The 114,670-nt window shown below is 41.6% G+C and overlaps 4 protein-coding genes across 8 annotated transcripts; 1 reads left to right on the forward strand and 3 right to left on the reverse strand.

Annotated features, from left to right (window-relative positions):
* Positions 1–14,684: 14,684 nt before the first annotated feature.
* On the reverse strand, positions 14,685–17,818 carry NHLRC1 (NHL repeat containing E3 ubiquitin protein ligase 1). Its single transcript, XM_089518816.1, has one exon. It carries the CDS (start codon positions 17,570–17,572, stop codon positions 16,367–16,369), a length of 1,206 nt encoding a protein of 401 aa, XP_089374942.1. The 5' UTR covers positions 17,573–17,818; the 3' UTR covers positions 14,685–16,366.
* A 4,608-nt stretch (positions 17,819–22,426) lies between these two features.
* Positions 22,427–41,475, reverse strand: TPMT (thiopurine S-methyltransferase). Of its 3 annotated transcripts, none has more exons than XM_089516807.1 (9): positions 41,396–41,475; positions 38,130–38,281; positions 36,556–36,648; positions 35,179–35,311; positions 32,790–32,842; positions 31,444–31,518; positions 27,246–27,331; positions 26,414–26,458; positions 22,427–25,635 (listed from the first exon to the last, which is right to left on the reverse strand). In XM_089516807.1, the coding sequence occupies exons 2-9, from the start codon at positions 38,267–38,269 to the stop codon at positions 25,523–25,525; spliced, it is 738 nt and encodes a 245-aa protein (XP_089372933.1). In that variant the 5' UTR covers positions 38,270–38,281; positions 41,396–41,475; the 3' UTR covers positions 22,427–25,522. The 3 variants fall into 3 exon arrangements, with proteins under 3 accessions (XP_089372933.1, XP_089372935.1, XP_089372934.1); XM_089516809.1 differs by lacking the exon at positions 41,396–41,475 and adding an exon at positions 41,345–41,363; XM_089516808.1 differs by lacking the exon at positions 41,396–41,475 and adding an exon at positions 39,901–39,917.
* A 2,111-nt stretch (positions 41,476–43,586) lies between these two features.
* Positions 43,587–82,873, forward strand: LOC149317080 (lysine-specific histone demethylase 2-like). 2 transcript variants are annotated; one of them, XM_089516811.1, is made up of 22 exons: positions 43,589–43,627; positions 47,310–47,383; positions 47,487–47,580; positions 49,294–49,418; positions 50,462–50,551; positions 52,490–52,601; positions 53,810–53,926; positions 55,263–55,301; positions 57,962–58,166; positions 59,574–59,752; positions 61,538–61,714; positions 62,373–62,447; positions 63,092–63,229; positions 65,185–65,356; positions 66,617–66,744; positions 67,374–67,505; positions 67,631–67,705; positions 69,385–69,501; positions 75,903–76,028; positions 76,359–76,481; positions 79,224–79,376; positions 80,837–82,873. In XM_089516811.1, exons 3-22 carry the CDS (start codon positions 47,491–47,493, stop codon positions 80,918–80,920), a joined length of 2,457 nt encoding a protein of 818 aa, XP_089372937.1. In that variant the 5' UTR covers positions 43,589–43,627; positions 47,310–47,383; positions 47,487–47,490; the 3' UTR covers positions 80,921–82,873. The 2 variants fall into 2 exon arrangements, with proteins under 2 accessions (XP_089372936.1, XP_089372937.1); XM_089516810.1 differs by lacking the exon at positions 47,310–47,383 and having other exon boundaries at positions 43,587–43,627.
* Positions 82,874–86,759: 3,886 nt separating this feature from the next.
* LOC149317081 (protein DEK-like) lies at positions 86,760–104,015 on the reverse strand. 2 transcript variants are annotated; one of them, XM_089516812.1, is made up of 11 exons: positions 103,850–104,015; positions 102,621–102,761; positions 99,142–99,243; positions 98,603–98,712; positions 96,905–96,999; positions 95,547–95,667; positions 93,180–93,365; positions 92,033–92,165; positions 89,970–90,118; positions 89,032–89,100; positions 86,760–88,654 (listed from the first exon to the last, which is right to left on the reverse strand). In XM_089516812.1, the coding sequence occupies exons 2-11, from the start codon at positions 102,748–102,750 to the stop codon at positions 88,643–88,645; spliced, it is 1,107 nt and encodes a 368-aa protein (XP_089372938.1). In that variant the 5' UTR covers positions 102,751–102,761; positions 103,850–104,015; the 3' UTR covers positions 86,760–88,642. The 2 variants fall into 2 exon arrangements, with proteins under 2 accessions (XP_089372938.1, XP_089372939.1); XM_089516813.1 differs by lacking the exon at positions 86,760–88,654 and having other exon boundaries at positions 89,020–89,100.
* Positions 104,016–114,670: the final 10,655 nt, after the last annotated feature.

Here is a 114,670-nt window from a genome sequence, read left to right on the forward strand (position 1 = left end):
CAATGTAAATACTGTACTTTAGTTCTTTAAAAAAGGAACCATCCCTGGTGAAAGGGCAAGTGTGTAATCTGTCCTTGTAGCACTGACACACACACACATACACACACCCCTCTTCTCTCATCCATCCAGCCTTTAGTGTGAGCACAGTTATGCCTTGTGGAATTTTGTAAGTTCTTTGACGTTGTTTCCCTTTGCTTCATCCTTTAGATCCTTTGGTACATACCCTCAATTTATCCACAAGTCATATTAAAATCCATAATTTTGGACCCAAAATCACCCCTTAAATTATACAGGAGGTCGACTTATAGGCAAGTATATACAGTAAATAACATCTCAGTTAAAACACTGTTAAAAGCATCTTGAATAATATAACCATAAAACATGTACAATGTGGGTAAAATCCATATGAGAGAGGGATATGGATCAAGGTGTTTCCCATGTAGACAGAGTGGACTTTAGGTATGGTTTGCGTATTTTGCTTAACAGGCTCTTGTTCCTTTTAGGAAAAAAGGAGAAATATGTTTCAAGTTTTGGCTTATGGCTTTTTGAACAATATAGCTGGACTGTTGAGTTAAAGTTAAAAACAACCATCAGAGTGAATCACCCAATTAATCTAATGGGAAGCTCTTGAGATCTGGTGACTTTCAGTGTACCAATTGTGATTTGCTGTTCTGTTTTTACTGTTACTGTCATTAATGTCTTTTCCAGATTTTTTAAAAATCTATTTCAAGATATAGCAAGAAGAATGTTATTGAGGATTTGCCAAGATTGCAAATGATAGATAAAAAGGAGTTTGTTCCTTTAAGGCAGGCATGGGCAAATGAGGTCCTGGAAATGCATTTCCAGACTGCCCTTTTTCTGCCCCTTTCCACATCAATGAGTACTGGAATTCTCTAGGAGCTGCAATTCGTCTTTTTTTAAAAAATCATTAAAAAGACATAACTATAAAGACATAAAAAGACAATCCCCCATACATACATATTCATAAAATACATATAATGCATCATGATGACAAATAACATATCATAAAATTAAAAAATTTAATTCTGATTTGACTTTGATTTCTTCTCCATCAAATTTTAAACAGTTTCTATATACACATCACCTATATCTCTCCCGTCATATAAACTTTCTCAACAATGAAAGCAAAAACTTTATTCCAGCCCAATAGTGAATTTAGGAACTTTGTGTTCATTTAGATAATTGAGAAATGGTTCCCAATCTATTTTAAAATAATCCAAGGATCTCCCTTGTAATAATAATAATTATTATTATTATTATTAACCTTTATTTATAAAGCGCTGTAAATTTACACAGCGCTGTACATACAATCTTTTCGTTAGACGGTTCCCTGCCCTCAGGCTTACAATCTAAGAAGACACGACACAAAAGGAGAGGAGAGTGGTGGTGGGGAATGGGATCAGGTCCAGCAGTTCTCCACCTCCGAGGCCTGGACCAAGGCAGATGGACTGGAGGAAGGGCTTGGCTTCTTAATTAATGGTTAAAAGGAGGCTTCCTGGGTCAGAGAGGGGGTAGCCTCTGGGAATGCTTCTCTAAACAATATAGTCTTTAACTCAGTTTTGAAACTGGGTAGAGAAGTGATGAGGTGTGCATGTGGGGGAAGAAGGTTCCAGGAGTAAGGGGCAGCAAGTGAGAAGGGACGAATTCAGGAGGGTGCAGTGGTAGTCCTACACTGTGACAGGAGACCTTGACTACCAGAGCGGAGGGTGCGAGTAGGAATGTAAGGAGAAAGAAGGTCAGATAAGTAAGGAGGGGCCAATCCATGGAGGGCTTTGAAAGTCAATAATAAAAGCTTGTATCGGATGCGGGAGGGGAAGAGGAGCCAATGAGAGGAGGACAAAAGAGGAGAAACATGGTCAAAGTGGCGAGCGGATGTGACAATACGGGCAGCTGAATACTGGACAGAGATTAAAGGATGGAGGTGTGAAAGAGGAAGCCCTGTCAGAAGGAGGTTACAATAATCTAGTCGCAAAACCACTAGGGCATGGACCAGAGTCTTGGCAGTAGAGATTGAGAGGAATGGATGGATCTTGGCAATGTTGTGGAGAAAGGATCTACAGGCCTTGGCGGTGGCCTGGATCTGGGGAATAAATGACAGAGAAGAGTCAAAAATGAAGCCAAGACTGTGGGCTTGATGAACCGGTTGAATAGAAGTGTCGTCGACAGAAACAGAAAAGGAATAGTGAAGGGTGGGTTTAGGTGGAAAGACAAGAAGCTCAGTCTTAGACATGTTGAGCTTCAAGCACCAAAGCCACATCCACTGAGAGATGGAAGTCAGACAAGAAGAAACTTGCTGTTCAAGCCCCGTCGAAAGGTCAGGGGTGGAGAGATACAGCTGAGTGTCGTCAGCGTACAGATGATAGGAGAAACCAAAAGAACTGATGAGTTTACCTAGGGACAGTGTGTATAGAGAGAACAGAAGGGGACCCAAGACAGAGCCCTGGGGAACTCCAACAGATAGCGGAACAGAGGATGAAGTCTGACCACCCGTGACCACTGCAAAAGATCTGTCTGACAAGTAAGATTTAAACCAGTCGAGAGCAGAGTCGGAGAACCCAAGGTCAGAGAGTAAATCAACCAGGAGACAGTGATCAACAGTGTCAAAGGCCACAGACAAATCAAGAAGAATGAGAATAGAGTAGAGGCCGTTTGCCATGGCCCGCAAGAGATCGTTTGAGATCTTGGTGAGGGCTGTCTCTGTAGAGTGCCGTGGGCGGAAGCCAGACTGGAAAGGGTCCAGGATGGAGTTGGCTTCAAGAAACTTAATACAGCGAGAATAAACGACCCGTTCTAGGACCTTAGAAAGAAAAGGAAGAAGAGAAATTGGATGATAGCTACACAAAGAAGAGGGGTCGAGAGAAGGTTTCTTCAGAATTGGGGAAACAGGAGCATGTTTGAAGTCCGAAGGGAAGGAACCCATAGAGAGAGAGAGATTAAAGATATAGAGGAGCGAGGGCAGAAGAGAAGGGGCTATAGAGATTAGGAGACGGGAGGGAATAGGATCAAGAGAGCAGGTAGTAGGTTTGGAAGAATTTAGCAGCGTAGAGAGTTCATCCAGAGAAACAGGGGGAAACCCAGAGAGTTTATTAGTAGAAGGTACCAGGAGGTTAGTGGTAAGGGGCAAGTCGGGAGGAACTATTTCAGATCGAATAGTAGTGACTTTAGTGATGAAGTAGTTGGCGAAGTCAGTGGGGGAAAATGATGAGAAGACAGGGGAAGAGGAAGGTTTTAGTAGTATGTTGAAGCAGGAGAACAAACGCTGCAGACGCCTCTCATTAGCGCATATCAGCGATTTAAAATAGTTCTGTTTTGCCATAGACAGAGCATGTGAAAAAGATAAAAGGATGAATTTATAATGAATGAAATCGGCCAGTTCCCTAGACTTTTTCCAAAGACGTTCGGCTGCTCGAGAGCAGGATCGTAGGAACCTGCTAGTGGGAGTGAGCCAGGGCTGAGGCCTAGTCATAGGGGAAGACATGCGTACAGATACAGGAGCAAAGCTGTCGAGAGTTGAAGAAAGAGTGGAATTAAATAAAGACATTGCTGAATCAGCAGAGTCTCCAAGATCAAGAGAAGAGAGAGATGAATTCAAAGTTTTACTGAGATGGTCAGAGTTAACAGACTGAAGGTTGCAGAAATGGCGCTGGACAGTATGACGAGGAGGTGGGATATAAGTAAGAGTAAAAGAAATTAAATGGTGGTCAGACAATGGAAAATCAGATGCCAGGTAGTCGGAAATGACACATTTAGCTGCAAGAATTAGGTCGAGACAGTGACCAGAAGAATGGGTTGAGGAGTTAGAATGAGGCTGAAGGCCAAAAGAAGCAAACAGGGAGCTAAGGCGAGATGAAGAAGTTAATTCAGTTAATTTATCTATTTCCATGTATTCATACATTTTAATGAGCCAATCCGTTATTATTTGTCTTTTAAATAGGTGGTGGTGATGGTAGGCGCTTCCTTTCCTTGACATTTTTGACCGTATTAGGGGCAGAAAATGGTCTCCCTCCACCACAGCTCCACTGCATTTCCCACCCATGCTCTAAGGCTACTTACCAAACCATTCAAATCTGTGTAATGCCCTTGCTAAGTGTGCATTAAAAAAAAAATCTATTCATTGTTTAGGACGTCCACCAAAAAACCCTCCATATTTTGTAAAACAAACAGAGAAGAGAAAGACAGATGTCTTTTACTTAAATCTGTCCCACAAATGTGGTGGTGTGTTTTGTGACAGGCACAGCTGAATTATATACTAAGTATTGTGTGTATGTGTAAGGAGAGCAAAAGACAAGGACATTGACATTCTCATCATAATCTTTCCTGCCAATGCAAAACACAGTGATTAACTCTTTTTAAATTTTTTTATTATAAACACATATACATACAAAATACAGGAAAAGCAGTTAGTACAAACACATAACAATACATTTATACATATGGTTATACTAATGTATATATACCAAAAGATCTCAGTCACGTTTTGGAAGGATGAAATAGTGGGAAAAGTGGAGAAATTTAATAATCTCTCCAACTTTTTAGCCAAATACTAAAGACTACAAAAGGATAAAGAACTGGAACTGCTTTCTTCTTTAATAAAGAAGATTTTATTAATAGAACTTTATGCTATCAATTGTTTAATATAAAAACATAATAAAACAGCATAAAGTAAATAAAAACGGTAAAGCATAGAGACCATGATATAACAAAATGTACAGAAAACCAGAAATATTTTTCTAAAGAAAAAGGATACTAGGAGGTTTATCCTAACTAAATAAGACATACAGTGATTAACTTTTAAAGTGAGATCAGATACTCCCAGCATCTTACATTTAAGGCTTTTGCTCTGCCCCATTACAGTTAGTTCTCATTTCTGTACAGCATTCTAGAGCTAGAAAATGAATTTTGTACCCCTAAAAAGCAATTAACAGCCACAGTCACAGTCCAGAATCGTGACATATACAGTATAAATGAGTGTGAACTGCAACAAGGACAAGACTTCCATTATTCGCCCCTCCCTCCAAAGTATTCACTCTCTTCATCATTACGATAAAGAATGTCTGGTATGCAAGTATGGCTGAAACAGATCCCCACAGTTCTATTGTGAATATGAATCCCAAATTGAGACTGGGGGCTCCCGACGAAACGAAGTAAGAGGCCAACTTACAAAATGTGCATATCAAGTTATTACTTATATATTCAGAACAAATAGAATATAAAAAATATGAGTCTAAGTTTTAATATCTATAGAAGAAAATAATGCCACTTTGTATGTTAAAGAGTAAACAGTGTAAGAATGCAGATCATCATGAAGATGCTCATTCCAAACTATAAGTAATAATTCTGTAAAATGGAACCCATTACCTACTTTCACAGATCTGTACAAAAGTAGCATATTTCATCATAATGGCAATATCCCAAATTCTGTTTAAAAAAAATCCAAGCAAGATATCTGCCAGTCAGATTCCATTCCAGGGATTGTTAGGAAAGAGGTAAAAAATAAAAGGGCCAAGATTATAAAGTCTTTATGCAAATCTATGGAGCAACTATATTTGGTATACTTACGTGGTTCAGAAAAGATTCTGTGGAGTTGAAAGGGGGCTAAAAGAAAGACAACTAGAATGATCAAGGATTGCAGTGATTCCCGTATGAGGAAAGGTTATAATTACATGGATTTTTATTTATTTATTTATTTATTTATTTTTAGTTCAGAAAACAAAGGTAAGAAGGTAAAGACCTGTGTGGTATACAAAATGTGGCATACATCTGGTATGGTGAAGGCAAATAGGAAAATATTTTTTCTCCCCTCTGTCATAATATTTTGTAAGTGAAAATGAATGGTGGGCAAATCAGGGCAGATAAAGGAAGTACTTCTTACACCGTGTGCAGTTGAACTATGAAATTCACCACTACCAGATGTTGTGATGGCCACCAGCTCTGTGACTTTCAAAAGAGATGAGATAAATTATTAGAGGATAAGACTGTGTGCTGCTTTACCAACTGCCTCTTTATGCCAAGGAAGGATTTATTGTGTGTTAATATCCTGCTGTTGGGCTTCAGAGACAACTGGGTGGCCACTGTCTGATCAGAATGAAGGGCCACATAAGCTGGGTCTCATGTATCTATCCACCCACACATTCACCCATCTATCCATCTGTCTGTTAGTTAGAGATACATCTACAATGAAAATACAAACATTTACTGTTATGGGCTCTTCATAAATCTCATTTGCTGACACAATCTCAAATATATCCAAATATTGGATACAATATGTGTAGTCATTTTATCTGTACCTATTCGTTCATTAATTAATTTAGGACAAATTATGCCCCACGCATTCAGCTAAAAAGATTCCCAAAGTATCTAACTAATGCAAAATTTCAAAAAGGTCTTTTCATTTCTAAATAATAATAATAATAATAATAATAATAATAATAATAATTTATATTCTGCTTAATCACTTGGAAACCAAGCGGATTACAACAATAAAACAAGATACAGTTAAAAATTCTAAAAAAAAACCCCTATCCCTCCCCCTCAGTATAAAAACATAGTAATACTAAAAGGAGATTAAACCAGAAGGACATTAAAATAGCAGTTAAAAACAGTAGAAGATTTGTAGGAATTTTTATAGCGGGGTCCAAATAGGGAGACGGAGAAAAAAGGGGGGAAAAGTGAGGGTGGGGAGACAGGTAGATAGAGGTGGACCTAGTCTGGAAAGTCCTGCCGGAAGAGATCCGTCTTAATTGCCTTCTTAAAAGTTTCCAAGGTGGTGATCTGACAGATCCCATCCGGCAGGTTGTTCCAGAGTCTAGGAGCAACTGCTGAAAAGGAACACTGGGTCACTGCCGAATGTCTAGTCCTCTTTGGTTGAAGCAGATTCTTCCCAGCAGAACGAGGAGTGTGGGGAGGATGATATGGGAGAAGGCGTTCCCACAAGAAGTCAGGACCCAAGCCATATAGGGCTTTAAAGGTTAAAACCAACACTTTGTATCTTGCCCGGAAACTAACAGGCAACCAATGAAGGGATTTTAAAACTGGTGTAATGTAGGCAAATCTATATGTGCCAATAACCAGCCTGGCTGCCATATTCTGTACCAGTTGAAGTTTCCAAACTTGACACAGAGGTAGCCCCATGTAGAGTGCATTACAAAAGTCGAGCCGAGAGGTTACCAGTGCATGTACTACTATTTCAAGATCTTCCCACTCCAGGAAGGGGCGCAGTTGGTGTATCAGCCGAAGCTGGAAGCAAGTGCTCCTGATCGTCGCATCCACCTGGGCCGTCAGATGAAGAGACGAGTCTAGAAGCACCCCCAAACTGCGGACAGAGTCCTTCAGGGGAAGTGTGAACTCGTCCAGAAGTGGCTGGCATAACTCCATTCCCGGATTGGGAGTCCCTATTACTAATACCTCCGTCTTATCTGGATTTGGCTTGAGTTTGTTTTCCCTCATCCAGTCCATTACCGCATTAAGACAGGCATTCAGAGGAGAGATGCCTTCCTTAGTCACTGCAGCAGTCTGAGACATAGAGAAATATATTTGGGTGTCATCAGCGTACTGATAACACCCCACCACATGTCTCCGGATGATCTCATCCAGTGGCTTCATGTAAATGTTGAACAACATGGGAGACAGAATCGCGCCTTGAAGGACGCCCAACCTGAGCTCCCTCTTGGCCGAATAACTGTCCCCAAGCAACACCATCTGGAATCTACCCAAGAGGTAGGATCAGACCCTTCGATTCCCAGCTCTCTCAGGTGCTCCAGAAGGATACCATGGTCTATGGTATCGAAGGCTGCTGAGGGGTCCAAAAGCACCAACAGGGTCACACTTCCCATCGCCTAAGGCGACCAAGGCCATCTCAACTCGGTAGCCCGCCCTAAAACCTGTTTGAAATGAATCTAGAAAATCCGTTTCATCCAAGACTGCTTGGAGTTGCATGGCAACTGCTCTCTCAATTACCTTGCCCAAAAATGGTAAGAATGAAAGAGGCCTATAGTTGTTTCTATCCAGGGGGTCAAGGGAAGGCTTCTTTAGAAGTGGTTTAACCACTACCTGCTTAAGACAAGATGGAAGAAAGCCTTCCCTGAAGGATGCATTGATTATGTACTTTAATAATAACCTAATGGCATCACCCCCTGGACGGTCAACCAAGACGGGCAAAGGTTGAGAGAGCAAGTTGTCTTTTTCACTCAACTAAGTATAAAGGAACCACAGTAGTCTGGGAAACTGATAAGTACTTTTAGAAGTGGGTGATGCTGGGTGGAGAAATTGGCAATGAAAGGGATGGGTCTTAAAATGATCCATACCAACCATTTTTTTCCTGCTAAAAATGCCCTCCCCTCCAGCTATCGCAGATGAAGTGATAGGACTTTCTCTATAACTAGAAAGTCTTTAAAGGGGAAAATGATTTGCAGCTAAGGATAACAAACTGTTCACATTTATGGAAGTGCTGTTACACTAAATGTGGAGAGAAATATCTTGTAGGAAAACACTGCAGCTTTTTCCTCTTGCTACTTTCATGATAAGCAATTTTAGTGTTTCTCTGTGCTTTCCACACACACGTAACACTTCAAGTATGCTCTGCTTCACAGCATAGAAAGCTGGCATCTGTCCATAAGAACAGGAAGTATGTACCACTTCTTTCAAATTAAACTGCATATTTTTAACAACTGTCAAATCAATAACAATTTCCTTCATTACTTGCCGCATCAACCATAATAGTCATTTAATAAACCACCACCACCACCACCTTTGTAGAAGTAGTAGCATTTATTTTAAGAACTGGTAAAACAATATGCTGACTCCATCTATAAATGAGCAGTGTTAAGATGATGATGATCTGGGACCCAGAGCATCATCCTGTCACTGCCTGCTTGGCTTCAGCATGATATAATACCAATTCTTAGAACTTTACTGATTCTGCATATATGTCCCAAGTTATTTTGAATCTTGACAACCTTCAGAAATTATTTCTTCTGTGTACCAGAGAGGATGTCCCTTGTCTTCAGTCATCATCCTTCTGTCCAGTATAGACAAGTAGTCAGGTTGTTCAGCAAGCTATTGAGTCTCTTCTGATGACACATAGCCTTCTCAGTGGCTGCTCCCAGATTTTGAATCTCCCTCCCTAGAGAGACCAGAAGGGCTCCATCTTTGCTCTTCTTTCAGGAGCAGGTAAAAACATGCCACCAGGGTTTAAATGCTGTGCAGTTAGTATGTGAAGCTTCGTATAAAGTTTTTAAATATATTTTAATATGTTTAATGTTCAATCTTTTTAACTTTATCAATTGTCTATTTGTTTTTAAACTTTATAGTTATATTTTAATGCTTTTGTATTGTTTTTAATTTGTACTGCTTTAAATTTGTTGTTTGGGGGAAACAGGATATAAATAAAATCATCATCATCATCATCATCATCATCATCATCACCATCATCATCATCATCATGTCTTCAACAATTATTTGATTATGTTGGCAGATCCATTGAAGGATTCTGGGGATCAGTGTATTACAGTAGAGAACTGTCAGATACTTGCCTAAATCATGTCATTTTTATCACTTGGCTGTTAGAACCGGCTTACTTCTATCTGGTTTAAAGTTTAATTCGGGCAGCATCCTGATCTTATCATAAGGGTTTTGCTGCTGAATTTGTCACCCAAATACAGCCCAGGTCTATTTCTGCTTCCAGGAGCTCTCTGCTGGCCATTTTCTTTAGTCAGAAAACTCCCGGATTCTAAAAGAGCTATGCAGAGCGCTCCTGGATGCACCTGGGCTGTATTTAAGCTGCAAATTTGGTGGCTAAAATCTTCTGATGAGATCAGGTTGCCGCCTGAATTAAGCTTTAAACTGGATAGAGGTAAGTCAGTTTCAATAGCCAAGCAATAAGTTCCTATGACAAGTCAAGGATAGCCAGAACATGTCCAAGTGTGCCCATATAGCTGATAAGTGGCCATGGAGACAGAGTGAACCTGGAAGCCTCTCTCCACTTTGTTGTGTACTTGAGGGGGAAGGAGGATAAAGATAAAACCCCTCACCTTATTAACTATCCTGGCAGAAACATACACTCTACTAGTTGGATGAAGAAACCCAGTTTTAACATTCAAGTGTGTGAGAATGTGAGACTTGATAGATTCCCCCATCCCTACACTTGGATCCATATTCAGATGTGCATCTCTGTTCATTACTGAAAGCAATGCAGTGGAGACAGACAACTTTCAAAAAGTGATTTATATCTGGATACAAATTTGTGTGAAGACATGGTTCCCATCCCAGCAAGTTATATGTAGAGGGAGAACTTCTCCCTGTTGCATAACTCACTGGTTAGATCAGGTAAGGAAGTATGTGTCTCAGTTAGGAGAGGTTAGGATGCAGGAAACATTCTTAATTTTTCATCTACCTTCTCCTCTTCTCTCTACAAAACTGCAGATACCCTCACATGTATTAATATTCAGTGCATCAGACACAAGAGAATCCAGGAAAATCAAGACAACCTAGGTAAAACTTGGCTCATCAGATAATATGGTAACTCAGAGCTGAATGGGAGAGCATGCCATTTTCAATTTTCAATAGCCACTCAGAGAGCAACATGTACTCTGTAGCTGCAATAGTTGTTGCCATTCCTGCTCCTTGCATCCTGCATGGCCTTACCTGCATGACATGTGGTCATTTTTTCCGCAAACCCTACACTGCTGCTGAGGCTTCTAGAAATCTTGCTCACCTCAGGAAAACTTTTCCCCTCACCAGGCTCCATGTCATTACTACCAAGCTCTGTATAGTAAGAAAACTCAAAAATCTCAATGCTGACACTCAACTCACTGCGTTGATTGAAATGGTATGATGGACCCAAGGGCATGTATTCACTGACTCTCTCCAGTTGCTTCATCTCCTTCCTGGCTTTCTGGTGGCCTGAGGCCTGATGGTACACTAGTTGTAATGGTGCAAATGTGCTCCTGGTTGCTGCTGAAACCTGGGCCTCTAGGTTCAATGCTGAATCTAGGAGTACTACCAAACTACAAACCTGTGTTTTCTGGGGAAGAATAACCCCACCTATCACAGGCTGAATCCCTATTCCCAGACCTGTATTTTGACTTACCAGGAACAACCCTGTCTTCATCCAGTTCATTACAGCTGCCAGGCAGAGATTTAGTACAGGAACAAGTTCCTTGGAATTAGGTGGAAAGAAGTGATAAGAGCTTGGTATCATCAGCATACTGGTAACACCTTATTCCAGAATTCCAGACAACCTTTCCAAGCAATTTCATGTAGATATTATATTGCATAGGGAATGAGACTGAATCCTGAGGGTCTTCATAGGCCAAGGAGTCGAGCAGGAATCTCACAGCACCACTCCCTGAGAGTGCCTTTCCCAGTAAGCTCAGTTAAAAGCAAAGTGCTGGAGCCTCTCCAGGTGTGTGTGCTCTTCTTTATGAATAACTTTCCCCAGCTAGATCACACTCCAATGTTGCTTGGCCACATGTATCCTAGTTTTTATCTGTGACACGCTGGACAGTATGGTGCCCACCATTTAAATCATTTCATATATACAGATTATCTTCTTCCAACACTGCTTGCCCTGAAATTTGTCTCCCTGCCTGTGAACACAGCGATGTACAGCAATTCCCTGCTATCTGAGTTTATGTCCTGAAACCAGGCAATCTTACTTCCTCACCGGCCTTCAAGGCAGTGAGAGAGGAGTGTATGAAGGCAGAAAAGGAGTGACCTGCTGCCAACATTGGGTTCTGGCTTTATCCACCAGTAGCTTCAACTTAGCACACCACTCCCATACAGTCCCTGGGAGGAAGTGATTTCCCCATTTCTTGCGTAGGGCGTAGCTGCAAATGGATGTGATTACAGATTTTAGCACTGAGGGAAAACAAAGTGGATTTTATTGGAAGAGAGAAATATTAAGTCTTGTGGTTTATCTAAAGTGAAAACAAATGGTCAGGCGATCCAATCAGAGGTTTTATCTATCCTGTCTCTTATGGCCCAGAGCTACTTAATAATATTGGTGTGGTTTATTTTATGGGGTATTTAAAAATAACTAGCTAATCCTCTTAAAACAGTCTTCTGTCACAGTTAATCTTTACTATATGCAGGGGAGGGAAAGTGGGGGGAGTGCAAATCTTTCTCAAACCTTCTTGCAATCCCTTTGTCGAACTCTCTTCTGAGCCTCAGCAAGTTGGCCAGAATCTCCCTTGTCCATGTCACTCAGCATAGGAAACCTTTTATTAAAACATCACATTTACAAATGAAAATGAAAACATATTTTAGAGTCCGTTGTGCCAGTTCTGTGCTGCCATGATATCACCATGCAGGTAAGGTCAATATCGTTCCAGCATTTCCCTCCCAAACAAGTTAATTATATATTTAATTACCAAACACAATTGGATTTAAACAGAATCTCAAATGATTTCAAGTCAGCCTCAGCTCATGGTGTCCCTATGAATGATACATGTCCAAGCCCTCCTGCCCTTAACTACTTTGCTCAGGTCCCAAAGGCTCCGGGCCATGGCCTCCTTGATTGATTTTATCCATCTGGTATTTGATCTTCCTCTCTTTCTATTTCTCTCTGCCTTTCCTAGCATTATTGTCTTTTCTAGTAGGTCATCTCCTCTTATGATGTGGCCGAAGTACAACAATCTCAATGTAGTTACCTTGGCTTTCAGGGAGAGTTCAGGTGTGATCTGTTCAAGAACGCATTTGTTTATCTTTTTGGCTGTCCACAATATCCACAGCACTCTTCTCCAGTACTACATCTCAAATGAATTGATTATCTTCCTTTCCGCTTTCTTAATTTCCAGCTCGCATATCTGTACATGGTGATGGAAATATGATGGCTTGGAGGATCCTAGCTTTGTTATTCAGTTTTAATATCTTTGCAGTTTAAGATCTTGTCTTGTTCTTTCACAACTGCCCTTCTCAATCCAAATCTTCTTCTGATTTCTGCATTTCTGAGTTCTGAACAATGATGGATCCAAGGTACAGAAAATCTTTAAATATTTCCATTTCTTCATCATCTGTATTGAAGCTATTCCTGTAGCTCATCTGTGGTTATTATTTTTGTTTTGTTTTCAACAGCAAGCATGCCTTAGCATTTTCCTCTCTGACTTTTAGTAATTGTTCCAAATCTTTGGTGTTTTCTGCTAGTATTATGGTGTCATCTGCATATGTTTGTCAATACTCCTTCCTCCAATCCTTCCTCCTCCTTCCTCTGTGTCTTGCTCTGTATATGATATTTTCTGCATACAAGTTGACTAGATGGGATGATAGAATGCTGCCTTGTCTGATTCCCTTTCCAGTTGAGAACCACTGAGTTTCTCCATATTCTGTTCTAACAGTAGCCTCCTCTCCTGAATACAGGCTATGCATCAGGACAATACAGTGTTCTGGTACTGCCCCTTCTTTAAGATCAATCCATAGTTTTTCATGATCTGTGCAGTCAAATGCTTAGCTGTAAAGCATTTGCAGTTTCTTCTGGAATACTTTTGGTGTGTACCATTATCCATTGTATGTTTTCAATGTGATCCCTAGTGCCTGTTCCCTGCTTGCACTTCTGGAATTTCTCTCTCCATATGTGGCTGGATTCTCTGCTGCAGAATAAAACATGGGCTGGATCTAAAGTCAACTTTCCAGGAATGGAAAAAAGCTATTTCTACTGACAGAGGCAATTAGGATCCAGCATCCACTGTCTCCCCACACACTTCTCTGGATGCCAGTCCTCCAGAACATGGTTTGGTGCATGTTTGGGGACCCAGGAGCACTGGAGGGGCAGGTTCTGCCTGGGAAGAGGAAGAACGGGCAAAAAGCCCCTCACTCCTTGCAGTGGGGCATTGCTCTGTATTGCACCAAACCAAACTGACTTGGGTAATTTTACTTCATGGAAACCTACAATGTGTGTATATCTCCATCACATTTATTTCCTGAGTAATTTCTTAATTAAAAAAAAAATGCTAAAAATATCTGATAATCCAATAATCAAGAATTAATTAACCTCATCTCAATAACTGTCTCAAATTACCTCTAGTTAAGAAAGTACTCATCTTTTTAAAGGTTGCCTGTCAGGGACATAGCCAAGGGGGGGGGGTTTCTTGGGGTCCGGACCCCTCCTTCCATTAGAGAAATGAATGGGGTGTGTGCTGCTGCGCCGCCGCACCCAAGCCCCATTATAATGGTGGCACTTAGTCTGGACCCCCCCCCCCCTTCCTAAAATCCTAGCTACGTCCCTGTGCCTGTGCTACTAGGAATATACTGTGCCATTCTGTTTACATGGATCTGGTACTTCCTATCAATACCAAAAAACTCTGTATTCGGGCCAAAATACATGCTAGCTACAACCATATATATCTTTTCACTTTTCTTTTACCGTAATTAACAGAAGAATCTGAGGTCACAGATTTCAGTAGAAACTGTCAGAAAAATGCAGCCACTTTATTTTTCTGTTCTACACATATTCTCTGACTCAGAATTGTTCCCAGATACTTTTCTTCTTGCTGGTTAAATGATACAGATAGGCATTTTTCCCCATGAGAGAAGAAACAGTGGTGTGTGTGTATATGCGGGGAGATTTTGAATTAAAAAACAGCAAGATTTCTTCACTAAACTACTCAGTCATGGAGATTGCTTTTGACACACACACACACACACACACACACGTGTATATAAACACTGAATAAAATGAACATGCAGTTGCATTTAATATAAAGTATGGCCATTACATTCATTCAAAAAAAAAGTTTCACATCATAGCATTTAAACAACAATTTGCACAGTTAAACTGGCTGTAAAAATAAATAACAATATTAATTTACACATCCCAATAGGCACATCTAAATGTTAGTTTAGAAATTGTGAGTGTGTTCGGACTGTGACTCTGACAATTTCCTAGCCAGCGTGAGCAGTGAGAATTACAGCCCCCAAAAGCAGGTTTTCTGAACTGTGTCTCCAACCTATATGGGCAGCTACAGTAACAGATGAAGCAGCGGTCACTGACAGATATCCATTTTAAGCAAACGAAGCAGGTCTGTCCTATACAAGGCACATTCACACAGCATTCTTTAAAAGCCTTCAGTTTATATTACAGGCAGGCAAGTTTGTACTAGTTTAACTAGCTCCAAGGTGTGAGATAAAAGCAAGTATAATGCCAGGGGTGTGAGCTATGCCCCAAGCCTCATCACCCTGAACATGCCTCTTCTTTGCCCTGCTTTGTTCTGCTTAAATGCTTTGCATGATGACACCACAACACAAACAGTACAAGCAGGTTTTCCCTATGTGTCAGGAGCACTAGAGCTTGGAAAGTTACTTTTAAAAAGTACTTCATTCTTGTTAGTCATTAAAGTACAGAGGTATTTATTATTGTTACTCACTGCAATCTTTTTTTCAAAAATACCTCATTGCATTACTTATGGTTTTTGTTGTTTTTGTTACTCCTTTTTTGAGGGGTGAAACTGGATTCATAAGAGAATCACAGAATTTTTAAAAAACTGACAAAAAGCATATTTAAATATCTAAAAGTATAAGCAGAAAACAATGCTCATTAAATCAATACATTCTAACAACATTCTCACTTGTTACATTGTTTTTCAAAGGTTACAAAAGACAAATTAATTACAAGGTACTGCATTACTTGTGACGTGATTTCCATACTCTGACTGATGCTTCTGCCTTCGTATGACATTCCATGTGTTAGCTCCCAATGGTCAATGCAGTGACATAAATCATGACCTTTTACTAATGCCAAAACTGTCTACTTGCCTAAAAAGGTTCAGGAGGGTCATAACAAATTGGCTGAAAGGGTGCTTTCATATGCAACATCTAAAAAATGCAAGAGAAAGAACTCCTGTTCTCAGACTGACACAGAAAAACACTGGAATTGTTCATTTGTAGCCACCACAGCATCTTACTACGATCATTTCTGTGGGAATAGCCTATTTACAGCACAATCTTGCTCATGGCTTCTCAGAAGTTATCCCCATGAAGTCCAGTGGTACTTACTCCTAGGTGCATGGGCACAGGATTGCACTATAAATCTATATCACATCAGCTAAACTGAGGTCCTTCAGACATTCTGGTTCTCCAGGTATTACAACTTTCAGTTCCCAGAAGTGTCAATCAACAGGGCCAATGATCAGGGATTGTTGGAGTTGTAGTCCAAAATATCTGGACAGTCAAATATTCCAATTGAATTCAACTGGATTTCAATACTACTAGCATGAAGAAGGCTTGTACCAGCTATTCCCACAGAGAGTGTATAGTTGTGCTTGAAGGCCTTCCATGTACTCTTTGTCTAAGGCTGGGGAATGCGGCCATTTCTCCCATACCATGTGATAACCTTAATATACATTTATATAAGGCATCACTTAAAAGTATATACTTTTAAGGAATGATCGCCACCATCCAAAACAATCAGAGAATTATCTGTTGTAAATGTTAATGCCAAGGGGTAAGAAAGACCCTGGGTAATTAAAGGTTTGCATGCGGGGAATTCTTCAGGTTTTCCTAGACAGAATACTGCTTGGTTGTAAGCATCGGTTACTATTACATGACCTTCCTTGCTGAAGGTCAAACCACTGGCATAAATTTTGAAAGGATAAACTAGATTCAGACCAAAACTGTCCACCTGACCGATGACCTGCATATCTGCACTGAAAACTTTCACTCTTGTGCTGCCATAACTTGGTCCTTTTGCCATCAAATGTTCTATGACCGCAATGGCTCCAGAGGTCTGAGAAACAGCCACTTTTCTTGGGTTGCACAAATCAGAATGCAGTTTTCTCACTCCCTTTAATTCCCCCCTTTTAAAGTCAGCACTCAAGCAATACAGAGTACCTGCCTCTGAATCTGTCATGATAATATCATTCTGAGGTGTAGTAGCCAATCCCCAGGGAAAACAAAAGGACTCTGAGATGACCAGTTTGCCTCTGCCATTAAAATCAAACACTTTCACCGAATGATCCCCGCTGTCTGTGATGACGACATGACCATCCAGTGTGGCTGTGATATCATTTGGGTACCTGATGTCATTTCCTGCCTGTCCTCTTTCGCCAAATTGTTGCATGCAGTTTCCAGTGAAAGTAAACAGTTTAATCCGTTTCTTGCCATCGTGAACCACTGCTGCACAACCAGACTTCTGACACACGGCAATTCCTGTTGGGTTGATCAGTGTTCCCCATCCTCCAAAGGAAAGAGTGAACGTTAAGACCTGAGAAGCTGGGGTCGACACATCCTCAGCTGTCCTCCCTATGGTCCTTCCTGGAACTGGAGCATTATTAACAGAAGGGTTCAAGATTTCCATCAGGTGCAGCAATGGCAAACAGTCGCTGGTCTCTGAAGATTTGCAAATCCTGCGACAAAACGGGCACTCCAACTTAAAGGTCCGGGGGTGAGCCAAAGACGTAACACACTTGAAGCACATTACGTGCCCACATGGTAAGTTCCTTGGCCGGTGTTTTTTCTGCTCATTGTATTTTTCAAAGCACACCTTGCATTCAAGCAGACAGTTCTCAGTTTGATCCACCAGCTCAGTCATTGTTTGTATTTTCTTAGAGGTCTTGGCAGACATTTGTAGTGCTCTTAAGAGGGTTGTTATTCTCTGGATGGGCTGCTAGCTAGGCCATCTGGTCACATTGGTATAGTCACAAGACCTCTTACATCAGAGGCCTTTATACAGCTTGCAGTGAACTCTGATGGCTGGAGTCCACAATGAATGCTTTGCTTGTCCTTTGCTGCCCTCTCAAGGAAACTCATAGTAAGGATAACAATTCACAAATGCACTTGCAAAGCAAGCTCTAAGATACAGTGGGTTATTCAGGTAATCTTCTGTTCTGATTTGTTTTTATTTTTAGCTTGAGAGAAAATTGATATAATAATGATGCACCTTAACATTTGTAATATGTCTCTGGAGTACTGTAATGCAGCCACATAAACACATAAATCCCGTCTGGCAAGTCTTGGGACGGTGATCACACGAGCATTTGCTCTGATCAGCAATCAATGCAAGATTCAAGTCCAGTAAATCAAATAAAGACACTAGGGTAAGAGGTGAGTTTTTAAAAAATGGCTCACTGTGTGGAGTTTGTGCTAACAATACTCATATGTTTGCTAAAAATCTGTCTTCAGACATATCTGAAATCAACATTTTTAGATCCCCTCTTTTCTAACCTTGCTTTTTCCTTGCCATGCTCCCTCTCACTCAGTTGCTGCTTCCTTTGGTTCTTAATTGTGCTCCTCTCATCATACCACAGAATGCTCAGAGGCAAAGAGCAGAAACCTCCTGTGCTTTTAAATAGCACACTGAACCAGAGCTTCAAAACATTACTGTTAGAATCTGCCTGCTCAATGTGCTAGTGGCTTTGCTAGTTGGATGTTTTGAGGAGTTGCTGTGCAAAATGTAACTTTTGCAGACCCTGCACAGAATGCTGAAGAGGGGCTTGTCATTCAATGGTATGAACACTCTACCCATCAAAATAGCCTACACTACATGATTCTTAAAGATGTGAAAGTTTATAAGTTTACAATGGGAGAAATCAGCACACAAGAATAAAAGACCAAGCGTACAAGGGTGAGCTAGTTAAGAGCTTCCAGCTCAAACAACCTTGTGGCAGAAGTTACATCTATCAGAAAGGTAAAGTTGGCATACAGAGAATAATGAAGTACTCATTATATTTATGTCTTCTGTACTATGAGGAAGCTAATGTAAGATCCTAATAACTATACTTATGTTCTGCATTGGGAAGTATTGTCTATTTCACAAGAAAAGAAGTGCTGGCTCAGCACATAGGAAATGTGCTGTGTACATAAGCAGAGACTGTGTTAGGATTGCCATGAGCTACGATGCTTGATTTGCTGACACCTGCTGTTTCTGAGGGTTGAGTTCAAAATTGCCAAACAACTTTTCTTGTAATAATTCAATTCTGTTACTCAACTTGGCACATCCCAGAGGTCTCACATACTTAGACTCATCCATTCCACCTTAATAATCCCGCTGGATCAAACCCAAGTCTTATCTAGTTCAGATGTACTGTTGGGAGCAATGGAATTATGTTCCTTTTCTCTGGAGATTTCTATTTTCCTTTCTTCCTAGGGACATTCATACTACAGCTTGAGTCTCCCTCATCCAAAATGTTTGGGAATAGCAATGCTTTGGTTTTTGCATTTTTAAATTTTATTTTAGAATACCTGTACCTGCATATACATACATAACAAGATATCTTGGAGATGGGATCTAAGTTGAAACACAAAATTAATTTATGTTTCATATACACTGCAACCACAGTTTGAGCTTGCAATTCTATACAATAGTTTTGGTATTTTGTGCATGAAACATAGTTTTGTTCACTGCTCCATCAGAAAGCAAAGGTGTCAAGCCACTAATGAAAAAGCCTTGATTTTTGGAGTATTTTGGATTTCAGAGACTCAGTCTATACCAGCCACTTGAAAGACCTGTATCACCTTATAGTTATTTAAAGATTTATGGCCAGGGTCATGATCAGCATCTTTCTGTATTCTATTACATTCTGTTCCACTTCCACAACTGGCTTGATAGACTGATATCCATGAAAGCTCATGCCAAAATATAAAGCGGTTAAGTCTTAAAGGTTTTGCTAGATTTCTTCTCCACCCTCCTGTTTTTATGTTTCTTAAATAGGGGAGATGTTTTCTGGTGACATGTACCACCAGCTGCCTCTCAATTCCCCCTTTTGCACAGAGAAAAGTTCTTGGGGCAGCAACTGTTTCCTCAAAGCTGCAGTAGTTTCTTCCTGGTACAAAAATGGTTTAACAGAAGAGTTCTAGAGGGAGAGAGAGACAGAGAGAGCAGTTGCCTTGGCACAAGGAAAAATCATGTATGTTGCAGACTTGGATAAAACAACTCAGCTGATGAATCATACCAACCCTTCTGATATAAAAGACCATAAGAGAACCAGCTGACTCTCATTTGTCAAGATGAATCATTAAATTTTGCGACTCTGTTCATTTCAGTGATGACTCATGAGTCCTTTTATGTTAAATTGGGGCAGCCACAGTTCTAGGTGGAGAAGAGGCATATGGACCCAGCTGTCTCTCCCTCACTGGGGGAGATAAGTTGGCAGGGAAAGGCAATGAACCCCTCATTACTCCTCCACCATATAGATCAAGGCTGGACTTGATCCCCTGTGGGCTTCCCCCTTGGCAAGCCCACACAATACCCCTCCAACAAGCTCAAATATGTTTTCCTCTGTAGTTCTTCTCATGCCACTTACTGTCACCAACTTGAGAAGGACTGCAGAAGAAAATGGAGGTTTGGGGCTAATATCTGTGGAAAAGCAGTATACAAATAAAATTTATTATTATTATTATAAAGTTATGAGATAATTGTAAGCGTTATTTTCATGTGTTTTCACACATTGGAGGGGAGTTCTGTATAACTTGGGACAAAAATTGCCCCAATACTATGCTGAATTTTTTTAAATAGAGGATAATGGGAGGTTTTGGGGGCCTGATGACCACAAAAGTGGGGCCAAGGGCCACATGCAGCTCATGGGTCACACTGTGCCCACCCCACTACAGTGTGTTAATTTTCCTAGTAAGACATATACATTAACATCCCAGCTCCACACAACAGTGATAACTTCAATTCTGTGTTGAAGTCAAGTTAATGGAAAATTTAGCATGAACATTAAAAATTAAATGATGGAGTCCTTTCTTTAGTTTTACTCTCATAAGAAAGAGTGTTAAGGATACTGTGAAAAGGGTGAAAATAGAAACTGGAAAACAAACAATTGTTTATGTGCTATAACTAGAAATTTAAACACTAGTGTGGAACTTGTCTCAAACTCAGTTCACAACACTTAAAAAAAAATCAAAAGCAGGTTTAGAGAGAGAGTATGAGCATATTATAATGCAACCATTGTTTAGCATTAGTGACACTGAGGCTGAGAACAATAAACATATTTTAAGGAAGTTGGTGAGAATCAGTTCTTAATGTATAAAACATTTACTAAATAACAGGTTTCCTGTTGTAAACTTATAAAAATGCTTGATAAGCATGCAGACAACCACCACCACCACGTTTCTGCATGCAAGGTTCAAAATATACTTATCAGAAATGAAAAAAATGCTACACCTAAAATCATACTTCAGAACACTTGCAGGGTTTGTTTTTTTCTGAGTATGAAAGTAATATAATCCCTTTATCTAAAATTCAGTTTAGCTATCCTTTCCTTCTCAAATGCAGAAAGGACCAAAATTGTTAAATCCGTGTAAGTCACTGAAGCTTATGGCTAATGAATGTGATTTGGAATTTATTTTTACTGGAATAACTGTTCTGCAGCCAAAAGCCTTTGCAATACCTGCAGACTATACTTTCCTAATAAATTTATTGGAGCACATTTGGGTTACTCTATTATTGTTAAAAAATAAAATAAAATGCCCGGGGCTGCATCCGCAGTGCAGAAATAATCCAGTTTTGCACCACTTTATCTGCCATGGCTCAATGCTATGGGATTCTGGGAAATGTCTCACATAACTACACTTCCCAGAACTCCATAGCATTGAGCCATGGCAGTTAAAGTGGAATCAAACGGGATTATTTCTGTTGTGCAGATGCAGCTTCAGGTGGCTTACAAAGGGTTCATTTATCAGGAATATGTTTCCTAGGGAAATAAGTTTATCCATTCTTCAAATCCAAAGTTATTAATAGATGCCACTGCAATGACTGTATCCTCATTTTCAGAAAATCCCCTATTCATTTCAATATGAATAATACCAATGATTTCAAAATCTTTCCACTTGTTTACTTTCTGCCTCAATGTTTTCCACCAAAAATTATGTTTAAAAATATTCATTTAAGGTGACACTTAAGGTCATGTGAAGTCTTTTCTGTCAAGTTTCTTCGTCACTGTTAAGCTGTTTTTTTTTAAGTCTCTCGAAGGACTTCATGGAAAGTACACTCTTTTTGCAGTTGTTTAACTGTCTGCAGTGCTAAATGAATCGTGGCTACAGAGGCCTTCCATCACAGATTAAAAAGACATTCCCCACACAGGGACTTGGCTAGGGGTGGTTTGGGAGGGTGGGCACCCATTTGCCCCACTTTGGCTACTTATTGGGACAAAGAGTCTGGCTATAACTATGTGCTTTGATCCATTAGGATTTTTTAAAAAACTATACTGCAGTTTGGAACCATTTTACACTTTCCTGTGGTTATCGTTTCCTGAAGTAATATGCAAAGAGAAGGTACATGTCCTTAAACTAAGGAAGGACTTGTGCATCCCTCCATTTGTTGTTCAGTGGTAATTCTCACTATTCCTCACCTTTGACTATGCTGGCTGGGACTGCTGAGAGTTGCAATCCAACAACATATGGGAAGATGCACTATCTCTACCCTTCTGCAAATATTCAGATACCTATGTCAAGAAGTCACTGAACATAACATCGAGGCTTTTTATTGTTTAATCAACTTTTAATGGAGTATGTAATGAAATACACATAAAGAAAACAATACATTTAAAACATAAAGCCCAATTACATACACATCTAAACAACTCCACTACTTGTAGCCAATTAAACATTAAACTAAACTACTGACATTCACAAAAAGTACTAAAAGTTGACTTCCCTCTTTCTTACCTATGGCTTAAATGTAGAGTTAAATTCACTTTGCAAATATAAAAGGAACAACCCCCTCCCACCTTCTAGGCTTTTAATGTGTTTATAGCTCTGCTGAGAGTCTAGCTCCATGTGACTATTTTTCTCTCTCTCTGTCAGAGGTGTTTCCATTGTAGTTGATCATTACCATAGTTTTGTAACTTTTAAAAACTGCTGGCTGGATTTGTTTTCTTCTTCCCCTTTTGGACTGTAAGCCAATGGATAGTAATCATTTTCTGGATTCTGGAACCCTTTGAGGCTGAGAATGCTTTAAGCAAAGATGTGAAGAGCATTAATCCATTTGCACAAAAACTATCAACATGATGCAGCTGCCAAGCATTACCTTGCTTGCAGAAATTACTGAGGTGTAATTTTTTCCCACTGCTTAGCCTAAAATTTACCTTCAAAATTTCCTTCACTGATGCTGATTTTCTAGCCCCAATGATAGCTAACAGGGCCTGTCTAGGAATTTCTCAAATGTGTTTGGGGAGCCGATGGTGTCTCAAAACAAATGCGGTTTGTCTGGGTGCCTGCTTGCTTCCTCCTTTTAAATAATACATTTTAAAAAATAAACAGGCAATACAAACATAAAAACATCAAACAAAACCCCAACCTCCAGTATAAACTGTCAGTTGACTTTCCTGTAAAGGAAGCAGACCCTTTGAAATGTACCCTGAAATTCGAGAACGGGCATAAGACTCTTCGCTGCCTGAGGCAAATCACAAGATGGCATCTCCCGATTCCACTTAACTGGAGGGACATGTGGAATACTTAAACATTGCTGATGGAATACCGCACCTGAAGGCACTGGGTACTTTAAGAAATGCAGAACATCCAATGAGATGGCAACTGGGTGGAAAGAGGGAGGTAATTCTGGTTTCAGGTAGTGTGCTTGTACAATGTACGGATGCATGGTGGGGAGGCAAAAAACTGAAACAAAACCCAAGCTTGACACCGTGTAGTGTGGACAGCCTATGAGTGTTCAGCCTGCCTTGGCAATGGGCCATGTGGACATTAAGGTTTCCAACCAGTTTGGAAAAAAAAGGGTATCAACCCAGTTTTCCTTGTCCATCTGCTCAGCCTCACATTCTCTGAGGCAAGGTTTGATATGGGGCACCATAGGCCTGTGATGGGAAACCAATGGTATGTGGGCCCTCTCTGGCATGCAAAGCCATTTATGAGGGCACGCAAAGATAGGTAGGTGGGCAGGAAGAAGGGGAACAGGCACGTGCCTGTTTCTCCTCTACCCACTACCTGCCCAGGCCCTTAGCTGCCTCTCTGGAAGTCCCAACCCCTGACAAGACCCAGTGCTGGAACATGTTTAAGTTTGGACACTCAGTCTCTAAAAGGTTTGACATCACTGTCATAGGCCATCCAAGTCTGGAAATGAATGTGCCAATCAAAAACTTTCAAGATTAATTCATATTTAATTAATCGAGGGTTTCTGTTTTAGCACTAAATTATAATTTGGAAACAACAGTCAATGGATGAAGATATATAGTAGTTGCATTCTGGGAGGATAGATAAAAGGGCCTTAGTGAAAACTAGAACCACACTGTTTCTCCTCTATGTTTGGCAAATTATGTCTCCTTTTAGAAACAGTAAATTAACAAGCACAGCAGGGTATCTAAACCCTCCTTCCCCCCTTAATTCAAGGGGGAGGCAGAAAAGGCTGAGAGTGAATCCAAGGACAATTTCTTTTGCTGTTGCACAGGCTATTTCAGTAGCTGTTTCAGGCTCAGTTAAAGATGTGGTTTTAACCTTTAAACTACCATGTACAACTGCAGTCATTGGGGACTAATTTTCTGCAGGTGGAACCCCTCTGGGGGCTACACAGACTGCTGAAAATGTGAAATAAAAAGAAACCCAACCCCTGACTCTACTTCTGGTTTTGAAAAAATAGGTGGGTTCTTTTTTTTTTTTTTTTTGAAGCTGAACAGGGCAGGGGGCTGCAGCATGTTTAAACATTGAATTGCCTCTCACAGAGGCTGCCCTGGCCTTTTAGGGCACTGAGAAAAAGAGCATGGAATCTGGAAGGATCAAGGGCCAAAAAACTAGCCTTAGGAACTGCATATGGCTGCAGGTTTGCACTTTGTCCAATCCTGTTTAAAAACCTGCCTGCCTAGTCCAATATTCCCATGGGACACTCTATCTCTACATACCCTCCCTTTCCCTTCCTTCATTAAAGATCTGTATTGGAAGCTGCATAATTTTTGTAGTTATGCTGACCTCAGCAAGGAGCAGGGCATTTTCAGATGTGGCCATAGTACTGTGGGATGGAGATTTTTTTGCAGCATATCATTGACAGGAGGTCTCTTGAAACTTATTTTGATGGCTTTCAGAATGGCTGACCATACCTTTCTGTTTAGAAAATATGGAGATAAAATTGGGTGGGCTTAGTATTTAATATGCATTTAGGTTTATTTCCCTCCTTGAATTTATATGTGGTTTTTATTAATAAGGGGAGTGTGAAATTTTTGATCTTGTTGGTAAGCTACTTTGGATGTAAGATGGAGCGACATATCCAGTGTGTGGAAGATTTAAGGCTTAACACTGGACCTTCCCTCACTCTAATGACTACACAGCCCAAGAAATACAGCAACATATTTACTGAAAACAGTGAAAAGCTGGGATGGTGCTGGTGAATTTAGTCTTCAAAGTCCATCCCTCCCTTCCTCTCACACATACATGTACACACAGTCACTGACTCTTTAGAAGACAAACTTAAAATGATGTTTATATTTTAATTTGCAAAAATATTAATTTAAAACATAGATAAGTCAAATCAAACGTCTAGAGAATCTTTTAGTGAAAGTCCAAACCATTAAGGTGTTCTGCAATCAAGCTGTTATTCCCTGAGATTATTTTAACAGTTTCAATATTATCCTGGCTATTTTAATGTGAGCACATACAGTACCTCCCAAAAATAATCCAAACCCCATTTCTTTGGTCGATTCGATAAACTATCAATTTTTTCAAGACACTTAATGTCGCAGTATTTGCCTGAAAAAAAAGTAAGAATGAGATTAAAAGGTTTCTTTCTTTTGCATTTGCATGGATTTATTTTGAAAGGGGAAAAGTCTTCTCCTTTGGATACTGATTGATGAACTGATTAGACTAAGAAAGCAACATTTTGCTAGAGAGTCAGCAAACTCAGAGTCTCTCAGCTTCAAAGGAGAGCAAAGGCAACCCACCTCTGAACAAATATTGGCAAGAAAACCTGGTGATAGGGTTGCCATAAATCAGAAGTGACTTGAAGACATACAACAACAACATTTTGTTCATGTATAATATTAACTAAGTCATTTTGACATGCCATACCTGCAATAATTAAAACTGAAAATATTTGGCGTCAATATAAAGGATGTTTGATTTATGGGCTGGCAGGAATCTTAGAAGTTCTGGAGAAACTAAGAATGGATCTAAACCTCTAGATTAAATTACTGGGGCCCAGCACAGAAAATAACCTTGGACAACAAGGTGACAGGATCTGTTTGCTAGAGGTGTGGGTTCAGATTTCTTTTCTCTAGCACAAAGCAATCAACTGCTCTACTTTTTGGGGAAGTAATGATTTCTGAGGGGTTTGATACATTTCTTGTTTCTATTTTCAGACTTCACATGCTTCTAAATCCTCCTTAGGAAGTAAATATCTGCACATTGCATTGCAGTCTGTTTTCAGTGGAGGACATGCCAAGTTTGTTCCAAGATCACGAGTATGCATTTGATCTGTTAAATGTACTTTGATCAAGAGTAAAAGTTTTAGGCTGTTCAGCTGACTCACCATATAAACTTTTCACTTCAGAGTCAGGAACATAGAAGGGTGGACCTGAAAATGCAATGGACAAATCAGATAAGGAAAAGGAGAAATACAGTACCAAACCAGGCATATTACTAAACTGATATTGAAAACCCCAGTGTAGTTGCTTTTTCTCAGTGAGTGCAATGATAAAACCAGATTAATTTTAATTCAGTTGGTGATGATTCAAGTATACTTCCAAAACTTGATAAGTAGGGTGTGTGTGTGTGTGTATGTGTGTGAAAATGTTATTAATAGTAAGGAAACTCTCACATGATGTTTTGCACTTGGTACCTAAATCCTAACCCTAGTTTTAGGTCTGAACTAAACATTGATGTGTTAACGTGGATTTCTATGATTAATTTTTCTACTAAATAATAGAATCTTCCCTTTTTTGCAACCTGCTTGAAGTGCAGATCCACGAATACCTCAATCAGCCATTTATTTGAAGTCATTATGATTTGGTCTGTTTTAACTATATTTTTTACTGCTGAATTTTATTTTAACTGGACTTTTTATTCACTATTTTGGGAGTCCAGGGCTAGGCTAAAAAGGCATGGGGAACCTACAATTGAACAAACATAATAAAATGGTAGAAACATAAAAATGTGCCAGGGTCACAGATCAACATATGGTTTAGAGGCCTGACATGCTTTATCTCTGCTGCTCTGTAATCCCTTGTTGTACTTATCTCATGACCCAGATTCTTACTTATCTCCAGTCATAAAAGGTCACCTCCTCATGGGAAATCCAGCTGTGTGAGCCAGTGTTACATTTTCACAATATACAGATGTGATTTCAACCCAAATATCCTTACCTTTATGTTTGTTTGGATCATATGCACAAGTAATTAGAAGGCAACAACACCTTTTGTTCATCAGAGATAAGATCAACTGGGCATATCTAAAAAGAAAAGTAATCATAGCATCAAACTGATCTGTATACACAAAGCATGAAAGTGCATAAGTGCAGTGAATAAGATCCTCAGAGTTACACTTAAACAAATCTAATAGAGATAGCATGGCTACAGTACAAGCCTGCACTGATAAACAAACAGTGAGATGTTTCAGGAGAAATTATATCTGGTTTTGGCTCCTTTGGGAAAACACAGTATTAGAAACTTATGTCCTTTTTATAATACTTGATCTACTTGCTGACTTGGATCCAGCATTGGGAGATAGGTGGGAAATAAATAAATAAATAAATAAATAAATAAATAAATAAATGCATTATAAATTTAAATATACAAATAGACCATACGTGAAGGCAAACAGTATGTGCAGTCCTGTCAGGCAGCAGATCTGCCATCCCATATAAGTTTCCCAGAGAGCAAGATCCCTGTTTTCACTCTGTCATTGCTAATCATAAAATGGTAATTTTTCAGTAAAGAAGATTCAGTGGCATGAAATTGCTGAATTAGAATTTATCAGGCAGCTCAGTACTACCATCTGTGGCTGGAATCAAGGTAACATGTTTTTGTTCCACAACATCTCCTAATTCAGACCATGTGGTATAGTGGCTTGAAAGTTGTATTCCAAGAAAGCAGTGTTTGAATCCCCGCTTAGCCATGGAAACCCACAGAGTAACCTTAGGCAAGTCACATTCTCTCAGCCTTAAGAGGAAGGCAATGGCAACCATCCTCTGAAGAAATCTTGCCAAGATAACCCTATAAGAGGGTGACGATAGGTCAGAGTTGTCTTGAAGGTACAGAACAACAAACATATCCCAACTAGCTAACCAATGCTAGATTTGTGATATCAATAGCTTCTGTAACAATGTGGACATACTTATCAGGCAGCCTATATTTCACCCTAACCTCACTGCTTTACACTCTCCCACCTCTGCTAACAGGTAAAGATATATTTGTCACCTTGCGATAGCACTTCATGAATCTGGTGAAGTGGACTCTACTACAGGCAAACTTATGTTATGTTAGGCTTTGAGGTGCCACATGACTGTTGCTTCTTTTGCTCACAGCTAACACTCAGATCTCTCTTTCTCTGTCTCAAACCATTGCCTCTATGCACACAACAAGCCAGCCCCCTATTTATGGGGAGGGGGAGCATAAGGGATAAATCACTTTCCCCATGTTCCAGTAAGTTTTTCCTTCCAGACATTTCAGAGAGCTCTCTGCATGTCCCTGAAATATTTGCTCCTGCTAAATAAGCTTGCCCAACCACTTTACAAAATACTCTGATGAACAGCAGAATAGGAAGCAGACATGATCTGAACCATGAGACACTGGGATGTTTTCCTGTACACACCCCTCTGAAAGGAACAATACTGCTCTTATGCAGATTCCATTCATTGTGTTCCATGATAATTAGTGAGTCTGTGTGGAGGGAGAAAAGGACATTTCTGACTTGGTTGCCAAACTGTTGTGTGCCAGCCCAGCATGGTACAAAGGATGGAGGCCCTGTTCTGAGCACAAGAGAAATCTAAGCATCCTCTCTACATAACTGGAAAGGACTCAGGGGTCAGCCTCCCCTAGCAGTCACGTTTCGCAGCCCTCTGTCACTCTAAGGGGCACTATCCATGATGATGATGATGATGTTTTTATGTTGCGTGCCTTCAAGTAATTTCTTACTTATGGAGAGCCTAAGCCAAAGCTATCATGTTTTCTTTTCTTAGCAAGATTTGTTTATAGAGGATTTGCTCTTGCCTTCTTCTGGGAATGAAAGAGTGTGACTTGCCCACAGTCACCCAGTAGGATTCTATCCCTATGTACTAAAAGCATCTGAACAGTGACTTTCAATGGTTAACAGGTGATTATTGCAGTGTTAATGCATTATAACAGCAAACTATTTGTATTTTAAAAAATAGAAAAAAATCTGAAAAGGTTTCAAGAGTGTAGACCATAGAAAATACAGCCATTTTCTTGAAAAGTCTTTTCCTTCTTGCCCAAGCACCAGAAATAGTCTGAGTTCTCTCAGCTGAAAATTTCCTTGAGAATCTCTAACAGAGGGACAACAAGATCACATCCACACCACACCCACTAATTGATCATTCTCATAATAAAGTGGAATAATACATCTTCACTCAAGATGGCTACTTAATCATAGTGGGATAGGGATTAACGGATTATTTTCAACATGAAAAAAATCACATTCCCAATGACAGTACAGCACAACAGTACCAGAAGAACCATGAGATTGTGTGATAAAGCTGAGACAAAAGCAGGACCAGACCACAGCTATGATGCTATAACAGCATGGTGTGATAAGGATCTTGGTTATTAAGGAGGCCTGGAGTGGAAGCGGAAGAGTGACTATTATTATTATTATTATTATTAACTTTTATTTATAAAGCGCTGTAAATTTACACAGCGCTGTACATACAATCTTTTAGTTAGACCAGGGGTAGGCAACCTTTTTGAGCCAGGGGCCGGGTTGCTGTCCCTCAGACAACTGGGGGGCCAAAGCCGGGGGTGGGGCTTCCACCCTCCGGGGGCGGAGCTGCACGCCAGGGCGGAGCTTTCACCCTCCGGGGGCGGAGCTGCACGCCGGGGCGGAGCTTCCACCCCCGGGGGCGGAGCCACACACCAGGGCGGAGCTTCCAGCCTCTGAGGCGGGGCGACATGCTGGGTGGAGCACACCTTGCCCCAACTCAGAAAGGTGCAAGCATCCCATTGTGGGGGGATTTTGCAAACAGATACCAAGGCACATAAACATAATAAGAAAAGTTTTTGCAGCATGGAAGTTACCTGCTGGCCACAAAAGAAGGAGGAAATACATGCACACCTTGCCCCAACTCAGAAAGGTGCAAGCATCCCATTGTGGGGGGGGGGGGGGGGTTTGCAAACAGATACCAAGGCACATAAACATAATAAGAAAAGGTTTTGCAGCATGGAAGTTACCTGCTGGCCACAAAAGAAGGAGGAAATACATGCACACTTTGCCCCAACTCAGAAAGGTGCAAGCATCCCATTGTGGGGGGGGGTTTGCAAACAGATACCAAGGCACATAAACATAATAAGAAAAGGTTTTACAGCATGGAAGTTACCTGCTGGCCACAAAACAAGGGGGAAATACATGCACACTCTCAACCCAGAAAGGCACAGGTAGTAGGTGTAACTTCCGATAACCCCCCTCCCCCAATGAACCAACCTCTCTCGTGGCTGTGGGTTTGGCCGTGGTTGTGGGTCTGGGTCTCGCTGTCGCTGTCGCTCTGGCTCTCTGCCTCCTCCTCCTTCCCCTCCGTTCTTCCATAGAGAGGAGGAGGGTTATAGGGCGGAGCCAGGAGGGAGGAGGGCAGAGCCAGGAAGGAGAAGGGAGGTGGGTGGAGGGCGGAGCCAGGAGGGAGAAGGGCAGAGGGAGGAGGGCAGAGGGCGGAGGGCAGAGCCAGGAGGAAGAAGGGAGGTGGGCGGAGGGCGGAGCCAGGAGGGAGGAGGGCGGAGGGTGGAGACAGGAGGGAGAGGGCGGAGGAGGAGGAGGGAAGAGGGCGGCGCCCATTTGGAGGCCCGGTGCGGCCCTGAAGCCCTCAAACAGGGCTTCAGAGAGCACACCGGGCCTCTTAGATGGGCGCCGCCATTTTGTTCATCAAAATGGCGGCGAAGTCTTGCGCGACTTTTCCCGTCGCGCGAGACTTCGCTGCCACTTTAAATAACAAAATGGCGCCCGGAGCAGCGGCATTCGGCGGCGCAATCGGCGGCAGTAGCGAGCGCGGGCCGCTACTGCCGCGTCCGCGGGCCGCATTAGGCCCGCGGGCCGGAGGTTGCCGACCGCTGAGTTAGACAGTTCCCTGCCCTCAGGCTTACAATCTAAGAAGACACGACACAAAAGGAGAGGGCAGTGGTGGTGGGGAATGGGATCAGGTCCAGCAGTTCTTCTCTACCTCCGAGGCCTGGACCAAGGCAGATCGACTGGAGGAAGGGCTTGGCTTCTTAATGGATGGTTAAAAGGACTGATGCAAGTTATGTCAAGAAAGGAAATAGCTGTTTTGTTAGAGTCAAGAGGCTTTAGCAATTAACAGAAAGGATTTCAATAGTAACATAAAATATAGTATGGGGTACTGACCGTTTTCTTTCAGAAGGATTAACAGCTACTAGAGATCCCCTGTCCCAAACCCCATCAAACTTGCCAGTAACTGTGCTACAAGGAGAGAAAATAAAGTTTCACATCAGAAACTGTTAAACTGTGACACAGGACAAACAGATATTGCAGAAAAGAAGTACAGGTTTTAAAAATTAATTTGGAGAACACTTTCAATCTGCATGAGGAAGATAATTAGCAGTGATATCTGTGTAGAGCTGAACAAGTATATTTACTGTATTATGTTGTATGTGAAACAAGTGCTTTTCTCATGCTGTAAGTATGTGGCTCTTGTGTTAAAATCATACAGTACCCTTATTCATGGCATGAACAATACAACATACATTATGTGAACAGTTCGTATTATTTATAAAGTCTAAGATCCAAAGCATTATGAAACATGTAAAGTTGTCCTTAAACAGACAATAGCACATGAAATAATAACAAATTAAAATCAATTAAGGGCCCGAATAGACAGGCCAAAATAAAGCTGCTTTGGGCCACTTTGGAAGTATGCTGTTTAAATGACACATGTGTCCTAAGAGGTCAGAGGCTATGCCAAAGCCATGCTCCAGTCCTTTGGCGCAGCTTTTGGACTCTTAAGATGTGTGTGTCATTTAAACAGCATTCCTCCAAAGTGACCCGAAGCAGCTTTATTTTGGTCTGTCTGTTTGGGCCCTGAGTTATGAATTAAGTTGAGAATTTGCTAATTAAAAAAGGCAATTACATTTTTTAAACTAAGGAGAACAATTTCAACACTAAAATGACTACAGAATTGAGTTAGTAATTAGATTATTAATGAAATGACACATAATGCTAAAGAGCCAACATTTTGTTTTACCTGTTGGTTCTTTACCAACCTGACTCTCTTGGAGTTTTGCAAACCTACTTCTTGTTTTTGCTTGTACCTCAGGATGAGGGAATTAATTGGTTTAAGTAAAAACAAACAAACCTAAAACCATTTACTCAAGAGTTCTTGTAAGATGTATTGGATTGAAAGACCTTCTGAAATTAGCAGCCTGACTACTGCATTTTGACATTAGTAATCTCATTCCTCACCCCATTTCTGAAAATAATTTAGGATCCATATTAAAGAAGCAGACATTTCTTTATAGCTATAAAATAAAATAAAAAACTTCCCTCTTTCACACTGGTAGTGCCATGTCAGCTACAAAAAAACCAACAATGCTCATAACCAGAATACCAGAAACAAAGCAAATGTTTAACTCTTGCTCCATTTTGAGGGAATATCTTTGGTGGAATCAGCCATGTAGAGTTTAACATCATCATAAACATTATGATTGAAATTAAAAGCACCAGCTTGTTCCTACCTGGTCAAATCATATATACTGCAACAGTATAAAGAAATACTTCCAGAAGTGCTCTACAATGAAAAAAAAAGATAGAGCTTCAGTTAACATTTTTTAAAATAAAACACTGAAGTAGAAAGTGTGATGAGTAAGATTCAGAAAGCATTAAATTAAAGCATTAAATTTTATTTCAGTATTTAAGATGAATATTTTTTTTTGGGGGGGGGGGGAATCTAATGCAAGGGTACTTAACAAAGCATCTGGTTTTAAACACACAAGCTCTCCAATAGTGCCCTGAGCTCATAGGAACTTCAAAGTGAGAATTCAGCTTAAAACTGTTCAATTAAAACTTTTCAAGGCATTTACTTCTACTGTTTGGGACATCTATCCATAGTTATCAGTATGAGGTCACTTCTCAGTTCTTGGTGAATGGCTACAAAATTATTGTACAATCTAAACCTTTAACATAGGGGTTTAACACAATCGGGGGGGAAAAAGAGGGAAGCATAGCGAGATGTTCCTGTCAATATTGCATGATCTGGTAAAGATTATCACACGATGTCACTTGCAGGGACGTAGCCAGGATTTTAGGAAGGGGGGGTCCAGACTAAGTGCCACCATTATAATGGGGCTTGGGCGCGGTGGTGCAGCAGCACACACCATTCATTTTTCTAATGGAAGGGAGGTCCAGCTACGTCCCTAAACAATGTAATGCTTATGTCAGAGTTATTATTATATATTAAAATGTAAAACTAACTTCGCCTCTCATTGACCAGTTGACAAACCAGTATATTTTATTACACTATAGATTTACAGTTTCTTGTAATTGTGAGTACAGCAATAAAAGACTTCAAAAGATTAAAATATAATTCTTCCACTACAAATAATTTTATTTCTATATGCCAATTTGATAACTTTCACTTCTTTTCCTATAATGAAGTTGTGATAAATTTAATGGGCTTACCTCTTTTAGTTTGCTGTCAGAACTTATTTTTTTTCTGATCACAAACACATCCGTCTTGAACACTCAATATAAAAACTGTTAAACTATTTTAATATCACATCGCTCAGAAAAACATACAATGTGGTTATGCAACAAACATGACAGGTCAGCAATAATGCACTGGATATCATTAAAACATAAACCAGACAGTCAAACAGGCCAAGGGATGAAGAGGGGAAAGATGTATGTCCTCCAGTGGAATTCCTGGCTGCAGTGTATGTTTGGTATAGAATTCTGGTTCTTTGCAGTTTGGTGAGAGGGGCATTTGGAAAGCTCAGCCAGAGATAGAGAGATGGGGGAGGTCACTGAACTACAACACCCATAATCCCACAGCACGTTGCCATGGCAATCACTCTATAACAGTCTAGAGTGATAAACTACTCAAGTTGCAGTGAGTGGCTATTGATGAAGGAAAGGGGTGGCCTTTGCCAAGCGCCGCCTTTTCATTGGTGCTTTCCTTCCTCGCACTGACGGGCGCTCTGTCCAATCACAGACAGGAGCGTGAGGGACTCAAGCAGGGTAGGCATTTCCATAAGAAACTGACCGCCATCACTCTCTTCTCATATCCAAACAGAGCCCCTGCCAGAGCCATCCTCTTTTAAAGTGTCTTGATTCACACACCCGCCCTCCCTCCCTCCCTCCCTCCCTCCGCCTCCCTGCTCCCTGTGACTTCCCCCCCTTTTCCCTCTAGTCTCCATCGGAGTCTGTGCTTTTGATGGAGGAGGAGGAGGAGGAGGAGGAGGAGGGGGAGGAAGGAGCTTGAAAATTCCTGATGGGGGGGTCCGGACCCCCCAAACACCCCCCCCCCTGGCTACGTCCTTGTCACTCGACATTGCAAATATACCATGATTATCCCATGAACAAATAGGAATTATAGCGAATAAAAAGTGGCGCTATAATTCCTGTTTATTTATGTGATAATCACGGGATAATTGCAACGTTGTGTGATAATCTTTGCTAAATCACACAATATCGACAGAAGCATCCTGCTATGCTCCCCTCTTTTTTCCCTGTGTGATAAACCCCTATGTTAAAGGCTTAGACTGTAAAATAATTTTGGCTGAAGTGGACTCTTGCTTTATGCATCGTGTACCATACAGTTTCCCATCTTGCAGAGGCACTTCCTATACACCAGAGTTTCTCTAAGTTACTGCTGAGTTAGTGGCAACATGGGTTGCAGATTTAGAGCTGGTGCAGCCTCTCACAGATTCCAGAGGGTCCAGTGTGTATCCCTACCTGGCCTTGTGAGGTGAGTTTCTCTATAGAGTGAAGTAACTGAGCACATATTTGTGAACATGTTTGTTGATTCGCAAATATGGTTTGCAGGCGCCAGAATGACATTGCTATTGAGTCACTGATAATCCTATGTGCTTAGTTACACACATACATTTTCTTCAAGACACAAACCTTAAATAATTTAGCTCCAGGGATCTCTGGAATTGTTTCTTCTGTAAAGGAAAGGTTTTGTTCAGTAAAAAACTCCTTCAGTGCACTTTCACTGATTTCCACACCAGTGACATAGTGACCAAGGTCAGCTAACCTATGTGTAACAACAAAAGACAGTCTGATTATTTATGCTTTATTACTGTGTCTTCTAAAAACAATTTAAAAAATAATCAAAATTCATTTAGTTAGCCACAGGCTGCCCGACTTCAAGGTGGCATGGAAGCATGTGGTATATAAATGCTGCACTCCCAAGCCACCCGGACAGCAGCTTTAAATGGCTGACTGTTCTGGCCTTATGTGGAAATAAGGTTCCATGTGTTTAAGGATACAGTGGTGTGGTTGAGTGGTGGTGTCATCTTTGAAAATGAAATCTGGCTAGACGATTGCCTGTTACGTTTTAAAAGCCATTCCTGCAACTAAACCAGGCCAGATCTTGGAGCTTTGGTAACAAGTGGATGTGTGATAAAGTGTGCATACTTTTACCTTAACCCCAACACTATAGATATTCTTTCTAAATATGTTTTTCTTGTTTTTCAAATATGAAGCAAGACACAGGCCAAGCTGCCCTAGTTTCTGTGATTTCTAACTAACAAATGAGGCATGAAAAGACTGTGATGTGAACACAGTGCATATTATTGTCAAATATCTCCAAACCTATTGGCATCTGGATAAACTGAATAGTCATGAACTGTAATATTAAGCAATACTCACACTTGCAGTTTTCGATATGTCAATTATTCTCAACACTAGATGCCTCCCTTCTGAACTGTTATATCTCTTTCAGCTAATTCCAAGTCTGGCCAAATATTACAGCTCTTATGCATCTCCCATTCATTTCAGTGGGAACTGTACAAGACTACCCCTGTGGATTGTGTTTAATGAGTCCATCAGATTCAGTAATGAGGCATTTCCAACTGAAATGTTCAATCCTTCTTCAATGTGTACATTTTGGATTACAAATCACATTAGCCCCATCCAGGAAGGCCCATAGTCAGGGGTAGTAGGCACTGTAGTCCAACACATCTGGAGGGGTACCAGGTTTGGCAAGTCTAGTTTATTCTTCTGAACTGAGAAGCATTCAGCCATAAATAAGTGATCATGGTTACTTTTCAGAAAGACACAGCAAAGTGGTGTCTGGTAAATACCTCATGAGAATGTTTGCAGTACAAAGTACATCTGCCTGAGACAGCAATCTTACACAATCTCTTTTTTCATGTTTTTGCATCTGCTTGTGTTTTATAGGCTCACACCCACAGAGCTGTAAAGCTATGTCAAAATAAAGTGTGGCACTGTGATTGTTCATTTCCCCTATTTCATTTCAATGAAACATGCACTTACCATTTCATTTCAATGGTTTTACCACAAAGTGGAAAAAATATTTTCAGTCCACTCCTGCCGCTCAGAAGGAGATCCAGATACTTCCTGAGAAGACTGCAGAAGAAGACAACATTACTGACTGTAAACAGTATAACTAGGTCCAAAACACACTGCAGAAATAATCCAGTTTGAGACCACTTAAATGTCCTAGCTCAATGTTAGGGAATTTTGGGAACTGTAGTTTTATAAGACATTTAGCGCTGGTGCTACAATAAACTACAGTTCCCAGGATTCCATAGCACTGAGCCAGAGCAGTTAAAGCGATCACAAACTGGATTATTTCTGCAATGTTTTTTGGACCTGGGTTTTACTGTTTAGTTCTATATGCATGATATCAATTGGCAAATCGGCATAACTCACTGAACTATTGAGACTACACTGGTATTTCAAAGTGATTTTAAATACACAGACATACCCAAAACAACTGTGTAGTTGGTGACAATATAAGATTATACATTCTAACTTGGACAATTTTGCCTTAAATGAAAAGAGAGCTGAGAAAAAGTGCTGGGGAATCTGTTCTTCACATTATCAAAGAAGTATCCATATTACTCTCATGCAGCATAAAAAGAAGGGAGGGAGGAGGAGGGGGGGAAAGAAATGTCACATCAGAAGAAGTGGGTTTATATCCACAAAAGCTCATGCAAAAATAAAAAACAGTCTTAGAAGTGCTGCTACATTCCTTTCTTTCCCCCTTCTACCCCCTTCCTCAAATTTCCAAGTGATACAAGTGACTGGAAACAAACGTACTAAGGACAGCCATCTCCTTGTGCCACACCTTTGAATTCCTACAAAGTTCTTGCTGGCCACTGTTGCAAGAGAATAGCTTGACTATACGGACATTTAGTTTGCTCTAGCCATAAAGTTCTATGTGTGAAGCAACCACTAATTAAACAGCATGGAGATTTTCATTCCTTTTCCCACAAAGATAAAAAGACTGGAAGCATGCTTTCTGTAAAATAAATAAATGCAAGCTCATTGTCACAATTTAGCAGCAGTTTGCAGCTATATGTTTACATTTAGAGACACTTTCATAGCCATCAGTGTTCCACAGTACACTTATGATCACACTGGTGGATTACAGCTCCCATAATCTCTTATCATCGATTATACTGGTGAGGACTTTTGGGAGTTGCAATCGAACAATATATGGAGAGCAACATGTTTGTCACCTCTGGATCATAATGCTGCCACTTTATAGTAAGTTGATTGTGCAGAATTTTCTCTGTCCCATTCTTCACAATTTATACAAATCCAGGTCATAAAGAACTTGTACATGCATAGCCATTTATTTTGGCAGCCATTAATTTAGGGCAATTAATTCAAATCTGCTTCTTTGCCTTCTAGATTCATAGGAAGCTTTACAAATCTAAATATCAATATTCTCCACCTGAGGGTTTGGGCTATAATCATAACCCATAGGCAGCCTGGCTTTTGACTAAACTGGCTAGCGATGACAGATGTTATAATCCAATACGTATGGATGGCACCAGATCATGAGAGGCTGTGCATTTGTAGAACACAAAAATACATACGGATGTCGTTCTTCATTATGAAACCCAATATTTTTTGTTTGCCATTTTTGGAGCCATTCTTCTTCAGTTACCACTCGGTCCTTTTGTATCTTGGCTTCATCACATTTGTCATCTCCAGATGCAGCTGGGGAATTTTCCATGGCCTGGGAAACCTTTGTATAGAGAAAAATGTTCCACAGCTACTTGTGAATCAAACAGTTAAAATTCCTACATTGTCATTATGTTTTTGCCACACCTTGTCTTTTGTTTGAATTCAGTAAAGTTTATGGCAATATTTGTACCTATAGCTTCCTCATGTGTTAAGTAGGCCTGACCTTACCTCCTGTGCCAGGAGACAGAATGCTAGCTACACCATAGCGGAGGTGCTATCAGCTGAAGTGATACACTTCTGCATGGGAGTGACTGTGTGCTCCCTGGTTGTATTGATGGATGGATGCACACACACTCTGCATGAGAGTAGAAGCTGTATGCATATTGGCCTCCGCAGTGGTGATATTGCTCCTTTATAGGCAGATGCTGAGGATGAGGCAATGTACAGTAATGTGAAATTGGAGTCAGGATTACCTGACACCACCCCACTGTGTGTTGGGCTGTGTTTGGGTTAATGTATACCCAAAAAAGGGCCCATGTCTACTTCCAAATGCAGTAAAATGCCAACCACTGTACAGTTTGTTTTGGGGCATAATTCAAAGTGCTGGTTATGACCCATAAAGGCCTATATGACTCTGGTCCAGGCTATTTGGCAGACCATATCTCCCTGTATGAGCCGGCCTGGGCTCTGAGATCTTCAGTAGAGGTCCTTCTCTCATTCCCACCACCATCACAAGCACAGTCGGTGAGGACATAAGACAGGGCCTTCTCTGTGCCTGCCCCTAGACTGTGGAACTCTTTTCCCAGGGAGACCAGAATGGCCCCCTCTTTGTTTCCTTTTCCTGGCATGCTAAGACCGTCCTGTTCAGACAGGAGCTTAAAACAGAAAGTTTTAAAAGAATGTCCTGGGGGTGTTGCATTGTTTTAAATTGTATGATTTTTCAGTGCTTTTATCTTTTTTTAATTGAATTCTATTTTTAAACAATTGATCTGTTTTAACAGAGTAATATAGTCGCCCCGCCTTTCTCATGGACTTGACGTCCACGGTCTTGAATATTCACAGAGGACTTCCATCATTATCAAAGGGGCATGCCCCCACAGTGCAACCCTTTGTGCACCTGTGGGCATGCACCCCATTCAAGCCTATGGGGCTTGAATATAGGTGAGACTCCGTTTTCGCAGGAGGTGGTCCCCTGCGAATTGATCCCCCACAAAAACGGAAGGCTGGATGTAGTTTAATTTCATTTTAATTGTCAGTTTTTGAAGTTTTTAATTGTACTTTGTTTTTAGACTGTAAGCCGTTTTGAGTCCCAGTTTTAGAGGAAAAGTGGGGTACAAATAACCATAATAACAGCAACAACAACTGAATAACAAAATCATAGAGCTGGAAGAGCTTCATGGGCGATTAAGTCTAACCAGCTGACATAACAGCTTTCTACCACAACAGTTTCTTTCCAACTATGCTGACATTAATATAACTAACTGGAATTCCTGTGGAGTCAAAACAACTAAGTAAGTTTTGGAATATAGAGGTTGCAACTGCTCCCTTAATATGATCTACCTCACAGGGTTGCTGTGAGGTTAAAGTAGGAAGAAGAAGAGCCAGGTATGCTGTTACTCGAGGAAGAGAGGGAAATAAATGTAACTGCTAAAGATTCCTCACTTGAGGATAAAAACTCACTGGATGACCTTGGACAAGTCACACACTCTCAGCCTCAGAGGATGGCAATGGCAAACTCCCTCTCATGAAACTTGCCATGTGTAGAAATGAATCATGAAATGAAACAGGACAGACAACTTTTTTTGTATCACTACACATTAAGTGTAAAGGCATATCATTAAATACCAAAATAAGAATCAACCAATTTCCAGTTTCTATGTACAGGTTGTGAAAGCTGGACAGTGCTGAAAGCTGATAGGAAGAAAATCAATTCATCTGAAATGTGGGGCTGGAGGAGAGTTCTACAGAGACCACGGACTGCTATATATATATATATATGGTGTGTGTATATATGTGTACACACCCACACTCATAAACATGCACACACAGAGTACTCCTTTCCATGGTAGGAGAATACACACACACACACACACACACAAATAATATATATATATTGTGTGTATATATGTGTGTGTATATGTGTGTACACACAAACACACATGCATGCACACAGAGTACTCCTTTCCATGGTAGGAGAGAATATATATATATATATATATATATACACACACACACACACACACACACACAATATAATATATATATTGTGTGAATATATTTGTGTGTATATGTGTGTATACACACACACACACACACACATGCATGCACACATAGAGTACTCCTTCCCATGGTAGGAGAATATATATGTATACACACACACAAATAATATATATATATATATATATATATATATATAGTGTGTGTGTATGTGTGTGTATGTGTGTGTACACACACACACAGAGTACGCCTTTCCATGGTAGGAGAATATATATATATATATATATATATACACACACACACACACACACAAATAATATATATATATTGTGTGTATATATGTGTGTGTCTCCAGAATGTATGTATATGTGTATATACACACACATACGCATGCATTCACACACAGAGTATACCTTTCCATGGTAGGAGAATACACACTCACAAACAATATATACATATATATATATATAGTATATATGTGTGTACACACACACACACACATGTATATGCATGCACACAGAGTACTCCTTTCCAGGATGAGAGAATACACACACACACACACACACTATATATATATATATATATATATATATATATATATTTATATATATTACTAGCATGTAGAGAGGTCTTGTAGCACCTTTGAGACTCCTCCCTGGAAGAAAGAGATGGGCAGCCTGAGCTTTGCAAGGCTGAAGTCTGCTTCCTGAGATGCATTTGTGAGCAGCAGGGGATCCAATGCACCTTGGAAAGCTGATGCTGCCAAGCTCTCTCTTCCTTTTCCGTGTGTCTCAAAGGCCTCTCTTCCTACAAACAAACAGGGCTATACCTTTGAAAGTATATCATGAATGGAGAGCCTGCCCCTAAAGGAGCCCCCCTTACAAGAAGTCCCTTGAGCCTCACCTACCAACAGGAGCACCAGCAACCAGGCCCCTCTTTCAATGGAGAGAAAAGTCACCTGAAGGCAGAAGGGTCAAGGAGTCAGGAAGGAGGCCTGGGCTGTTTCCCTCCTCCTCCTCCCTCCGCCTGGCGCTTTCCTCTGCTGCGCCTGCCTGCCTGCCTGCTTCCAGAGAGGCTCCACCCGCTTTGGCCGGCGGAAGGAGGAGGGAAGGTGGGGCTGAGAGAGGAAGGCCAGGGCTGGAGGCTGGAGCTTCCGCCCAGGAGGAGCCCAAGGAGCAGCCCTTTCTCTTTGGGTTGAGGAGGAGGTAAGGCTGCCTTGCTCCCCTCTTGCTACTGCTAAGCCCTGCAGCACCCCCAAGCCACCAAACAGGCACCCCTTTCTTCATTACTGTTATTTTAAATGCCTCATTTGAAATGGCCACTGGGCTCTTTTCCATCAGCCAGGAAGGAACTGGAGGAGGAACCAAAACACACTGCTGCTGCTTTGACTGCCCCAGGTTCAGTGCTAGCCAATCCTGGGAGCTGGAGTTTGTTGTGTGGCCCCCTTTGGCAGGGAAGGCTCTCAAAGCTGCCTCCCAAAACTGCAGCCCCCCAAATCCCCCCAGCCTTCAGCCAAGGCACTGGAAGTGGCCCCAGACTGGCTGGTTTCTTCTGCAGGGGGCCTTGGACCTGGCTTGGCTCAGAGGCCTGCATTTTGTTTGCTGTGAGGATGGAGAGATGTATCTGTGCAGGCAGGTTTCTCCTCCTGGGTTGTGTATATGTGTGTATATATATATATATGTGTGTGTGTGTGTATATATATGTTGTGTGTTTTCTGTGTTGTGTATATGTATATACAGTACATAGGTATATGTATATGTGTGTGTATGTTTTGTGTCTTCATGTGTGTATGTTGTGTGTCTTCTGTGGTGTGTGCGTGCATATATATATATGTACATGTGTGTATGTTGTGTGTTATCAAGTCACTTCTGACTTATGAAGATGCTATCATGGGTTTGGGTTTTCTTTCTTTTTTTTTGGCAAGGTTTGTTCAGAGGAGGCTTGCTGTTGCCTTCCTCTGAGGCTGAGAGAGTGTGACATGCCCAAGCTCTCCCAGTGGGTTTCATGGTTCAGTGGGGATTCGAATCCTGGTCCTAGTCCCACGCTCAAACCACTGCGCCATGCTGGCTCTAGCTGGCCATGTGGTGCAGGCAGACAAAGCATTTTAAAGCCCAGGGAATTTAATGAGGAGCAAAATGGAAGGGCCAGGCCAATCCAGAGGATGCTTAGACCTTTGCCCCTGGAAATGGGCATCTCAACAGAAGTACCAAGGTTCCTCTTTAAAGTCCAGGATGCTTAAATTCTTTTGACAAAACAAAAGAGCCAGGCTGGTGCAGGGGTTGGAGTGTTGGACCACGACTCTAGAGACCTGGGTTCGACTCCCAGCTCGGCCGTGGAAATCCACTGGGTGACTTTGGGCAAGTCACATTCTCTCAGCCTCAGGGGAAGGCAACGGCAACACTCCTTGGAACAAATCTTGCCATGAAAACACTGGGATAGGGTCGCCATAAGTCGGAAAACACCTTGAAGGCACAGAACAACAACATCAGCAAAACAAAAGGTGCTTCCTATGAGATCCAGGATGTCTCAGCCCTGTTGGTCTTCTAGCTCCAAAGTCCAGAGGTAAGTTGGTAACACAAAACCGGAAAGGCCACTGCCAGCACTTACACAGCGCCAGGCTGTTAGGCTTTTTGGGCAATATTTGATCTCTTGTGCCTGCCAACATTGGGTGGCATTTCTATGGAGGAAGATGGTGGTGGGCTTTTACAGACTTAGGGAACTGGGCAGATCTGAACCTACACCCAATATGGTGTTTAAGACCAAGGTAGGGCAGCTCTCCACATCTGTAACAAAAAATACCAGACACAGCATACCTCTGAGCCATGGGCAGAGTGCTTTTCCCATATGGGTGAGGGATAAAGTAAAAGCACAACATGTTCTGTGTCTTCAAGTTATTTTCAACTTATGCCAACCCTAAGGCAAACTTGTCACAAGGTTTTCTTGGCAAGTTGTTTTTTTTAGAAGGGATTTGCCACTGCCACCCTCTGAGGCTGAGAGAGTGTGACTTACTTTTTTCTTTGACAGTGTTTTAACTGTATTTGTTTTAAGTACTATAAGTGGCCTTGAGTGCCAGTACTGGGAAAAAGGAGGAATATAAATGAATAAATAATAATAGAAATATCATATTTTTTCCTTTTTTGCATTATTACAGCTGTGTTTAATTTGACATCTGAGTGGTTGGACTCCAAAGGTAAGAAGAAACCTGCCCTTCTGTGAAAATCACCACTGAAGAGCTTAAGTTCTTTCTTAACATATTTTCAATCCAGTTCCATATTTGCAGCCTTTGTCATTTATTGTTGTCTTGGTTAGACTGTAGCTATCTCTGGTAAGCATGTAACTGTATTTTGTTGTTGTGTGCCTTCGAGTCATTTCTGACTTACAGCATCTTCAAAACACCCCTTTCATGGGGTTTTCCTGGCACGATTTGTTCAGAGGAGGTTTGCCATTGCCATTCCCTGAGGCTGAGAGCATGTGACTTGCCCAAGGTCACCAGTGGGTTTCATGGCTGAGCTGGGAATTGGAACCTGGTCCAACACTCAAACCACAATGTCATGTTGGCTCTCGTCCTGTCATTGTTCTAAACAAATTTACATTTTAATTGAGATACTTTGAATGATATCATTTCTATCTTTAGGCAAAGTCAGATAATCCCTCTAGCAGCAGGTGTGTGCAATATATTACTGGCCCTATGTCACCTTAACTAAACCATTGTCATTAGCTGTGGTAGAAGATTATGTCCCCCAGCGAGCAAAGAAGCAAGATTCAGTTGTCATTCTGGTTGGCTTTTGTATATGAGATGGTGAGGGGGAGGACATCTTGTCCTTTGCCTTAGGCGGTAGAAGATCTTAGATCAGCCCAATGAATTAGGTGTTCATGCGTATAGAAATAGTGGCTAAAATCTGCTGCTATGTTATTGGATATTTGCCACCTTGGTCCAGCCCATTCCCCACTTCCTGAAAACCTGTGCTTCCAGACCTCTAGGATAATAGCCATAGCAGCTTCATTTATATACCACTTCATACCACCTAAGCAGTTTACAGCTGTATGCTAATTGCCTCCAACAAGTTGGGTACTCATTTTAGCGACCTCCTAAGGCAGGGGTTGGCAACCTACGGCCCGCGGGCCAGATGCGGCCCGCGAGCACTGTAGGACCGGCCCCTGGCTGACCCTGCCGCCGATTGCCGCCGCCGGAGCGCTCCTTTTCCCCGCGCCTCTGGGCTCCCAGGGGGCGGGGGCAAGCGCTGGGGCCGCCGGAGCGCTCCTTCCCCCCGCCCCCTGGGATGGCCTCTGGGCTCCCAGGGGGCGGGGGCAGGTGCTGGGGAAGAAGGAGGAATGGAGGAGGAGGAGGGAGGAAGGGAAGAGGAAGGATGAAGAAGAGGAGGAAGAAGGAGGAAGGAAGGAAGGAGCAGGAGGAGGAGGGAGGGAGGGAGGATGAAGAAAAGGTGGAAGAAGGAGGAAGGAAGGAGGGAAGGAGCAAGAGGAGGAGGGAGGGAGGGAGGGAGGGAGGATGAAGAAGAGGAGGAAGAAGGAGGAAGGAAGGAAGGAGCAGGAGGAGGAGGGAGGGAGGGAGGATGAAGAAGAGGAGGAAGAAGGAGGAAGGAAGGAAGGAGCAAGAGGAGGAGGGAGGGAGGGAGGATGAAGAAGAGGTGGAAGAAGAAGGAGGAAGGAAGGAAGGAGCAGGAGGAGGAGGGAGGGAGGGAGGAGGAAGAAGAGGAGGAAGAAGGAGGAAGGAAGAAAGGAGCAAGAGGAGGAGGGAGGGAGGGAAGATGAAGAAGAGGAGGAAGAAGGAGGAAGGAAGGAAGGAGCAGGAGGAGGAGGGAGGGAGGGAGGGAGGGAGGAGGAGGAGGAGGAGGAGGAAGATGAAGACATGCATCTGAAGGTGAGACAGTGTGACTTTCCAAAGTGCATTTCTGTGTATTTTCAGTGCTTTCAATGCTGAAAGGTGTGCTTTTACAAGGAGAGTGGTAGTGATGATGATATGTCAGTTTGTGGGACATGCAGTCTTTCTGAAGGTGAGACAGTGTGACTTTCCAAAGTGCATTTCTGTGTATTTTCAGTGCTTTCAATGCTGAAAGGTGTGCTTTTACAAGGAGAGTGGTAGTGATGGTGATATGTCAGTTTGTGGGACATGCAGTCTTTCTGAAGGTGAGACAGTGTGACTTTCCAAAGTGCATTTCTGTGTATTTTCAGTGCTTTCAATGCTGAAAGGTGTGCTTTTACAAGGAGAGTGGTAGTGATGGTGATATGTCAGTTTGTGGGACATGCAGTCTTTCTGAAGGTGAGACAGTGTGACTTTCCAAAGTGCATTTCTATGTATTTTCAGTGCTTTCAATGCTGAAAGGTGTGCTTTTACAAGGAGAGTGGTAGTGATGGTGATATGTCAGTTTGTGGGACATGCAGTCTTTCTGAAGGTGAGACAGTGTGACTTTTCAAAGTGCATTTCTGTGTATTTTCAGTGCTTTCAATGCTGAAAGGTGTGCTTTTACAAGGAGAGTGGTAGTGATGGTGATATGTCAGTTTGTGGGACATGCAGTCTTTCTGAAGGTGAGACAGTGTGACTTTTCAAAGTGCATTTCTATGTATTTTCAGTGCTTTCAATGCTGAAAGGTGTGCTTTTACAAGGAGAGTGGTAGTGATGGTGATATGTCAGTTTGTGGGACATGCACTCTTTCTGAAGGTGAGACAGTGTGACTTTCCAAAGTGCATTTCTGTGTATTTTCAGTGCTTTCAATGCTAAAAGATCTGCTTTAACAGTGAGAGTGGTTTCGGCCTTCCCCTTCGGCTGAAAGGGCACCTTGGAGCCCTTTCGGCTGAAAGAAGGGGCGAAGGAGGAGAGGGCAGGCACACGCCTCCTCCTCCCCGCGGGGCTTTGGCAGCGCTGAGGTGTCTTTCGGAGGACACCTCAGGCCTGGCAAAGCCCCGAGGACAGGAGCTGGGGCCGCGTGCCTGTTGCTCCTGCCCCTCACGGGCCCTTACTGTTTCTCTGAGAGGCAGCTGGGGTCCACGGAAGGGCAGGAGGAGCAGGCACACGCCTGTCACCCCCTCTCCCAATCCCCCCCTTCTAACTGTCTCTCAGACAGCGGGAGGTTGGGAAAGGGAGCAGAGAAAGCCCCGCCCCCAGAGGGTGGAAGCTCCGCCCCTGGCATGCAGCCCCACCCCCAGAGGGTGGAAGCTCCACCCCCGGCACACAGTCCCACCCCTGGAGGGTGGAAGCTCCACCCCTGGCATGTGGCCCCGCCCCCGGAGGGTGGAAGCTCCACCCCCGGCACGCGGCCCCGCCCCCAGAGGGTGGAAGCTCCCCCCCCTTTCGGCCCCCCAGTTGTCTCAGGGACAGCAACCCGGCCCCCGGCTCAAAAAGGTTGCCTACTCCTGTCCTAAGGCAATGGCAAACCTCCTCTGAAGAAACTTGCCAAGAAACCCCCATGATAGGGTCTCCTTAGGATTGCCATAAGTAAAAAATGACTTGAAGGCAAACAGCAACAAAACACAGATAGAGCTCCCATTAGCAAAAGGTACCTCTATATTACTTTTAGTGCCCCCCCCCTTAACCTCCTAAGTTATAGGTCACTCTATAGGATTCCCCTATCTCTGGCATATGTGGGGGGGGGGCAATTGCCTCCTTAGACCCCTTTCCCATGTATTGTTTTGGCTCCAGCCCAAGGTTACTTACATTTGCCCCTCTCTTTTCCTCCATCCTCTAATATTCTTTCTCTTTCCCGCTCCTCCTTATCTCTATAAATACTTTACTGTATTTCAACTGAGATGCTTTCAAGAGTCAACCTGGTTCCTTAAGATGTGGTGTTCCCTTAGTTTTTGTGGTGACTTTGTTGCCTGTATGGACTGGCCCGTAACTCTAATTTCCTTCTCCCCAGCTCCTGAGTGAGAGTTGGTGCTGACAGCTGAATCACTGATCTAAGTGTAGTGAAAAAAGACTAACCACTGAGAGGTCTGGCATTTCCCTCTTGGGTATGGAGGGTCATTAAATACATAGCTTTTGAACTCTAGTTCAGGCATATTGTCTTAACATCCTCCTGGCTTTTACCTTGCAGCACCATGTCAAGCGGCAGGGCCCGGACAAAGAAAAAAACACCGCCAGTGGACCAGTCTGTTGATAATCTTCCTCTGAGAAGTTCAGGAAGACAGGTACTTCATCTCATTTGAAGTGAATAAAAGCAATTAAAATGTGGGGAAAGTATGGATGGATTGCTGCCCTGCCTCTTCCATTGTGTAATTGCTGCCTGACCCCACCACCCTCCATGCCTTGTAGTTTTCGAGTTAAGAATAGGGCTGGGAATCGTGATCCTTTTGGACTTCAGCTCCCAGTATTCTTCATCATTGGCTGTACTGACAAGGGTCACTGGGAGTTGCAGTTCACAGACATCTGAAAGGCTTTATGATTCCCACCTTTGGTTTAGATGGTTCTATAGACCCCACACAATACGCTGGTAGGGCAGATTTACTGCTGCAGAATTTTTACTGAGGTTAGAAAAGTTACTTTTGTGGACCACAACTTCCAAAATGGTTGTGTGGGCTGGGGGATTCTGGAGGTTGATGCCCCCAAAAAGTAACTTTTCCAAGCTCTTTGCCATTCTATGGGTGGAGGGCAGCAGAGTTGTGTGATGGGGATGTGATGGTGGCTGGGTTCAGTGACCATATTGCCATGTCAAATTAGTTGAAGGCTAGAACCCATGAACAGATGGAGGGAAGGCTAAGAACACTAGTTGAAATGTTAACACATCTCTGCAGTTTGTCTCTATTGCATTAAGGTCATAGGATTCCATAGGACAGGAGAATCCCTTCATAGGCTTCCCTAATTTCTGGCAGATGGGGAGTTGTAAGGGGGCAGGCACCCCTTTTAAGACAATACTACCAGAAGCTACTTTGTTGTGTGTTTTGATTTAAGATAAATGGTTTTATACAGTTGGATGTCCATAACCACAGATTTTTTTATCCATGGATTCATGCACCCACTGCTTGAAAATATTTTTAAATAAATATAAATTCCAAAAAACAAACCTTGATTTTGCCATTTTATATAAGGGACACCATTTTACTATTCTTTGCATTTAATGGGACTGGAGCATCCATGGATGTTGGTATCAACAGGGGATCCTGGAACCAAATCCCAGCAGATGCCAAGGGCCCTCTGTATTAACCCTCCTTTCAGTGCAAGGCTCTCCAAGACAGGTTACATTGTAAAATCACATGCTAAAAAATTGCTGTTGACCAAACAGTAAAAACAACAGAGTTGCTGACTGAGACTGTATTACCAGATGCTTGCAGAAACAAAAACATTGTTGCTATCTCCTGAAAGGCAAGGTTATGATTTACTAGCGCTGGAGGAGATAGAACGAATGAAGTCACTAAAGCTAAGAACAGAACTACTCTACTCTGATTCATATCTCCTAAGTGATATCCTATTGCTTGGACTTTCAGCAGGTTGTCTTACTTTCAAGTTGCTGCGCTTGTGATTCCAGCCTTAGCCTTAAAGATTCCATGGGTTCCTCCTAAATTTTTCACAGTTTAGGCTTATTTTCAGTATTATCACCCTAACACAGAACACAGCTTTTCTGGTCTATTTCGTATTGTATCTGAAACCTAGTTTTAACTGAAGTATGGAGCAAACAGTACAGTTAATTTGGACAGTTTCTTGTGGTGTTTAAGAGCTCGTAATCACAATTTCTTTAACTTGCTTATTATTTTTCCTATCCTTTATTGTGACAAAATGCATGCAATGTGACCAGCTCTTGTAGTTTTTGTTTTTTAAAAAACTTGTTCAATGTATAAGGATTGCTTTTGAGCTAAATGGCTGATATGAACATAGATTATTGTTCTGAAGAAGTTGTACCTTGCTAGGTAAGGAGAAAAGCTGCAGAATCACCTGACGATGATGAAGACACATCAGAGAAGAAGTATCGGAAGTGTGAAAAAGCAGGATGCACTGCAACATGCCCAGTTTGCTTTGCCAGTGCTGCTGAAAGGTTTGGGTCCATCTCTCCCCTTCTTGTGAAATTTGGTAGGATTGATCCCCTCAGAAGAGGCTGCTTTGGCTTCAGTCCTATCAGTAGTTCCAACTAGAGTAGATTCATTGAATTCAGTACTGAATGGTGAGTCAGTTCTTGTAGAAATATAATTGATTCAGTGGTTCTCTAGCTGGGACTACAAATAGGATTCAGGCATTAACTCCCCAAATTTCTAATTCTTTCAAGAAATTAGAAAAAAAATAAAGGTATAGATAGTTCCTTTTATTATTTGTTATGGGGGGGGGGGGATTGATAATCCACTCCTAAGACCCTACTATGCTTAAAGTGTTCATCCAGTTCTGACAGACTAAAAAGGAATGTTACAGCTATTTGTCAATTTCCACTCATAACAAATAAGACAGTTGAAGATTCAGATTTCCAAACTGAGATTCAAATTCAGACCCAAGTCAGATAGGGTGGCCTCTAAATTACTCCAAGCCAAATCAGGCTTGGTTTTCTGAACAAGAATCCAGACTAAATCTTGTGGTCAGTGTATATCCCTAATTTGAAAGGAATGCTAGAACATTTGGCTCCTTACCCCCCTTTTCTGAGCTGGTTAATTCTCTCATTAAATAAATTTTCACTGAGACATTTCTACTAGCAGTTGTAAAACCTTTCCATTATTGGTCCATTTATAATTGGGTGACAAAATTTCCAGTGAAGTGGCATAGTTGTCAAGTGAGCTAGTACATATATATTCACAGTAATGCATCCTAGTGTGAATGGGGAGACAAAGCAGAGTAAGCCATCTAAATAGGGAACCAGATTTTAAGCTGTTTGCACTCTTTTTTGATGCATCATCACAAGTGATACTATTACTCCCATTTTATCTTACTGTCCTCCATTTACCAGTTTAAGGAAGATAAGAAAGCTAACTGTCCTGTTAATTAGAAGTGTTTCATAGACTGCTATGATATGTGACATTCTAAAGTATATTCGAATTGTATAACAAAGCATATGATTTTGTTAAATCTGGGCTTTTCAATTTTCTTATGTTTTAGGTGTGCTAAAAATGGATATACATCAAGATGGTATCATCTTTCATGTGGGGAGCATTTCTGTAATGAGTGTTTTGATCATTACTACAGAAGGTATTCATTACCCTTTACAGTCTATGACTATTTTTGATGTACCCTGAAATGTTTTCATGCCATGGCAAACCATGTTAATAATAATCTGTTAAAATCTATAAAGCTATACTGTATAAGACTTACAGTACAAGTGATTTACAGCACACCGAGTTCATGAGGACTTACCACAGGAAAATCAGCTTTGAATTACCCTAGCAACTACTGTTAGCAACAGACTACACTGTTACACTAGTTCATATACAATCATTCCTCTGTATCTATGGATTCTGCATCTATGGATTTAATAACCCACTGCTTGAAAACATCCCTCTGAAAAAAAAAATTCCAAAAAGCAAACTTTAATTTTTGTCATTTTATAGAAGGGACACCATTTTACTATACCATTGTATGTAATGGGACTTGGACATCCATGGATTTTGGTATTCACAGGGGGTCCTAGATTCAAGCCCCACGGAATGTCAAGTGACCACTGTACTTAAATTTGTGTTTGGATACCCCTTCTGGTTTACCTTCGAAATAAAGCCTAAAATAACAGTGCTACATTTTTAATGGTTATAAATTACATGTGACTGAATCAACCAAAACCTAGCAACAAGAACTGGAATTTGTGCCTTTTCTTTTTCTAATTGTTGGGAGACTAAAATATTGGTATATAAGCTCTGGCACAACTACTTGAAAACGTCTTCTTTAAAACAACCCTAGTAAATTTCAATAAATATATTTAAGTTTTAAAAATACTTATAAAAAGACAACATTACATATGTATCCTTTACTAAATATATTTTGTTGGTTTGTAGAAAGAAGGTATAGTTACACAGAATTTGGAAGAGTTATTTGTTTGGACAACAACATCCAGTATAGATACTAGCTGTGCTGGTTAGAAGATTCTGGCAGTAGTACAGTGGGGCCTTGTTATCTACTGGGGTTTGGTTCCAGGATCCCCTATGGATAACAAAATCAATGGATGCTCAAGTCCCATTAAATATAATGACATGGCAAAATGGTGTTTCTTATATAAAATAGAAAATCAAGGTTTGCTATTTGGAATTTATACTTTTCTGGAATATATTCAAGCCGTGGATGCTTGAATCCATGGATAAAAAAAATCAGTGGATAAGGAGGGCCAACTGTAGTCCAAAAATACAGTGCACCCTATTTTATGCAGGGGATCTGTTCCGGACCACCCCCACCCCCACATAAGAAAAAGCACATATGCTCGAGCCCCGTTGAAAGTAATGGGGCTTGTGCATGTGGCGGCAACATGGCGACACACACCCTATTAATCTAAATGGGATACACTGCCCCTTGCACCTCGCGCGGCTTTCAGCATATGCTGAAAGCCGTGTATAGTGCGTCCGCATATGACATGGGTGCACTGTAACTTTTTTGACTACTAATGTTGCCTATACCCGGGACAACAGTGTGGACTACAGAACAATTACATATAAAATGCTTTTATTTAGAAAATGTGCAACACAAGTGGAGTGTCTTCTTGGATCTCAGTCTGTTTGCTAAAAGCTATCTGTTCTGGAAAAGCCAAACTGGATGGATGAAAGATATTCTAAAAGTGAAACCATTATACAGATTGATGTATCCATAATTATGGTGGAGTTTGGGAAGGCATTAAATGCATTCTTCACTTAACCTGCACCATATATTAATTCTTTGATTATCAAAATAGATATCTATGGATTCTGCATCTGTGGATTTAACCATCCACTGGTTGAAGATATGCTATATAATTAAAATCATACACAATTTTGCCTCAGAGTTGATTCGAGGAATCTGTGCATGTTTAGGAAAAAACAAACCCTTGATCATGTTGTCTTAATATCTATGTCCTTTTCTTAGTATTTCATGTAACCATTCAGTATTAAAATAATCTTACTTGGCCTAAATGTTTTCTCCACTTACCATTTTCTTTGAAACTCTTCTTAGTCATAAGGATGGCTATGAGAAATACACTGCCTGGAAAAGAATTTGGACCAGTAATGGAAAAAGTGAACCCAGCCCTAAAGCTTTTATGGCTGACCAACAACTCCCTTTCTGGGTAAGGTCTTTGTATATACTGGGATATACCTGTGAAAATAGTATCCGTACAGTTCCTCTTTACAGTAGTTGCACTGAAAGGAAGTGTGAAGTGATAGAACTCTGGAAGATTTATTCAAAGAGAAATCCATAGGTAATTGTATTTCCTGTCTTTGTCAAGACTATGTACCTTGGAGCCAATAGATAGATCTACCCACTGAAATGTTTTGTAATATTTTATTTCAACAGTGTATAACAAGAGTGGGCCCATTGAATGCATGTGGCCCGGGAGAATGTTCTTTTGGCCCTTGAATTATTCAGACTCCCTAGACTTCCTTTTCATCTAGCCATGGGGGTGCTCAATACCCCAAATACTTGTTTTTGAAAACCACAGGTAGATATCTGGCCATTTACATGCTTATTTATGGGTGTTTGGCTCCCCCCCCCCATCCATGTGACCCCTGGAGAATTCCAGTGACAGGAAATTGCCCCCACATCTGCTACAATTGTTAACCTCTGATGTATAGGAAAATCAAAACTTGTTTCACACCAAGTCAGATAACTATTTAATCTAGTCCAGTATTATCTGTAGTTGCAGGTGGAATTATTTCTCTGTCCTGCTTGTAGATGGCATAGACTGAACCTGGAACTCCATAAATTGAAAGCATGTCTTCTACCAATATGATTGTCTTTCATATTGTTCTTCCATCCAACCCCCAAGGTAGACTCCAACAATGTTTCTGAACACCAATTGCTAAATTTAATGAAAGTCAATCTCATAAATTAATAAAATTACTCCAGATCTTTGCACAGAGTGAGATGGTTTGATTGGCTGTGCCCAGTTCATGTCGATAGAAAAAGAGAACAGATTCATGTGATTTAGAGCATAGGAAAATTAGCATTTTGGGATGACTGTCAGAATCACCTGGCCAGTGGCTGTGATGGCTCAGGGATTCTGGACGTTATCATTCAGAATAAAATTGGGGGTAGCTGGAAGGAACCAAGGAGCTCACCCATATGTGCATATACTCTTCTATAAACTCATATTAATACAAGTTGGATGGGAAAAAATTGAGGAATTGGTGTGCCTCTAACCAGGTAGCAGTGTCTTTTTCTGGGAGAGTCAATTTCAAAGTCTGGGAATCCTGACTCTGATTTAACTGGTAGTTTTATTTATTTATGCTTTGAATAAATAAGAACAAAAATATTGCTTTTAAAATTTATTTCCAGGTTCAGTGTACAAAGCCAGAGTGTGGAAAATGGCGTCAGTTGACAAAGGAAATCCAGCTTACCTCACAGATAGCCCAAACATACCGATGTGGCACGAAACTGAACAATTCCACCAAGGTACCTTCAGCACTAAGCTGTACTAAAAAATTCTGGCAGCTTCGCTGTTTGCAGGAGGCTGACATTTTGCGTAGTTGTAACAGATGTGCACTGTGCACATATGTGCTCTGTGAAGGCACACTTCTACTGTGTCAGTATATTATTATCAGTATTCTGTTGTGATGATGCAGCTGTTCATATGCATCAGTAACAGAATAGATTTTCATTCCAGCTGTTTCCAGAAACAGCTAGTAGTGTTTGCACCAAATCTCAAGAAAAATTATCATTGAATATTCCCCTTCCAATTTGTTGTAGAAAAGTAAGTTTTCTTAAACAGGAATATACTTATTCCTTAAACAGAAACTAACAGAGCATCAGCTGTGCTGTCTGGAAGAACTCAAGGTCCCCCACACATATGTTTTTGCAAAGGTAAACATGTTTCTGAATGACTGTGGGGGAACATAGCTTGTGGGGAGAGATGTGCACTAGAAAACTGACAGGTAGGTAGAGGGACAAAGTGTCTTTCCCCCCGGCCAATTTCTTTACTGTAAACTATTCACTCTTCAAACTATGGGTTTAATTTTTTGTGTGTGTTTTAGCAAATTGATTTGAGTATAATGTATAGCTTGGCTCTTCCTTTCATGGTATTCAATAAAGGCTGTGCTGTTCTGCCACAAAAACGTCTTTACGAGGGCTTTATCACATGCAGCTTTTAAACTGCGATTTCATTGGAAAGGAAGTGGCATCAATGACGGTGATTGCAGGATGCCACTTCCCTCCGTACCTGTCCCCTCTCCCAGCCATCGCTTCTCATTCGTGGTTTTTCTCCGCGAATGAGCTGCCAATTGCGTGATGCCCCAGGTGTGAAAAGCCATTCCTGGGGCATTTCCACAATTGGCAGTCACACTGTGTCATTGTCCCCTCCTTGTCCCTTTCCCCCCTGCCCCTCGCTATATTTATATTTTGCCTCCTAAGGTTTCTGTGCAGTTTCAAAGCTCCACCACCTCAAGTATTTTTTTAAAATAAAAACCTTAAATTGGGGCTACAGAGCTCTGAAATTGTCCAACAAAAGTTGAATTAAAAAAAATAGACAAAAGTATGCTGGGGAAGGAGGGAGGGCAGAGTTAAGGGATGGGACAGGAAGGAAACAGCCCCCTGTTGCACAAAAGACAATCACAGTGCAATGATGACTGCAATAACAGCAGTAGGGTGCCATTTTATTTTTTACTGTGATTACAGCGCGAAAGGGGCTGGTGTGATAAAGCCCTAACCTAACTGATGAAGCCCTAACATAACATTTATGACTATGAGTGTCAAGGGACAATTCTATTCTCTGACACAGTTATATTTATTCCAGGTAGAAGGCTCAGACCAGTGCGCCATGCCTGAGGATCTGGTAAGCATGTGGCATTGGAGCAGATGGTGGGGAAAACAGATGTGGTATGTTTAGAAGTAAATATATTATGTAGGTAAATATATCCACTTTTGAGTTAGAGATTTTTCTAGCGTTCTAGAATGATGCCTAAAAGAGAAGATGCAAGAGTTCTGAAGCTGTCTACGGTAGTTCAACATAAATTTATTTATTTATTTAGGTATTTATATCCCGCCCTTCAGCCCTAATGGCTCTCAGGGCGGCTTGTGGAAAATATTCAGGGGTAGCTGTGTTGGCTATCTAGTAAATTCAAACAAACAAACTAACAACAACAAAAAAACAAACAGTGATACCTTTATTGGCCAACCAAAATGCACAATATACTTGTTGCAAGCTTTTGGTGGCGCAGTGATTAAATGCCTGTACGGCAGCCACTCACTCACAAACCATAAGGTTGCGAGTTCAATACCAGTGAAAGGGCTCAAGCTCAACTCAGGCTTGCATCCTTCCGAGGTTGCTAAAATGGGTACCCAGATTGTTAGGGGTAATTAGTTTACACTTTGTAAACCGCTTAGGGAGAGCTTAAGTGCACTGGTAAGCAGTATAGAAATGTACTTGCTATTTCTATTGCTTTCGAAGCTCCACTGGTTTCTTCGTCAGGCAAAATGTTACATACCAAACGAGAAAAAATAGAGATGTTAGTAAGATGCCTGCATTTTGTTGTTTCTGTCCTTTGTTAAGATAGTATGGGGAGGCTATCTTTAGCAGACTGGCCCCTCCTCCTCTGGCCATGCGGCAATTGGGCAAAGTCCAGGAAATTTAAAGTTTATTTGCATATCAACAAGGACTCCTCTTTTGCAATTGCAAAAGGGGGATATCATTAAATGTCATTAAATTGTGTTAATTGGTTATTGGGGGAAGATTATCACAGACCCCCATGCTTATTCCTTTCTTGTCCCATCTATAAACAGTAATGGACCCATCATTTGGTATTAAGAGAAGTTTGCCTCCCACGTGATAAAGTCCACTGGAAAAAGAAATGTTAGTCAGAGTCAGGCTGGAAAAAAGGCAGGGGGCTGCCTGATGAGCTGCTATAAAAAGGAAGAGGAGCCGTCAAGAAGATATGAGTGTGTCTTAGAACTGGCAATAATGCAGGTGGAACTGCCAGGAGTGCAGTTGGAAAAAAGAGCTTAGCCTTAATGCGATTCCCATATAAAGAGGACAGACTTTAGAAGGACAAAAGAAGTCCTGTCAAAGCAGTTTAAAGTAATAGGTTTTGAGAAATGGAGAGTCAGTAAAGGAAGGCTCATATCCACATTATTCTGTAGAACTGTAATTTATGAGTAAAGCTAGAGATTCATAGGATTGATATTCCTAATAAATGAGCTTTAGTGCAAGGTGTGTATAAAGATCTAAAACACAGTTGAAATGTAACTGAAGTCATTGAGTGAACTGGAAGAAAGTCAATTTGTAACAAGTGTATTGAAGTGAAGTACATGTTGTAACCACAAGCTTTGACAACCAACTACCGAAGGAGACACCATTATAAGTTCTTTCTGTAAACAGAAGTTATTTTCTTCTTGTTCACAAAGGTGTGGCTAGAAGTGATCCATAATTAACAACATCAAAAACACACCACTGAGAATATTAGAAAAACCTCAAACTATTTAGGATAAGACAGGAGAAGACTCCTCTGTAACCCAGTGGTCACAGCTGTTACCTTCCCACCAAAGTGGTACCTATTTATCTACAGTACTTGCATTTGCATGCTTTTGAACTGCTAGGTTGACAGAAGCTAGGACTAGTCACAGGAGCTCACTCTTGTCACACTGCACTTAAGTCTCAAACTGCCGATCTTATAATAATCAGAATTAGCGTCTTAACCACTAAGCCACCACATCCCTCCATGGCTTGTGGAGACTCCTTTCCTTGTCATGATAAAACATAGTTTGTGTTAACCATGAACTTCCTGACAGTAAGGGCTATTTGACAGTGGAACACACTCCCTCAGAGTGTGGTGTAATCTCCCTCCTTGGAGGTCTTTAAACAGAGGCTGGATGGCCATCTGTCAGGGATGCTTTGACTGTGATTTCCTGCATGGCAGGGGGGTTGACTGGATGGCCCTTGTGGTCTCTTCTAACTCTGTTATTATTCTGTGATATTGGGGTGTTAAGAAAGAACCAGGAGTGGGGAAGAAAGTAAGAAACCAGAGCAGGTGAGGGGGATGGAGAGGTGAGAGGGAATGACTGTCAGGGAGAGCTGGGGATGCAGATGCACTAAGCCCCCCACCATCTGCATGGTTGATCCTGAAGAGCTGGAGGACAATATTTCCAGTTTTTAGAACCTCAGCCGGGAGGCAGCAAATTTTCCCAGATGAAGGGAGACTGGTACGACACATTTACACATTTTGGCAAACAAACAAACAAAACAAGTTGTTAATTATTTTGAATTGCATCCCTAGGAGTGGTCTCTCCAGCTGCTCAAATATGGGAAGGGTTATTTTTAATCTGTGCGGGGAAACAGCCCTATACATAATTCTGATGTTGAAGAAATAACTGTATTTTGTAAAGAAAAAGAAAAGAAAGTGAATCTGTCTGTTCAGTATGTTTTGAATGAGTGAGAGATAACCTCATTATCTTGTGTCATTATTCTTTCTGACTCGCTTTCTTTTACTTCTTCCCTAGAGAGTTGCTGAAGTTTCAGATCACTGGTGGTATTCTATGCTTATTCTCCCACCTTTGCTGAAGGACAGTGTGGCTGCTCCATTGCTCTCTGCATACTACCCAGACTGTGTGGGCATGAGTCCTTCTTGTACAAGTACTCACCGTTTGATTGGTGAATCTAATGCCGTTAAAATGGAGCATTTTAAGACTCCACCTACTATAGCTGGTAAGCCAAGGATACATTCTTATCCAGTTCTGAATATTTTGCACTTAAGTGTGATTCAAGCATTGCTGTTTTGAACAGACAGTATACAGGAACAGACAGCGTTCCATAACTTTTTGATTCTGTCAAGCCCACTCTCTTCTTGAGAATAAGATGTTTGCAGCTGCTACAGTCAAGTCCAGGAAAAAAGGTGGGAAATTCTTGAAAGATATTATTTCCATACCCTTTAATGGGCATGAGTTTCATTCATTAAGAGGGATTTAGGAAACAATGGGCCCAAACAGACAGGCCAAAATAAAGCTGCTTTGGGTCACTTTAGAAGTATGCTGTTTGAATGATGCATGTGTTCTAAGAGGCTGGAAGCTGTGCCAAAGCCTCACTCCAGTCCTAAGGACTGGAGTGCAGCTTTGGTGCAGCTTCTGGCCTCTTAAGCTGCATGTGTCATTTAAACAGCATACCTTCAAAGTGACCCGAAGCAATTTTATTTTGGCCTGTCTATTCAGGCCCAATGACAGTGATGGGCAGACATTCTCTAAATAATCAGGAACTTTTTTCCTCATTTAGTGGTTGATGAACGCTTACAAGCAATATTTCATAGTTAGCCTGTGGAACAACATATATTTAGTATAAGTAGTGATTTTGATGTATGGAAATGACACAGAAATCACTTGTAAGGATATCTAGTTCTGGCTAATATATAATGCCTTGTCCCTTATTTTTAATTCTGTAAGCCTGAATACATGAACCTACTCTTTCTTGTAGGAATAGCTAGTTTTGTCTTACTCAAAATCCTTCATATCTTGTTTTTAGCTTTGTTAGTTGTGGTAGATGTACATGCTCCTTCTTATAAGCAGTATGGCAGGCACTTTTTAAGAGTCCAGTTCTATACACATTTACCAGGGAATAAGTCCCCTTGCAATATGAGTAGAAATGACTTCTGCTATAAGGCGTGTGCTCAGGATTGGCTAACATTAACTGGCGTCCCATTGGTATCTTTAACCACCATTAGTTTCAAAAATGTTGGGTAAGGTGTTAGAAAAGAATGCCATTTTCTTTCTTTGCAATGAAAATGTTTAGTTTCTCATTTTTACAATGTCTCTCCTGGGTCTAAGTAAGTTAGGGGTGGGGCAAAATGAGGCAAAATCAGTCAGTTGTCTCTGAGGCATTGTAATTGTGGGTGCATAGGGGTAAGGCAGCTGTTGAGGGCTTCACAAACAGCATTGGAAGTCCACATAAGGCATGCAAGTTCATCCCTTGTGATTATATTATACTTATTGTCAGGCAGGGAAGATCCACTTGCAGTAGAGTCTATGTTTGTACTCTTTCACAGATTGCAGCTTCTTGAGCTATGATGAGAGTGCAGCAGGGAGGTGCAGCTCAACATGTGCTATATGCTTTATTATTTTCCAGGAATGAACAAATACTTTCAGCCTTTCTATCAGCCAAATGAATGTGGCAAAGCCCTGTGTGTAAGGCCAGATGTAATGGAGCTGGATGAACTCTATGAGTTTCCAGAATATTCACGGGACCCTACAATGTACCTTGCATTGAGAAATCTCATTCTGGCTCTGTGGTACACAAACTGCAAAGTAAGCAAGACTGCAAGGATGGCTTATGTCTGTCTGTTTGTTTAAAACATCTCATTTTTACCATGTATTTTCTGGAGTGGAGAGAAACATTAAACTTTGAGAAAAGGGGAGAGACCTTTATTTCCATCTGTTTGATACTTATTTGGCAAGAATAAAAAAGAGGGCCTTTTGGTTGTCTGCTCTCTGGCTCTGGAACCCATTGCCAAGGGGGATCAGTTAGTTTTATTTTTGTTGTCCTTCTGTCAGGAGGCAAGGGCATTCCTGTTTGGATTTGGGTTTTCAAATTAGTTGCTGAAATGGGTTCTAACTGTTAGACATTAATTATTTCTTTATAGTTTATGTGTTTTTACATTGGCTTGTTTTCATGTCTTAATTCTAATTTTGTAATCAATCTTACATTCAACATTGGTGTTTGCCAACTTGAATATCATACTAGTAATAAATATATGATACTTAATTTAAATGTCATTTATCTGGCTATTTCCTATCCTCATCCACTGAAGGAGCAGGTGTCATATGATCGACTACCCTCCCACTTGCTACATAGGCAAGGCTTTGTCAGTCTTTTATGTCTTTGTGTTTCTTGGAGGGTATGTTAACTTGCCATTTCCAGTTTTGTAGCAACAGGGATTTTCTGTGAAAAGTAAGGCTCTTCCATGGTAAGATATAATGGTATTTGATGCCTTGATGACTGACGAGGGTCTGCCTGTGGATCAGGTGGGACAAAGACAAGAAGCAGCCTTTATGTGACTACCAGTGACCAAAACTCCTAGCCGAGTACTTCCCTATACGGAACAGACTTAGGGCAGTAAGTGCCGGCTTGGGGATGGCATGGGAGCATGGGGTTTAAATGATGCACACCCCGATGCTGCCTCCCAAGTCAGCGTCACACAACCCGCCCAACCAGATGGTGGGTAGCATTGCGCTCTGGTGTGGCATTTATACACTTCACACCACAGGAGCACCATAAAGCTGCTGCTGCGGCTGAAAGGGTGCTCTTTTTGAGCTGGCAAATAGCTGGATCAGGCCCGCAGCGTGTGGTTGCTGCGGCCTCAATCTGGCACTGAAAGGGGCAGTGTGATGCTGCCCCTTTTGGGCCGTCTGTTTTGGCCCTTAGTTGCCCCCTTTATTGCAACAAATGAGGAAATTTGCAGATCAAGTTGGAGTTGGTCTGATAGAGATAAAATGACAATTTTCCCCCCATGTGAGATGATGTCCATGCTGATCCATATATAAAGATGGGGAGGGAACACCCAGGGAACATGGAACCAAGAATGTGGACAAGTGATGTCCTCAAATCATAGGAACTTAAACTGGGTGAATTGCTTTCTACCCTACTACCACCAGCAGCAGTGGGGACAGGTAAAGGGCACTCATACTGGAGGGCTGGTTGGGGTAAGATCCTTATTACAGCAGCCTTTGGTAAATATATGCTGTGAAAGAAAACATGCACTGTGAAGGATGCAAGTATATTTCTTATAGGCAGGAACCACTTAGTATTTAGGAGCTGTATCTTTTGTTGTTTTTCTTCTCTACGTATTTATTCAGCCTCAGAGCCCTCCTACTCTCATTTTAAATACTCTTCATTTGGAGCATAATTTCATGCCTTCATGTCATTAAGTGAGTGAAGTATTATTTCATTGTATTACCTTCAGAGGCACAGATAATAAGGAATGGTATTTCAGGAAATGCAACCTACTTTGTTGTATAGCTGAAGCAAGGGCACATTTTCCCTTGACTTCCATTAATGGGGTTGTTTCTTTTTCTTGCTCCTTCAATATACAGGAACCTTTAACCCCTCAGAAATGTACCCATCACATCATTGTTCGAGGCCTCGTGCGCATTCGCTGTGTGAAAGAGACAGAGCGAATCCTTCATTTTATGACCAGGAAGGGACTGATTAATACAGGGATTTTGGCAGTCAGTCCAGACCAGCCTCTTCTTCCCAAAGACTACCGCAATGTAGGTGTTATAAAATTCAAAATGTTTATATATATATATATATATATATATATATATATATGAGAGCAGGGTGAGGGGGAATGGGAGCAAAGCCATTGGGTCTTTAGAACCCCTTGCCAAGTATCCAAACTCACCTTCAGCTGTGCTGCTTCTGAGAAATAACCAAAACCTTTGGGGAAACCGAATTCTTTTGTTAATATTGAATTCAAAGTAGAAGCTTTTCTCTCTGCTCAACACCCTCAGGTCCTTTCTGTACACTCCAGTTATATCTTATATTGTGGCCATATGCAATAACTTAAAAGGGGTATGTGAGCATTCATTGCAGGGAAAAAAATTGGATATGGGATGGGCAGTTCAACACCCAATGTTCCTCAAATTTGTTTTTTAACAAAACTTCATTGATATCCACCCATTCATCCCATTTGCCCCATGTGTAGGGTAGGAGATGGTTAACTTGAATTTGACACTGTACAGTCCATTTCCCTCCCCTCTCTCTTTGCTTTGCTCATTGTAGTAACAGAGTCTTCTAAATTTGTGAACAGTGATATTTATAACAGCTATTAATTAAAGTAATCTGACATTTGTGTATACATGGCTACCTCAATGATTACTAGTCATAGGAGAATGATATATTATCTTTTTTTTTTCATCCTTAAAGAAATCTGTAATTGTGGTTGGGGCTGGTCCAGCAGGATTAGCAGCTGCAAGGCAACTTCAGAACTTTGGCATTAAGGTACAACATATTTAGATAAATAATGGCATTTTAATACTTCTGTCATCACCTCTGTCTCTTGTTTATCTTCCTCTGTTCCTGCTGTGTGATAAAGAACTCCTGTGTTATGGTCCGGAAGGTGTCCCAAGAGAGTGCCTTAGTCTGTAGCATGCTTCTACACCTCTATGGCAGCCTATTAACTTAGCCACCTCTACATATGTTGGAGTACATCTCTCATCACCTGTAACCAGCATTACCATTGTAGTCTCACATATCTGCAGGACATTACATTGGAGAAGCCTGACCTATGGCAAGAAATAGATCTTAAATGCTGAGACTCGAAAATCAAGGCTTGATCTTGACATTACTATGGAGGATGGAAGTGGCCATATGACAAATATGGTGCCACCTCTCTGTTGTTTGGCTGTTTTGTTTACAATTATTTTCTTCTAACAAGAATGTCAATATTGGTAAACCTAATTTGTATCTGACAGTCCGTGATCCTAGGTTTATTTAATTCTCCTTAAACCTTGGTGGACTCTTAAATTAATGAGATGATCTAATACTTTGATTGTCTTGGCATCCTGTTAACTGTTGGAAGTGCTATGCTTTATTGCAATGTTTCTCATTGGTCCATCTTTTTGTTCTATTTTTTGTTGTTGCAGGTCCTCATACTTGAAGCGAAGGACAGAATTGGAGGGCGAGCGTGGGATGATAAGACTTTCAAGGGAATCACTGTGGGAAAAGGACCACAGATTGTTAATGGCTGTGTCAACAATCCAGTGGCTCTAATGTGTGAGCAAGTGGGTTTGCATTTTTATTAATGAACACTTATAAATATGTACATTCCTGTAATCCTAAAACTCTGTTAATTTCTGTTTCTGAGATGCTTGGGAAGCTGTCTTAGCTGAAAGGCCTAAGTCAGTTTCAGAGAAGTCGAGGGGGCAAATTCCAGTGGTAGAAGAAAGCCCAAATCCAAAGATTAGGAACCAAAAATACCATTATATTTTACCATAACATTCTTGCTGCCATTAACTAGGCACTAGGAGAAGCATGTTAACAGTTTTGTTTTTGCTGGACGTGGTTTCAAGTCAACTCCAAGTCATGATTTTCTTGGCTAAGTTTATTTAGACAAGGTTTACCATTACCTTCCTCTAAAGCTAAAAGTGTGTTACCTGTCCAAACTCACTCAGTGCATTTCTGTGGTTGAGTAATAATAATAATAATAAAAATAATAAATTTTATTTATATCCTATCCCTCTATGAAACACAATTGGGGTGGCTTAGAACATTAAAATATACATTCCCAAACCGTCATTCCCATCCCCCCTGAAAAACCCCAATTAAACAGATTAAAATTAAAACATATTTAAAATTTACAAATAACAATGAACAGTTGCTATGGTGAGGTCGGGTCAGAACCTGAATTTCCTTTCTTTTGGTAGCCAGGGATTCATTCAGGAAAGGCCTGCTGGAAGAGATCCGTCTTAACGGCTTTCTTGAAGCTGTTTAGGGTGGTAATATGACAAATCTCTTCCAGCAGGCCGTTCAATAATCTGGGAGTAATAGCCAAAAAGGTCTTCTGGGTGGCCGTAGACAGTCTTGTTTTTAGAGGCTGTAACAGATTCCTCCCAGAGGACCTGAGAGCACAGGGAGGATTATATGGAAGGAAGTGGTCCCGAAAATAGGTTGGACCCAAGCCATTTAGGGCTTTATAGGTAATAACCAACACCTTGTACTGGGCCCGGAAACTGATGGGCAGCCAGAGAAGTGATCTTAAGATCGGTGTTATATGGTCTCTTCTAGATGTGCCTGAGACCAGTCTGGCTGCCATATTCTGTACTAGTTGAAGTTTTCAGGACAAGCACAAGGATAGCCCCATGTAGAGTGCATTCCAGAAATCCATACGGGAGGTTACCAGAGCATGTATCACAGACTCAAGGTTCCTGACTTCCAGGAAAGCGTGCAGCTGGTGTATCAGCCGGAAGTGATAACAGGCGCTCCAGACCTTCGAGTAGGGATCTGAACCGTGATCCTCAGAGTCATAGTTCAACACTAACCACTATGCAATGCTGGCTTTTGCTTTCAATTTCTTAGAATGGGGAAAATGCATAAAAAAGTATGGAACCCATACATCACCTGGAAATCAACAAGTGATGGGGTCATGAGAAAGAAAATGGGATTGTCTGATGGGAACCTAAAAAGGGTTGGATTCCACTTTAAGGTCTGAGGTTCCCTACCTGCTGGTGTGGATGTATTGAGCATCTTCAGAATAGTAGCTTTTCTGGACATAAAAGAGGCAGAATGAAATAACAGTAGATGGTTGCTGTTCTTGGGAGCAAGAGTACAGATTGCATTCTAAAACACTGGCCCGTGTGATTAGTCTGTTTCATCTCACAAGGTCTTCTGATTTAGGGTTATTTCACTGATTCATTTCTTGCTTCAGTAAACCAGATGGCCTTTTCCTGCAGCTAGGTCTCCTTGTTTGAAATGACAGCACATAACCCATGATGTCAATCTCATAAATATTTATTATAATAAACAATTCTGATACCCAGAATATAGAGCTATTAATGAAGATTTTAATGTTGTTCAATGCTTACATTTATACCATCAGTAATTTTATTTTAAAGTCTTTTCTCCCTCCAGTATCTGACTTGGAGGTCCTTGTTGTTTGTTAACATCTTTGAATAACTGAACATTTGCATCCCATGAAAATAGCTTGGATTATTTCTTTCTCCTATATTTCTTTCTAAAGATGGGCATTAAAATGCACAAAATTGGAGAAAAGTGTGACCTGATTCAGGAAGGAGGAAGGATAACTGACCCTACTATAGATAAGCGGATGGACTTCCATTTCAATTCTATTCTTGATGTTGTAGCTGATTGGAGAAAAGATAAAAACCAGCATCAGGATATTCCTCTTGGAGGTAAGGGGATACATTTTAGGACTTTAAAGTATAATGAGGACAGAGGAGCAGCTGGAGAAAGTAATCCCAGGAAATTTTACCAGTTTACCTATGTTCCTGCATTTCACTTGAAAAAAATGACAGCTCTTTCATAGTGTCACTTGGAGCACATGGATTAGGTCTCTCTAAATGCCATGCAATGGCCTGAATCCTGTTGGTACAGTCTACCATTGGCTGCACTTTTCACAGGATTGGTGATGGAGAAATGGTAAGGGTGGCTTAGAAATGGTGAGGGAAGGCAGCCAACTTTTTTAGGCTCCACGCAGCCTATTTCTCGGATGCTTTCCTTCTTTCACATCTTCAACGCCTGCAGCTTTTTTCTGTCTGTTGCCATTGTGTAGGTTAGCATAGTGGCACAGTGTGCCACAGAATTCTAGCCAGTGTGTTGAAATTGCATTATATTTACCAAATTCAGTATAATCCTATATTTGTTGGTCTTAAAGTTTTATTCGAAATGCAACATTTTGAACTTTACAATGTAAAGTTGAAGGCTTTCATGGCCGGCATCCATAGTTTTTTGTGGGTTTTTCAGGCTATGTGGCCATGTTCCAGAAAAGTTTCTTCCTGACATTTCGCCAGCATCTGTTGCTGGCATCTTCAGATGCCAGCCACAGATGCTGGTGAAACGTCAGGAAGAAACTTTTCTGGAACATAGCCACATAGCCCAAAAAACCCACAAAAATGTTTGAACTTTACATTTGGTTGTTTTATCTTCCCTCTGAATGTTCATGTACCATGTGTGACAGGTACCATCTCAGAAAGGGCATTCCTCCTCCTCTGTTTCACAGGAGGTGGGTGTTTCATCTTCTAAGATGGTACCTGTCGTGAGACCTACATGTTTTATATTAAGACAAAGCAAGAATACATTTCTGTTATAGTTGTTTTCTGTGCAATATAAAGAGCAGCCCCTGAAAATAAAAGGCGCTCTGTGTTGAGGTTGCACTAGAGAGGTTTAAATATAAGAGTGTTTAGGGAAGCTGACTACTGGTAGCCTGCCCATTTATATTAAAAATTATTGCTCTGTGAGGGCACTCTTGAGGTCTATTGATTTCAATTGAAAATAGGTTTAACATGTGTTTTAACTCTTGTTAAGGGCTCTTTAATTCTTGTTAAAATCATAATGTATATAAATATTTTTTCCAGAAAGACTTCACATTTAGAAAACTAAGAATAATAAATGAATAATTATTGCTGACCACTGAACCTGTGTATCACTTGCAGATAAAATCCAAGAGATCTATAAAGTTTTTATTCAGGAATCTGGTATCCAGTTCAGTGAACTAGAGGAAAAGGTCCTTCAGTTCCACATCAGTAATCTTGAATATGCCTGTGGCAGCAACCTCCATGAGGTGAGCATGAGATGTTTTGCTCATCATGACAGAAACATCTGTTTCTTTCACACACACAAGCACACACACACAAGCACACACACACACACACACACACACACACACACACACACACACCATAAAACAGGGTCCAGATCAGCTAATTTCTTACTAAATGTAGATATGTTCTAGGTTAGAAATTCTTCTGGTATTCATTAAACCTGGAAATCCTGTCCAGTTGGCAATGCCTGTGGAACTGAAAATAAGTGTGGAAGGGGTACATGATGTTTAATTAGTGGCCTAGTTTCCTATAGCCAGTAAGCCGAAAAATATGTTAGTATTTTCATCTTTAGCATTTAATGTTACATATGTTGCATGCTAGCATAGCATAGTTTTATTGCAAGATGTGAGCCTTTGGTCTTGGAATTCAGTCAGATCAAGCTAGAAGAAAGTAACTGCCTTGGAACTCTTAATGTGCAAAGTCTTAAACTACAGAGGATCCCATAGCTGCAAATGAAGATAAGTAGCTGCTATGCATATGCCAGTTAGAAGAAGAATCTATTCAGTTTAGCTCACTCTCAGAAAAGTCACATTCAGCATGTACTGAGTATTATAAACAACAGATGAAGAAAACCATGCTTTTCTTACAGGTTTCAGCACGTTCTTGGGATCACAATGAATTTTTTGCTCAGTTTGCTGGTGATCACACACTCTTAAGCTCAGGATACTCTGTCATCATTGAAAAAATGTCTGAAGGCTTGGACATTCGATTAAAAGTTCCAGTAAGTATTGAAAAGCTGAAGAGCAACTACTGTGCTTTCCCCTTAGATTACAAAGATGAGCACTAGTGTCTTAATTACAAGTACATATTTCATAAAGATCATTTTCTCTTCTCTTTTGAAACAAGGTTCGCACTATCGACTATTCAGGGGAACAGGTACAGGTAACTGCAACAGATGGAACTTCATGGACAGCCCAGAAGGTGATGTGTTTCTTCCTTCTCTTTTATGTTTTATATTTTCAGAAGTCAAAGTAATGGGCTCATCTTGGTCACAATGGCTCATGCAATATATACCCTATTATTAAAGGATTGCTTTGATGTTAGCAAAAGATGAAATTAAAGTATTTGGTCAGAATGGAACTATTTGCTTTGATCTTGTTGCCATTTGCTCTTCCCCCTTAACAGCTCTTCCTTCCATACTTACTACTCTGAATCCTTGACACATTCTTACATTAACGTTAAGGAACCTGCTGTGGTCTGTGCTGGGACAGCACTGAGAAGGGGCAAGTTGAAGTCTAGACAAGAGTATGAGGCTGTCATAGGTCCAAAACACACTGCAGAAATAATCCAGTTTGAGATCACTTTAATTGCCCTTCCTCAGTGCTAGGGAATCCTGGGAATTGTAGTTTATTGTGGCACCAGATCTCTGACAGAAGGCTAAATATTTCATAAAAAGTACAGTTCCCAAAATTCCCTAGCATTGACCCAAGGCAGTTAAATTGGACTCAGACTGGATTATTTCTGGATTGTGTTTTGGACCATAGGGCATGAACCTCTGGAAAGTAAAAATAGCTTTTTCTTAACCTGGTCCTATTTTATATGGAAAAACTGCATGGCATGAAAGGGTGCCTTGAAGCTAACACATTTATTAGGGCATCAATTTTCATAACGAAACACTTAGTTTTGGGATGGGGAACTTACAGTCAGTGACCTAATTCAGTCCCATGCAATTTCCAAACATCACACTCCATTATCCCTTATCACTCTGCAGCAGCTCCAGTCCCTCATTGTTGCTGTTGTGTGCCTTCAAATCATTTCCAATTTATGGCAACCCAAAGGCAAACTTATCACAGGATTTTCTTGGCAAGATTTGTTCAGTGGGGATTTGCCTTTGACATCCCCTGAGGCTGAGACACTGTGACTTGCCAAAGATCACCCAGGGGTTTCCATGCCTCAGTGGGGATTTGAACCCTGGTCAAACCACTACACCCTGCAGGCTCCCCCAGCTCCTCATCGGGCATTAGGAAGGCTTCTTATGGCGGAGGGGCACTTTCAGTATACTTGGCCTTAGTGGGAACATTTTGGTTTTGTCAATAAGTTCTGGATTTGGTCCAGAGAGTGCCATATCTGCCCCCCTCCCCTGTGTTTCTGTACGCAAGTTACAGCTCTGTTCCCATACTCCCAATGAAACTGAATTTAAGTGAATGGAGGGCTGAAGAGAGAGCCAGTGTAGTGTAGTGGTTTGAGCATTGCACTATAACTCTGGAGACTAGAGCTGGGGTAAATCCTTGAGCAAGTCACATTCCCTCAGTTTCAGGGCAAGGGCAAAGGTAACTCCCTCTGAAAAAAATTTGTCCAAAAAAACCCTGTGACAAGTTCACCACAGGGTCACCATTAGTTGGAGGCGACATGAAGACACCCAACATGAAGAGCTCAATGGTTTTTTTTCCTTAAGTATATCTTGTTGTTGTGTACCTTCAAGTCATTTTTGATTTATGGCAACCCTAAGGTGAACTGTCATGGGGTTCTCTGGGGCTGAGAGTATGGGATGTGCCCAAAGTCACCCAATGAGTTTCCATGGCCAAGCAGGGAATCAGATCTTGATCTCTAGAGTTACTGTACTATAAATCCAACAATTTTTTCTCCCTCTTCATTTTCAGGTTTTAGTTGCTGTACCTCTGGCTATTCTTCAAAAAGGTGCCATCCAGTTTAATCCAGCCTTGTCAGAGAGAAAAATGAAAGCTATCAATAGCTTAGGAGCAGGAGTCATTGAAAAGGTAAGAGCTCCTCTTTGATATGGGCACAGGAATAGAAGCAATGGCGAACAATAGTATTCTACTGAAACTATAGGCAACATCTTCCAGTTACAGTTTGGAGCATTTATATTGTATCACAGAAATAGCATGTCTTCTAACTACAAATGAAGGGAAATACATTTAGCAGCAGAGAAGGGGCCGAGCATCCTGATCTTGGGTGGCTCCGCCCGCTTGGCTCCTGGTAGGCAGGTAGGAAAACAAAGAGACAAAGGTATGACCGGGGCCCTGGCCCCCCGCCCCTGCAGGCGGAGCTACCCAGGAACCTCAGTCTTCTTCCTGCCTTGCACCTGGTAGGACGTCTTTCATCCTTCTTCGGATTTTTTCATCGCTGGCTCCCCAGACTCGCCTGGCTCCCTTTCCTTCTCTCTCCTTCTTTCCCTCACTCCAAAAACAAAACAAAAAAAAAAAAACCTTTTTCCCTATCTCCTGTCCTTGTTTCCTCTCAGCCTCCCACTTCCCCCCCCCCTCCAATGGCTACCGACAGGGAGGCCAGAGCCACAGGGGAGCTCGCTTCCACTCTGCCCGGGCCAGCCCCGGCTTTGCCGGCTGCTCGCCGAGCGGCATCACCAGCAGCGCCCCTGCAAGTGGAAGCGCGTCCACAGCGGCCGGAGGAACCCCTCCCTTCCGCTGTTGGAACGAGGGACTCCCAGACGACCCGGGTTCAGGATGGGTGGTCAGAAGAGGGAGAGCCCTCACCTGCTAACGGCGAGGAGGACGTGAGTAACTCCCCCCCACCGCCTCAATTGTTGAGGTGGTTCAGGGCCTTCCTAGAGCAGGAGGCTTCCTCCACCTCCGGGGCATCCCATGGACGGGACGAAGGCGCCGGCTCGCGCGCTCGCGAGGCCAGCGCTTCGGCTTGGGGGGCGACCACTTTCCCAAGGGGGGGGCCGCTCTTTATGTGGCCGGGGCCCATGCCTCCACAGGCTTTTCTTCCCGGCGACCCCTTTCCGGGCGGGTGGGGGATGGCACCGGGCTTCCCCCTGGCCAGCACAGGCCCCACACATGGGGCGCATGGCGGCCGCCATGTTAACCGGTCGGCGCTCCGCCCACTTCCGGATGACCCGGAAGTGCCCCACCGGCACCATGCGGCCGCTCATGGGCGCCGCCATCTTGGCCATGCGGCCGCCCATGGGCGCCGCCATCTTGGCCGCGCGGACGCCCATGGCCGCCGCCAGCCTCTCCAGCCGGAGGCCAATGCCCACCGGCTCCTTACCCGTGCGGGGTCGGCACCAGCCACAGCGGGGCGGGCAGACATTTTTGCCAAAGAGGCCCCCGCCGCCACCAGCCAACCCCAGCCCACAGACCAGCCCAGAGAGGGTCTAGGGCGCAAGGCTCCCAGAAAGCGGAGCTCCCCGACCAGGGATACAGCCACCACCGAGCCCTCCCCCAACCAGTCTCCCTTAAGCCAGACAGGAGCCTACGAATCAGAGGGGGATGATGAGGGGGCTTCATGTTCCTCCGATTCGGAACACTCTTACCTTCCACCTCCCAAGCGCGCGCGATACACCAGGGCCTCTGGTCGCAAGCAGCCTCGCGCTACGCTGCCCCCCGAGGATGAAACCTCGGACGACACTCATAACCTCTCAGGCTCTGAGGCAGAGGAGGGCGAGCTGTCACAGGATGAAGCAGATAGCAAGTCAGACCCCCAATTGTCCTCTCACCTGTTTAAACAGGAGGACTATGCGACACTTATAAAAAAGACGACCAAGACCTTAGGCCTTGCCTCTCCTACGGACCAGGCCGCTCCCGCCCCCGACTCAGACCTCCCCAAGGTGAGCGAGGATTTGTTCCCTGTGCCGGTCTCGACAGTCCAACAAATCCCATGCCCTCTGAACATCATGCAGATTATTAGAGATGAGTGGTCTAAACCAGCCTCTGCCAGGTCCAACCACGGCATCACCCGCAAGTACTACGTACTTCAGCCAGCCGTCATGGACAGACTCAGGGTCCCATCCGTGGATGCCCCTGTGTCGGCACTCGTCTCATCAGCCGTTTTCAGCAGGGACGGGGAGGACACACTCAGAAACCCAGAAGACCGTAGGGCTGACGGAGCACTGAAAAAGGCCCATGAGGCCTTATCCATTGCCATAAGGGCCGCGACCACCGTCTCGATGGTTATGCGAGCCACCCTCCAGTGGTCCCGTCAACTCCTGGACCTTCTACCCAACCCAGATACCAGGGCCAAACAGACCGTTAACAAAATTGCCAGAGCGGCGGCCTTTGCAGCCGACGGCACCCTAGACGCCATCCAGCAGTGCGCTAGAGCCCAAGCAGCAGCCGTAGCAGTTCGCAGGCAGTTCTGGCTTAAGAGCTGGAATGTAGATTCGAAATCCAAGCAGAACTTGGCCTTTACCCCATTCCTTGGCTCCAAGCTGTTCGGAGAATCCTTAGAGCCAGTGCTAGTAGAGGGTAAGGACAAGAAGAAAGCCCTTCCCACCTCCAAAAAAAGGGACGATAAGAGGCAATACAAAAACCGCTCTTCCTTTCGCCCCTCCCAATCCTCCTACCCTTCTTCATCCAATTCCTTTTGAGCCAGGGAGTTCAGGCCCAACAGACCAGGTTGGGGGGACACAAGATCCAACAAACAGGCTAAGCCCTCTTTCTCCTCCAAGGAAGGAGCGGGGTCCAAACAACCACGCAAAAACAACCCCCAATGACGGTGCTCCCCCAGTAGGGGGCAGGCTGCAGGGGTTCGGCCACATCTGGGAGACATCCACTTCGGACAAATGGGTCCTGGATACCATCCGTCAGGGCTACAAGATAACATTTCATCATACACCTCCGGACAAGTTCATACCGTCTCCCAGATCAGCCGACCCCAACAAACACCGCCTCCTACTGGAGACCATCCAGCGCCTACTAGACATCAAAGCCATCGAACCCGTCCCGAGACAAGAGAGGGGACTAGGTTGTTATTCCACCTTCTTCCTTGTTCCCAAGAAAAACGGTTCCTGGAGAGCCATCTTGAACCTCCGACGGGTCAACCGGTTCGTCCTAAAGAAAAAGTTCAGGATGGAGACGCTCAAGTCTATCCTAGAAAGCCTCCAGCCGGGAGACTACCTCTCATCGCTGGACCTCCAGGATGCTTACTTACACATTTTGATCCACTCTTCCTCAAGAAGATTCCTCAGGTTCAGATACGGCAAACGCCATTACCAGTACAGAGCTCTCCCCTTCGGACTAGCATCTTCCCCCAGGGTGTTCACCAAAATCATGGTGGCACTGGTTGCCCTGTGGAGGACCCAGCGTTTACACGTCTATCCCTACCTCGACGACCTTTTAATCCGGTCACCATCCAGACTTCAGGGGACTCAAGACATCTCTCGCATCCTCAGGTCGCTACAGGATCACGGCTTTCTCCTGAACCTACAAAAGAGTTCGCTGACCCCAAGCCAGCAGATCCACCACCTGGGAGCCATAATAGACACACACAAGGGGACGGTGCGCCTGCCTCCGGATCGGATCCAGGCCATTCAGGGGGCCGTCTCAAAAGCCCTAAGCTCCACGCGGCCCAGCCTCCAGCTGCTGGCCCACCTCCAGGGTCTCATGATAGCATCTATCCAGTGCCTCCCCTGGGCGAGATTCCACTCCAGGCCACTACAATGGCTCCTTCTCCCACACCAACGAGCCATTACCCTCAAGAGACACAAGACGATTCACCTCTCCACCGAGGCAAGGCGGTTGTTTCGCTGGTGGATGTCCGAATCAGTCCACTGAGGTCGCCAAATTTGGAGGCCCCCGAGTGTCCAGATTACAACGGATGCCAGCCTCCACGGCTGGGGAGCAGTTTGCGGGACACAACTGGCCCAGGGCAAATGGAGCCCAGAGGACTTAAATCACAGCATCAACTGGCTGGAGCTCCGTGCAATTCGCTTCGCTCTACGGGCCTTCAGACAGTCGATCCGGCAGAAGTCAGTCCTGATCAGGACCGACAACACCACAGCCAAGGCTCATGTCAACCGACAGGGGGGAACCAGATCCAGGTCTCTGATGGTCGAGGCTCAATCCCTGCTACGATGGGCGGAGACCAACCTCTTAGCCTTAGAGGCAGAATACCTTCAAGGATCCCTAAACTCAAAAGCCGACTGGCTGAGCAGAACGGACATAGATCAGGGAGAGTGGAGCCTCCACCCTCAAGTCTTCCAGATCATCACCGACAGGCTCGGTCAACCCGTACTAGACCTGTTCGCTTCCCCAGCCAACGCCAAGACTCACAGGTTTTTTTCCAGGTTCCTAACGGAAGGAGCCGAAGGAATGGACGCCCTCAACTGCCCTTGGCCGCCGGGCCTCCTCTACGCATTCCCTCCGACTCCTCTGCTGACCAAGCTCCTGGCCAGAATACGCAAGTCCAACTCACAGGTTATCCTGGTGGCTCCAGCGTGGCTGCGGCGACCCTGGTTCTCGGAGATCCTAGACATGGCGTCTCAGAGCTTCGCCCTTCCACTCAGGCCAGACCTCCTCGCACAAGGCCAGATCCATCATCCGGACCCAGCCTGGCTGCGGCTTCACGCCTGGAAATTGAACGCCACATGCTGAGCAGCTACGGCTACTCCCCAGAAGTGGTTGACTCCATTCTCGCATCGAGACGCCAATCTACAAATAGGATCTACGAATACACCTTCAGGACATTCAGGAGGTGGTGCAAGCGCAAGAACAAAGACTTCATCAAGGTTTCTGTTCCAACGGTGCTACAGTTCCTGCAGGAGGGGTTCCTCCAGGGCCTGAGGCCCAACACCATCAAGAGACAACTGCCAGCCATCACTTCCATCCTGCCCCATAGGGAAGCAGCCAGGATATCTCACCACCCTCATGTCCGCAGATTGCTAAAAGGGGTCGCCAACAAAGCGCCCCGGACCAAGCATAGATTCCCCTCATGGGACCTCCATCAAGTCCTAAAGGCTTTGACCATCTCTCCTTTCGAACCACTGAGAGAAGTGGCCCTCAAGTTCCTGACCTTCAAGACGCTCATGCTGACGGCACTAGCTTCGGCGAGGCGTGTGTCTGAGATCGGCGCCCTCTCCGTCCGCAAGGAACTGCTGATCATCAGGCCAGACTCCGTTCTCCTGAGGCCGGATCCAACTTTTATCCCCAAAGTCAACTCCGTCTTCCACACCACTCAGGACATTGTCCTCCCGTCCTTCTGCCCTCGTCCAACAACTGAGTTGGAAAAGTGTTGGCATACTCTAGATGTTCGCAGAGCCATAAAAGTTTACCTCAAGAGAACGGCCTCATTCAGAAAGTCTGAGGCGCTGTTCGTTTCCTTTCGACCTGGCTCAAAGGGCAAGAAAGTGTCAGTATCTACTTTGGCAAGGTGGATCAAGCAGTGCATAGTCCAGTGCTACAGCTCACTCAAGCTACAGCCGCCGGGGGACATCACCGCTCACTCGACAAGGAGCGCAGCTACTTCAGCGGCCCTGTCTACCAACGCCCCGCTGGCTGAGATTTGCAGAGCAGCCACTTGGAAGTCCCCGTCGACCTTCACCAGACATTATAAGCTCGATCTCTTCCAATCGGCAGAGGCGGCCTTTGGCCGGAGGGTTTTGCAACACATAGTGTCAGATCCACCCTCCGCGCCAGCCAGCCCTCCCTAGTATCTGGTCTGCTTTTGTAAATCCCAAGATCAGGATGCTCGGCCCCTTCTCTGCTGCTAAATGGAACGTTGGACTTACCTGAGAGACGTCCCTTTACAGCAGAGAAGGCCCGAGCATCCTCCCCACCCTATCTGCCTACTGGCGCGGGTGGGCGGGATCCAAGTTTCTCTAGACCTCATTAATTTCTAGGGGGTGTTAGGCTTAAAATCGACTGAGGTTCCTGGGTAGCTCCGCCCGCAGGGGCGGGGGGCCAGGGCCCCGGTCATACCTTTGTCTCTTTGTTTTCCTACCTGCCTACCAGGAGCCAAGCGGGCGGAGCCACCCAAGATCAGGATGCTCGGGCCTTCTCTGCTGTAAAGGGACGTCTCTCAGGTAAGTCCAACGTTCCATTTTATTTATAAAGCTAAATTGGAAGTGGACAGCTTATGCTCCTCCAGATGTTGTTAGTCAGTTCCTGAACCATCTGCTATTGGTCCCTGGAGATTTCCCAAGAAAAAAAGAAACAATTCTAGCCAATGGGCATAAATATCCCTGTCACATGGGGGAAAGAATAGTTGTTTGCTTAAGAAGCACTGCTGTAGATCAGTTGTACCCGCAGCCTCGCCAGGGTAGTGATGTAGAATGCTGGTAGTTGTGATCCAACAGTATCTGGAGGGTTGTGTGATTGCCATATCTGGCCTACTGAGTTCATTGGGGATTACTGTCTAGAAGATGTGCATAGGATTGCAGCCTGAATTAGGAAGGATATAATTCCTGCCCTTTCCCCTCTAGATTGCATTACAGTTTCCTTACCGATTCTGGGACAGCAAGATTCAAGGAGCTGATTACTTTGGCCATGTTCCACCTAGTTCCAGCAAACGTGGACTCTTCAGTGTTTTCTATGACATGGATCCACAGGTATTGTAAATGTTGCATGAACTCTTGCACTCCTGAACTCTTCCTATTTTATTGAGCCTTTCATATTTAAAGAACTGATGAGATTTAAAATTTCACTTTAAAATTACTTTGTTATATAATGAACTTCAAAAATATGAGAGCACTTTTCCAGACACACAGTGTATAAATAAATACTATTTAGAAGAGATATTAGTGATTTTTCTTATTTTATGAGTTGACTAGTATTAGTCTAGGAGAGTTATTGAAAACAGTAATTTTGTTGGAAATACTGTGACTTGATTTTTGTGGAAATACTACATATGACTATCTTTGTTTCTGTCTTATTTGCAGCGTAAATGTAGCGTTCTGATGTCTGTAATTACTGGTGATGCTGTGGCAACTATTAAGAACTTAGATGATAAACAAGTACTGCAGCAATGCATGACTGTACTCCGTGAGCTGTTTAAGGAACAGGTAAGTCTGTTTTTCTCAAGCAAATAAACAGCCATGGATGAAATGCAAATGTTAAGCAAATCTACCATAGGGCATATTAGATTTTTTACATTAAAGGTAAATGTAAAAACATTGATATTACATTTTACATTAAAAGTAAAGGTAAACATTACGAATGGGAAAATACATTAATCTGGGTTCTGTCAATTTTCCATTTTTCCATCTTAAATTTTAGTTCTGTCACCTTCCTCCCATAGCAGTTCGCAGGGTTTTTTTAAGTTACAAAACTGATTTTTATAATAATTTTCTATGCAGTTTTGTTTAACATACAATTTCAGCAACCTTTTTTCCATCCCAGTGGAATGCATTTTTGTACATTACTTTTAGTGATCCATAGTACAGTCACTTTTCTTTCATATATGCATTTTTGTATGCATTTTTGGACTGGATAACTGCATTGTGAATTCAGAAAAGTGCTAATACTGATGGATAACTGTGCTCTGATTCTTCTATATGGTTTGGAAGGTGTGAATTAGGCGAGCTTCTTTTAAAATGCAAGCTGAGCAATTGTCTCACCAACATGTTGTGGTCAAAATATTTGTGGTCATATACTAAAAGAGCAGTTACACTTAAGTAGAAAGTAGAAAGCAGAGTCCACCCTCCATATCTGCAGACTTGCCATCTGTAGATTCAACCATCTGTGGATGGCAAGCCCAGCTTGTCCCCAATGGCGGTGGGTGCACATGGCTACGCTGCCATTAGGGACAGCCCCCATTGTCCCAGTGGTGGCATGTGCACATGGCTGTACCACCATTAGGGACAGTGAGTCCCATTGTCCCTAATGGTGGTGCAGCCATGTGCATGCACTGGGGACAATGGGGGCTGTCCCTAATGATCACATGGCCACATGCACGCCCCACCATTGAAGTTCCATTGACCTCAGTGGTGGTGTGGCTGTATGGCCGTGCCTCCATTGGGGACAATGTGGACTCAATCATCTGCAGATTTTGGTATCTGTGGAGGAGGGGGCAGTAGGAGGTCCAGGATGGATCCCCTGCAGATATTGAGGGCTGGATTGTATATCTTGCTTGAATAGACTGACATTAAAGATGGTTTGCTGGAGAGGAAAGTTTGCTAGAGAGAAATCTCTCTATTCCCTTCATATTTTTTCTCTGACCCAGCTGTAGTGGCAAAAGTGTGGATTAGAGCCTTTCTCCCACCCTATTTTTGCAGAATTATAGGTATCAAAGAAAGAAAATCCTGTAGATAAGGTGAGATTGCTCTGGAATGTGGAGGCAAAGTACACCTATGTGCAATAAGTGAACACTGATGTGGCATGTCAGTAGGCAGAGTTGATTTCTCCAACAGGCTGGCTATAAAGGTGGGGGCTGCCAGAGGAGTGACTATAAAAGGGGACAAGGCAGTCAGAGTCAGAGAAGAATGTGTCAGTTCAATGAGGAGTGTGTCATTTGAAAAAGCAGCTTGGAGCAGTTTACAGCTGTTTTGTTCTGGGAACGGTTAGTTAGGATTCAGGTAATTGTTTCTTAACATAATTCATACTTCTGTTAAAGGGGAGCAGGTTACTAGTGTAAGAAGAAAGGTTTAAAAGGAATAATTTTATTTTTTCTGAGAGTTTCATAAGGGAACTTAGTAACAAACAAGTTGTACCTGTTGAAACACTGTACTGCTGTAACCATACGCTCTGAAACAACCTTAAAATGAACAATTTTGCTTGGACATAAAGTTATTGTTTATCCTGCTTCAAGAAGAGAATGGCCTGAATGAATTTATAATAAAAGTCTCATAGACACACGCTACCAATAACAAAACACATGTGAGAGAAGGACACTAGGAACCCTATCACTAATTCATTTAATAGAAAAGTGTATTAAGGGTGAAATTGGGGCAAGAGTCAGGACCAAGGGATCAAGTGATGTTTCTGAGATAGAAGACAAGCCTCAGAGCATTGGCAGGAAGTACCCTGATCATCTCTTGGAGAAATCAACTCTGCCTAGTGACTCACCACATACATTCCCCCTTTGAAGTCATTGCTCTCTGGAGGAAATCCTGGAAGTAGGATGTGATTGCTCTGAAACTTGGAGGCAAAGTACACCTATGAGCAACAAGTCAACACTGGCTACAGGAAAACTGTTTTCAACAGCTTCTCTATGATAGCCATAATGTGTGCTGTGACCCTTAATAAATTTACTTTTTTACATAGGAACTTAGAAAGTTGGCTTATACATTATTACATCTAGTTCTGCATTATCTGCACTGACTTGTAACAGTGGGTTTCAGACACACGTTAGTCCTACCTGTAGAACCCAGAGATTGAATTGGGGACCTGTTGAATTCAAAGCAATTAAACTGAACTTTAAAAGTAGGAATTTAAATGTCACCGTTTAAAAAAGAACGAAAAATTGCCCTGGTCTATGTTTCCTGTTGTTAGGAACACCTTAAATCCAGGCTTCAGAAAACTTGTAACAAGAAGGATAATTTCCTAGTGGGATTGTCATATTTCTTTCAGTGGAATAACTCAGTAGCCTAGTAGACCTCTTCTCAGTTGTTTATGCATTTGTTTGCCCAACCAATGTGGATTTTTATTAGTTTGGAAGCACCTAGTAATTTTCAAATTAAGTCAAGTAATTTAATGATAATTTACCTTTAAACCATATGCCTTAATAAAGCAGGAGACTGTACAGATACATGGACTTGGCTGTGCATTACAAAGTATCTATATTTTTCCTTGCCTCTCTTATACAGGAGGTGCCTGACCCAGTCAAGTACTTTGTTACACGGTGGAGCAAAGACCCTTGGATCCAAATGGCATATAGTTTTGTAAAGACAGGGGGGAGTGGTGAAGCTTATGATATCCTTGCTGAAGACATACAAGGAACAATCTTCTTTGCTGGCGAGGTGAGATCTTGATATTGCATAGTGTCTTAAACTAATTCAGTTCTTTTCAAATAAGACAGAAAAGTAGAATAGGTATTCAAGGCTCTGAGAAAACTGTGGAAAGTTTGTGAAATCTGTAAGATTATGATGCTGGCTTGAGACCTTACAAAAGCTTGTAAATAACACAGATGTTGGATAACTGCTGTGATTCAGATTAGACAGAGCACTAGTCTAGTCTAGTTTTATGTCTAGTCTGAATCACAGCAGATATCCAGCATCAGTCACAAAAAGACTTTCCTGTCTCAGATATTTGAAATCCTCTAGTTAAAGGAGTCAGGGATCATAACGTGGGACTGCATCTATGCACAGACCCATTTCAGCCTCACATCAGGCCTGGTTGAGGGTCGGGTGAATACTTTGGTTGCATTGATGTTGATAAGATACTGATTTTCCTAGAATTCTCATAGACATAACATTGACCGTGGTGTCATCCTGGATTACCTGAAAAGTTTGGGAACTGGAGGCACTATTTTCTAGTAGTTATGCTCCTTTCTGACAAGATCTGAAGGACTGCTGTTCCACCTGATGAGAAACAATCTGTGGGGTCGCTCTGGCTTTAATCCTGTTGGTGATACATGCACTGGGGTTTATGCCTGAATTTTTTTCTTTTCTTTTTGACATTGCACAATGCCCCTTGTCATAGAATCATAGAATCGTAGAGTTGGAAGAGACCACAAGGGCCATCCAGACCAACCCCCTGCCATGCAGGAACTCCCAATCAAAGCATCCCCGACAGATGGCCATCCAGCCTCTGCTTAAAGACCTCCAGGGAAGGAGTCTCCACTACACTCCGAGGGAGTGTGTTCCACTGTTGAACAGCCCTTACTGTCAGGAAGTTCCTCCTAATGTTGAGGTGGAATCTCTTTTCCTGGAGCTTGCATCCATTGTTCCGGGTCCTGTTTTCTGGAGCAGCAGAAACAAGCTTGCTCCCTCCTCAATATGACATCCCTTCAAATATTTAAACAGGGCTATCATATCGCCTCTTAGCCTTCTCTTCTCCAGGCTAAACATCCCCAGCCCCCTAAGTCGTTCCTCACAGGGTATGGTTTCCAGACCCTTCACCATTTTAGTCGCCCTCCTTTGGACACGCTCCAGTTTCTCAATGTCCTTTTTGAATTGTGGTGCCCAGAACTGGACACAATAGGAATCCAAAAGCAGGGGTCTTAGGAGTTCCATAGCAGGTGGCATGTTTGTGAGTGCAGCTCCGTTTTTTTACTCATGTCTCAGCTGTGGGAGTGTGCCTGGACATGTACCAGCTTCTCTTGAAACAGATGGCTTATTTTGAGTAGGTTGAAGATATGTAGGCTATGTGTATATACGGTACGTTTAGATCTAATCAGAATGAGAAGATTTCTACACAGTTTGTATGCATCATATGTCTGACTAATGTCTCCTTTATTGTTTTCTTTTTTTAAAAAAAGGCCACCAACAGACATTTTCCACAGACTGTTACTGGAGCTTACTTGAGTGGTGTTCGGGAAGCAAGCAAAATAGCCGCATTCTGAGTACTAAACTACTGTTTACAGATTTTTATTTTTACAACTTTCTACTATTCAGATCCAAATTTCAGGGCAAATTTCCGTGATGCAAGTGGTGCTTAAATCTTTGCTACCTAGAGACAATTTTGCCATCCCTTCTGTGGGGAGTTGTTGTTCCCCCCCTTTATCCTTTGACTTTCGAGAGGACAGTGATGTTTAAAGTTTTACCAGTGCAGCATCCTAAAGTAGCAAGTACTTCTCCAAAGTGCTGGCAAACCACGTTCAGCCCTGGAATTTTCTTTTGGGATCCATTTGAGGTACTTATTCTAAACTATGAAAGACTGGAATACTGAATACTGAAAAGTTGTATTTGTGAATAGCCCCTGTATAATCAGGGGTATACTGATAGGAATCATGTGGGTGTCTCGGATCATGCTTTGAAAAAGATGTGTTCTTTTTAAACTAAGCTGCTGAACAAGCTGAAAGATAGTCATAGGGCTTTTTAATAGTGTCCAGTTACTTTTAAACTTATAAAACCATCTTTTTGGGAACGTTCCTTTTTAATTCACCCACAGAAACATCATAGAACTATTTTTTGTGGATATACTCGGATGTTTAGTATCTATTGAACATCTAAACAGATTAGTAAAAATGTTAAATTTGAGGCTCATTCCTTTTTGCGCAGTAAAATTTCTAAATCATAGGAGCCAACAAAGTGGAATCATTTATATGTGTATAATTGCTGAAGCGTGGTGAAGCAATTGAGAAAGCTATTGAGTTTTTTTAAAAACTGAAAAACAAGGTCACTAGATTACTTTTTGTGAAAGATTAAAATGATGTAGCATCATCCAGACACAGTTAACTGCTTTTAATGACAGAAATAGATGCATACAACTCTCCTATTGAAATTAATGGGACTTCAAAGTACATTACAGTGGCAGATTGGACTCTGAGTTGTATAAACTAAGTTTCTGGTCATAAAATCAGTGGAAGGAAAGCCATTTTGTATTCTGATGAAGCAGTATGCTAAATTATTAAAAGATTATATGGTCGAAGATATTCATGATCTTATGTCACGTTACTTTTGCGGTGTTCTGAAAAATAATTTGAATGGAAACGTGGGCAGGCGTTTTGCTGTTGCTTTCCAAAGAATCCCTCAGAAAATCTGTGACTTGAAAACTGTTGCTCATTTTTTATGGTTTCCTGTGAGAATATGAATAGGTAAAATTTTTGAAATACATAAAGCCCTACATAGTGTAGGAGAGGACAGTTTGAAAAGTGGCTTCCTGTTAAGAAACCCTCAAAGTTATTTTTAAGCTGAACTGCTGATATTTACATAAATGTTTGATAGATGGAGTGTAATCATGAGAACTATTAGTAAGAAATGTAAAATGTGAAAATGGAGGTGCACATTTTCCTACTTTCTTGTCGAATTGGTCAAATGAGAAAACAGTGAGAACACTTGCTTAAGACAGGCTTACTGATCCATATTGAAAAGTATTCTCTGTGGTATTGAGTAATCCTGCTGTAGGTTGGACAGCAAATAAAAATATCAAACAACAAATTGAGATGTCCACTAGAAATCAAGGTTTGCACTTGAGGTTTGCACTTGAGCGGAGATTCTGTAGGCATGAGTAAGCATTTTCTAGTAATTATTGTTGAGACAAAATTGAGTCATACTGTGAAACTATTTACATTATAAATACTGTACCTTTAAATCACTGCATTGTAAACATGCTTAAACAACAAAATTTCCTATTTTTCATTTATTTATGATGTCTAAAATGCCATTTAGGAAGTCAGCGGGTTCACTTTTAATAGTTGATCCCAAAGTTTGGTTTTTTTTAAAGCTTCTGAAACTAATGTTTAAGCATGCTCATTTTGTATTCTGTATATACAAATTATGCCTTATAAATCTAAGAAAACATTTTTAAAGGCAATCTTTTTGCTGTGGAACATGGTTGTAAGATGACTTAAACACAATGCAATAAAAACTGGAAATAGTTTGTTCAGTGTGTTTGATCATCCCTACTGAGAGGTAATTCTGATAGTATCCTGACAAGCCATATTTTATCGTAATAGGAATTAACTGAAGTGAGCTTTGCAATCATGTACTCTTGTCTTCCGTTGCTGTTTTCCTCAAGCCCAATAATCTGTGGTTAGTTTGTCATGGTTGGGTTGACCTCGTGGGCTGACTTCAATCCGTGCATTATGAAGTTGTTTCAGCTCAACAAAACGTAGTTAAGATTAATCACAGTTTAAGCATTATGTATTTATCCTAAAGTGCTTCAAATGGAGTGAAAGCTGGAGAGGGGACCTGAGGTTTGGTTTGGCTCATTCCCATCTCTATTACCCACAGAGAATTTTCTAATGTGTCTCTCCCTTCATTGTTTTCTTTTTTAACAGTGAAGAGGGGAATTGTAAATGGTTACTTGCAGTTAAAGCATGTGAGAGTGAGACATGTATAAAATGGCATAAGGATTGCCTCACTCCTTTCTTCCCCTGGCATGAGGTGGGCAGAGCTGCAATGTGCATCCATTAGCATCTCCCTGTCTATCCAGTGGAACATTTCTGTCAACATGTAAGGGACACTTTGTCCCTTAATCTGTTTGCATCCAAGCTGTAATTCGGAAGCATCTTTGTTAAGGAACACCAAGAAAAATAGGAAATGGGCAGAAGTTGCAATACAATCAGTGATTCAGACACAAGCATTATCTTTCATATGCTAAATACTCAATGTCCAATTTAAATGGAAGCATAAGCTTTAACAGATCCTTCTTGGTGGGCAGGGGCTCATTTTAGCACACTGAAAGTGAGCTATGCCATTCCTGATCACCATTTGGATCAATTTTGTGCTCTTTAATAAGCTTTGAAGGGTGCGGGAACTGCTGCATTTGCAGTTAATTTTTAATTCTTTTGTCTGGTGGTTTGATGAAAAATTGCTCAAAAATCACCTGGGGGTGGGGGGAGAAAGTGGAAGTAAAATGCTTTCAAGGTTGGGGCTCTGAGGTTGCATGCAGCCACAAATTGAACTTCCCCTCCCTCTTCTTTAAATTCATGTAAATAACTGGTTACATAATCCTAATGGAAATTATTTCTGTAAAAGTCACCCGATTCTGGTTTCTATGGAAAAACTTTGTGAGCCATTGATACAAACAGCTACTGCCATCTATACTATGAGGACACTCCCTGCCCACAAATAATGTAGCCCAATTAACATGCTTTTTCAAACAGGTCCTAGATGCAGTATTCTAAGACAAACTGTGTTAGTACATGCAGAGATCTTGTAGCACCTTGGGGATTAACTGAGAAAACGATGTTTGTAGCAGTCTACAAAAGCTTATAGTATTATAGAGTTGGAAGAGGCCACAAGGGCCATCCAGTCCAACTCCCTGCCATGCAAGAACTCACAATCAAAGCACTCCCAATAGATGGTCATCCAATCTTTGTTTAAAACCTCCAAAGAGGGAAACTCCACCACTCTTTGAGGGAGTGTGTTCCACTGTTGAACAGCCGTTACTGTCAAGACGTTTGTCCTAATGTTTAGGTGGAATCTCTTTTCCTGTAGCTTGCATCCATTGTTCCAAGTGCTACAAACTTCTCTAGTTCTTTCAAGTTTCAGCTATCAGATATAAAAACATTTTTGCAAGAGGTATTAGAGCAAAGCATAACTTGTGCCTTGCTGACTGGGACCAAGGAGGTAAGACTTAGCTTCCAAACCCAGAAACGTGGGTCTCATGAGGCCTTTGTAGCCGTGGACAGCTATTACATCACACCTATCATAGCCAGCCACGAGGAGAACTCGGAGGACTCGGCTCCTCAGGTACAAGAGGAACCTGAGGCTATGCCAGGCCCCAGTCCTGCCCTGCCAGATCCCAGCTCTGCTCTCCCAGCCCCAGTAGATTTGGCTCAGCCAGACCCTAGCTCTGTGAGATCTCCTCCAGTGGAGCCTGGGGCTCAGCAGCCCAGCCTTGCCCCAGTAGAAGTGCCAGACTTGGGACACAACAGAGCATTGAAGTTCCTACCTTTAGCCAGAGATCAGAAAGGGCGTGCCTTTGGCGTTCCAAGAGGCTTGTTGAGAAATACTCATTAGGCAATCAGCAGCTGTGATAAGGGAGCTAGATACAAGACACCTGGCAGATGCTGAGGGCTCTTGAAGAGACTTTTTTTGCACTAAGCAAACTGCTGGATCTGACTCCTTGCCTCCTAAACTTTTGACTGCCTTGGAATCCTTGACTTCGGACCGGACTCGATGACCAGCCCTCTGGTATTCTTGACCTCGGAGTGGACTGGTAGTATTGCTCTCTGTAATCCTGAACTTTGGACTGGCTTGTGGCTTACTCTCTTCGGACTTCGTTCGGCATTGTTGCTGGGGGACTGCTTCTTGGCAGCTCGGCATGTTTACTTTTTGCCCAGCAGGTTCTTATCAGCCGTGTGTGTGTTGGCAGCAATCCTGGATAACACCATATGTCTAACACTCCCCCCCCCCCCGCCGATTTATTTTATAACATAATTATAGCACATTGTTTCCACTTCAACTGTTGTTACTACTTCCGGTATCCTGGGATTTGTAGTTTGATACAGTGGGCCCTTCCACCATGTAAGGGGAATTCCGCGTATCCTTGAGCCCCATACTGCAAGAGATATTCGAGCACATGCACCATTACCCCTTCCAGGATGCACAGAGCCTTCTTCCGGCACAACTTTCAGCGTATACTGAATGCCACATAAGCCATGCTGGCGTATAATGCGAGCATACTGTATTTAAAATCCTCAGACAGAGCTCTAATACCCCAGCAAAGTACCAATCCCAGGATTCTGTACAATACAGCCATAGCAGTTAAAATAGTATCTCTGTGCTACAGTTGTGTAGTGTGAAATATACCAAATTTTCATATATTACATTGTAAACATCCACTGTGATAAAAGCATTGTACTGTCATCTTTCGGCCTCTGAGGGAGAGAGAAGGCTGGCCCAGTACCATCAGGGGCTAGCCTGAAGAAAGAGGCTCCTCCCTCCCTAACTGTCATCTTTTGGCCTCTGAGGGAGAGAGTAGGCTGGCCCAGTTCCATCAGGGGCTAGCCTGAAGAAGAAGAGCCCTCCCTCCGGTCCATCTGCCTTGGTCCAGGCCTCAGAGGGAGAGAAGAATGCTGGACCTGATTCCCTCCCTCCCTCACCATTCCCTTCTCCTTTTGTATCGTGTCTTTTAGATTGTAAGCCTGTGGGCAGGGAACTGTCTGTTATCCCCTCTATTGTAAACCGCTCGGATTCCCAGTGATTGGGCGGTATATAAATAAAACCTATTGTTGTTGTTGTTGTTATTATTATTATTGCTTTGTAATTCCTTTCCAGACATCTCACATGCCCTATTTGTATATTAGCTATACGTATTTACTACTTTAAGTGCCCTTTTAAATATTTGGTTAGAACATTTGAGGGAGGAAGTCTGCATAATGCTCTTATTTTAATATAGTAAGAAAATGAATCTGGCTGTTATTTAGTAATAATAACAGGTTGAGAAGTGTACTCTATGGCAAGAGGCACATTTCCACCTGAAAATCTCATAAGGAGTTTGGGTTGGGTAGAGATGCCATGATTATCCACTTGCTGAAAGGAAGATATGCCTAGGTGCACTGAAAAAGTTATACTACTCATAAGAAAAATGAGCCAAAATACTAGCTGGAGGGAAGAGTTTAAATCACTTGATTTTTCTGTTATAAGCCCAATCTAAAAAAATTGCTTTATCCTTTGGGTTTGTTTACTTTTGCACATTATAAATCAACGACAAGTTTGTGTAGATGACATACAACAGGCACCTTTGGTTCTGTATCAGTTTTACTGTACATGTATTAAAGTATCAAAATATACATTTTCCTTAAAGACATTTATTGAATACAAAACTCAGTTACACTCAAAGTATTACATGCAAAGAAAGTGGTAAAAACAGTGAGGATGAAACACCTTACTAACTGCTTAATATTTTCAGAATATAGATCTATCATCTTTTGATTCTTCAACCACGTATTACAATATTTAAAACCTGCAGTGCTTGTAATCAATACAATCATGGAGAAAATCACATTTCACATTATGACACATACGTATTTGGCATTTGTTGGGAGTTTTAACTCATGATCGTATCTTTACTGACAAGGCAGGAACTGAATTCTAAACTAATAAAACTTCATTAATAATTGGGCTAAATCTAACTAAGTCCCATAATTTCAGTGGGGCTACTCTAAAGACGACTAACATTGGATTTAATCCTGCTGTGAGGATTATGAAACCTGCCAGTGACCACTGAACTGTAAATCACAAGCAGTCCTATTCATCACAGCCCATGACTAACAGTCATGATTTAACCCACTGTTTGTAGATCTCAGGTTTTAATTAAGAAATCACACTGAACCACCGTGGCAGGTGTTTTAGCTTATTGGACCAAATCCAACTGCTAGTCACAACTACAGTGGATCCACTGATACAATGGGATCTACTTACCATTCAGCAAGTGATTTAAAGAGGCCTAATCTAACTGGGACTGGCAATTTTAAGTCACTGAGTTGAATTTGATGTTAGCCTCAACTAGTGCAGACAAACTGAAATTGATGGGTTTTTCCACAAATGATGATTAGCAATTGGCTTTACGCTAATATACTTAATCACCAATCCTCCCATATTTAAATATATTTTCATTACAGATACCGATATGCCACAACAATACTAAATTGGCCAGCATATACCACAATAGTAGTAAAGTTCTGTTCTGAAGTTATTCTTACCTAAGGGATCACTTGGTTTTCCTGGGCATGTATTACCCAAGAACAGCTGGAGTACGAGACACTAACATGATCACTTCACAAAGGGAAGACAACTTTAGAAGTCCACATCATACTTGTTTTTCCTATGTATTAACTTTAGCATGTAGGGCATCACGTAAAACCTTTGTATTGAAATTAGCCAGAGCCCACTTTATCCTGTTAAACACTGAAAAATATGAGCAAATTAACAATTTCCTTAAGAAGCAAACAAATGCCATCACTTTTGCACAGTCGTTATATTTGCTTCCAAATTAATCCAAGGCCTGTTCTCAAACACTGACATTGGTCATAAATCCTCTAAAAACACAATGATTTTCCTTTTTAAAGCAAAGACATTTGAATTAAGCTTTTATATAAACAGAAAGCTTTCAAAGTACAAAAATAACATCTATTTATAAGTGATCATGCTTTGACAATGCTCAGATGTATGCACATGCAAGATAGTATAAAATAATTTCGGTAATTTGTAGTGAGGACATATGACTTATTCCAGATTAAGAGAATTGGTAGATATTCCAAATAAATGTAATGCCCAATACTGTATTTAATAGCTTCTGCATGAATATGTACAGATATAACAGCTTTCATTTTAACTGATTTTTAAAAATTCTCTACATTACAATGCACTAAAATCTACAAAAGCTATAGTACATATGCTTGTACAAGAAACTGCACAATGCACCAAGTAAAAGCAGGGAACATGTATTGCCATGCAAAAACTTAAGAACACATTTTTTAAAAGTGAAAGAAATTTCAATTAACACTCAGAACATTAAACCAGTAGAATCATCCCTGACTAAATACTATGCTATACCAAATAGGCAAATAAAATAAAATAAAATAAAACAGACAAAAATAATTTTGCTGGTGTTTGTAAAATGTTTAAATCCACGGGAACATCTCAGCAGACTTCATTTCCTTCCCATTAGATCATGAAATGAGCTACAAAGAGAAGAGTTTGAGTAAGTCTTTTGACTACTTCATAAATCCCCATTCCCACAAAACAGATTACCAATGCTATAAATTCTACAAGGTGACTGGGAATAAAGTCTTAGAGAAATTAAACAATTTACTACCAAGAAAATATTAAGGCTCGAGATAAGCCTTTAAATAACTACAGTTCATACTTAACTAAGAATAAAGTAGAACTCAGCAAATTTATTTAGAAACTACCCAATTGTAGCTAAGCGTGATAATGGAAAAATTCAGATGTGATTTCAGACACTCTGAACACTTGATACCTTCTTACTACAAAAGATCTCCAAATTTAAAGAGCACCTTGTTTTTGCAACTGAATTACCACATAATCAAGTATTTACCTCTTTCACTGTCTTTTTGATGAAGTCTTTTCTGTCAGACAAATCATAACAGGGATAGTTTTCATATACCTGTAACAACCAATTTAACAAAACAGTTAGCGAAGTAGTTAAATCAACACATCCCTAGTGATGACAAGGCAAATAAACTGAACAGGTTCGCCTGTATTTTTAAGTATCTTAATAGCAGGTGTAAAGAACTAGGATTTGTAATGGGACCACTGCACTGGGGGAATTAAAAAAAAAATCTTTGTGACATTATCCTTCTCAGCTGCCACAAGCACAACAAAATTTATAGAGAATAAAGCTAGTGGTACTAGTTAAATCTGATTGCATCCACTTTTTCAACACAATGGGAGGTCAGGAGTGACCTCAAGTTTTAGCTTGAGATTCCAATTTCCTAATCCAGCTCCTCTATCAAGCATGAACTAATGAATGCTGAATAGAAAGACACCTTGTTTAATGGAAAGAGGCATTTCTCCTTTTTTCCCTAGAACAAATCATCACTACCTCACTATGCATTGCAGAGGAGGTACGGGATACAATATCCAAACAGGTATTGGAAATGTCATTCTAAATTTTGATCTCTGCTCAGCAACAAAGCTCTTTGCAATGACTAGCCAGCCACCGTACCTCCATTTAACTTTCCTCTCAGAGTTGTTGTAAAGAGAAAAGAAGATAGTATAAGGAAAAGAAGGTTATTCCTGCTTTGAGCATCTTGGAAGAAGGGAAGGTAAGCTAGGTCATATGTCTCAGAACATACACATATTGTCTTCAATGAAAACAATTGCATTTATTTCAATCTCTTCTTGCACCGAGGGAGTGTAAAAATGTGTGATGCATGTGCGCGCGCGCACACACACACACACACAGAGGCCTCTAACTTTTTAAACTACAGCACATAATACAACCAGGATACTAAACTGAGGTCAAACGTATACCTCTTTACAAATATGTTTCATAGTAACTTCCTCTAGGTTTGCATTAGCTAACAGCTTCTTCACTGTTTCTTTCAGTTCTTCATCCGTAGGTGGCTTTTTCAACTTTTTAATTAAAGGCTCATCATCTGAACTATCTTCAGACTCAGTTTCTAAAATAAAGATATTTTGTTATTGAAATACAGACAATAATGAGTTGTCATTTTCCTTTCACACAAGTCAACATTTTGTTATAGATCTAAAGAACTACAAATTGTATTGAAGATCAGTGCTTTAAAATTCTGACTTTTTTAAAAAAAACATTCTCCATATCAGATGAGGAAATTACAAATTTCAAAAGTTAAGTTTCAGAATGAGATTGTGCTGTCTGGTTTCTTTTTTTCTCTGCTGTCATCCCTACGCCTTATCTTTGATCTTCCATCTGTACCAATCGTCAGCCAATGGTCTGCCTTAAAACCACTGTTAATTTCTCCTGCTGCCTACGTATACACATATACAAAAGAGAAACATCCTTCATTACCACTTATGTGGGACCACTCATCTACCCTCAAAAATCCATGTTTTCAGTAAAGTTTCAATCTTCACAAATCCCCAGAACTTCACTAGCATTTGCAATTGTATTTACGTTAATTCCTCTGAGCCAGTGCAGTGTAGTGGTTTGAGCATTGGGCTATGACTCTGGAAATTAGAGTTTGAATCCACAGCCAGCCATAGAAATCCACTGGGTAATTTTGGGGATGTCACACTCACTCAGCCTCACAGGAAGGTGAAGGTAAACCCCTCTAAACAAATCATGCCAAGAAAATCCCATAATAGGTATACCTTAGGGTTACCACAAGCAGGAAATGACTTGAAGGCACACAACAATTACTTTCCTGTATTCCTTTTGTTTTGGGTATGGTATTATATAATGTATCATACATAGACTAATAGCACTAGAATAACAACAGAATCAGATTATTTCTTGATCTGTGACCACAACAAATAACATGGACACAGATAACAGAAAACTGCAAATCTGACACCATTCCTTACAGAATTCATCCCTATCAACTTCACTTTATTTCTGAGAAGAATTTGTGCTAATCTGAATAAATGGAGGAAAGCACATTTCTCTGTAGTCATATTGGCCTTTGGACTATTGATCAATTAGGTCCATTGGACCTACTGTTGAAACAGAACAAACTCAATTGGTATAGAAAATGTCTTTAAATGTCATAGGACCATCTGGCATAATGTTTGAATTCTACTGTGACCAGCTTTTCAAAATAACAGCTCCTCGTATCTTACGACTGTAATATAATATGGAATTATTGAAAGGCTAAGGCAGGGGTAGGCAACCTTTTTGAGCCGGGGGCCGGGTTGCTGTCCCTCAGACAACTGGGGGACCGAAGCCAAAAAATAAATAATTAAATAATTTTAAATAAATAAATAAACCAGGACAAATGTAGGACAAAAATTTCAAATGGAGGACACTTTTTTAAAAAATATGGAGGACACGCTAAAAAATTTGCTGATTTTTTAAAAAATGTTAATATAAATGCATGTTTCAGAGGCTTCTATAGACAATTGCCCCCCTTGCCCGCCACTTGCTCCCTTTGCCTGCCCCTTGCCCCCCCCTTGCCCGCCTCCTCCTGATAGGCCAAAGGCTCCGGCGGCAATCAGCGGCAGGACTGGGCTGGGGCCACTCCCAAGGCCTTGCCGGGCCGCATCTGGCCCGCGGGCCGCAGGTTGCCTACCCCTGGGCTAAGGACTGAAACTTAGAAGGATCCTAGCAAGCCCAAAACCTAGTGGAACCATGAGCAGTTATGATTATTTTTCACAAAGTCCAATCATTATTATTTCAGAGAATCTAACTGTCCCAGTTCCAGGTGGGCCCTGGTGAGATTTCTTCTGTTGGCTCCTGCTTACTCAGTGGTGAACATGGAAAAGCAGGAACATAATATAACATTAGTATTGATTAGTGAAGTTAATTCAACCCACCACATTACATATTGGATTTTATTCAAGGGACCTCTAATTCTGTTGCAGGACCTTGAGATGCATTTTCTGAAATAGGGGCTTACCTTTTTTGGAATTGTTCTGATTCTTCTTCGTTGTGCTGCTATCTGCTTTCTTGACATAAGCATTCTTTGACCCCTTTTTGCTTTTTGAAGCTGTCTTTTGTTTGGATTTTTCTTTTTTTGATTTTTTAGGTGGCTGTAGGAGAGATAAGAACATTAAATGAATGCCACTAATAAAAAGGCATCAGCTTTTGCACTGTAAGTAATCAGAAAGATCTCTGCAGAAAAAGCACATAGACATTCCGGTCGGAGAAGCAGTAACTACAGTACAATACTATTTTGTTTGAGAATGGGCCTTTTTAATTTTGCAATCACCTTGTATTATAATATCACCTTGAATTATGTAACAATGAGAGTTTGAAGTTCGTAGCAAGTGTTTTATCCCTAAAACTACTAAATTTACAGGCTACAATTATTTGAGGCATCCTGAAGTCATGGTGAATTTATTACTAGAACAAAGGTATTACAAATCTTGTCGCAACCCACCCTATTCTCAAGATTCTGTGGGTGCTTCCTGACAAGTAATGTCTAGTACTGCTAGTCACTGCTTTGTCACTGTTTTGTTGGAATTACTACACAGTCCACAGTGCTGGCATAAAACTGCAGTTACAGGCTGCAATTTTGGGGTGGGTAGGGAGGACAGTAAAAGGAAGATAATAAACCCTGACTACAACCTCATCATTTGCTCCTCACTGGTATGGCCAGAATATACCTGCTCCTAAGTGCACTTTTCCCTGACTGTGTGGCCAATGCATAACAATATTGCTCATAGCTTACAGCAATGTGCATTCCCCACTTAACAGTTGTTTGGTGATAAGGAAATAGAGATGAAAGCAATTGTCAAGAAACACAGGATTATAGGTGAGCAACATCTGGAACTTATAATTTTGCATGCAGGTATGGACACTGCATATGAAAAGCATCCTCTGGGAGCATTCACTATCCTGTCTACTATAAATATTTTAGAAAGTAAATGATTATAAAGTTACAGATTTTACTCTGCTACTTGGGTGGTAAAGTCATTTCAGAGAAACAAAAACTACAGTGCTGAACTAGACACTTTACTGGTTTAAAAAAAATTCCAGTGCACTGCAGTCCATTTAACAAATTATATACTGGTTTTTAATATAGATAATCTCCAAAGCTGTACCTCTTCTTCACTTTCTTTATCTTCTTCAGATGATTCATCTTTCTCTTTCTTTTCATCCTCCTCACTGCTAGATTCATCTGACAGGATCTCTGGACATTTGGTCTTTTTGGTTTTCCGTGCTGTTCCAGAACTACTGCGTTCTTTTTTACCACCTTTGCTGGGTGTTTTTTTGGATTTTGGCAATGACTATGAAATATTGAGAAAACCAAGACAATTGTTTTTATAGCTTGTGTCTGTCAGATTTACACAAACTGTGGTTGTCAACCTTTTAACCTTCTTCAAAATATGATGCTACATTATATAATTTTTAACACATGACTACATTCTTTTAAATAAAATACTGAAACAGTATTAGTAGTATCAAAGACATATGTATTCTTTATACCATTTTCTATATAGAAGCTGTGCATTTATTGTTTGAGGGTAATGAGACAATGGATATGAAGAGACATTTCACTATCAAATAGCAAGACAAAAATGAAAATTTTACAAGTGCAGTGTTGTCAAGTTTTTTTTTCAATTATAAGAACTGGAACAGCTTTGTTTTATAAGAAATGAATCACTATTGTTTCTCCCTTGTGTGGTGCCACATATATGGGTAATTTAGGCAATACTTATTTAATATTATAAAGCAGAGACATGGGTAATTAGGCAATATTTTGTCTTTTTGATTGTTAAGTTGATTGTTCTGCTTGCTTTGAGACTCCCTTGGAAAGAAATGTTAAATTTTCACATATACAGTAACTGATAGCCCAGCAAAAATGCAGGGCTTTAAAAACATTCTGATTATATATAATAAATGTCCAGGTGTTACTGATAATTAAGTAAAAACCCAAAGGAAGACATGTATGTGCAATCCAGTTTTAATGCTGCAGTCATCCATGTAAGAACACTGTCTTTACATTTCCCCCTTGAATTCTACCTTCTTTTAGTGTCCTTTATTTTCCACAAGTAAAATTTGAAGTCATTTGAAGATGTTTACCAGTAACTCAACATAACTGCTAAATATATTATTGGGAGATTTCAAGGAGGACAACTGCAACTTTAAAGGAGGCCTGGTGGCACAGTGGTTAAATGCCTGTACTGCAGCCACTCACTCACAAACCATAAGGTTGCGAGTTCAATCCCAGCCAAGGGGGCTCAAAGTCGACCCAGGCTTGCATCCTTTCGAGGTCACTAAAATAAATACCCAGATTGTTGGGGGCAATCAGCTTACACTTTGTAAACCACTTAGGGAGTGCTTAAGTGCACTGATAAGTGGTATAGAAATGTACTTGCTATTGCTATTTAAGAGCTCCACATGTGCTAAGGATTTCAATTTCCCAACAGCAACTGCTACTTCAGTTCTCCTATCTGCTGCATATTCTTTAAGAGAATTATGGGGAGACAGGAAAACATAATGACATCTAACACCATTATACCAAACTTTCTAAAGAAAGGGATAATGAGAATTCTGGGGTTTAAAATAAGGAATATCCATTGCTTTTAACAGAAACAGGAAATGCAGTGTCCTTTGAATTCTGAAGACAGAAGTCGTTTTGGTTGCAGATAGGGTTGCCATAATTCTCTACTATAAACCGGGACAAAATGTAGGACAAAACTTAGACCAAAATATAGGACAATTGTAGGATGACATTTAGCCCAAAATGTAGGACATTTAAGAAAAATGGAGGACCTTAAATGTCCTATATTTGGGCTAATTTTTATCCTACAATTGTCCTACATTTTGGTCTAAATTTTGTCCTACATTTTGTCCCGGTTTATAGTAGAGAATTATAGCAACCCTAGTTGCGGACACCCCCTTAAAACAAAAATAATCAATCCATACTACCAGTGATCAACATGTTATTTGATCTTGACAATTCCCAAGCAACAATGACAGTATAAGCATCAACTCAAATAATGATGGCATAAATGTGTCCTTTTGGCCAGTGCTTTTCAGACTATTTGATGTGGGGAATCAGTAATTTCCATCCCAAGATGCCAAGAATCCAGTACCACATTTGTGCTCATTGGCCTAAACTCTCCATGGACTGGCAGACTATGGTTTACAAATCTGCACTGGTTCAGGGACCACCGGTTTGAGCAACACTGATCTATGGAAGGGGTGGGAAAGAAGCCAGACATTTCATGTTTTAATACACACTCTAATTCCCTCTTGGGACTAGTGCAGTGTCCCAGAAGTCAAAAACTTTTGCTAATTCCCTCTTGGGATTAGTGCTGTGTCCCAGAAGCCAAAAACTTGCCTTTGGATTTTTTTAAGATTGCTGACCCCAGCATACAATATATGAAAAATAACCAAGACATTTATGTGGTGTGATTTTGCTTCATAGCCAATAACACACAAAGTTTATACTATCTTCTCACCTTGCCTGAAGGTTTTGGATGCATCAAGAAGTTCAGGATTCTGGCCACCAGCTCACTATTAATTCCTGACCTTTCCAAATCAAGAACTTCACAAATACTTTTCAGCACTGCATTCCTGTACCTGTAGAGAAACATACTTTATTAAACATGGTATATAAATATTTCCTTAATATAGGCAGATGCATTTGACGATCACATTCAGAACTTCACAGCACCCAAGCAAATGCTGGAATTCTAATTAGCATGTAAAATTTATATTATTCCTTAAGTACAGTTAATAAGTGGTTTGAAAGGAGCCCTGGTGGCACAGTAGTTATATTCCGGTATTGCAGCCACTCACTCACAGTTGCAACGTTGTGAGTTCGATACCAGCTAGGGATTCCAGGGTTGACTCAGAGGTCACTAAAATGAGTACCCAGCTTGTTGGGGGCATTTAGTTTGCACATTGTAAACAGCATAGGGAGTGCTTAAGTGCAGTGATTAGCTGTACAGAAATGTACTTGCTATTGCTGAAAGATATTACTAGTACATCTAAGTTATGCACCAAATAACATTCTTGATTAGAAAACTAGGTTCCAAGCAGTTACACTGCTTAACATGTAGACAACAAGTTGAACATGAGTCAACAGTGCGATGTGGTTGCAAAATAGGCCAATGTGATTTTAGGCTGCTTCAATAGAAGTATAGTGTCTAGATCAAGGAAAGTAATAGTGCCACTGTATTCTACTTTGGTCAGGCCTCACCTGGAATACTGTGTCCAATTCTGGGCACCATAATTCAAAAAGGATCTTGACAAGTTGGAGCATGTCCAGAAAAGGACGACCAAAATGGTGAAGGGTCTGGATCCATGTCCTATGAGGAGAGACTTAGGGAGCTGGGCATGTTTAGCCTGGAGAAGAGATGGTTAAGAAGTGATATGATAGCCCTTTTTAAGAATTTGAAGGAGGAGTAAGCTTGTTTTCTGCTGCTCCAGAGAACAGTACACAGAACAATGGTTGTAAGCTACAGGAACAGATTCCACTTAAACATTAGGAGGAACTTCCTGACAGTAAGAGCTATTTCACAGTGGAACACACTCCCTTGGAATGTGGTGGAGTCTCCTTCTTTGGAGGTCTTTAAACAGAGGCTGGATGACCATCTGTCGGGGATGCTTTGATTGAGAGTTGCTGCATGGCAGGGGGTTGGAGTGTATGGCCCTTGTGGTCTCTTCTAACTCTATGATGCTATGAAAGTTATACACCAAATTACACTGTTGAATAGAAAACTAGGTTCCAAGCAGTTGCATTGCTTAACATGTAAATACTTATATTAACATAAATTATGCTACTTAATGTTGCTAAGAAGTTTTAAAAGGTTACTTTTTCAACATTTCTTCTTTTTTCTTATACTGGTCACTTCCTTTTTCAAATGGGAATCCACTGAACTGGCCTACATTCTTCTTTAGTGAAGCAACCTACAATATACATTAAAATACATGCATTTTAGAAATAACATATGCAGAATCGTTATTTTTTTAGTTTTACACATTTCAAAAGCAAATGCAGTTTAGTGAAGAAAGACTTTATTGCTGAAGTTTAGAAAGGTTCATTTTCACAAAATAGCCATATAATAGGAGCTGAACCAAAGAGAGAACAGCCCAGGAGAAAATTCAGGGGAGAAATGGGAAGTGAAAATTCCACAAAGAAATCCAATTTACCTTTAGAGATGTATTCGCACTGCAGAAATAATCTGGGTTGACACCACTTTAACTGCCATAGCTCAATGCTATGGAATTATGGGAATTGATGTTTGTGGTAGTGCCAGAATGCTTTGACAGAGCAGGCTAAATATCTCACAGAACTACAAATCTCAATATTCAACAGCATTGAGCCGTAGTGGTGTTAACCTGGAATATTTTTGCAGTGTGGATGCAGTCTAAGGCCCTCTCTAGACAGGCCTTTTAGCATGTACCGAGTATGTGCTAGGGTTGCCTCGAAGTGTCTTGTACAGATGCTCCCTAACCCTAGTACGTGCTCTGTATGTAAAAATGGCGGCGCCCTGTACACATGGGTGCTGCCATTTTGACGTGACGGCTGCGCGCGTCCAAGCTTTGTGCTGCAGTACAAGAAAGAGCTCCCAAACTAGATTGCCGCGGGAACGGCGCCAGGGGGAAAGGGGCCGAGCAGTCACTTTCTCCCCTGGCAGCGGCTCCCGGGGTGTCCTGGGGCAGGAAGCCCCAAGGACACCCCTTTTAGGGACCAGGGAGGAGCGGCAATTTTCCGCTTCTCCCTGGTCCCGAAAAGTGCCATATTGGGCCCTTTGGGCTGCCGCTGTGGCTGCCCTGGCCCCAATATGTAGCACAAAGGGGCGGCTGCAAGCCGCCCCAAATCAGCGGTCTGTATCCCGCCTAAGTTACCTTTCATGGTATTTCTTCCATGGCACCATCTGTACAGAAGGTGTCAAAAAAAATTCAGAAATATAAAATCATCTCTAGAAAACTTCAAGAAGAAAAATAATAGGCCAAGCTTGCTTAGTAGCCAGAACGGTTGATTGTATGGTGCAGGGGTAGAGAAAAGAAAAGGATATTCTGAAACAGGGAATGGCTGGATGGGAGGAATTCTGAAAAAACTTTGTTGATGAACCAGCTGCTTTAGCAGAAGTCTCAGGCAAAGAAATGATGGAATAACAAAGTAAAAAAATAAGTTTTAACAATCTGAACAATCTTCCAAAAACAGAATTAATGGGAAAAACTGAACATGCTATGCTTGATGTATCTAGATGCCATTACAAAGAAAAAGTGGCCAAGATCCAAGAATTCTCAAGCAGAAGCCCACACTTCATCTAACATGTGAAAATTTGCTTTGGAAACAGAAGTAATATTTGGGACCAAGTATGAAAAATAAAATGAAACAATTCCAAGAAGCATAGGTGTTGCTACACTATCTTTTGGATCCTGGGCATTTATCTGGACTTTCACGCTACTGATTTGGTTTGTAGCTTTCTAAAACAAATCTGTTCTACATTTTGTGCCTATTTCAAACCAACTTCAATGAATACTTTATGTTAAGACATCTTACTGTTCCTGGTCTGTTGTAAAGAAGCTTGTGCAGGTTTCGAAGTTCATCTGTCTTTTTCTTGCTTAAGAAGTATTGTATCCTTTCAATTTCACAAAGTTTTTGTCCCTTTCCTGAAAGGGAAAAATGTGTTGCATTAGGTGTCTACATGCAACATTCTCTAAATAATTACTGGATCCTACTTATGAAGAAATGAAAACAGCCACTTATTGTAGCTATTAAGTCACATATTGATCACCTATTAGAAACACATGACCCAGTGATATTTTTTTAATGTATATGTCTCTTCTTATGTTCCTGCTTGAGTGGCAGTTAAGCAGTGAATTTCAGTATATGTCTACAATGCATAATTACCCTCAAAGGCGGTGTGTGTGTGTGTGTGTGTCAGTGCTTTCACTATTACATTCTTGCCTTTACCATAGTAAGAGTTAAAGGAGAGTACTTACACTGAGCCATGGATAGGTCAACTTGGGGGGTGTTTTTGGTTCAATTTTTTGACAAAAATTTCTAAGACTAATACATGCATATATACAGTAACTTGCCTGGTGTAATTGTAAAAGGTTCCTTCTGCATTGAGGACACTTGCATGGTCAATCTTTCAACTTTTTTCTTTTCTCTTTTTCCTTCTACAATGAGGCTTTTTTCTGAAATAGAAAGTCAATTACATTTACTTTTTTCATAAAATTTAGAAAAGCTTTTGAAGTGAATATACAGAATAAAATTTTAAATAGGAGATTGAGAAGATCCGAGTGCTGCCACCATCTTAAAAAAAAACCCCACACAAAACATTTTGACAATAACTGACTGATCCAAATAAATAAATAGATCAATCACTCACATATTTTTCACTATCAATTAAGAGTTAAGTATTTTAACAGAGCCAGTGTGGTGTAGTGAGTTGAACGTTGGACTATGACTCTGGAAACCAGGGTTTGAATCTTTGCTTGACCATGGAAACCTAATGGGTGACTTTGGGCAAGTCACACTCTCTAAGCCTTAGAAGATGGCAATGGCATCTTGATAGGAAATCTGCCAAGAAAACCCCATGATATGTTCCACCTTAAGCTTCCCATGTCAAAAATTACTGGAAAGCACTCAACAACAAAATTAAGAGCACTAATTTTCAGAACATTTTCAAAATTTTTACAGCTTTGAAGTGTATGTTAATTACAAAAATAAAATAAAAATTCAACAACTGGGTTAGGGAGAGTTTGGGATATAAGGGTACTTGTGGTTATTGTATTTTATGGATTTTAATGTAAGCTGCTTCGATTGTTTGGAGAAACGGGATACAAATAAATAATGATAGTAATAATAATTGTAGATCCAAAACACACTGCAGAAACAATCCAGTTTCAGACCACTTTAACTTTCGTGGCTCAATACTAGGGAATTCTGGGAACTGTAGTTTTGTGAGATATTTAGCCTTCACTGTCAGAGAGCTCTTGTGGCAAAATAAACTACAGTTCCCAGGATTCCACAGCACTGAGTCAGGGCAGTTAAAGCAGTCTTAAATTGGATTATTTATGCAATGTATTTTGGACCATAGTCAAACATTTTCTTTTTCGATTTTTATTCTTCAACATTAATATCAACCTAATATAAAATTAAAACCAGGATACACAGGCATAAGAATTACAGTGGACCCTTGTTATACGCTGGGGTTTGGTTCCAAGATCTCCCGTGTATAACAAAATCCGTGTATGCTCAAGTCCCATTAACTATAATGACATAGCAAAATGGTGTCCCTTATAAAAAATGGAAAATCAAGGTAAATTTATACTTTTTTGGTACATTTTCAAACCGTGTATGCTTGAATCCGTGTATAAAAAATCAGTGTATAAGAAGGGCCGACTGTACTTTAAAGGAGCTACTAACAGACAGACATTAAAACAGCTCTACTAGGGGACTGGTAAGTAATTCACCAATCCGCAAAAGAACCTTGGCTTCATATAATCACTTCATTAATATTTAATTAGAATGTCAACTCAGTGGCAAATACATGAATGTTAAGTAAACAATCTTCTCTCATATAGTCTCAGCATAGACAGATCAGCCACTAATTCTTCCCTTCAAACTGCAAATTCAGACAGAAATCTATCTTTTACCTATATTCTTTGTGCAACACAACAGGAAGTGGTTACAGGAAGAGAATACCTTGTAGCATTACCCTTGAACAGTACCTTAGATACTAACACATTCAGGCCCCAAAATAAATACAAATAAAAGCCCTTGAATGTGTCTGCCACGCAAACATTCACCCCAGGCACTATGTACATATTGGATCGACTGTAAAAGTTCAGAAAGCACCTGCATGGAAAATGAGATGGCTAGCCCTTAAGTGATAACTTGTCCATCATACTGATTGTAATTAAGATTGAACGACTAAGGGGAACATTATCAGCAAGCCAGTTACCACAATTCTCAACACCTGGATATTAAGACAAGGAAAGTGATCACAAGAATTGGAATAAGGCAAACTAAACAGAATAGCCAGAAAGGTCTGGCTACCTGCCTCTACAAAACTTGTTTAAACCCCAATTCCCTGAATCCTGCCATCAGTGGAAAAATGGTAAGTGTCACATGCTTTTAAACCCCATTTCAAATTTCAGAAAATCTTTGTCCAAAAATCTAAAATCTCTAGCTGGTATTCAACTGCAACCAAATTGGGAGTCACAACACTAACTGAAAATAGAAGGACAAATAGTGGTTGCTTTAAGTTAAAACTTCAACTCTCCTGTTCAAAGCTCTGACATCTCCATTTCCTTATAGACAAATGGCTCTCCTAATCCTCTGATCTATAGAGCTTACTACTTCCACACCTATTTCAAGCATACTTTGATGGGTGTAGAGAAGTGAACCCCTTATCAGGCATGTGCAGCTCTAACCAGAAATGTAATGAAATGGAGACTGTACATCAGAGATCCCCAAGCATTTAATGACAATGGAAACATGAGAAATTTGTGATACATACAGATTTTTTTTTAAGTCAGTATGCAAAGGGATCTTATAGCATCTTTGAGACTAACTGAAAGAATTGGGGAACAAAAGAAGGGCATTGCCTAAAGCCAGGGTGAAATAGATAACCATATAAATGATAGTCGGTTTTATTGGAATGTAGTGTGATGCTGACTGGGAACCAGAAAGGAAATGTGATGAATGGGCCAAGAGAGCTCTCAAGAGGCTAAGGTGTTAACTAGTGTTATATTGGCCTGTTACAGACAGCCAAAATAAAGCTGCTTCGAGTCACAGTGGAGGTATGGTATTTCAATGATGCATGCATCCTAAGAGTCCAGAAGTCACACCAAAGCCACGCTCCAGACTGGAGCATGGCTTTGGTGTGGCTTCTGGACTTTTAGGATGCATGTATCATTGAAATACCATACCTCCACTGTGACTCGAAGCAGCTTTATTTTGGCTGTCTGTAACAGGCCTTTGTGTGCCAGGAAACCACTGTCTTTGTGCAACCCACCGTTAATGGACTGGAGTTTGTGGCTATATTACAATTCTACTGTTTCTCTTTCCAATCCTTTGCAACTTTTTTTTTGTTCAAGGACCGCTGTTCTGAAGTCCAAGATGGAAAGCCCAGGAAGACTAAAGTGTTCTGCAACAGGTTTTTGTGTATACCTACCTATTCAGTGGCACTAGTACTATTCTTTTATTTCTGTTCAGTAGGGAGAATGCATGTAATATTTTGTAACAACCTGAGTTTGTTTTTCATTTACACCCTTGTAAATGCATACATGAAAACATGTCATCTCAAACTGCTACCTCATACTGCCCCAATCCCAGCAAGTTAAGAGAATAAATTTGGGGAGGGTGGACCTAAAGCAGTTTGCAAAGGCTAAACACAGTACTGTGCGTGAAAAGAAAGAGGTTTCTGCCTTTTAAACTCCTTTTGCCATCCTTCAACAAAGTCTCTTCCAGCACTGAGATGGGGAGGAAAGGGCTGCAACTGAAGAGATTGTGAAAATGCACAAAACCTTTTGGGCAGTTTACTACACATCCTTTATGTGCCCACCTTTTTCTTCTTCCCCCTCCTCCTCTTCATCTTCCTCCTCGCTACCTCCCACTTTGTTTTCGGTCTCTGGTCCTCTCTTTTCAGCCTGTTCAGCGGCCAGGGAGTCGCCTTTGTCAGAAACAGAAGTCATGGCTGGTTCTTCTGTGTGGAAACACAAGGGGAGGGGAGGAAGCGGGAAATGTCAACACAACAACAGTGGCATGAAAAGGGCACCTAGGAGGAGAAAAGGGACCCAGTCAGGCAGTGGCAAACTCCCTCTGAAAAACATCTTGCCAAGGAATACCTGCTATAGGGTTGCAGCAAGTCAGAAACAACCTGAAGGTACACAACAACAACACAAAATGTAGCATGTGTATTGGTTTGAAATGTGGACTCTGGAGACCATGGTTCAAATCAGTCAGGGAAGTCACACTCTCTCAGCCTCAGAGGATGGGAATGACCAACCTCCTTTGAAGAGATCTTGCCAAGAGTGATAGACAAGGTGGCCTTAAGAGTCGCCATACGCCAGAAATGGCTTGAAGGCGACACCATGACAACAATGCAGTCAGTGTAGTGGTTTGGATGGTGCACTAGGTCTCTGGAGACCAGGGACCAACTCACTCACTTCCTCTGGGGCCGAGAGAGTGTGACTTCAGGTCCAAAACACACTGCAGAAGTAATCCAGTTTGAGAGTGTTTCAGCTGCCCTGGCTCAATGCTAGGGAATTCTGTGAAGTGTAGTTTTGGGAGACATTTAGCCTTCTCTGCCGGAGTTTTGGCACCCCCAATAAACTACAATTCCCAGGATTCCCTAGCACTCAGCCACAGCAATCAAAGCAGTCTCAAACTGGATTATTTCTGCAGTGCAGATGCAGCACTCGGTCCAAAACACACTGCGGGAATAATCCAGTCTGAAGCCGCTTTGACTGGCCTGGCTCAGTGCTAGGGAATCCTGGGAGCTGTAGTTTTGTGAGGCATTGAGCCTTCTCTGTCGGAGAGTTTTGGTGCCCTCAATAAACTACAATTCCCAGGATTCCCTAACACTGAGCCTTGGTCTCAAACTAGATCATTTCCGCAGTGTGTTTTGGACCTGAAGCCACACTCTTCCTCAGCCCCAGAGGAAGGCAATGGCAAGAAATGTGGGCAGGAATGAGAGAGAGGGTTAGCCATAGGGTCCCCAGGAGTCAGAAGGGACTGGAAGGTACACAATAATGGCAACAACGACAATAACAACAACGCAGGGACCCTCACCTCCTCCCTCCCCTCAGACGGAGCCCACGAAGCCAGCCTCGCTCTTTCCTGTCTCTCACTGCGCCTCCTTCCTCCAAGCGCGCCAAACAAACTTCTTCGCAACTCGAGATGGCTGCTCTAAGCATATCATCGCGAGATTTGGACGCCTTCCTTTCTTTCCCTCCCCCCTCCCCTTCGCGCGCGCTCTATTGTCGTCGCGGGCCTTGAGTTCTCGCGGGACTCCCGACGCTCTCGCGCTAAAGCTTTCCTCTCGCGAGACTTGGAAATCTCTCTCTCTCTCTCTCTATATATATATATCTATAGACTCCCGAGGCTCTCGCGCTAAAGCTTTCCTCTCGCGAGACTTGGAAGGAATATATATATATATATATATATATATATATATATATATATATATTCCTTGTGTCGCCTAATATCTCTCTCTCTCTCTCTCTCTCTCTCTCTCTCTCTCTCTCTATATATATATATATATATATATATATAGATAGATAGATATATAGATAGGCGAATGACTTGGGAGGGTTTGTTTATCTACAGAGGTCCTCAATAACTGTGCTCTTATAAAGGGATTTGGGGACTTCAGTTCCCAGAAGGCCTCAGCCACGTTGGCCAATAGCCTGGGATTCTGGGAGATGAAGTCCAAAAGCACAGTTTGAGGACCATAGGTTAGCAAATGACTGTCTGGGGAGGTTTGTTTTTCAGAGCAGTGGTTCCCAAACTGTGCTTTTATAAAGGGATTTTGGACTACAGCTCCCAGAATCCCAGACTATTAGCCAATATGGCTGAGACTTCTGGGAGTTGAAGTCCAAAATTCTCTTAAAGGGCACAGTTTGGGGACCGATAACCCAGGTTGACACCGCTTTAACTGCCATGGCTCAGTGCTATGGGATTCTGGCTAGATTACTGCACTACACTCTTACAGCGCTGCTATTCCACTTTAACCGCTCTGGGTGCCTCCTGTTGCATTCTGGGATTTGCAGTTGAGGGAAAGGCATTTAGAATCCTCAGTCGGCGAGCTCTTAGGCCTCATTGAACTACAAACCCCAGAATGCAACAGGAGGCAGCCAGAGCAGTAAAAGCAGAAGAGCAGCGCTATGAGACTGTAGTGGGGTACATCCCAATGCTCAAACCATACTACACATCTCAGTTATTATGGAAATGTTCCTTTCTCTTCCTTCCCTCCTATAGTCTTCACGCTGCTTGGAAACCACTATAACACGGTCCTAGAGCAGATCAAGCCTGAACTCTCCCTGAAGGCCAATATGACAAAACGCAGGCTGTTGTATTTTGGACATATCATGAAGAGAGAGGCCTCATGATAGAAAACAATAATGCTAGGAAAGCTGGTGGGCAGTAGAAAGAGAGGAAGGGCACACGCTAGATAGACGGACTCTATTAAATAGGTCACGGGTGTGAATTTACAGGAACTAAGCAGAGCAGTGGAGGACAGGGGTCTTGGAGATGTCTCATCCACAGGGTCACCATGGGTTGAGATCCATTCAATAATTAGGGCAGAAATAGCCCAGCCGGTTTAACAACCCAGAGACTAAATTCAGGCAGTAAGCCTCATAATTGTCAAAAGCCCCTTTTATGAGGCGGGCAGCATCTCTGGTTGCCCTAGTAATAGAGATGCTGCCCCCCCTCATAAAAGTAATTATTACTAGGGCAACCAGAGATGCTGCTCCCCTCATAAAAGGGGCTTTTTGACAGTTATGAGGCTTACTGCCTGAATTTAGTCTCTGGGTTGTTAAATCCTTCCCAGTCCCTTTGTATTCTTTGTCTCTCTTGACATGGAGAAACCGGCTGGGTTATTTCTGCTTGTTCTCCTCTTGAACTACTGGCCTGGGGAATGCGCACCAGTTAAAACAGCCAGCGAGCAAAATGAGCAAAATGCAGGTAAGGGCCATCTAGTTCAACCCTTGCTATGCAGGAATGCACAAATAAAACCCTCCTGAGAGGTGCCATCCTGCTTTAAAACCTCTAAAGAAGGAGAGTCCACCACACTTCTAGGCCATTCATAAAATCAAGAAGTTCTTCATGATGTTAAGTGAAATCCCTTTTCTTGTAACTTGAATCCCACTTGGTGTGGGATACATACTCTGACTCCTTTTGGTTCCAATATGAGACAAATACTGTAGCCAAGAAGAAAGGAACAAAAAGAGGGGGGACAAACCGATGTTTTCACTCCTTCTCTTCTAGTGAAAGCCCAGCAGGGGGTTGCAAAATGCTGCTCTTCTTCCCACCCAAAGAAGTGGGATTGCTCTGCATATGTACATGAACAGCAACCATAAACATCCAAACAAGAACCCCTAGGAAGCTACCAGCAAGGCCACTGACTTTCTAGGTTGAGATACAACTTGGGAACAACTATCTGTCCCTTACCAGACTTCATCTCCCTATGTCCCTTACTGGCAGATTGGTTGTAACTATTTTCCTCTCCATTGCTCAGGCCCTTTTCAAAACACATTTCTTATGCTAGCTTAGATCCAAGCTCTCTGAAAGTATCTTCTGGTTTGCACCTGCCCAGACCCTAAGATCCTCAGGAAAGACTCACCACCTTCACAGCCATGTCTGGTGAAGGTGTGAGACAAGGCTCCCTTGGGGGCTGTTTCCATACTCTTCAACATTTCACAAATGATCTTATTAATTATTTATTTACCCATTTCAGTCAAGGTTTCATGTAGTAGGCCATTCAACTGTAACCCATGTAGTAAAGGATATTTAAGGCTCAGCATCAAACACCTGTTTTGACCCTACTGGATTTTTCTGCAGCCTTTGACAATTTGGATCATCAGATTTTACTGTTCTGGTTGCCATCATTTGGAATAATGGTGAATGCTTTGTTGTGGTTTAAATTTTTTTGTCTGATTGTTCCTCCTCTGTTTCATTTTGGGGATTTATGTAAAAAACATGCCCTATAACTTTAGAGGTGCCATAAGGAACAGCCTTGGGCCCTCTTCTTTTTTCATTATATACATATCTTCTTGGATGTTTTATTTCAGATTTTGATTTTCAGTATCATATTTATTCGGACGACACACAGATTTTCCAGAGTTTTAAATTAAATGATACGTTTGTGTAGAGGTCTATGATGGACTGCTTACTGAGCATTTCTTTGTGGATGGCCACCCACTATTTTAAGCTGAATATAGAAAAAAAAAACCCTGAGATCTTGGTGTTTCAAACTGACTGTCCAGTAGCCTATCTTTCATGCCCTCCACTGAGTTTACAGGGTTGCACAGTGGTTCCTGTTCCAGCTTCCAGGAACCTCAGAGTCCTGCTGGATGGTCATTTGTCCCTGCACCCCTTTATTGGAGTGACAGCAAAAACCTATAATCTCCTTCTCTTGAAGATCCATAGGATGCCTAGGTTCTTGACCACTGAGACTGCCCATCTGTTTATCCAGGCATTGGTTGTATCATGCCTCGATTGTTACAATAGCCTTCTGGTTATTTTCTTGTTCTCGTCTTTCTCTGGGTTTAATTCAGAAAAGTGCAATCTGCATTGTCTTAAATTTTTCTAAATACTCAATACATGTTATTTTCTACTTAGAATTCTTCACTGGCTACCAGTTTGGGGCCAGGGCCCTTTTTAAATATTTGGTTCTTATATTTAGTGCTCTGTGTTCTAATCTCCTCCAGTACCTGTCATCTCAGCTAGCATGGCATGCAGCATCTAGGAATGGAAAATCTACAGGCAAAGGATTATTGTGTATCCCATTGATGCACACAACTCTTTTAAGGCTGAAACTCAACCCTGAGATCTGTCTCTGCATCTGTGGAATGATCTGCCTTTGGATATCTGGATGGAGGAGGAGTTCACTCATTTTCATAAGGGGTTGAAGACCTTCCTCTTTGATTTGCCAGATCAAGCTGCTGAGTTGTGCCTGAGGTTGCTAGTGGGAGATAGGTAGCAGCTGGTGGGATGTTGAGTTTTTAAATGTATATTTATACAGTTAGGTTTTATTGTCTCTATTTGATTGCATATGTTTGATGTTCCGCCCTTCAATGGGAAGGGCATTATAAAAAATGTTATTATCAAATGAAAACGGGTAAATGTGTAGTCAAGCAACATCAGAATGTGGTTATAATGGCAAAAGTAATCAATGAAGATGATCGCACAAGCTAGAAGCCACAGCAGTTTCCTTTTGCCTGAACCTACTGGGAAGGGCAAGATTCTGCCCCCTTGTCTCCTCTTCTCCCTGCTAATTAAATGCTTAGTGCTTTTGTACTTTTGCACTTAGTTTGCAGCAGCTGAAGTAAACCAAGTGCAAAGGAGGAACATGGGAGGAGGAGAGAGGATTTGGGACATTTTTAAAGCAGCTGGAAAAGTGGGATGACAGAGGATGAATGGGGACTGTCGCTGCTAAATCAGGACAGTTGGAAGTTATGCTGCTCCTAGGCTTGAACTTCCTTCACAGAGAGGGAGAAACTGGCCCCCTCCTTGTTGTCCTTTCATTGACATGCAAAGACTTTTATATTCCAGTGGGCCTCTGAGAATTGAAGTTTTTTTAAATAAAGTGTTTCTAATAAGATGCTGTAATGCTTTTAATTGTACAATTTGAAAGCTGTATTTATTATTTTGAGTTGTATGTTTAAATCATTTTTAATGTTATAGACAATTTAATTATACAGTATGGAAGACAAAGGATACAAAACTGAGGCTTATCAGGGATAGCCGTATTGGCCATGCAGCAAAATACAACAAAAATCAAAATCCACAAAAGGGCGATCCTTTTATTGGCCAGCCAAAATGCAGAAAATACATCATGCAAGTCTTCAAAGCTTCACTGGCTTCTCCATGGGGCAAAGATGTTAAAAATCATACAAGAGAAGACAAGTGATGATGTTAAGAGTCACAGGTCTACATTCTGTCTTAGATGTTATTTCTCTTGTTAGTTAACGTCAGGGGTAGGCAACCTGCGGCCCGCGGGCCAGATGAGGCCCGACGAGGCCTTGGGACCGGCCCCAGCCTGGTCCTGCCGCTGATTGCCACTGGGGCCTTTGGCGTCTTGCGCGAGGGGCATGGTGGGGCAATTGTCTATAGAAGCCTCAGAAACATGCATTTATCTTAACATTTTTTTAAAAATCAGCAATTTTTTTCGCGTGTCCTCCATTCTTTATTTAAAAAGTGCCCTCCATTTGAAAATTTTGTCCTACTTTTGTCCCGGTTTGTTTATTTATTTATTTAATTAAAAATTATGTAATTATTTATTTTTGGGCTTCAGCCCCCCCCCCCCCCAGTTGTCTGAGTGACAGCAACCCGGCCCCCGGCTCAAAAGGGTTGCCTACCCCTGGTTAACGTGGTCTTCCTGGCCATGTGGGGATCTAGAGGCTTCACATAGATATTGAAAAGCATGGGAGACAGTAGTAAACCTTGAGGAATCCAATAAGCTAAAGGCCAAGAGGCTGAACAACTGACCAGTTCCAGCTTCTGAGAGGTTCAGCCAAACAGAAATGAAACCATGGCATAGTGCCCTCAAGTTGCATATCTTCTAAACAACCTGGATCCAAATGTTACTAAGAGGTGTAGTAGAACCAGCAGACATATACTTCCCCTGGGAAATTCCTGGCATAGACCATTCATCCAGGAAACAAAGTCTGTCCACATGTCCGCATGTCCATGTATCTAAAGCTGGGCATTTCAGTACCCATATATGGATGTTCCTTTTCTGCACTAGAAATGGCACAGGCCTGAAGAAGAGAAGAAAGAGGAACCAGCAATGGGATGTTGCTGATAATTTGAGAGGGGGCCATTACCCCATAACACAATGGGATTCTGCATTTCTTAGAATCTTTTTCTTCTTCTCTAATATATTCTCCTCTAATATCCCAGAGGAGCAAACAGGGTTCAGGAAGAGGCACTAGGGGCCATATTGTAAACATATGATGGCTAATGGAGCAGCATACCAAGGAATTCAAAAAGAAAGTAACAATGTGTTTCATATGCTATGGAAAGCCTTCAACTGTATAGATAATGAAAAGTTATGGAATGCTCTTAAAGTCATGGGAGTACCACCACATCTGATAGTCCTGATGAGAAATCTGTACTCAGGACAAGAGGCTAATATCAGAACAGAATACAGAGAAACAGAAGTTCCCAGTTGACAAAAGGGTTAGCCAAGACTGCATCCTTTCACACATTCTGTTCAACTGGTATGCAGAAAATATCATATGAAGGGCAGGCTTGGACACAGAAGGAGTAGTGAAGATAGAAGGAAGAATAAGCAGATGACACCATACTACTAAAAGAAAATATCACATACATGGAACAACTACAGAGAAAGATTAAGGAAGAAAGTGCAAGGGAGGATTACTGCTGAACATAAAGAAAACAAAAATAATGACCACAGAGGATCTATACAAATTCAGCCTAGATGAGAAAATTGAAATAATAAAAGAGTTCCCTCACCTTAGATCAAACATTATACAGAATGGGGACTGCAGTCAAGAAATCAGAAGAAGATTATAAATGGGGAGAAAAGATCCCAAAGAGCACAAAGGTTAGAATTACATAAGCCAGAGGTATAGTGTCTAGATCAAGGGAAATACTATAATAGTGCCACTCTATTCTGCTCTGGTCAGGCCCCACCTGGAATATTGTGTCCAGTTCTGGGCACCACAATTCAAAAAGGATGTTGAGAAACTAGAGTGTGTCCAAGGACGGCGACAAAAATGGTGAAGGGTCTGGAAACCATGTTCTATGAGGAAAGACTTAGGGAGCTGCGGATGTTTAGCTTAGAGAAGAAAAGGTTAAGAGGTGATATGATAGCCCTGTTTAAATACTTGAAGGGATGTCATATTGAGGAGGGAGCAAGCTTGTTTCTGCTGCTCCAGAAAACAGGACCCGGAACAATGGATGCAAGCTCCAGGAAAAGAGATTCCACCTCAACATTAGGAGGAACTTCCTGACAGTAAGGGCTGTTCGACAGTGGAACACATTCCCTCGGAGTGTAGTGGAGTCTCCTTCCTTAGAGGTCTTTGAACAGAGGCTGGATGGCCATCTGTTGGGGATGCTTTGATTGAGATTTCCTGCATGGCGGGGGGATGGACTGGATGGCCCTTGCGGTCTCTTCCAACTCTATGATTCTATGATTCATTGTATTCCTCATCACCATGTACGGGTATGAGACCAGGACAGTTAAAAAAAAGCAGATAAGAAGAAAATCAACTGATTTGAAATGCAGTGCTTGAGAAGAGTGCAAAGGATACCGTGGACAGACAAAAAAGTCAAATAAATTGGTCCTAGAACAGATCAAGCCTGAAATTTTCCTGGAAGCCAAGATGATTAAACTGAGGTACTTTGGCCATGTTATGAGAAGGCATGACACATTGGAAAAGATAATAATGCTAGGAAAGGTGGAGGGAAGTAGAAAGAGAGGAAGATCACATGTCAGATGGATGGACTCTATTAAGGTAGGGTTGGTGAGTCATATAAGTTAACCTTCCCTGTCTGTTGTAGAATTTCATGGTTATACATGGAAATAAGAGAAAGAACATAGTATAGTGGCTAGAGTGTTCGTGTACTACACTAGACACCACTAGGGGTCCCTCAGAGAGTGCTGGAGGTCTTTAAGCAGAGGCTGGATGGCCATCTGTCACAGGGGATGCTTTGATTTAGATTTCCTGCAGGGCAGAAGGGGGTTGGACTGGATGGCCCTTGGGGTATCTTCCAACCCTATGATTCTATGATCCCATTGTGTGACCATGAACTATCTCATTTCTCTTTCAGGATTATTTGTAAAGAAGCAATCTGCCGCTTCCATTTTGCTTTCGAACAAAGTTTCTGCCGAACTCCTTATGGAGCCTCCAGCTGTGAACGTGAAGGGCACAGAAACTACAGACAATAAAAAGAAGAAAACTTTGTTTGAAGACTTAAAACAGAACAGCAATGATGCTAATAATGATGGTATACCGCTAAGGTTAAAGGATATCAATCTAGAAATCCATTCTGCTGACAGTTTGAGCCAAATTGAGATTGACGATGATTTAAGAAATTCAAGACATCTCCCTGGAGTTCACATTGTAGCCAACAATATTTTTAACCAACATACAAATGTGGACCCATTAATATTGAAAGTCAATAATTTCCCAGAAAAAGGAAAGGGCACATACCATAAAACACGCACTCATATTCCAGCGATATCAGAAATCAGTTATAATCCTGAAGTGAAAGAAAGAACCATAGCAGAAGGTAAAAATGTTCCCTTTTCAGTGAAAATTGGAATTGAATTATAAAACAAATATTTATATTTTTTAAATTGAGATTATTATGTCATATTATTTTCAGAGGTTTTAGAATTCCTTAATGAAATTGGTTGCAATTCAACTGGTCTATTTTGTTGTATATTTATATAGAATTGTAGCATTGGAAGAGACCACAAGGGCCATCCAGTCCAACCCCATTCTGCCATGCAGGAAATCTCAACCAAAGCATCCCCGACAGATGGCCATCCAGCCTCAGCACTATCAGTACTGCCCCCCAGTATTTGGAGGTTACAATTGTACATTAATGAAATAAACCAGGTTTCTTCAGACACTTCCCATTTTTCTTCCTCACTGGTACTGTTTGAAATTGTGCCTTCAGGATCTCCCTTTTGAGAAGTTCCATCTGTCTTGAACTCTCTTATCTTTTAGTATTCCTGACCATGGGATCACCCCCAGTATTTCTCTAAGTTTACTAAAATCTGCTCTCCTAAAATCTAGAATGCATGTCTGACTATGCCTGGCTTCTCCTTTCCATTGTATAACAAACTCCAGGAGAACATGATCACTCCCACCTAAGGATCCCACCACTTGCACCCTGTTAATCAGGTCATCCCTGTTGGTTAATAGATGCTACTGTGACCACAATGTGCTCTATCTCCACCATACAGGAGGGGTGCAGGCTAGTTTGAGGTGGGTGAGTGGGTGGGCATGGCACACTGTACTCTCCTCCAACCCCTTGCTACACTCTCCCAGTATTAGCTACCTGTGATGACCACTGTATCCTTGTCAGGCCAGCCCTTTCTCCTTCAGGGGATTTTGCACAGAATTTCCACCAGTCCATTCACATTACAAAGGTGTAATGTTGCTGAGACTATACAGTGGTTCCTCATCTATGGATTGGGATTCTTTATGGCTCCCTGCCATATTGAGCTGGCATATACCAACTTGATCTTGAATATGCTGGCTGTGGATAGTGGGAGGTGTAGCTTGTCTCATATCTGGAAGGTAGCAGGTTGGGGAAGGCTGGTCTAATTGAATGGATATGTGGGGAGGGAGTCATCCCTAAGGTACAAAGGACCTAGCACTTTATCACTAAGTCCATAGAATCTTAAAAAACCAAAACTAAACCACACATAATGAGCCAAATGTGTCTTTTTAAAAAAAGTACTTTTGAGGAGGACCCAAATTCTTTAGAATGCTGAGAGGGAATCTCAAAACATCCAGGGATCTGGGAAATGTCATTTGTGGTATGTATGATAACAAATACTGCAGCAACTCAATGCATTTCTCCATCTGGATTATGATTATCTGTGATTATGAGTAGCTCCTACCTCTTCTTTCCAGTGTGACTGAAGCTAAAGTTAAAAACATTCTTAGACATTATGCTAATACAATGCTATAAAATCAGTATATTCAGCAAACTGGAACAAGGGAGAGTTTTCAGACCACCAACAATGAGTGGATTTATTTATGTTGAGGTTGAATATTGCTTATCAAAAAAACCCAAAATCCAAAACTTTTTTTCTATGATCTTAAAACATACACAGTGCAAGTTTGTTTATCCTAGGATATGGGGGTTAACCAAATAGTAACAGAAGATATCTGGGCTTAACTTAAATATCGAAGAGATGTTTATAAAACTAGAAGCCACATTTGTGCATGGGACTGGGAAGAAATGGTTTCATTGTGAAAGAGAAAATTTAAAATGTAAATACATTTGGATGCAAAATTGGCCGTGTCATGAAAAGATTGGAAATGTAGCACAGAATATAGACTGGTTAATCAAAATGAATTTAAGGGGCTTGACAGACTGACCCCAAGGAGTGGCAGGACGCCACCTCTTTCCTAGTCAGATTGGGGCTGAGGCAACCTCACGACACGGCCCTGATCCAGCCTTTTGAGGGCACAAAATGGAGCTGCAAGAAACCTTTGGACACAGCACTGGAGGAGTGCCATGATGCTGCGCACCGTGTGGAGTGGCGTGCGGCATCATGGTGCCCTAGGGGAGGAGTCAGGGCATGCATCATCTAGACCAATGAGGACGCAGCAGTTTGTGCTCATAGGCGCAGAGTTCTGACGATGCAGCCCCTAACTCTATCCCCAGGGCACCATGATGGTGCGCACCACTCCAGATGGCATACACCATCATGATGCACCTACAGGATGGGATATTATGATTAATATGATAGACTTCTGTGTTACATCCATGTAGGAATTCAGGACAAGAAAATAGCAGAGATTGGACACCTGCGAAACTACACTGCCATTGCTACTGTAGGAATCATTGGTTGGCTCCTAGCAATAATCCTCCTTGTGGAAAGAATGGTTTCATCATGTGTGAAAAAAAAGTAGTAAGTCAATGTTAATTTTGCATTTTTCCTTCCATTATTTTAGCATTGAGATTATGTTTCTAGTGAAATTTGAACATTATTACAACTGTTTAAAATTATCACCTTCCTCCATAAAGATTCACTAAACAAAACAATTTCATTTCTATTTTAGGGGCAGAGGTATATCAGATTCCACCATATCCAAAAAGGATGAAACTACAAAAATCAAATTTGCAGAAGTTGAGGCTAAAGAAAACCAAATTCTGAAATCTACTGAACTTTTA

This window comes from Sceloporus occidentalis, unplaced genomic scaffold, assembly GCF_023333645.1.
Source record: "Sceloporus occidentalis isolate IW3139 unplaced genomic scaffold, rSceOcc1.0.p SCAF_3, whole genome shotgun sequence".
NCBI classification, from domain to species: domain Eukaryota; kingdom Metazoa; phylum Chordata; class Lepidosauria; order Squamata; family Phrynosomatidae; genus Sceloporus; species Sceloporus occidentalis.

Coding starts and splice junctions, on each gene's coding strand:
- LOC149317081 (XM_089516812.1), bottom strand. CDS start 102,750: ATGACTTCTGTTTCTGACAAAGGCGACTCCCTGGCCGCTGAACAGGCT. Junction 97,000..98,602: donor TTTACAACAGACCAGGAACA/GTAAGATGTCTT, acceptor TGTATATTGTAG/GTTGCTTCACTAAAGAAGAA. Junction 90,119..92,032: donor TCAGAACAATTCCAAAAAAG/GTAAGCCCCTAT, acceptor TCTTTATTTTAG/AAACTGAGTCTGAAGATAGT.
- TPMT (XM_089516807.1), bottom strand. CDS start 38,269: ATGGAAAATTCCCCAGCTGCATCTGGAGATGACAAATGTGATGAAGCC. Junction 36,649..38,129: donor CATAATGAAGAACGACATCC/GTATGTATTTTT, acceptor CTTCTTCTGCAG/TCTTCTCAGGAAGTATCTGG. Junction 31,519..32,789: donor AGTATATATGATTTGACCAG/GTAGGAACAAGC, acceptor CTCTCCTTGTAG/CACAGTTACTGGCAAGTTTG.
- NHLRC1 (XM_089518816.1), bottom strand. CDS start 17,572: ATGTCTGCCAAGACCTCTAAGAAAATACAAACAATGACTGAGCTGGTG.
- LOC149317080 (XM_089516810.1), top strand. CDS start 47,491: ATGTCAAGCGGCAGGGCCCGGACAAAGAAAAAAACACCGCCAGTGGAC. Junction 67,506..67,630: donor ACATTCGATTAAAAGTTCCA/GTAAGTATTGAA, acceptor TTTTGAAACAAG/GTTCGCACTATCGACTATTC. Junction 76,482..79,223: donor GTGAGCTGTTTAAGGAACAG/GTAAGTCTGTTT, acceptor TCTCTTATACAG/GAGGTGCCTGACCCAGTCAA.